Below are 144,179 nucleotides of genomic sequence, written 5' to 3' on the forward strand. Positions count from 1 at the left end.
AAGACACAACTCCCCATGCTTGGTTGCTGATGTATACTTTATTACACGGCTCTTCAGAGTGCTGCAGAAAGTTCCATTCACATGAATGGGCCTTCCCAACGTTCGGGCCTATGTTAAATCTATATAAATCACCGGCAAAGTATATAATCACCGCTGTCAAAGGCAACGGGTTGATTAACGTCTTTCATATCCCTCCGCAAGAATTCCGTTCGCTTATTGCAATGGAATTTCATTGAAAGGGAAAGTAAGCTAGTAAGACGTTGCCACGCAACACCTGAAACTGTCAAGTTCTATCTGTGTGGCAAACTATTTATTTTGTCTGCGGAAGACACGAAACGGTAGCAAAATCATTTTTAAATATTCATTGTGTTAGGTTTCTTTTCTCGTTTTGGCAAGTAGCCGTGTAATAAGCGGGATAATGTATTGTCCACCGGTAATTATCAGTCTGGTGTCAGCCTATTTGTTAGCCTGGCGGGCCATCCTATATCATTGAAATGTATAGTCTGGCATCGAACCATTCACCTCGCTTAATCCAAGGGGTGGGCAGAGAATGGTCTTTCAAACTGCCTAGGCATGCAATAGGCCAGCGCTACGACCATATCCGTATCCGGTCGGCAAAACGGCAAACACATCCTTCTTCGAACGGAATGACTTAAGTGCATTGTGTTGCTCAACTTTCAAAGAAAAGCACAAGTCCAACTTCTCCAAAGTTGACGCCAACGCCGATTCAAACAACCGCTCTTCGTTCGCCATAGCCACCTTCCTTGTTGTTCACCGTCGCAGGACTGTCGTTATCCTGTTAAGCCCGCCTTAAGACTCTCTAACAAAATAGAGCGCTGTGATTGAATAACATCCACGGTGTTAGCCAATAGAAATCCCTATGGTTTGATACTAGACGTACAGGCTGAGCAAATTAATTTGCCGCCACTAGGGTGCGTCTAGATTTCTAGGCTACCTATTTGTGGGACATCAAAGATAACCTAGTCCAATCCTGCACCGCACTGCCCGCTGACCTCGGCTTCTGCACCGCTCCATCCACCAGCTCCTTCCTGGGTGGTGTTTGCTGGTCTGGTTCAGAACCATATAAAGGTAGAGTTGCGACAATGGGTGTTCAAAATTCGTTAAGATCACGTGGTTCATGTAAACTTCAAAAAGTTCCCGGAAGTGATTGACAATGGATTAGAATGCATTAAATAAGTTACTGTTCAATGAGAGACAGAGCCACAATTTTGGGTAATTGACAGACAATAAATGCATTGATATACAATATTTGTAACACAGTGTAATTATTGTGTAAACTGTGTAGTTATCCTACCATTACAACAATATTAAATTAAATTCCAGACCGTCGCCTGCTAAATATCGGAAGGTGACCTTTTTTTCTCCCTTTTAGCCTATGTGTCACTTTAATTTCTGTACAAAACCAAGACGGGAGATTCTTTAGAAAATGCAATAGCACCCACCCCATAAGTGTAGCCTAGGCCTATCTAAATTATCGTTATAAAAAAAATGACCTACGTGACTCAAGAGCTGTAAACAGTGTTTTTGAGACTGCGTGTAGCCTACAAAAGCGCATGGAGATTTTAATTTTGCAACGAGAAACTGTAACACAGCTAGTCTAAGTCTAACATTAACTTGTTTGAGTTTTCTCCCCAACGTTTTCTGGTAGTTCTTCACTGATCTAAGATAATGAGCGAACTACCTTAAGTAGCTAGCGTCTCGGGAGAATAAAAAAAAAAGTTGAAAAGTTTTCTAACATCTCTCCAGTGTAATGGTGGGCATGTTAAGTTAACCGTAGCATTACCTACACAGTAACCCCATGGTAATGCGATGCGAGTGATCATAATAACATATAAAACGTTATATAGTCCTTGATAAATAACCAGGCTATGAACTCATAAACAAGTGGCATTTTGTCACCGTTTGTCATTCACCGTGCTGTGAATACAGCATTAAGATGCTAGGCTAAAGAGTTTGAGATTCAGAGGACCTGCATGGTTGTGCTCATCCTGTCAGAAAAAAGCAATTTGATCAGTGATCATGCATATCAGCGCAAGCTTGGTTTGAAACTGGTTTCTAGGGATGGGGTTTACACGACCTTCACTGGGCTAGTGTCTGCTGTGTTAATATGACCGTGCTGATGCTAACAGCTGCAGCTCCCTCAAATCCAAGCCCGTCGCTAGAAGGCAAGCAAACCAAGCAATTGCTTGGGGCCCGAGCTGGCCAGGGGCCCCAAGACAACGACTGGTTAAAAATAAAATGCAACGACAAACTGTGAGCGCCCCTTTGATAGTCAATGCAGTAAAGTGCAACGACACTGTTACCGGCAATACCGGGATCCCCCTCAAGGGGGCCCCTCTCAGTAGTCGCTGACAGCAGCCAGCCAGCCAGGTTTGTGGTCTCTGCTGCTACCGCGAAAATATAAAACCTCGGCAGTCATAATGAAGCGGAGTTATGCGTCCGGAAGCCAGAAGAGAAAGGAAGAGGATGACAAGAAAAAACAAGATAGTGGTAAGTGATAAATTACACTGGATAAAATAGCTCTACTTGTCTTGTACAAATGGTGTAATGTCGCAGCAGGAAGGCTAGCCTAGCAAAAAAATGTGTATGTTAACTACCTGCCTGACGGCCCATGCTGCTTGTAACAAACTAGAACAGTTAGCGCAACTTTTTTTTCCGAATGGACGGAATATGGTTACATACTGTAATATGTTTATTAACGGGATAAGGAAGACACAGATCTGTTCCAGAATAACTGTTTATCGTATTTAATGACATAACATTGCTATAGCTTTGTAATAGGTTTTGATGAAAGTGGCATAGCTTCTCTGCTATACTAACCATTCGACCGTGATAATCTATTTACCAAATGGGGGTTAGGAAAACCACACGATAAATTCCGTGCATCAAAGCAGACTGGAACATTCATGTCTAGTAGTATTCATGCACGCCAGCTGTTTACTGTCTTTAAAGCATCAGGTGCGTGTCCTTCTAATTCTCAAACAGCAGAATGCTTAAATTCTATGTTAAGCTACAAGTAAGCCTAGGTTAATGTATAACATTAGCTTGGGATGTTTTTACAGTAAGCATTGGTAGTTGTGAAAGCAGCTGCATCCCTTCTAAATATCAAAATATGGAAATGCTAACATATCTGTTCTTTCTCCCTCAAGGTGCTTTGCTTAAATTTCTCAGCCCTCAGGCTCTTCCTAAGCATACCTCCACTGATGAAGATGGCCTAAAAGGTTAATCTTATGTGTGTATGTGTGTGTGTGTGTGTACTTGTATTTATGTTGGATTTTTAAATTGCTATACAACCTGCACTCTTTATAGTTTGAACAATGCATCCTTTTTCTGCATAAGATGGCAGTGTTTTATTTTCTCACTTTGTGAGAACTGAAAAATGTTAATGTGAGTGTGTGTGTGTTTAAGTATGTTGGATTTAGTTACTGTGCACTTTTTTACATTTATATTGGATTTTATGGTATGGTGGTGTTTTTGCAAATGTTCAAAACTAATGCACAGTATATATATATATGCAACTGCAGTATTGCACTGTCAAAATTTTGTATTTATATAAACTGTGGGTGAACTTAAACTGTATGGCTATGCGGTGGTTCCTGTAGGCTTTGCGTGCGGGGGGGGGGGGGGGGCTCCATGTCCATTTTGCTCGGGGCCCCCAAATTCCTTGAAACGGCCCTGCTCAAATCTATATAGGTTCTCATGCATATTAGGCTAGCTTTTGCCAATGAAAATGAATGCAACATTAAAAAAAACAGTAGGCTACTGCTCCTAACTGAAGAAACGTTTACTGTACGTTACTGTAAGGAAATTATTATTATCATTGTAAAACCATTTGTGTAAGCAGAAATATTGTTGTGCTGAGTTCTAAGAACAGAGAGTTCAAGTTAAATGTTGTGCTGAGTTCTAAGAACAGAGAGTACAAGTTAAGTGTACACCCAGACAGACAGGAACTGCACCCTGTCTGTGTGTGTGTGGGTGAGATAAGAGTATGTCACAATGAAGTCGCTATGTCTTGCTTCCTATTTTCTGTGTGCATCTGTACAATAAAAGACACAGCTTTTGGGCTGCAGAGTCAGAGACTGATGGTGTGAGGAATTCTTCCTTACATTAGCAGGCTCTCCTCTTGGTACCAGAGTTTGTGGGCAAAGCCATACTACGTGTTGTGGTTCTTCTATATGTTGGGGTTAAATTCCCTGACAGTTACCAACAATGTTAACAACAAACTTCACTGCTGCAAACAAAGTTGGCTATATGCTTCGCCATATAACGAACCAGCTAGCCTTGTGATAACAAAATCTTTACCTTTTGTTTAGTCCACTGAAAGTTATCCACATTTCAAACGATTAAATACACAGTTATGGAGGAATTGTTTTGGGGAAGCAGTTGCACTATATCCCACTTTTGCTGCCACTTAAATCCATAGCCTAGATGAGTATGGCCTACAACTTGACGTGATGGTGAAGTTAAATGCCCAAGAAACGTCACGTCATAAAAGTTGTAGGCCTACTAAACGCAAAAACTTAATGACAGCTTGTTCATGGTGGTGTAGTGCTGCCTAATTGGGTTTGGCAAGGGGTATCTTATATTCGGCTATTACGTGTGGCACATTTATTGGGCTTTTAGCCTCTTTTAATTTATTTAATGAGGAACTGATAAAGACTGAGCAACAGAAAAGTCATAGTCGATACATAAAATTGTTTATTATTATAATTAGGCTATTAGCCTACTATTACTTTGCTATTATTACTGTTATTATTATTATTATTCGGATGAGGCAAAGGAATGTAAATCTGAGTGTGAAATGTTGGCTACAAACAGTCTATACTGCTGCTATTATTAATTGTTAACTTCCGGGAACTATTTGAGCATGGGCGTAGATTTAGGGTGGGACGCTAGGACTAGTCCTAATCAAAATTTTAAGATGACAAAATTGTCCCCACCAATATTTTAGCGAACTTATTTGTACTGCTGATCATTCCGACAGCCAGCACGACAATACAAGAAACGTCAGGGTTATCTGACACGCAGGCTACACGCATGGAGAATGCCAATGCACAGGCTACTTTGCAGTGGCAGTCAAGCGAGCAGGTGCGTCAACGACAACGGTAAGTTACCAGGGCTGTCTGCCAATACATACCCCATAAAAGGCCCAAGTAAAACATTTTGATATTGAATTTGACTGACAGAGCTTTCAATTCGGCAGCCGTGGCCTACTGGTTAGCGCTTCGGACTTGTAACCGGAGGGTTGCCGATTCGAACCCCGACCCCTCATTGCTGCCCGAGCGCTGCTGTTGTTGCAGGCAGCTCACTGCGCCGGGATTAGTGTGTGCTTCACCTCACTGTGTGCTGAGTGTTTCACTAATTCACGGATTGGGATAAATGCAGAGACTATATTTTCTTAAATGCAGAGATTAAAATATACTTATACTTACAATTAACCACATTATAATCAATAGGCCAAAATCATAATTGTGTATCTGTGCCGAATTTCGTAATTCAAGTCCAGTGTAGAACTGAATAAGAAAATCATAAGGCTGTATATCTTGAACTTCCACTATGTGAGAAACTTGACTTGCCTTAATATCTCCAACCTCAAGTATGCAGCTAATAAGGAAATAGAATTGTTATTTAATTAAACAAGGTGAACTTCTTCCCACTGTGCAATGCAGAAAAGGATGCTACAAGGAAGGGAATTCAAACACACTCAACACCTTACCATCTATTGATGTCATTGTGGTTCATTGAGATATCTGACATTTTTTCTGTTAATTGGCTTGGATACAAAAGGACATTGTTGCCTTTGTCGGTGTCCTTATGTGAACTTGCACAGGTAACCTTGCTCATCTTTACTTGCGTACGACTTCACACCAGTGCTTCAGGGCAGCGGTTGCCGGTTCAAACCCCGATCAGTAGGCACGGCTGAAGTGCCCTTGAGCAAGGCACCTAACCCCTCACTGCTCCCTGAGTGGCGCTGTTGTTGCAGGCAGCTCACTGCGCCGTGATTAGTGGGTACCTCACTGTGTGCTGAATGTGTTTCACTAATTCACAGATTGGGATAAATGCAGCGACCAAATTTCCCTCACGGGATCAAAAGAGTATTTATACTTATACTTCAGACCAGAGCTGATGCTTCAGCAAAAGGCCGTCACTGAAAAGCTGTGAATGTCTTTGAACACAGCTGTTCTCACATTAGCTGTTGCGATAAACATTAACCATTGTTGCCTAATTACCAATTATTCATCAAGTAGTATCTACTTTTTTTAGTGTTTTTCACATAGTATTTTGCAGTATTTTTAAAATACAAAAATACACACCAATAAAGTATTTTGATACAAAATACAGAGCCATTTCCTTCAACCCAATAAAATAAAAATTACAAAATACTATTTTGTATTTGAAATACATATTACATGTTTCAGAAAATCCAGAAAGTTTTGGGTTGCAATATACAGGTAGTGGGCTCTCTGTTAATTTTAATGAGTAGGCCTAAGTTACAGCATTTCTATCACAATTGACCAGACTTTGACCTTTGGTCTGCTTTTAACAAAATTCTGGCTATGATTGTTCCTTGTATTGCATCATGAGCCATCACTGTGCCTATTGCATTCTACTGTTGTTAGCCTTAAGCCTAGCTCAGTCATTATGTTATACCACATCACCCTCCATTAGAAGTGCAATGAGCTGCATTGAGCATAATAAACTGCATTTAGAATTCCAAATTCATATTTCTAGATATTTTGGTGAAAGTAACTCAAAAGTAATACAATAGTAGTGTAATGCCTTACAATTCAGATACATATTATAATGTAACAAATTACTTTGAAAGTACAGTAATGAGTAATAGATACGATTTTGAAGTAACTTGCCAACACTGATGACAATCATCACTTTCTATGTATGTCTGTGTGTGTGTGTGTCTGGAGGGTCAATCAAATTCTATGATTGCCACTGATGTGAATGATCTCACAAATCACACAAACCAAATCAAGTTTTAAAAAATCGCAAAAGTATCGAAATTGAGATTCTTCACTTAGTATTGGTATTGAAACACTAATGTTGGTATTGTGACAACAGGAGTTGGGGATGTGTCCCCACCAAAGCTGACGCCCTTGTATTTGAGGCTTCCATTAGCTGCCATTGTTGGAAAAAAATGGAACATTAGCGTCAATGGAGATGTCGCAACTCTATATGGCTCTGGTCTGGTTGGCTGTGGTGACCACTTCTGCAACTGGCCTGTGCACCTGGTCATGGTGCCAGCGGTAGCTGACGTTTTATTTCTTTATTATTCCAGCAGTGTTTTGGCTCTGCTTCCACTCCTACTGCTTTTGAGACATCAACAACACCACTTCAACTTCTCTGTTCACCTTCGCCTAACTAATTAATTCTTTTACAGAGTTATGTTTTTTTTTTTAATGTTTTTTGATAATATTGAAACTCTTTTTTTAATTGTTGATATTTGATATTGTTATTATTAATAATATTACCATTATGCTTATTTTTAACTAATTTAGTGTTCATATACTAGTAAGTGGCTTTAGACAGAAGTATCTGCGAAATACCATAACCATAATCATAACTGAGTTGCCTGAAGTCACATGGCCAGCTTCACATTTTGTTTTTCAGCTTTGACAACTTAGATAATGAATGTTGGCGTGTCAGGTGACAGGTGACTTGCAGCCTTTCCCGTCACTGACACAGTGACCCACATTCTTTCCCTGAAGTGAGTGATAGCTCTGCCTCCAACCAAGCCTAGTATCAACAGCGTCTTAAAAGAGAATTCCGGTGATTTTTCACATAAATCTCTGTTTCTCAAGGTCACCCAGTACTGTCAGTACGGAAAACAAAAACCCAATCGCTTCTACTTAGCTCAAGTTACTGCAGCCAACAGCTACAGTGCTACACTCTGGGGGCTTGGACATGGGGCCTCATGAACATGCCCCCAGAGTGTAGCACTAACAGCTCTAATAGCAACTCGAGCTATTGGTAGTTTTTTTTTCCATACCAACAGTACTCGGTGACCTCGAAAAACAGAGATCTATGTGAAAAAATGCTGGAATTCTCCTTTAATAGACACTTTGCATGCACTCTAAGGATGTAGATTATTCAGTGTGTCTACATGGTGTTTGTTGTAATTCTCACCTTTCCCCCTTAATCCTATTTTATCTTAATCAATCTTACATCAGTACATGATGTAACTTCGGAGTATACAAAAGTGTTAAGTAAAGGTGATTTCTTGATGAATTCATCATGTGTTCACACACAGGCCTCTTCATTGCAACATCGGGGAAAGAGCCCACCTAGAGGCTCTCCCACACCCTCTCAACTCGATGTCTTGGTCCCAAAGTAACCTGGTGTCAGTGAACAGATTTAAAGGAAAACTCTCCATTTTTCACAAAGATCTCTGTTTCTCAAGGTCACCAAGTATTGTCAGTATAAGGACAATGGGGTCATGATTTTAAAGATTTTTTTCGTACCGACAGTATTCTGTGGTCTCGAGAAACAGATAAATATTTATTAAATAATATACAGTTACAAGTAAGATCAAATTAAATTTAAAAAATAACATAAGATTAATTTGAGAATAACATTCTCACACACACACACACACACCAGCAGTCTTGATTGCATCAGAAACAAACCCTCTAACCACAGGCCCAAAGATTTACACACACACACCAGTAGCCTTGATGAGAAACACACCCATTAACTGCAGGCTCAAAGTCACACATACTGGCTAAATTCCCAACCTGGCTCATTCCATCTGGCCCCTAATCACCCCCCACTGTAATTGGCTCATTCACTCCCTCTCTCTCCACCTCAAGCTGGTGTGTGGTGAGCGTTCTGGCGCATAATGGCTGTCGTGCATCACCCAGGTGGGTGTTGCACATTGGTTAGTGAGGTCCCCCCTTTCCTGTGAAGCGCTTTGAGTGTCGAGAAAAGTACTATATAAATGTAAGGCATTATCATTATTATGACCGCTGCTAGCGAAGCGGTCATATAATGATTGTCAAAGTTTTTTTTGTTTTTTGTTTTTCCCCCCCGACATCTACTTCCTGAATTTTTGGTCAACGATACCCGGGACACCGAAACACCAGTGCACATGAAATTTGATGGGTATGTAGCCCCACTAGACTTTGACGGAAATATTTTGTTTCGTCCCCGGGGGCCACTAACCCCCCCCCCCCACCGTGCTGGGCCCCCCAAACCGCAAAAAAAGCAGTTTTTCCTAAATAACTACCTGAACCGTGGCACTGAGGATGAAGAATTTTTTATGGTATGTTGGTCTCAAGGGCCCACATCAACCTGGCCCATAATCACTCATTTGTGATTTGCACCCCCCCGCAGGGCTCTCAAGTTTTGAAGTTTGCAAGGAGTGAGACTTTGTTTCTCAGGGGGAGGGGGCGTGGCACTGTGCCCTCCCCCCTGATCGAAGTACATGAAAATCCTACGTCTGCTTGAACTACCCCCTCCCCCCGATCAACAGACCCACCCTCCCCATAACCCATCGACCCAGCTTCATGAGAGAGCACAAATTCCATTATTTCAAACACACTGTTTTATTTATTCTAAAACCCTATAGTAAATAATAATAACATAAATTATAATAATAATTTCACCCAAATGGGCCCTTTGAACAGCAGTGGCTCATTCTGCTCTAAACAAACAGAAAACAACCAAATGAGAAAAAGCACATTTAGCCCCAAAATGGTCTTTTGAACAGTGGTGGTTCTGTCCGTGTGTGTGTGTGTGTGTGTGTGTTTATGAGTGATGTTGTGTGTTGTAAGTGTTTGTGGCAGATTTTGATGCCTTGATGACTGATACTGGGTGCTCCCATTTAAAGCACTGTGGTTCAATGTCAGCCATTTTCACAGTCATGAGGCCATCCTTAAAAATATTCTTGTTTGCAGTAACAGACAAAAAAAAAAAAAAAATGGGTCGGTAGTTAGGTCAATTTTTTTTTTTTTCAAGATTCAAAGTAAAAAAAAGTAACATTTTGGTCATGGTGATTACGTAGGTATGAATTTAAACAAATGTGCATATTGTGACGTAACTGACTGGGTCCTCAATCCGTGCCTTCAGGCGCATCACTGCAAACCTCAATCTGATGCAGGTTATGTAGACCAGCCTTTCTCAAACTTCTTTGACCTGAGGCCCAGTCATAGCAGACTTTGGAGTCATAGGGCTCATCTACACGTACCCAACCCCACGCACTCCAAATCAAATTGTCATTATCATTATCACAATCATTATTATGCCTATATTGTTATACATGCACTTTCACTGAAATGTTTTGTGACATACATTAGTAAAGCAGTCCTCTGATGTGTAAGATATATTAGTTTCATAGATTTTGCATGGTTGCATGATGCTTGCATAAGAAAAGAAATACTTCTCAAAACAGCAACAATTATATGGGTGCTATTGTTTTGGGATGTTTCCCTCATGCAAGCATCATACATTGGTAGGAAATGGAGAAAAAAAAATAGCCTACATGTTTTTTAATGAAGTTTAATTTGAATGCCTGAAGGATTCAGGAAACACAATACCAGCTTTTTTGGTGAGCAGATAGGTGTAAATCACTGATCTGTTGATCTTTAACAGATAGAAAGAAGGCTACAATAGCTTTTGGCCACGTTATATTCAAATTTGACTATATAATACTCAGTGCTATACAGTGTATTATACAGTCTCTGCTCTGTTTCTATGGAAGTTCCAAAAATTAACGTTGTTGTCAAGTGTCGTTAAACAATTAAATAGCATTCAATAACAGGTTGAAGCGGAGCTTTGTTACCAAACGTTATCGATTAGTTTCGGTTTCTCTCGCGCAGGCGCCTGCATTGAATGAACGCGCATACCATCACTTTATTGTATGGCTCCAATGACATCGATAGCAGAAACGTTTGTTTTCTTTTTTTGTCGGTCCGCGGTATCTTGATCAACTGCGCAGCAAATTATCAGACGAAGCACGGGCCTAATTTCACTCCACGACTCCGCGGACCAGCAGTCTCCACGTTGCGGACCCACATCAAAACAAAACTATTTCCTGATTGGTTGAGAAATCCTATTTTCTGATTGGCCGATAGGTTATTGAACAGCAGCTCTCTGAGCTGAATGAGCGCACAGACAGCAACGTTGTGTGACACGTTTGTAAAATATAGCCCTTAGAAATTTCTGTGCGGTAGGCTAAAGTTAATAATTTCTCGGAGTGAGAAATGCCATGTGTGAGCGTGTGAAGTCATTGAAATGCGTGTGTCTCACGCTCAATGCGTGAGACTTGAGAGGTCTGCCCCCCCGGTAAAAAATGAAGAAGCAATATCATTCTGCTTTAATCGCCCCTATCTTCAGTTAAGATGTTCAGAACTGCACCAAATTGTATGTGTATGATTGACCTGGCATTCTCTGGGGGTATGCCACGTTTCGTAGAATTTCATCCATGGGGGGGGTCTAAAAAAAATTTAGGTTATGTGTACATTTAGTGACTGCACACTCATTGGCCTGTAGATGGCGGTGCACACATACACATGCACACACACACAGGCACGCACAAACTATCGGTATTAGAACGGCCGATACATAATTACAAATTCAGTAGGATTAAAAAGAAAGCCAAATATTCATCATCATCATCATAGCTGCATTTCCAGTATTGGTGATACATAGTCGTTAGTCCACTAGATGGCGCATTGTTGCAGTGAGACGGAATTTTGTTGGAAGTTAAAAGTGGGTTGAAAAAACAATGGACGCTTCCTACAAGGACTGTAGTTTACCGCAGAGAACGTCTAATAAGGATAGGACGATGTTCACATGAAATGTAATTCCCATTTAGAAGTTAACAGCTTTCTATTAGGATCAAGTTTGTTAGTTACAGTTTTGTCATAACTCCCTGATGCATTTTTGCATTTAGAATAGCCAGAGCATGGATATCTCAATCGGAAAATTAAACAATATCGGGCGCCTATGGAATAGGCTGGGTGAACCCAGCCTGATCTGCCCGCTATTTATTTTTTGATTTCTTAAAAGATTGAGCTTGGTCTGGTGAAAGCTTGAATTTCCCCTGGGGATCAATAAAGTATCTATCTATCTATCTAGCCATGGACCTCAGTTACACAATGCAAAGGAACATGAATCAGCCTATATTTGCATGAACAATAACGGACAACAGCTCTTCAACTTTGGCCCGTTAAAATGTGTATGAACAGTCTAGCGACGCATTTCATCAAGGCCCATTTGGACATGTCAGTTATTTACACCACTGGTTAGATGTAAAACAGCATTTCGTTTATACTGTTACTTTGTGCATTGACAATAAAGTATCACATGAACTAAAGATGACTAAAATCTTATGTAGAAGAAGATCGAAACATTCACAAAAAATCCATCCATCCAAAAAATGACCTTAGTTTTTGATAGCTGTTGAAAATGGCATGGAACTGACAGAGATGTTTTTGTTTATTAATAAATAAATAAATAAATAAATAAAATAATAAAAAAATATAACATTATGCTGATACCTTTTGCTTTTCCCAAATACAATGTAGCCTACAGGTGTAAGTGACCTTTCATCAATCCAGTTGCAATGGATGAACTGTGATGAACTGCCCTACTTGTGATTGTTTAGAGATTTTAAAGGTTTTATAACAATGCTACATCTTCTTTGGCTATTCTACAATCTATTCACCTTTTCAGCGCCAGTAGGCTACTTTCTGTGCAGCCGCGCACACACACACACAGGCATGCCAAACAAGCATACACAAAAGTTTCAAGAGTGGGAGATGGAGTAAAAGATGGTGACAAATTGATTAGTGTGATTTATTTTCGCGGAACGGATGTACAAGACTGAGCGGCGGTCATATTTTGTACAAGTTTGGACAGTTTCAGTGGAGTTTCTCTTGAAAGGCCCCTTGGGAGAAATAAGGCAAGATAAGAGATTGAGATCTTGTTGTTACGAAGCCTGTATTTGTACACATTACAAGACAAGTAATAAGCATACGCAAATGTAATGCTATCTGATTGGGGAGCATTGATATGGCTGTTCCATCAGATTCTAAAAGGATTACACCGCCCCTTGATTGAAATTCCAATCAAATTGGCCAGTTTTATTTCGATCAAGGTGTTTATATGACTATTTTCAGTCCGATTGGGGCACTCATCAGAGGACCACAGTGGGCGAGAGGGGATGGCGCATCATTGAGTTCATGGAATAGCAAGGTGAGGTCCAGTAAATGGCTGAGCTAAACTGAGGGATTTTAATTTAATTTAATTCTGCAATATAGGAAGTCAATGAAGAGTGTCTAACGGAAGAGTTACATGTATCTTCTTTGGCTGATAAAAGACCAAAAAGTGTTAACAATGCTATCTCCCTATATTAAAACATATCTGGTGAGTATGTCACAACGAACCCAAAGCATCATGTATGACGGCACATGACAAGAATGTGGTATGGCCACGTTCCCCACATCCACTCCCCTGAGTTGATTAACTGCCGGCATGACCCCAGACCAGAGGTGGAAAACTTGTGTAAAGTCCATGTTTAGGCTCCACCTGTACACTTAACACATTTGATTTCACTTATTAGCTGACAAACCTGGCTGAGGAGTTCTGCTATTAGAATCAGCTGGTTTAGTGAATAGTTGGTACAAATACTGTACTTGAAAGTATTTTTCATTTCTGAAGTCAGCGTTTTCCATGTCCAAGGCTTCACATAATGTGACGGCGTTAAACGCTCTGAACCAGGTGTCTCTGTTGGGAAACACACCTCACAAGTTGGAAGTTGGAGGAGTTTATAGCTTTCTGATGAGGTGTTAACCAGAGGTGGGACCAAGTCACTGTTTGGCAAGTCACAAGTAAGTCCCAAGTCTTAGCAGTCAAGTCCAAGTCAAGTCCCAAGTAAATACAGAGAAGGGCAAGTCGAGTCCAAGTCCAAGTCACATCAAAGCCAAGTCGAGTCAAAGTCCAAGTCCCAATATTTTTCAAGTCCTAAACAAGTCATCAGGTACTCTTCCTTAATAATGCCATTATTAGACTATCAATCATAATTTTAGCACTTCCATCTAATCCACAGTATTTTTTTTTATAAATACAGATTAAAATATGTTCAATGTTTCTGTCTTCTTTTACGACATATGCATGTGCATACCTGTGTAATATACACATGTGCATACCTGAGTAATCTGTACAAAACGGATAGCTACATGACACTCAGCACAGCTGCAAATATATATATTGTTTTTCCAAATTGCGGAGCCCACTGTAAGGATGAGTAATAATTTGACTGATGGTATTTCACTGCGCTATAGGCCACAGATTTGCCTGCAAACAATTTATTAGGCTGTCTGCCAGTGGCGACTCATAAGGGAAGCCAAGGTCAACACTTTTATATTATTTAAAAGATAATAATGACAGTAATTTTGTTTTAAAGTATTCATTTCTTAAGAAATACTACACATTTGATGCTGTTTATCTCATTTGTAAATGGTGCACTGTCACTTTAAGCCCATTGTGTCATTGTGTGCCACTGTCCACATAATGATATTTTTTTTACCAGCTCCATTCAAATATAGCCTATGTCTAGTCCACAAACTCAAACATTGTTTGTGCCACATGTATAGCACAATATTAACAATGATAAGCATGATATTAAGTTGGCACAAACAGCTTTCATTCCTTTGGAAAGAGAAGCATGTATGACATGATGCTTGCTTGACATTTTCTGTTTGCAATTAAAAGTGAATTATGAGCCTAGCCAGTAGCCACCTAGCTACAGTAGCTGAGTGGAATGCGTTTCAATCGGCAAATCATGTGCTTCATGTAAATAAATTATTGAATACTTCAAGACTCACCAGTTCCATTACACAAAGGCAAAGACAACTCTTCATAATATTCTTGTCCACTTTCCAAATCACAGTGAGTGCAGCTAGTATGTCATAGTGACCTGGATCTCATAGTTTATAACAGTACAGTAGGCTAGTGAGAACCGGATAAATTCACAATCTCCTATAATCTCCTATTTGTTGCCTTCACGATTTCCTTTTATATGTTTCTTATATTTAAAAGAAGATATCAATCATCATCAACAATGACAAGCCAGCTGGAACCTACTGGTTTTCTCTCTCTCTCGTGCGTGCTTGGATGTGTTCTCAATTAAATGCAGTAGGCTAGCATAGGCCTAAGTTCAAGTTGGATCTTAATGGAGAGGACTCGAAAAGTATAATCTTTATGTAACGTGCATTTTTACATTAATTGTTCTCGAACAAGAGTGCAAATCAGTTTACAGTAAAGCTACTAGTGATTGGCTAAATGTTGGTCCTTCCTCTGTCTCTTGGTGCCCTACACACAATGTGTAACGCGTGTGGGGGTAGCGGCAGTACTGAACTGTGCTCTGGCCGCTTGTCTCCGCTATTTTTTTTATTTTTTTTTGTCGCGGATGGAAAGCGTCTCTGGGGTGAATAGTCCACCATCAGGAAATGTAGTTTTTGATTCGAGACATGTCAAGTCATCACAAGTCAAAGAGGCAAAGTCCGAGTCAAGTCTCGAGTGAATAGGCTAGTATTCAAGTCCAAGTCGAGTCGCAAGTCATGCCGAATTTTATCAAGCCAAGTCATTAAAATCATGACTCTAGTCCAAGTCATGTGACTCGAGTCCACATGTCTGGTGTTAACAATACACAATACCGTAAATGGGGTGTGTGTAGAACATGTAAACAGTGCAATGTTTTGAGTAGGCACAGTTGTTATCCATATACATAGCATCTGGTGATGTTAAGTTATCATTAGTGCTGTGTATCTAATATCTATCTTTTATTATACGGCTCTTCACAATGCAAGTAGAATGCTCCACTGACTTGAATGGGATTTCTGAAAGTTCTAGCGTCATTATTTCTTGGGAAAGGACCTCTGAAAACAAGAATGACCGCTGTCAATGGCAACGGAGTTTGTGCTTGGAACTTCATTCAAAAGTGAAAGCAGACGGTTGATCAGCTGTGTTCTAAAGAATGTTTGATTCAAGTTCAGCGTGTGTTGCGAACTATTTGTTTCTCAGCAAAAGCCACGACGAAACGGTAACAAATAAGTGTAAAGAGACATATCATGGAGTTTATTTTTTCGTTTTGGCAAGTAGCCGTATAATAAGCGGGATAATGTATAGAACGCCGGTCATCATACTTACTTAGGTCAAACAGAACTACACAAGCCTTTTATTGGCCTGACTTTGCACTAGTATTTTATTGACTGTCTATGCACAATTTTCAACCAAATTTTGCTGCTCTTATTTTTTTCATTATTATATGTGCCCTCTTATTTACTTACTTTTTTGTTTACTTGAATGTTATGTTTGTCTGTGGACTTAAATTGGTAAAATATGTCTTGTCTTCACCGTGGGATAGTGAGAAACGTAATTTCGATCTCTTTGTATGTCTGGAACATGTGAAGAAATTGACAATAAAGCTGACTTTGACTTTGATCATGGGAAAATAAGTCCCTTCAGGGCGAAACAAGACCCCTCCGCTGGCGCTGGCGATACATTATCCCTTACATAACTTTTACAAGTATGTCGTAACACCCCCAATTATCACCACTTTTGTTCAGAAATTCTAAAACAACGATGTTTTTTAACACTTCAAAATAACATTTACTAAATGAACCTTACATTTTTCAGTAGCCATAGTTGTGTAGATTTGAACAAAATCTGGTTTGGTTCTTAACGGGAGCATTTACTGCCTGAAATATCCGATTTTGTTTACCACGCTCGGAGTTATAGTGCTGGCCTGATGGGTCGCCTATTTACACCGTTTCAACGGCACATGGACGGTTAGACCGAGAATTCTCGTCGTGAAATTAAAATTCCACTGGAGCTCCAAGCGGTTGTGTACACGCAGCCTTACAACACTGTTTACAGCTCCTCGAGTCACGGTAAAATGTCATTTTTGGTACATAGCTAATTTAGATACACCTATGTTGTGGGTGGTTGCGTTTCTATAGGAGTCCGCTGTCTTGGTTTGTATAGAAATGGATATTAAGTGACACATACACGCAAGACGGTGGAAATACGGGACCGACGGTAATAGGGGGAGTTACGATAGGAATAGAGTCATTGTGTTTTTGAATATATATTTTGTTTATTTGGTATAGTAAAATAAAGCTTAATGTATTTGCCATTGTAAAGATATACGTTTTATTTGGTGTTGCAAAAATCTGTCCACAGGAAGGACATTAGGCTACTATTAAGAGTTCCAGACTTTTCAATCCTTTTAATATACATTAATGCTCAAGTCTTTCACCTACATAAGAAATACAAGTTGTATATTCAATTAGCATTACATTGTGTGTAGAATACCTAGAATATATGTGAAGGATGAACATCAGCTATGAATCTTCACGCTCTCCTTCTTTAGGCCTCTATCTTTCTGTATTCAGCCTTCTCACCTATTCACAACTAGTATGATATAGTATTTATAGCAGTATAATAGTAATTAAATAATAGTATTTTCCATCTCAGACTTTCTGTTTCTTTCTTTTTTTCTTAATGCCAGCTGTGTGCCTTAAGCTGCTGTTCCCCCTTCCTCTCACTACAGTTTTCTGGCTTTGGCGAAAAACACGCCGGTGACGTCGTCCACGCCCACCCTCATGTCCACAGGCAGGGTGTAGATGCTGAGCTGTAGTAACTGGTAGCCACTGACCCTGAGGCTGGCGCAGACCTGGGCCTCGTCCAAGGGCACCACGGGGATGCGCAGCCCTGGCGCCCCCAGGTAGTAGCTCTCCCCCAGGGCACCAATGAGCAGGAGGTGGCCCCCTGGGCGCAGCAGGGAGGTGATGTGCCCCAGGGCCCGCGTGAACGCCGCCACGTCCGGGCTCGCGCTCTCCAAGCAGAAGCAGGACACCAGGCAGTCGGCTCCGCCTGTTGGCACAGCGGCGTCTGGGGGTAAAGGGCACGAGCGGTGCACGTCGATGGGAAGGACATCACTCACCACGGAGCGAAGTCGAGCAGCCTTCTCACTGGACTCTGATGGCCTGTTGGATATGAGAGTGGAAACAAGGGGTGGGAATAAAGAGAAAATTCTTTTGACTTACACTCAGTCCTACGAGATCAAGCTGTGTGTGACCTATTTCTGTCTCTTACTAAAAGTCTGAGGGAAGTATGAAGAGGTCATAATAATAATAATAATAATAATAATAATAATAATAATAATACATTTGTTTTTTATAGCGCTTTTCTAGACACTTTAAAGATGCTTTACAGTTTTTACATAGGTACAGACAATTAGTCAAGGTATACATGGACAAGGTTGCATTACAGTTTTTTCTGAATGCTACACATTTTTTGTAACTATGGCTTTTTTTGCAAAACTCTACACACAAATGGCAAAACCACTCACTGAGTTCGCAAAACTAAAAGCACAAACACTGCTTTGCACTCAGTTTGCAATTTTGTAACACACACTTTGCACAACTGTAGGCACAATGGCTATTATTTACACTATTTTGCCAACTCTTTGGCACACTTTCTCATGTGAAAACTGTTTTAGATAATTAGTTCACTTTGCAATCAGCCTAAGCACTATAAATAAGCCACAGGTAATGTACAATGGGTACGATGGAGTGAGCAGGAAGAGTGAGAAGAGAAAAAAACAGACAAAAAAACAGTCTACATGTGGGGATATTGTCATGTCAGGCCTGGCTACGTCATTCCAGAATATATTTTTCCCGGTGCCTTGGACTAGGACATTGCATGTGATGTAGACAGAATTTTGAGAGAGACGACCCGATGTAGACTGATTTGTTTTGTCTCAGTGAAATGCTATTTTGTGTTTTGACTTGGAAAAACACACTTGTGTTTGTTTTGATGTGTGTAAATAAACACGAGTACTTGAAGTTGGGATCCCTGTATGTTTACAGAACTATGACAAAAGTATGACCTCAAACTGACATAGTCTACCTTGTGCACAGAGAAAGCAAAAGCCAGATGTGTTTTTTATTCATACCATCAGTGTGTTTTTGGCACATTGTGTGCTTACTATTGTGATGGCTTGTGTTTACTGTTAGATACGAAAACACCATTTTTACGAAGGTGTGAAGAGTTAAGCAAGGTGTGTTAGCTTTTGCAAGAGAACTACAATGTTTTGCTGATTGGGTGAGAGGTTTTGCCATTTGTGTGTAGAGTTTTGCAAAAAAAGCCATAGTTACAAAAAATGTGCTTAAGCAATCAGAAAAAACTGTAACAGAGAAATAGTCATTTTCATTTAAAAGGTTCATCCCATATACTTTTTTCAATCAAATTCAGCAAATTGCTCTTCACAGTGGCTCTAACCAAGCCATGAATAATCTCAACCAATCAACACATGCTTCAGGAGCCTAGAAGAGAAGGGAGGGGTGTAATTTTGATTGGCCACCATTGAGCAGAACTGTCAACAACCTTTTGCAAAAACGTTTTCCAAATGGCATGAATGGAGGGGTGAAGTGGTGAATGAATTAAAGGGTCCATTTCTCCAAAATGCTAAAAAAAGTAAATGCTTTTCATATACATCCATTCAGAATGGAAATAAAACCACCTTTCTAGCCTGGAGATTCCAGACTGTGTCTAGAAAGATTACAGTTTATTCTGAATAGTTAAACACATTTTTTGTAACTATGGCTTTTTTTGCAAAACTCTACACACAAATGGCAAAACCTCTCACTCAATCAGCAAAATATTGTAGTTCTCTTGCAAAAGCTAACACACCTTGCTTAACTCTTCACACCTTCGTAAAAATTGTGTTTTCGTAAACAGTAAACACAAGCCATCACAATAGTAAGCACACAATGTGCCAACAACACACTGATGGTATGAATAAAAAACACATCTGGCTTTTGCTTTCTATGTGCACAAGGTAGACTATGTCAGTTTGAGGTCATACTTTTGTCATAGTTCTGTAAACATACAGGGATCCCAACTTCAAGTACTCGTGTTTATTTACACACATCAAAACAAACACAAGTGTGTTTTTCCAAGTCAAAACACAAAATAGCATTTCACTGAGACAAAACAAATCAGTCTACATCGGGTCGTCTCTCTCAAAATTCTGTCTACATCACATGCAATGTCCTAGTCCAAGGCACCGGGAAAAATATATTCTGGAATGACGTATCCCCGCCTATATCAGATACACCGATGTGATTGGCTCCCCACGATACAAGTGGCAAAAGTAACATGCATCATTACTCATTGCCAGAGTGTCTCGCAGAGACTATTCAAATTGTGCTTTTGCAAGAACTCTGGATTTTCCAGGGTACCACCTTTCTAAGACAGTTTCAAACCTGTTTCACTTCATTTGCATTAGGTATTGTTTCTGTCACTGTGTGTGTGTGTGTGTGTGTTAGTGTGTGCGTGTGTGAGGGTGTGTTAGTGTGTGTGTGTGTGTGTGTGTTAGTGTGTGCGAGTGTGTGTGTTAGTGTGTGTGTGTGTGTGGACTCACTTCCTGCCCTCCAGCTGGCAGACATACTGCAGGAAGGGTGTCCAGTCCAGGCTGCTGCTGGAACCTTCAGCCAGCCAGTACTGTAGCTCGCGCCGGTTCACTTCCAGGAAGTCGGTCAGTACCACGCGGCCAAACACCTCGCAGCCACTCATCACCTGGTACAGGGTCGGCCCAGAGCCCACGTCTACTAGCACCTCCCCCCGCACATCACCTAGGGGACAGACAGACACATACACACACACAGAATCACATTTCATTCAAACACAGAGTCACATTCATATAGCCAAATTAATGTACAAAAACACAGAGAATCACATACTCCCAAACTTAGGAAGAAGCATAAACACAAACACACAGCCTAATTTACACACATAGTCTAATTCCCACACACCAACACACAGCCAAATGAATACACAGAAAATCACATTGCTTTCCTTTGATGTATAATAATGCAATAAACTAAAGCTGCTCTAAGGCAGGGATCACACAGTGGCAGATGTCCTATTATTTGCTAGCCTATAGTTCAGCAAAGGAACAGTTGGAGCGGCAGCGTTACCGTAGCGACAAACAATTTCAGCCTTAAACTTGGTTCGACTTTCAGTGCATAACACAATGCTCATCAATTGTCAGCTTAGGCAATAGAACTCGAACCCGTTCGTGCAACGTAGGAACGAGGTAGAACTTATTATGGTCTAAGCGGTGCTTTACACTTGACTGCTGCTTTGTCTCCAATCCCCGCCTAAAAGCAATCAGTAGTGGCCTGCTTCAGTAGTGGCTGTATGTGGCATATCCACAGCACCCTAATTCTGTCCTACCCTCAGTGAAGGCTCTGTGCAGGCAGGTGAGTTTCCAGGGCACGATGCTGTCCGCACGCTGGAAGTCTGCCCGTGGTGGCGTATAGTTAAACTGGAGATAGGCGGCCGGATCGAAGCCCTGGTAACACACGCGCATGGCCTCCACCGCCTCCCTGCTCGCTGGCTCCTCGTTCTTTCCGTCTCTCTCCTCTCTCAACTCCATAGACGCCTCTGTCTTTCTGTCTCTATCTCCTGCCATCCCTGTCGTCTGTTGTCCGTCTCTGTGGGTCTGTTTCTGTATGGCAGACAGTTGTGTCCGCTTCTCATTTATGCTGCTGGTATTATTATACCTGTGTGTGTGTGTGTGTGTGTGTGTGTGGTGTTATCCCTCTCCATACGGTGTCTCAACAAAAACATTCATAAGAGCACAGATAACCATCCTGTCCTCTCTGAGAAAATCCACCCACTCCACTATCTCTGAGCTGTGTGTGTGTGTTTGTATGTATGTGTGTGTCTGCCCACTATATTCGAACTCGTGTGCGTGTGTGTGTGTTTGTCTGCCCACTATCTCAGAGCTCCAAGCATGTCTGTGTGTGTGTGTGTGTGTGTGTGTTTGTGTGTGCATCTGTCCACTATCTCTGAGCTGCGTGCATGTGTCTGACCCCAGGTGCTGATGGGATCTCGGCTAGGGGCTTTTCTCCTCCATGCCTGGGATGCAGTACGTCTCCTGCAGGCTCCCGGCTCTTCCTGGACCTCTCGGCCCCCGCTGCCGCTATCTGCCCCGATCTCTCTCGGGGACACTCTGCTCCGGTCTGCTGCACTTCAGCTGCACTTCCCCCGCTATTTTCACCCAGACTCCCCCTGGAGGAGACCCTCCAGTCTGGCTCTCTTTGATTGATCTACACGGCGCCAAACGCTAGCGCTGCTGGCTGCTAGATGCTTAACGCTAAGTGAGGGATAATATCCTCAAACAGAAACACGCTGGTGTATGACCTGGTGAAAAACAAACAAAAAAAAACTTGAGCAGAACAGTGCTCATGAGGAGCTGTCAGCTTAAAGAAAACTCTGTCGTTACAAAAAAAAAAAAGACGATCGGTGCTACCTAGCTCGAGTTGTTGCACTCATCAGTGCATCATGTTTTTTTTAGTTTCGGGTTGTATTTAATCTTCTAAAACCCGTCAGATCGTCTGTTTAAAGATTCGCAATGACACAAAACAGTTAGCCTACAGCAGTGTGAATTAGATGTTGCACGTCGTTACACCGTCGCAAAGCATTCACATGTCTGGTCACAGTTGCAAGGTTTTAGAATGTTGCATCAAGTTGCTGCTCCCCAGATAGCAAAATTTGACCGGCCCACCTCTGGCCCACTACCTTGCCTCAGGGTTTTGTGAGTGTTGGCCCAGTTCTGGCTGGGCCTCCGGCCCAACAATGGCCCAGTTACTAATAACTGACACAAAGAATTTCCTCTGGCCCAGATATGGCCCACACACTGCAAAATGACTCTCATTGTTTCTGTTGGCCCAGGTCTGGCCCACACACTGTAAAATGACTCTTATTGGAACTGTTGGCCCAGGTGTGGCTCACACACTGTGAAATTACTCTTATTGTTTCTATTGGCCCAGGTGTGGCCCACACACTGTGAAATGACGGTCATGCATTCTGTTGGCCCAGGTCTGGCCCACACACTATATAACTGAGTGTTGGCTGAGTGTCGGCTGGGCCTCTGGGCCTGTACTGGCCCACGCACTATAAAACTGATCTGACTGAGTGTTGGCTGAATGTCGGCTGGGTCCCCGGGCCACATGCGGCCCATTAACTACCAAAAGTACTTGAAAATAAACACAAATCCAGAACTAGTAATTAAAAGCACAAACTACTTTTATTAACAAGTTTAACAAACACAACCTTGCAAATAAAACAACCATTTAAAAATTATACAAGCTTTTACATATATACACTTTAGAAATTAAACAAGTTAAAATATACAAGCTACTTTTATCTACAACAATCGACATTTCATATACAAAAACATAAACAATTAAACATTTTAAAACTGTATAATGATTCAAAGAAATAAATTATTCTAAATTAACATTACAAATGTACAGGAATATTATATCTCTCTCCCTCACTCTAAAAGAGTAATTCCATTGTCAGTAGTTGTGGGTTGTGAGTTAAGTGTTGTGCTAGTGCTTTAAATTCTGTATTTTTGTACCATGTCCCATGACCTACCCAGCTACATACATGCACACACACTCTCAAAGTATTTTTCAATAGCAGCAACCTTTGCCACCTGCCTTCTCTTTCTGTTGCCTCCACCAGTTTCAGCAGCACTACCAGCCGGGGGTGTCTCCAAACTGCATTTAGGTATAAAAGAATATTATAAGATCATTATGAGGTCTAAAGCAAGATTTCAACATGTCATCTGTCAGAAGTTCTGTTTGTCCACTCAAATATACTTACAGATGGCCACCTCAGCTCTCTTTGGGGGTTGATCAAAGAGTTCTTTCCATCCATCCTTCAATTTGAGATGCATGGACAGCATGTCATTTCAAAAGAAATGAAAAAAATCATTAAACTATTTATCCTTTACTGTCTGACAAAATATTACTAAAGCCCAGTCTTGCCACTCTGCAGCTGTCCTGGTAACACCTCCCTGGTAGTTATTTTGGGCAAACAAGACATTGTGTGATTGTTAAATGCTAATATATTACCAATGACAATCACCAAGAGCAAGACATATTTGTCAACACATACAGACCTGAAGCACAAAGGCTTGTGGACTTCCTTCACAAGAGCCTTGTGGGTGCTCCAGTTGGTTGGCCATGTTTTCAACAGCGCATGTTTCCTGCCCACTCCTGTTATTTGCTGACATAATAGATGAGGCAAACCAAAAGCATCTAAAAACGACACATCACAAAACACAGGCCTAGATGAAAGCTGATTCCTATGATTTGGCTCATCTAAACAAAAACGTATTACTTATTCTATTAAATCAATGTACAACTTACCAAGAGCTCTTCGGGTCTCCTGTTTTTCCAACACAAGAAATGGTTCAGACATGTATACACGGGTAGCCTTCTTCATCCAAAGGAGTGCAGGTCTCTGGTCAGTGTGGCCTGGATTCTGAGGTGTACATTTAAAAAAAGTCACAGTAACGTTAGGTTAATGGAAGTATATGTGTTCAAAATGATTACATGATCATAAACAACCCCTCAGTACAAAATACAGAATGACCTTAAAATACAGATTTTGATGAGCTTTACATGACCAGGACAGGACCCACCCTGCTACCATCTCTCTCTCACACACACACACACACACACTCTTAAGGCATACAGTCTCAGTCCTGCCTGCCTATTGCCTGATCGAAGTTGGATAGATAACGATGAAATACCCATTACCATTACCAATCGCTATTCTAAGTCATGCAATACTGGTTAACTGTTAAGCTATTTCTAAAATGATTAGATCCCACTTTTCTTCGAAAACCACATAATTATGCAAGTATAGCTAACGTTACAGCACTGAACGTTTTTAACGTCCAACACTGACGTTAACGGTAATTAGGCCAACAAAGTAGGCTAAGAAATCATAACGTTATGTTACCGCTAGCTTCGTCATCGTCAAGGGGGTTAGATTGAAACACCCATTCTTGTTATGCTACTTGTTAAACTTTGTCTGCAATAATAAGCCTACGTACATTCATAACGATTTACATGCAATAACAGGTAAAGGTAAAGTTGACTGTTACTTACCACAGGCAGTGTCCAAAACGAGACAGTTTCGCGCCGTCCTGGTTTCAAACTGAACAGTTGCTCTGCTCATGGCTCTTCCACATGTAATGGGCCGACAGTCACTTTACAAAATTGGGCCATATACGTTTAGCGTCCGGCTGTCGCTAAATGTTTCATTTTTGCCGCCAACAGCCGCGATACTGATCATTGTTCGTTCCTGAAGTATCGGGCCACACACTGTATGAAATCCGTCTGCCGAGATTGATTCGAAAACTGGCAGTATCCCATCAAACCCCAATCGGGCCAAATAAGACACTCAGTAATCAGCCCAACTACTGCGTGTCAGTGTCGGCCCATTCAAGGGGACAGTGCCTCAGCCGACCTGAAACTCCGCCGACAGTGGCAGCACTCAGCCAGGATCGGGCCGACTGTGTTTACTGTGCTTCAGCCGACTCGGACCTCAGCCGTCACTGCCAGCACTCAGCCAGAATCGGGCCGACTATGCTTGCTATCTGGGTCATCTCGTTGCGAATCTTGGGTGTGATTTGGGCTTAAAGGGGTGGTTCAGGATTTTGGACATAGGACCTCATTTCCAAGTAAGCAAGTGTGATATTTATCAGTGGAGACCGTTTAACACGTTTCATCCAGTCCTTCTAATTGCAGAGTTTGCAGGTGCTAGGCTAGCGCAAGTCAACGGTATGTGCTAGCCTGCCACTAAAAACAGTCTTACCCACTCCAAAGTACACCCAAGGCAAATAAATTATAACGCCAGACTATCGATGTAAATGTCTGTATTGATAGTTTTATTTCTAACATTATTCTATCCTTGCATTTCAACGATCGCATTACATTTTGAGGGACTAGTGTCTTAGCAGCGGCGGAATTATACTTGCTCCAGTTAGTAGTACTGCGCCAAAAAGTAAACAGTAAAGCGCACTCCAATGGGGATACCTAGTAGTAGCCTTGGTAATATCAGTCCGCCGCTGAGATGCAAAATGACTACTACCAACTTCAGGGAACAAAGTATAACTATTGCAACGCGATGCGAGGGTAGTTGTATTTCTTACACTATTCCATCAACACAGACATTTACATCGATTGTCTGGAATTTGCCTCGAGTGTTCTTTGGAGTAGGTAAGACTGTTTTTAGTGGCAGGCTAGCACATACCGTTGACTTGCGCTAGCCTAGCACCTGCGAACTCTGCAATTAGAACGACTGGATGAAACGTGTTGAAAACGGTCTCCACTGATAAAGATCACACTTGCTTATTTGGAAATGAGGTCCTATGTCCAAAATCCTGAACCACCCCTTTAAGTATGGCGCAGACTGCGCACGTTATGATTAGATGGCATTAAAAGACTGCGGTGGGGAAAAGCTAGAGTTCCAAATTGTATAACTTTTTTTCCAATATGAACTATGCCTATATGTCCGACTTCGTCATCGTTCAATTCATCCCTTGTGTTTAAAATTTGCGGATAGGCCGATCGTAAGCTTGTTTTTATGCTGGCAACAAAACCAGAACGGTTCGCGAACGTTATTCTTTATTCTAAATGCCATGGCGATAAAGAGAAAAACGAAGTCAGAAAAGGAATATACCTTAGACTAGCTATATCAGAGCCCGTCTACGGACATTCTCTGGCTATATAACCTATTGAAATAGGTTAATGATGTAAAGTCAAGTGCGCTTCTATGGGACTGGTGTGTGCCCGCACAGTTTTTATTGATGAGTCGGAGTGGCAAGTGCTGCGCATAGTTGCAGTGGAATGTGGCTGCCCAGGGCATTATAAAACTTCTCACTCTTAGACCTACTCATACACGGCGGTGAAATGGCGTATTTAGCTGTCTAAATTCGAATCATATGCTGGGGGAGAAATCGTCGGACATCCATGATTATTTTGTTATTCTAATATTTTGTTATATTAATATGTTCCTGCGCGCCTGGAAGTAGGCTATGATTTGAATGTAGACTGTTGTCAAATTTGGCAAATATAAAACGGGAGAAACAATATGGTTCATGCTCTCTCATGCCGTTTCATTCGTGGGAGAATTAAACATTAAGCACGTTCCACTTTTGCATAAATAATTCCTGAACGGTTTCGGTCAGGGCTGATAATGCAACTGTATTTGACAAAGGACCGATATAGGCTATTTGCTAGTGACAAAATATGAGCTTTCAGTGTGATACGATCTCTTTGTAGATTACTAAACGTGTTTCATCTGTTCTGGCTATCCCCGCTATTTGGATCTTACTGTAGCCTATCTCTAGCCTGGCTAGCGCCACCACTTCTCAAAATGCCCAGATCCGTTTATTGGGTGCCACGGATGTCTATCAAATGCGTCTGTGCATAGCTCATCATCGTCTTGCTTTCCCCCTTGTTCTGTGATTGGTCGCCTATTTCAGGCGAAAATTTGCTCTATGGTCTCCAGGCTCAGGCTGCCTTAGCAGCGTGAATCAAATCGCGCGCAAGGCAGCATGGGAACACCCAGGCTAGCCTCTCTCACTCAATGAACAACATCTCAACACTAAATGAATGATGATCCGTAATTGTCATCAGATAGCCTAGTCATAAAGGTAGACATTCAGTGTGTTTGAAATAATTAATTTGATAATATTTTCCATCTTTGCAGAGTAAAAGTTTTGTGTAAAGGGAATTAAAGGCCTGTCTCATATAGATGCCTGTCTCTAATACTAGCCGGCGATTTGGGAAAATAAAAGCCCGGGCTATTATTTGGAGTTTTACGGTATTACTGTCATTTCAAAGTAATTCATTACATTATAATATTACTGTCTCTGAATTGTAAGGCATTACACTACTATTGTATTACTTTTAAGTTACTTTTACCAAAATATCTAGAAATATGGTTTTGGAATTCTAAATGCAGTTTATTATGCTCAATGCAGCTCATTGCACTTCTAATGGAGAGTGATGTGGTACAACGTAATGACTGAGCTAGGCTTAAGGCTAACAACAGTAGAATGCAATTGGCGCAGTGATGGCTCATGATGCAATACAAGGAACAATCATAGCCAGAATTTTGTTAAAAGAAGACAAAAGGTCAAAGTCTGGTCAATTGTGATAGAAATGCTGTAACATTAGGCTTAGGCCTACTCATTAAAATCAACAGAGAGCCCACTACCTGAATATTGTAACCCAAAACTTAAAGGAACCATATGTAAGATTGTGGCCAAAACTGGTACTGCAATCACTTTCAAATTACTGTAGAGCGGTGTTTCCCCTCCCCCTCCCCCCTGACTCGAAGTTGCCAACCCAGATGCCGAAACACTACTGACTTTGTGATTAGTAGATAGGTAGAGGGTGGTGCATCAGGCCAAAACACATGACATGACAAAACACAACATCAACATCAGTTGAGGGCTGCAACTTCACTTTTTAAATGACAATATCTTGGCCGGACTACTGTTGTCAGTGATAGTATTTGAAATGAACATGATTTCTTAATGTCTAGTGACATATCAGGGCCATTTTATGATTAATTGAAATACATTTCTTACATACGGTTCCTTTAAAGACATGTCAAGATAGGCTACACAGTGCAGCTGCTGGCCATTTTGGTGCCCTAACTGGTGAAATACAGTATTAACCTAAGTATGTCATCATATGGCCAACTATAAAGATGTAATCTGCCTGTTCCCAGGGATGGGTAGTACACGCACACACACACACACACTCTCGCATGTCTGTTGACCTCAACTGTGTGGGTAGTGCTCCAATGTGTGTGTGGGTATGTGTGTGTTGGTATGGGGGACGGTTGGGCGAGTATATATTCATAAGCCTATACTAAGGCAACCTTTACAAAAGTTAAATGTTTGCGGCACATTTGCAGCAAACTTGTGGGAATACAGTATTACTGATACAGTACATGTATTTAAAATACACAACAGTATGTTGTCATTTGTATTTTATTTAGTTGGAAAAAATGGCATCATATGTTGTATCAAAATACTTTATAGGTTTGTAGTTTAAAAATACTGCCAAATACTTTTGGTAAAACCAATAACCTACTTTTGCTGATGTGATTATAAAATGCAAAACAATGAATGCAGCACTGGTGCTGACTTGTAATGTGCCCAGAGTTGTTGTGATCAGAATATTGAGATTCAGGCAGATAAGTAACATGTAGGTTGCTCACACACACAATACACTCCCTCATACCAACCCCAAGTTTCTTGAGAACTTTAGTCATCCAATTCGAACACATGGAACCGGTTATGTGGTTGCCCTGCAACAAGTTGCCCCATGTGCAACGTGAACAATGTTTGCTCACATCCACAATACAGTCCTTCACTTTACTACACTACTTTAAAGTTCTCAAGAAACTGATCATTAATCATCCAATCGGAAGACATGGAACCGGTTATGTGGTTGCCCTGCAACAAGTTACCCCACGTGAAAATGTAATTAATAATTTGCCCACAATTGTGATCATAATATTGAGATTTAGGAAGATGAAATATACAAATAAAAATAAACAAATAGACAAAAAAGCAGGTCAAATTATTTTAACAGCTACAAAAATAGATGCGCATAGATATAAGTTATTGTGGGGGGAAATGTCTTGGATGAGTATATTTGTATATCTTCATTTAATAGAATAGAATAAAATGGATTATATTTTAATGTCCCCATGATGGAATTTGTTTTAGCACAGCACAGCCCATGGACAGACAACTTAGATAATTAACTTTAATATTCCCCCTCAGTAGTAATGCATGTTTGAATGCCTTTGTGAAAAAAGTAAATCATGACGTGGAAAAATTGCTGAACACTAAACCAAGTACAACTCCTAACCTATCCCGTGGGGAATGTGAAGCGCTGAAGATTCTAAGCGCTGCTTAGAAACAATGAAAACATTGTCATTAGACAAGCTGATAAAGGGGGAGCTACTGTAGTGTGGGGGATGGATGCGTACACACAAGAGGCTCTCCGACAACTCACGAACACAAGTTACTACACCCCCCTTGCCTCCAACCCCATGCCACAGGTTAGACTTGATTTAAAGAATATTTTGGATCATGCTTTGGCACACAACTGGATCAATGCCAATGAGTACAAATTCCTATTACCCTCAGACCCAAAGATAGGCACATTTTATCTCCTGCCCAAAATACACAAGGACCCTCTCACCCCACCTGGAAGGCCCATTATTAGTGGAATTGACACAATCACAGAACCAGCTTCTAAGTATATAGACTTCCACATTAAGCCTCTTACAGTCATTACAGGCATATCTCCAGTATTACATTAATACACAGGATTAGATGTTAAAATCCCTTGTGCCAAAATCCAAGGTAAAAACACATTCAGAAGCCTCTGCTCAAGTTTAACTTTAAAAAGCACACTACCCACAAATCCGCCAACAAATGGTCACAAGCACAATACAAATGGCCCATCCAACAGCAGTAGCCTATATAGTATGCGGCATGTCATTGGGGTTATCAAGTGGGCACCCTCATTCACCGATGTTTCGTTAAGTTAGGCCCACGACACCTCATGAAGGCTTAACAGTGAAACCAGCGTCCTGGAGACACTCCCCTCCATGCTGCCACCATATTACCACATTGAAATATCCAATACCCAAAATACTCTTAACCAGCCCAGGCATGGTCAAGGTTGGCTAGGTTGGTCCGTCCCGTTGATGTGGACTGAACCATAACCATAAAAAACCTTGGCCAACCAACCATCAACCTAGGCACAGCCCATCACAAACACAAAACAAATTAGCCAGTTAGCTTGGCCCGTTAGCTTAGGCCCCATCCCAAACACAAAACAAATTAGCTAGTTAGCTTACGCCCCATGCTGCCACCATATTACCACAACAAACATCCAAATACCCTTAACCAACCTAGGCATGGTCTAAGTTGGCTAGGTTGGTCTGTCCCGTTGATGTGGACTAAACCATAACCATAAAAAACCTTGGCCAACCAACCATCAACCTAGGCACAGCCCATCACAAACACAAAACAAATTAGCCAGTTAGCTTAGCCCGTTAGCTTAGGCCCCATCCCAAACACAAAACCAATTAGCCAGTTAGCTTACGCCCCATGCTGCCAAAAACCTGTTTCGTTAAGTTAAAGGTTAAACAGTTAGCTTACCTTAGCTTGCGCCCCAGGAAGGGTAACTTCTCCTTACCCGCAACCAAGACAAATGAGCCAGTTAGCTTACCTTAGCTTGCGCCCCAGGAAGGGTAACTTCTCCTTACCCACAACCATTCGCTTGCCCGTTCTGCTGCTAAAGACATGTTACTAACCACCTGCCTTAGACTTCGACCACAAATGCCCAATTCAGACAGCAAGCCAATAGCAGATCTGGCCACAAACCCACGTGCACCGATTTCAATAGGCCTTAATCGTGCACTCCAACCTCGCTTAGTTGCCTCCTCTGCTATCTCAGTGTATTTAGCTCTCTTCAGCTCATTGGCCACTTCCACTCTGTCTTCCCAAGGAACAGTGAGTTCAATGAAATAAACTATCTTCTCTGAATCCGACCATAGAATCACGTCGGGTCGTAGCTTAGTACTCACTATATGTGGAGGTACCGCCATCTGCTGGCCAAGATCAACCTTCATTTCCCAGCCCGCCCCATTTTTCAACTGGCCGGTTTTACACCTGGCCTTCGCGGAACAAGGTTTATCCCCCTGACGTACAAAGTTAATTTGCCTTACCCCTTTACTAGCTGCTAATGAATTGACTTCTCTCCTTTTATCCTCTATTGCCGCTGCCACACATTTCAATACCTGGTTATGACGCCACATATACCGCCCCTGGGTGAGACTTACCTTGCATCCTGATAGGATATGGTGGAGACTGCCCACACACGAGCAAAGTATGCATTTATCATCCTCACCAAACCATTGACTTAAATTCTTGGGAGATGGGAGCACATCATATGTAGCACCTAACATAAATTTGATCTTACCAGCTTCCATGCCCCATAGATCTTTCCATTTAATCCGTCTTTTTTCCACCCCTTCCCAGTTCACCCACTGCCCTTGTTTTGCCTGCGACACTGCCTTAGTACATCTTACAGCCTCCTCCTGTCTATGCATTTCCTCCACTACCATTTTCCTCTTTTCTCCTGCAGAAGCCTTACTCCACAAGGGTTTACTTGCACCCACCCCTAGACTCTCCCGCCCGTGCTGCACATGGCCCATTATATCCCTATGCTTCAATGCTGATTGAGCTTGCTTAACTGCCTGCTCTGGGTTCCACTTCCTCCCTGCATTAACTGTGGGTGCAACTTTCCTCACCACTGGGTCCTTGGACTGAGTAAGAGTCAATTCCAGTCTAGCCTTAGCACACTTAAATTCCTCTGTCAGACTAGATATTGGCAACTCTACAATACCCTTCCCATACAAGGCTACACTGCTTAAGCAGCGTGGGACTCCGAGCCATTTTCTGACAAAGGAGTTGATCATTTTTTCCAATCTCTCTACCTTTGACAGAGGAACTTCATAAACTGTCAATGGCCACATTAGCCGAGGAAACAAACCAAACTGCAAACACCACAGCTTGAGCTTACCTGGCAGCCCCGACTTGTCAATTTTTGCAATACCTTGCCTAGTGACCTGTCTCAAGTCTTCAACCTGTGATTTATCACTAAGGCTTGCATCATACCACCTTCCCAGACTCTTCACTGGTTTCTCCAGAACTGTGGGAATCACCTCCTCATTTATAGCAAACTTCTTATCTGTTACCTTCCCTTTAACAATTGAGAGACTCCTAGACTTACTTGGTTTCACCTTCATTCTGGCCCATTGCAGATTACTATTTAACTTACCCAGCAACCTGTTGGTGCATGGAACGGTTGTCGTCAAGGTTGTCATGTCGTCCATGAAAGCCCGAATCGGGGGGAGGCGTGGCCCTCCCTGCAACTTCTCCCCACCCACTACCCATTTTGAGGCCCTAATGATGACCTCCATTGCCATTGTAAAAGCAAGTGGGGAGATGGTACATCCGGCCATGATTCCTATCTCAAGTTGTTGCCACCCTGTGGTGTAATCAGCTGTAGTAAAACATAATTGAATATCCAGAAAGTATGCTTTTACTAGGCTTTTAATGCTACCTGGGATTCTGAAATAATCAAAGGCCTCCCACAACAGACTATGCGGCACAGACCCAAAAGCATTAGCCAAATCCAAGAACACAACGTGCAGGTCTCTCTTCTCACGCTTTGCTAATTGAATTTGGTGCCAAATCATGCTGGTATGCTCTAAGCACCTGGAGAAGCCAGGAATTCCAGCTTTTTGCACCGTGGTATCAATTAGTTTATTCCTTTCAAGGTAATTTGTCAGTCTCCGTGCCACCACACTGAAGAAAACCTTCCCTTCAACATTCAGTAGACTAATTGGCCTAAATTGATTAATCTCCACTGCGTCCTTTTCTTTGGGAATAAATATTCCCCCAGCCCTCCGCCAAGCCTTGGGAATACTCTGCTTTTTCCAAACTATCTTCATTAATTGCCATAAAAATCTTAAAACATCTGGTGCATTCTTATACAACCGGTAGGGCACTCCATTAGGTCCCGGGGCTGAAGAGGCCCTTGCATGTTTTATTACTTCTTGCACCTCTTTCCACCTTGGTGGACTATCGTCGCATTGGCTACTTAATTCACCAATAGGTGGGATATCAGCAGGAAGTACCATCTCTCTGAACCTCTCCCTATCTTTGTGCACTCCCTCTAAATACTCCTCAAGCTTCTGCTTAGGTTCCAAAAGACTACCACTCTTCTGCATTACGAATAAAGACTTAACAAACTTAAATGGGTCTTTATAGAATGCTAGTCGAGCTCGTGATTTCTTCTTCCTATTTTTCCTTATATTTTCAGCTCTTCTTAGCACTACCAACCGCTCCCTCACATCTGCCTGTAGACAGTCAATACCTTCCTTCTCATCATCTGTAGCTTTTCTCCACTGCTTCTTAAGCTGCCTCCTCTCCTTGATAAGTTTATCTATCTCCTGCTGGCGCCTAGATTTAACTACCTCATGTTGCCGTTTTGTCCTTCTCTCAATAGTCCCAAATCTTTCCTTACCATAGCTATAAATAATGTCTCCCATTTTCTCTAATTTGCTTTCAGCCGTCCCCTTGAGCTGACCCAGGATACTGACCAAATCACTATTAACATCTTCCCACATTCTACATTCTGCTGCGCCTGGCCATCTAACCCCAGGCCTATGACCATTAATCTTCTCCCTCCTTGGCTGACTGGCCTCTCTTTCTGCCTCAGTGCTAGAACTTTCCTCAACAACAGGGGTACTGATGTCCTGCGAACTGTGGGTTTCTTCCTGTCGCTGAACTTCAACCGACTGACTTGATGCACTTCTTAAGAAATAGCTATCAATGCGGGGACCCTGTGTTCCCTCTACCAAGCACTTCTTTTTTCCTTGATGAATTTTCAGGCCCTTTAGACTTGTAACCTTCTGCCAACCACACACACACATCTGCAGCTTTTTCTCAGTTTTCTCTGAACTAGTGGCTTCCACAAACATGTTTTCCTTACTCGTAATCAAATTCGTTCCAGGGTCAGTAACCATGTCTATCACAAGTGAGTCATCTTCCGCCCCTGCTCTCGCTGACTCTAGGGGTATTTTCTCATTATGTCGTACTGTAGCTAAGTAGGGTGCAGCCCATAGCTTAGTGAAGCCTGGGCTACTGCCACAATGAGCTGCTAACCCATTGTAGCCCCGGCGGGTCCAGGACACTACACATGTTTTGAAAAAGCTGGGGGAAATCAATTATAATCCCAATTTTATACTGGCTACCATGGATGTGGAAGCTCTCTACACAAATATAGCCCACTCAGACGGACTGTTTGCTCTCCATCATTACCTTCAAAAAAGACCTAACAACCAGAGCTCTCCCACTGATTTCATTGTGGAACTGACACGTTAGACTCTTAACAACAACATTTTCTTATTTCAGGACAAGTTATACAGGCAGGTCATGGGAACCGCGATGGGTGCTGCATATGCTCCAAACTATGCTGGCCTCTACCTGGGCCTATGGGAGGAACGGTACATCTTGAGTTCAAGTAACCCCTACAGGCATTACATCCAGTACTATGGGCGCTACATAGATGATTTACTCATAATCTGTACTTGAATCAACCCCAACATAAAGTTAAAGGAGAATTCCGGTGTGATATTGACCTAAAGTGTAAAAAAATAATTCAGTGGAAATGCATGGATTCCAGTTGCTGAAGAAACTGGAATCCATGCATTTCCACTGAATTATTTTTGGAATCTGATCCCTTATCATACCTGTTCATTCTTACTCGTTGCTCGACTTATCGTGACTAAATTCAAGATGGCTGCAAACGTTAAACTTCGTGAAGATACTGTCTGTATAAATCGTCTTGTAAGTAAACTACCAGTGCTTTTTCAAAGTTCTCAATGTCTCGTTTTAAATGTCAGGGCCCTAGGAAGTCTACCAATGAAGTGTGGAGATACATTGAGCCTCGTAAATGGGTGTAAAACAGTTATTTATTTGCATGGCTAGCCCGATGCCGAAGCACCACTACTGAAAAAGTTGTTGGTAGCATCGGCTAACTAGCGCCAGATTTTGGAGTGCAGGGGACAAGTCGAGATGGGCTATGAGACATACGTTCACACTCGGTATCATGTTTCAATACACTTTAGGTCAATATCACACCGGAATTCTCCTTTAAGCTTGGACTTCAGCTCAACCTCAATCAACTTCCTTGATTTGAAAATCTATGTGGACACGGAGGGGGCCCTTCACACCACCATTTACAGGAAGCCCACTGACAGGAACACCATCCTCAGAGCAGACAGCTTCCACCCAGCTAACTTAATTTCAAACATCCCATACGGTCAGTTTCAGAGACTCCGACGAATCTGTGACTCAGACAATGATTTTGAAGTTCAGTCAACTGACATGTATGAACGTTTTAAACAAAGGGGCTACAAGGACAAAACATTGAACCGTGCATTGACTAAAACAAAATCAACTGAACGAGCCAACCTCTTCAAACCCAAACCCAAGAAACCTGTGAGTAACAGAACCTTTTGCTCCCTACAGTACAGTAACCAAACCAACAAAATCAAACAAATCATCAAAAGCAACTGGGACATCTTACTGAGTGACACTGCTCTGGCCCTTGTCTTCGCTGAACCCCCCCAGTTTGCTTTGAAAAGGGCCCCTACCCTCAAGGATAAGTTGGTAAGAAATTACATCTCTGCTCCCAAACCAAAAACGTTCCTGACCAAACCCACAGGCACTTTTCAGTGCGGCGCCTGTAGACAGTGCCCACACATCAACAAGTCAACCACCTTCATGAATGCAACTGGTACTAAATCTTTTCATTGTAAACAATTTGCCAATTGCAACTCTACTCATGTCATATATCGTCTTGACTGCAAGTGTGGCTGTTTCTACATTGGCCTCACTAAGAGGAGACTGAGGGACCGCTTTGGAGAACATAAGTATGCAATCAAAAACAAAAGTTTTAACTATCCCATCGCCAAACACTTTCAGTCCTCCTCACATTGTAACCCTACAGAACTTAAAGTAATGGTCATTGAGGTCATCCAAAAGGACATCAGGGGTAGGGATAGACTTTGGCCCAGAGAGAATCCTTTTGGATTGACACCTTAGAGGCAGTGAACTTTCCTGGACTGAATGAGGAACTGGACTTTTCTGTGTTTTTAGAAAAAAGAAAAAACTTGTACTCAGTTTACTGAACTGTAACATATTCATTGTTTCCTGCTGTTCCACTGAGGTGTATGTGAGGGATCTGCCACTCACAAGGAACTACATGGGTTTTTTGACTGTTTCTTTGTCCTAAGCATGGCTGTGCTAATGTTAGTGATGCTTTGTACATTGGTATTGTCTTAACTACACATCAACTTGAAACATAGTATGTGTAGTGCTCTAGTGGTATTTAACTTTAACATGTCATGTTGTCATTTTGTCTCTATGTCTTGTTGTGTTAAATTTGTGTCAAACCAGTCACGTGATTGGATCACATGACTTTTTGGACTTTAAAAACATACCTGTTTGATACTGTTTTAATCAGCCCTGAAGAAGGTGGCACGCGACCGAAACGCGTCAGCTTGATGTCCCACTCAGAAAAATAAAGGACTTTTAACTTTACTTCAGACGTGCCTCGGACCCTCTCTCTGCTCTCTACCTGTATTCCTCTGGACACCGATGAGCACCTGAAGTTTCACTGACTACCCACAGACGCAACTCTACCCCTCTCTCTCTCTCTGCACAATTAACTTTAATTTGTTTGTATTATTTTATTCAAATACAAAGAAATTTTATGTGAGAGTAAGGTATTTGTGTTTTTTTTCTTTTAATTTATGAGTATGGGGTTTGTGTCTGGTTTCCCTAATGTATTTGTGCTAATTTCACATCTTGAGCCTGTTTCTGTTTATCTGGATGTTTTGCCTCATGCCACCCTTGAATTAATCAGTGCCTCACCAGTGCCACCCTTGTTAAAAATGTCTAGAATCGCCACTGCGGATTGGCCGATCGTTTGGCGAACGGCTCCAAATTTTCTCTATCTCAAGATGTCAGACTGATCTGCGAGTGGAAAACTGGAGCTCGCAAGATAAGGATGGTCTCACGAGGCTAATTGGATGGTGTTAAAGTGTGTGTGTGTGTATGTGTGTGTGTGTGTGTGTGTCCTGTAGTCATAAATGTAAGGAAATGCATTTTGGAGTCACTGTAGGTTCTCATAGGAGAGAATGGGCTTTCAGTTGACTTGCATCCGTACACAGAGGTATGTGGTCTTGGCAGTATCAATATATTTAGTATGTTTATGTGCATGCATGTGTGTATGTGTATGTGTATGTGTGAGTCTATGTGTGTGTGTGTGTATGTGTGTGTACGTGCACACATGTATTAGTGAGCCAGCTAATCTTGTTTAACCACATTCTTTGTTGGTCATCTGCTTGATGACAACTATTTGGCAGATGTGCAAATCAGACAAGATGAACGCTAGTTGAAAGAACTAACATTTCCTTTCAAATGCAGAGTGTGTGAAACCACAAACAAGCCATAATCAACAATCTGCATCTACAATCCATATCAACAATTTGAAATTGATAAATACGTTTCTTTGAACAAGTGTATCGTTGTTACAATCTTATCTGACTACCATAGGTATTGTTATCATTCCTGTAAGGGCATTAGGTTATGTCTGAACACAAATGTGTGTAATCTGTCAGTATTGTTAAATGTTATTAAAGGTAGGGTCGGTGATGCTGAATGACATTTACATTACATTTATTCATTTGCCAGACGCGTTTATCCAAAGTGACAGAATTAGCATATAACAACCTTGTGTTTGTTTATGCTTATGTTTATGTTTACATTTCTGAGCAGATGCTTTTGTGCAAAGTAACTTGCATTGTATTTGAACCAAAGACTAAACAAAACATACCAGACAGGTAGTGTACTGGCCTCACTAACTTTAGCTCATTAGTTATCCAGCAAGTTAAACATTAGACTATAGGATACAAAGAACGTCGATGCAGCTTGATCCTTTGTTCAGTTTCTCCCATTCCTTTATTCATTTTGTAAAACTGTAACACAGAAATACATCTCTTTCAGCTCATTTATGCCTTTTTAGGAATATACATCACATAGAATATGACTGACTGCAACCATAAATAACACACTTCATCGCTACCACGTTTCAGCCGCCATTACGATAGAAGAAACCATATCAATGAACTAAAATGGCTTATATTGCATGTCACACAGTTACCTAACACACATGTAGCAAACGAAATAATACTTACAGGCATTGCCCTCATAGGGAACCAAATTATATTTAAAGCGACTTATGCTGTAAGCTTGTAGCTGAATATTCACGAGACACTAAAACAACCGTGCAACTCGTACTTCTTTTCAGTGCGTGAGAGAACTAGCCTGGAAACCAGACTCTCTGACTTTGCAGAGAGTCTGGCCTAGATCCATAGGCGTTCGTTTATTTCCGGGTGGGAGGGCATAGTTTTAAGGTTTAAAATCATTGGAGTTCCTTTGAACCGCTTTGAACCAATCACTAACAACCGGCGTTTCGTCATACAGAGAAGTTTCTCTGCAGCACGCCCATAACAAGCACAGGTGCATCTTATCAGCAAACAATCACACGTTTCATCTGCGTAACTCTCGCCAAAATGTACCCAAGTCAAACTTTCATATAAATGCATAAGTACGTCCAAAGCGCCACTTTTAAGCTTGTATGCGTTGTCGTTTTCGGGTGAAATTACCTTTTGAATGGGATTCCTATAGGGTTACTACTTTTTTGATACAATCGCGTCAAAATCGCTATTTTTCAAATTCTATGAAGGCTCGACACAACATGAAACTTTGATCGAAGTATCATCAGTGTCTCTACACATGAACTCGAGCATTGAGAACATTGTTGGTGTACACAGAGTTTACTAAAAGAGAGGTTTTGAACAACTCACCTTGTTTTTTCTGCTCGCTGCCATCTTGCCATCTTGCAAGGAGTGAGTTGTCCAAAATCTTTCTTTTTAGTAAACTATGTGTACACGAACAATGTTCTTAATGCTCGAGTTCATATGAAGAGACACTGATGATGCTTCGATCAAAGTTTCAAGTTATGTCGAACCTTCTTAGTGTTTGAAAAATAGCGATTTTGACCCGACCATGTAGCCTACTAAACTACAGTTTGACTCGGGTACGTTCGTAGCCTTTAGTGACAAAATCTATGACTAAAGTTTAGCTGACGATATAACATCCTACTCCACTGTGACTTCGTTCATGACACTCCTGTTAATAGGCTAAACTATTATTTACATTTGCTCAAAGATTTCATAAGTATAAGTCATTTTCGCTCCCTACGTTGATGTATTCCAAGCGATCTGCTTCAGGGGCGGGGACGTAGTAATTGAAACACCATGCCTGGGTACGTAATCGCTCTCAGGGACGCCCACTGTTCGCTGGTTTGTCGGCTGCCCAACTGCCGAAGTAAACGAGCGTGAATCAACCTATTCCAGACGGAGTACTGTAGGGAAAAGAAATCGACCGGAAGTACGTAGACAGGCCAAGGCCAGGCTATGAGAGAACAGGAAGTAGGCGGAACACATTTCTGCATACCGGAAAAATGACAATTTCTGAATATGTCTTCTGTAAAAACCCAAATCTGTAAAAACGTCTACATCATGACAACAAATAGTGATCTACAACTAATACAATTCAAAGTGCTTCACAGATCTCACTTCACTGCACAGAAATTGTCTAAAATGGGGTTTGGTTCTGATTTATGTTCTCACTGCATGCAAAATAACCCAGACACATACATTCATGCTGTCTGGCAATGCATGCAGTCAGCCGATTTTGGGTAAGCGTCACAGAATCATTCTCTTCTATCTTTGGCTGTCACATCCAAGCTACCCCTTCCCTATGCATACAACCACAATCCATTTAAGCACCTCATGCAATAAAATACTGCTAGTAGCACTGACTATTGCCAAGAAAACAATTAACTGGAAATCAAGGAACAATGTACATATCACTCATTGGAAAACAGATTATATATCAATAGACAATCTATCAACTCCAAACGTAATCAATACTCAAGATACACCCTCACCTTGGTCACCCTTCATCACCTACTTACAGTCCTGACCCTCTGTGCCTGAGATTCAAGTCACAACTTCACATCCACATATTCCTCCACATCCACATGTAAATAGCCACTAACACTAGGGCGGGGGATGGTAGCTGGAACAATTATTATTATTATTATTATTATTAGTTGCATATCAATAAAATCTCCCTCTCCCCTTCCTCCCTCTTCTATTTTATGCCTGGGGGCCGGATACCTTGTGAGGGGGCCAAGCGACACTGTGGCCATGCATGGGTGCCCAGGCAGTCTGTTTAATCAGTCAGCCAATCAATTATTTCTATTTTTATTCCACTTATTTTTATCCCACGTAAAGAAAATAAGACTCATTTCCTCTGTAACCCTCCTCTTCTGTGATCCAGCTTCCATCTTCCCGGCCCAACAGTAAGCCAGCATTACTGCTACCCCCCTTTTTCATTCCTATCATTTATTTTATTCCCGTCATTTCATACAGTATCTATAGTCAACCTGTATGCAATAATTCTCAGCCTCTATATCTGTTGTTAATGTTGTCATGTCAAGATATGTCAAGGTGTCAAGTCAATTTTATGTCATGTCAAGATATGTTTTTTTGTAGTGTACAAGTGTCTATTGTTTTGTGTAGTATTCATGTGTCTATTGTATTGTGGTATTTTGTTTGTAACTCCATTCTTGTTTGCAATTTAAAAAAAAACAACAACAAACAAACCCTCTGCATACCGTACATAATCTCCCCATTCATACTTATAGACTGAAACACACCCTCTTTCACTTTCTCTTCCACAGAACAGATGGCTCACACGCACACACACACACACACACATGCACACACACACACACACACACACACACACACACATACACACGTCCTACCAGCAGGTCTGCAGACTTAAGACCTGTCAGTGCCACTGACTAACCCTCATTCGCATCAAAAGGAGTGTGACCTAATACTGATGTTATCTAGATGTCTCATTTACAGATACGCCCATATCAGTTCAGGTCAGGACACTGAGGTCATGGAGGTACATCTATCTATAAAGCAAAAAGCGTCTGTGTGTTTGTGTGTCTGTGGCACGCATATCTCGCTGACCGTTTGTCAGACTGACCTAAGATTTCGTATGTGGCTCGTGCATGGCACAAAGGTGTGCACTCTCAATTTTGAAGATTTTTGAATGCATATTTACAGTATGCTTATTTACGTAGGACGTTTATCGCTGCACTGCACTGTTTCCAAGGGGTCCAGTTTCAGGGGAGCTCCACCCCATACATGAGTAGAGCGTCTCGTCACCAGTGATATGCTAATGAGTCCCAGAACGTCCACGCCCTTTTTCAGGTGAAGGAAGTAGGCACTTTGCTACTACTGTTGACAGAACAGTAGGTTACTTCAATGAGCAGGCACCATGCCTAAAAGCTGCTGTGTTGTATTTTGCAACAACAAAAAATAAGGATTTGCGGTTTAGTATGTTGCCACAAAAAGAAAGGGAAGGGAAAAGAAGGGGTTTGTGGCTCCAATCAGGAGAGAGAATCCCGATGGGAGGCTGTGGGACCACTGCCCAACTGCCGAAGTAAACGAGCGTGAATCAACCTATTCCAGACGGAGTACTGTAGGGAAAAGAAATCGACCGGAAGTACGTAGACAGGCCAAGGCCAGGCTATGAGAGAACAGGAAGTAGGCGGAACACATTTCTGCATACCGGAAAAATGACAATTTCGCCCAGTAGATGGCACTCTAACACAACAATATGTCTGTTAAGACCATGGGCCTGTACTACGAAGGGAGCTTAACCTACCCAGATGTAACCCAGGGTTACTTTGTTAAACCAGGGTTGACAAAACCTGGTTATCTTAAGTGGTGTTAATCGGTACTACGACGCTGATTATGAAGTTGATTTGTTGAGCCGGGGTTAACCTAATTGGAGTTTGTGCGCGTTCACATAAAAGGGGCGGGTTGCAGCGCAAGTCACCACTTTCAATGATGACGCGATCACCTTATTTTACGGATGAGGAATGCACAATTATTTTGCCAAGTTATGAGGAATTAAAACCCACTCTACGTCAAAAATCAAATACGTCGGCAGTAAACAAAGCAAGGCTGTTGGCAACGCATTGCAGATCGGGTAGCCTAAATGCCTAAAAGTAAAGTTTTATTCCATGTTCTTCAAATATGTGTTACGGAGGATTAGTAGCTTGCGGAATGTGCTAGTGAAATGTGGGGAGATATCTGCTGAATGTTATAAAAACTGTTATGTGTTAGAGGGTAGGGTAAATGTAACATGTTAATACAGTATGTCTTACCTAAAAGCCCAACCACGACACTGAGTAGTAATGTGAGAATGGACAGTGTTCCTACTTAAGTCACTTGAAAGGTTTTGCTAGAGGTTGTTGAGGTACGGATATGTCCACCCAACCAACAGATACACACACTACTCAAAACACAAAGAGCCCGCTGTCAGGAAGCTGCCTGATCTACAGATTTACACACTATCAATATTTCAACATTACAAATGTGGGAAAGAAGTGCAAGGACAGTTAAAGGATAATTCCAGTATTTAGCACTTTGAAGCCTTTTTCTGGTTTGTTTTGGATGGACTTGACCCAACACTTTTTGGGTCGTTTGGTTGTCTCCCCCTAGTGCTTCTCCGCGGAAAAAGCGAATATGCAACCTTCTGGTCTCGGTCCGAACACATCCGGATGTAACTCAGCGGAAGTATCCAATCGCGCCTCGAAAATGTAGTCAGATTGTAGTTTCTAAGAAGACTGCAAAACGGACTCCGACTTGGCTTTGTTGCTGTTGAAATTGTAAGTAGCCTACCCTTGGGTGAACTTCGTTTTTGTAATGTGATTTGATAGTCTCTTGAACAATGTGTTGCTCGACCATTTTATTATTTCTTTTTTTTTTTATCAATACATTTTGATGTATATATTTGATGTATATATATATTTTCTCTCTCTTGTTTTCCTCTTGATTTAAGAGTCCATAGCCCAATGTGAGATCTATATCTGTGGTATGGTTAGGAGGAGGGTGGGTGTGCGGGGTATTGAAATTGATGTTTTTGTGATTTTGCTTTGTTTGATAATAAATACAGTGAATTCAACAAAAAAGAAAGAAAAAAAGATATACTCACTATCACATACACACAGATAGTCGCCTGGCCTCAGGTCCACACACTGTTTCACACACACACACACACACACCTCTCCCTGTGCACTCCAGAGTTCCAAGGGCAAACAGGGATGGCCATGTCAAACACTGCGGGCTTATATCTATATCAATAAGTTACTGGTGTCTGTGTGTTAGAGAGGGAGAGAGAGAGAGAGTATGTGTGTGTGGGCCTATTTATCTACTATGTCAGTGTTGTTTGTGAGGTTTTCTTTTCTGTGTGCATGGGTGTGTAAGAAGCCTCATAAATGATATATATATATCCTCGGAAACATAGAGACGTCGAACTATATCCTCACTTGAAGGAGCTTGTGTGGACAAATAGGGTGAAGAGTTAAATGGCAATGATATTATTATATACTCGTTAATCTGACTTCATTTGGTTAATAATTTGTATCACCAATCAATTACCAAGTAACTAGTTTATCAGCTATGGAGGAGAATGGCATGGCACACTACGGGAATTGAAGTTATCCGATTGGTAGGCAAATGAACAATTTAATAGGCATTAAGTCTTAAAGGTAAATGTAACCAATATCACTTCAGTTGAATGTACAAGTAAACTCACATGGTCTACTGTAACAAAGTAGCAAATGGTAACAAAGGAAACTTAACCAATTCACAGAGGTAAACTTGACAAGTTAAAGATAACAGATACACCAGATAAAACAATACAAACCCAGAGATAGAGAAAGGGGGAGAGAGAAAGAGAGAGAGAGAGAGAAAGACAAAGGGAGACAGAGAGAGAGAGAGAGGGAGAGGAAGAGGGAGAGAGAGGGAGAGGAAGAGGGAGAGAGAGGCAAAAGATCAAGCCACAAGGGCCTAGCTCAAGAGGAGAGTGGAGATGGGAAAGGAGAAAGAAGAGAAGAAGAGAAGAGAACCCCAAGATGGGAAAGAAGACAGAAGAGCCCTAGAGGACCAGAGCCTCCACTTTTATCATTCACTTGGGCCACCCACGACTCATCTTTGGGCCACCCACGACTCATCTTTGGGCCACCCACGACTCATCAGAGCCTTTGTTGTCTGAGGTGGATGGGTGTGGCCCAGGTGGATATCATAACTTTATGCTACAGTTCAGTGCCGGCCCGAGCCTTTTGGGGGCCCTAAGCAGAATTTGATTTGGGGGCCCCCTCCCACAACGCAGAGTCACCTGTGCTTGGCGATAATTGACAACTTCACACTATAATGTCATATTATAAATTAATACAGTGAGGTTATGTATTAATACAGTGACTGATTATGAACTACTGTCCCCCTGGACACAGATGCATAAGGACTCGGTAGGCTCATTCAGTAATCCATCCTTGCTCTCATGCCAAAAATGTTTTGGGGCTCCGCTCTAGACTTCTGGCCCCATGTGCTTGGTAAACCAATGTATTAGTTGTTATTTACACCAACCCTGTCACCTTTTAATCTTAGAGGGTACTAATTTATTTATTATTTACAGATTTATTTAAAACATTCATATTCAAAGTGAAGCACTAAGGGTGGTTTACTGAAGTTGAATTGACAAATAACGAAATACAACAGCATTTGTATTTGTTGTAAACAAGTACATCCGTTTAATGACTTGTTTTTCAACAGATTTGCAGAACAGATCCGCAAATGTGCATTAAATGAGCAATCTTCAACTACAAAATAAAACCAAAATAGACAAACATTAATAATCAAAAATAAAATGTCCCAAAAAATAGATACTTATTCCTACTTCGTTCCTGGCTTTCAGGTATCTGCAACTCTGCAGTGGACGAACCTGCAATGATTAAATAAATACATAAATAAATAAAACAAAAACTATGTTAAATGTGTCATGTCATATTAACAGGCTACAGTATGTAACCATTTGCCATCAAGAAAACCTCACCTTCTGTGTCATCAGCCATGGAGGCAGACACTTGATGAGGTAGAGTTAGGTAGAGATAGAGATGTGCTCCAAAGTATTTCAACAGTGTCTCTGAAAAAATATATATATATTGCATAAGTGCATATTTGATCGAGCAGAATGAGTTTATTTTGCTATCATTACTTACACTCATCAACAAGCAATTCCACATGTAACAATTCATATTCTATTGGCAAATGAGGCATAATCAACAGTATACTTAATTGCAGTATGGTGAACGCTTAACATGGTGATCTACTGCAGCCTAAATATTAGGGTAGCACCGCTACATCACTTGCCACTATCTTAATCCAATGTAAGTCTATTTTCATCACAGAAGTCTCCCCACCCAATATGGTATATTTTCTCAAACACTACCATCTCTCTCCAAAGATCTTAGAGCAGAGCGCACATACTGTTCCATCTTTGCCTATGAAGCTGGAACGTTACCGATGGCCAGAGTCACGCTAGTCAGTGGGTTGGGACTGGGAGCCTGGGCTTAGCCTGCTGTTGCTATCAGACTTACCACTATGTCACATATTATAGAACAGTAATAAACTATCAACACTTTCAGGTGCGAAATCAGAAACAATCCCTCTGTGGTAAATTTGCCTTCAGCTACAGTACGTTTTCATGTAGCTACTGTAGTGCTAATGTCCACTTCAGTCAGCTATCGATAGCTAACTTTAATTTACAACATAAGCCCACCTATGGCTAGGGTACATGCTTGATTAAACATCCAAAACAATCCCAATATCCTTGACATCTGAAATACACCTAGATAAATATATATTAATGGGAGACATTTATCTGTTGATGGCGGGGATTTAGCTCTGGTGATGGCTTATATTAGATCATGACAGCTAGCTAGCTGGCTCAAGTACAAAACATACTGTAAATAATATCATGCAAACATACCTGTATCTTGCTCGTTTTTCTCCTCCTCTGTCATTTTCTTCTTACTGTTTTCGGGACCAGAGGGATACGTCCTTTTTTGTGACTTTTCTTAACATTACCGTCTCTTCCGATTTTTTAACTTTATGCAGTGTCTGCACGAATTGTCTATGCACCCGAGGTGTCTAGTTTATGCGCGTGACTCAAAGGCTGGCAGACACAGTAGAGGTAGGCAGGCATATTGATCATGAAATCAGAATTTTTATTAATTGTTTCATTTATTCATTCATTGATGTCACTTGTTTACGTTATTTATTATGTAAAAAAAAAAGAAAGAAACTCGATTGGGGGCCCCAAGCAGCCGCTTAGTTCGCTTATGCCTCGGGCCGGCCCTGCTACAGTTTAATTCTTAATCTACAACTATGCACAGATACATTCAATTGTACCAAAACCATAATCAGACTGTTGCCCACATTACAAGTATTAATTCAACACCAAACATGAATGCATTATTCACAACACATATTTACAGAGCAATACTGTATGATAATGAGGTTGGCCTATTTCACCACAAGACATCAAGTAGGCCCAGGACTGAGTTATCTCTCAGTAGAGGGGCCAGAACAAGGAGCAAATGGTCACTTTATGCATGAGCGGGTGTTGGGGATCTTTGGCCATGGCCAGCTAAGACAATACAGATCAAACACAGGCATCCACACATGTAAATTGAATGCAAAAAGGCATTCTTTAGAAATGCACAAGGTTTGGGCAAAAGACGGGCCTTACAGATGTTCATGGGCACTGTGAGTAGAGTTTTGTATGACTTTCTTGTTCAGCAACATTCTCAGCAAATGTGTGAATAAAGGATTGTGGGTATGTAAGAAAGTCACACGATGAGGCGACACTGACCTGGGGACAGACTTGCCCTCTTCCACCCACACTGCCTTGTTTTCACATGCAGTTGTAATTTCAGAGGAACATGGTTTTAAAAAAGGCAAAAACGGAAATACAGGAGAAAAAAAGCCATTCGCTTATTTTAAGAAGTGGGAAAGTCTGTGAGAATAAGAGAGTGAGAGAGAGGGGGGGGGGGGGGCAAAGGGAGGAGGGAGAGTTGAAAAAGGCAGAGATGGATTTAGTACCAATGTAGAGCGAGATGGTGAGATATTGAGAGCAGGTTTCATAAGAGAAAAAAGACTGAGAGAACACATCTAGCCTACAGTTAAAAGCCAGCTACAGATGGGTGAGATAAGGAAGCACACAAAAACACACTGACACTCACAGAAAGATACACATATGTACTTTTCCTCTCTCTCTCTTTCTCTCTCTCTGTTTTATAAATGTTGCCAATAAAACGTATTACCCTCACAAATGAATTTCCACATGATTAAAGATTCTATTATATTATATTCTATTAGGTACATACATGCCTTTGTATTTTTGTATATTTCATATTTCATAACTGTGCATTTAGCTGGCAGTATTGTAAAATATACTCTCCCTATACTCTAAATTGCACCTTCCTTCCTGTCAACATCATTTGTGAACATGGGTGTAATATGATGTGCTAAAAGACGCAGTTTTACAATTTAATGTAATAATATTTACAAATCATATTTTTGCACTCTCCCCCCCCCATTGTCTAGGAAATCCTAAGTGTAGCCATTCATATGCAACTATCCAACATATCCAATCATGGGCGGATTATGAACTTTCGGGCCCCTGGGCCCAGATGTATTAAGGGCCCCCCACTTATTGTTGTATATGTGGGAGGGGGGGTTTGAAATTTTTACATTTTTTACAATCAGAAATTTTTACATTTTTTTGATGTGATTTCCTGTATTCTGGTGCATTTTGGGGATAGCCAATACTAAATTTAATCAGATTCATAGCCTTCATCCTGATTTGTTGATATTGAGGCAATGATTCCATGCAAAGGCTTGGGCTTCAGGGCCCCCTGACCCCTTGGGCCCCTGGGCCCGGTAGGCCCGTGCAGTAATCCATCCCTGTATCCAATATATTTTGAGGTACACAGAAATGTATGTGACATTGTGCTGTGTGGATGAGATATACGTCACATGGGTGGATGGGATATGTGTAATACATGTTATATGTGTCTATATGTGGTGTTGTGCTATGGAACATGGATGGAAAATGTGTGGAAATGATTATCCCTATGGGACAATAAAGACTATCAATCTATAATGATTATCCCTATGGGACAATAAAGACTCTGTCAATCTATAATGATTATCCCTATGGGACAATAATGACTCTGTCAATCTATAATGATTATCCCTATGGGACAATAAAGACTATCAATCTATAATGATTATCCCTATGGGACAATAAAGACTCTATTAACCTATAATGTCAAGCGGTTACCCTGTTCGGAAAACTGCTCTTCTCTCTCTCTTTTTAATGTTAAAAAGACATTTAAATAAATTGGCATAATTTAATAATAGGGGCCATGTTTGTTAAAAAGACATTTCATCCAGTATCACAAGGATTGGTTGTACTGTCATGTTTGGTTAATCTATTATTCGTGCTGGTAGGGGGACAGTGTTCTTAACAGTCTTCTGTAATAAACTCCGGGTTCGCTAACCGCGTTGTTGGTGCTTCGTTTTATGGGTAGGGACCCTGCAAGCTACTGATGAGGTTTGGTGCTGTTTTGAACAATATTACTGGTTAAGAAATGCTATTTGGGAAGTGTTTCGTAGCTAATCCATGTTTGCGATTTGGGGCTATAGCGTATACCGGAGCAAGCTCTGTGGTTGATCAACAAAAATACTGTCTCCACGGCTTATTTTATGTGTTTTAGTGCGGAAAAAGACCCTTTTTCTGGCTTCATTCTCTTATTTGGTCCAGAAGCACGGCATCGAGAGTAAACACGTCTTAAAATACCTACAAATTAAATAATCTATTCAAGCAAAAATTAACATCCAGACAGCTAACCTGGACATCCCCCCACCAATCTTGGAGCTGATCAACATTCCCTCCCCCCCAAAAAATCTCTCCAAAATGTAAAAAATTATATACATTAAGCCTGCCATATCACAAATAGTAATCAGACTTGTCCATAACTCCCGGTGCCGACTTCTGGACCCAAATCTGTAAAAACGTCTACATCATGACAACAAATAGTGATCTACAACTAATACTATTCAAAGTGCTTCACAGATCTCACTTCACTGCACAGAAATTGTCTAAAATGGGGTTTGGTTCTGATTTATGTTCTCACTGCATGCAAAATAACCCAGACACATACATTCATGCTGTCTGGCAATGCATGCAGTCAGCCGATTTTGGGTAAGCGTCACAGAATCATTCTCTTCTATCTTTGGCTGTCACATCCAAGCTACCCCTTCCCTATGCATACAACCACAATCAATTTAAGCACCTCATGCAATAAAATACTGCTAGTAGCACTGACTATTGCCAAGAAAACAATTAACTGGAAATCAAGGAACAATGTACATATCACTCATTGGAAAACAGATTATATATCAATAGACAATCTATCAACTCCAAACGTAATCAATACTCAAGATACACCCTCACCTTGGTCACCCTTCATCACCTACTTACAGTCCTGACCCTCTGTGCCTGAGATTCAAGTCACAACTTCACATCCACATATTCCTCCACATCCACATGTAAATAGCCACTAACACTAGGGCGGGGGATGGTAGCTGGAACAATTATTATTATTATTATTATTATTAGTTGCATATCAATAAAATCTCCCTCTCCCCTTCCTCCCTCTTCTATTTTATGCCTGGGGGCCGGATACCTTGTGAGGGGGCCAAGCGACACTGTGGCCATGCATGGGTGCCCAGGCAGTCTGTTTAATCAGTCAGCCAATCAATTATTTCTATTTTTATTCCACTTATTTTTATCCCACGTAAAGAAAATAAGACTCATTTCCTCTGTAACCCTCCTCTTCTGTGATCCAGCTTCCATCTTCCCGGCCCAACAGTAAGCCAGCATTACTGCTACCCCCCTTTTTCATTCCTATCATTTATTTTATTCCCATCATTTCATACAGTATCTATAGTCAACCTGTATGCAATAATTCTCAGCCTCTATATCTGTTGTTAATGTTGTCATGTCAAGATATGTCAAGGTGTCAAGTCAATTTTATGTCATGTCAAGATATGTTTTTTTGTAGTGTACAAGTGTCTATTGTTTTGTGTAGTATTCATGTGTCTATTGTATTGTGGTATTTTGTTTGTAACTCCATTCTTGTTTGCAATTTTAAAAAAAACAACAACAAACAAACCCTCTGCATACCGTACATAATCTCCCCATTCATACTTATAGACTGAAACACACCCTCTTTCACTTTCTCTTCCACAGAACAGATGGCTCACACGCACACACACACACACACACACACACACACACACACATACACACGTCCTACCAGCAGGTCTGCAGACTTAAGACCTGTCAGTGCCACTGACTAACCCTCATTCGCATCAAAAGGAGTGTGACCTAATACTGATGTTATCTAGATGTCTCATTTACAGATACGCCCATATCAGTTCAGGTCAGGACACTGAGGTCATGGAGGTACATCTATCTATAAAGCAAGAAGCGTCTGTGTGTTTGTGTGTCTGTGGCACGCATATCTCGCTGACCGTTTGTCAGACTGACCTAAGATTTCGTATGTGGCTCGTGCATGGCACAAAGGTGTGCACTCTCAATTTTGAAGATTTTTGAATGCATATTTACAGTATGCTTATTTACGTAGGACGTTTATCGCTGCACTGCACTGTTTCCAAGGGGACCAGTTTCAGGGGAGCTCCACCCCATACATGAGTAGAGCGTCTCGTCACCAGTGATATGCTAATGAGTCCCAGAACGTCCACGCCCTTTTTCAGGTGAAGGAAGTAGGCACTTTGCTACTACTGTTGACAGAACAGTAGGTTACTTCAATGAGCAGGCACCATGCCTAAAAGCTGCTGTGTTGTATTTTGCAACAACAAAAAATAAGGATTTGCGGTTTAGTATGTTGCCACAAAAAGAAAGGGAAGGGAAAAGAAGGGGTTTGTGGCTCCAATCAGAAGAGAGAATCCCGATGGGAGGCTGTGGGACCCGCGTCTAAATTTGTTTACGTCTGCGGCAAACACTTCGTTAGCTAAAGTCAGTCAGTCATGCTAGCTAAAGTCAGTTGATGTCCGATGTTAAATATGTCTAATCTAATAATGAAGGAATGAATGAAACTTTGCGAACTACTAGGAGCTGTTATTACATGTCATAGTTCAGCTCCGAGTTAGCCTGCAACACCTAGCACTAGTGCTATCATGGTTGCACTCTGCATGTTAAATGCGCTATAAAATAGCGACACCGGTCAGGACTTGGAAGAGAGTTTGTCTAACTCGTCTGCTGGCTGGCCATATACTGTAAAGTCTTATCCAAAGTACTGAAAAGTCTTATCCATCCTTTAAAGGTGCAGTCAGCCCAATATATTTTTGTCACATTCAGCATAATCTCCTCAAGATCCGTTAGCTGCCCGTTCCGTGAGTGCACTGTAAAGAAAGGCAGCCCAGGCAGCTCTCTGTAGGCAGCCCAGGCTCCGAAAACTGGAAACAAGCAAAGTGGGAACAGCCTCTCAGAGTTTCTCTGAGAATACTGAAGGAAGGGCAAGTGAGCTACCTCTCCGGGGTGTTTGGTTTGGTTTGGTCCCAACAAGTATATTTGCAGGCACAAAATAAACTGAACTAACACACAACAGAACATAATGACTGAGTTAGGCTTAAGGCTACAGTAGAATGCAATAGGTGCAGTGATGGCTCATGATGCAATACAAGGAACAATCATAGCCAGAATTTTGTTTAAAGAAGACAAAAGGTCAAAGTCTGGTCAATTGTGATAGAAATGCTGTAACTTTAGGCTTAGGCCTACTCATTAAAATCAACAGAGAGCCCACTACCTGTATATTGTAACCCAAAACTTAAAGACATGTCAAGATAGGCTACACAGTGCAGCTACTGGCCCTTTTGGTACCCTAACTGATGAAATACAGTATTAACCTAAGTATGTCATCATATGGCCAACTATAAAGATGTAATCTGCCTGTTCCCAGGGATGGGTAGTATTTCTGAAACATGTAATATGTGTTTCAAATGCAAAATAGTATTTTGTCATTTGTATTTTATTGGGTTGAAGGAAATGGCTCTGTTTTTTGTATCAAAATACTTTATTGGTGTGTATTTTTGTATTTTAAAAATACTGCAAAATACTAAATGTGAAAAACACAAAAAAAGTAGATACTACAGACAGGTGTAATGAATAATTGGTAATTAGGCAACAATGGTTTATGTTTATCGCAATCAGCTAATGTGAGAACAGCTGTGTTCAACAACACTTACAGATTTTCAGTGACGGCTATTGCTGAAGCATCAGCTCTGGTCTGAAGCACTGGTGTGAAGTGGTACGCAAGTAAAGATGAGCCAGTTGACCTGTGCAAGTTCACATAAGGACACTGACAAAGGCAACCATGTCCCATTGTCTCCATGCCAATCTTTAACAGAAAAATGTCAGATATCTCAACCACAATGACATCAATAGATGGTAAGGTGTTGAGTGTGTTTGAATTCCCTTCCTTGTAGCATCCTTTTCTGCATTCCACAGTGGGGAGAAGTTCACCTTGAACCTTGCACGTCAAGTTTCTCACATACTGGAACTTCAAGATACATAGCCGTATGATTTTCTTATTCAGTTCTGCACTGGACTTGAGTTACGAATTTTGGCACAGATACACAATTATGATTTTGGCCTATTGATTATAATGTGGTTAATTGAAAGCTCTGTCAGTCATTTGGATAAGCATCAGCTAGATGACTAAATGTAAATGTAAATTGTTGAATTATTCTTAATTTTGATCACACTACATGAACTTGCATATGGTATACGACAGGGGCCAAATTGTATTGTTTTTTACTATATAGTTTTAATAGGCTAAATGTTTGGGATAAAAAAAAGCTTTTTTTGCAGTGCTTCCATACTTCCTTGAAAAAAGTATTTTGAGTATTTTCTAAATACAAAATTACAGTATTTTATTTTGATACATACGTAATATGGTTAGGCCTACTGTATTTTGTAGTTTATTTTCATACATTAAAAATGAGGGTACTAGGTATTTTATTTAGAAATATATTCTGATGTATTTTTGCCCATCCCTGCCTGTTCCCAGCATTAGCACAACACTTTGCGATGATTAGCTTGTCACCTGTGACGATATATGGTAGGCCTAAGTGACTGACCTATCTGGGTACACTTAACACCTTTGTCAGGACCACTTGGCTCAAAGTAGAGCTGACATAGGGGAGACCACACTGAACTTAATGTTTAAATATGATGTTAGTTTATTAACGAATGATTTGCCCGAAGTCAGTAAATGGTAAGCAAACCAAAAGTGTCGTGCATATCAGTATGATGTAAGTGTAAAGCAAAAAGGTGAACGGGCAAGGAGCGACGACCACAGCCAGCCTCTCGTCAGGCCAAGGTAGCAGAAAGAGAGAGCGAGCCGACTGGAAGGCGGTGATTTTAAAGACCCGCTCATCGGCCCACCAATTAGCGCGGCACGGCCCACAGCAACAGCTCCACCTAAAGGCGACAGAACAGCAGCAGTAGGAAATGCAGGCTGGATTCCCACACAGGGCCAAGTCAGGGAGAGACACACCCAGCACGGCATAGCCGGGCGTGACATCACTCCCCCCCAAAAAAACAGAGGCCCACGTTAGCGGGACTCTGGATTCATAATTAAACACTCCCAACCACCAAAGTAACAAATAAATACAAAGAAAATATTAAACTAAACTCATTCACACTGGAATACCCATACACACTTAATCGTGCACATTCACTCATTTATCGTGTGAACACAACTGTCACAACCCATAAACAACACTGACCACTCTCACCCCAGATCTCCACCGTTTCTTACCACCCAGCAAAATCCTGGCGCCTAGGATAGCTAATTAAGGGAGGACAGATACGAGACAAAGACAGGGTAGAAAAAAGGACAACATCACATCGACTCATCCGGGGCCCGAGAAAGCGCATCCGCTAGCACATTGTCAGCGCCACGGATGTGTCTAATGGACAGTCGGTAGGGCTGCAAGAACAGCGCCCACCGCATGAGACGCTGATTGGCATTTTGTAAAGACTGTAGGAATGTGAGGGGATTGTGGTCTGAATAAACCACCACGGGATGTAAACCACCCCCCACATATACCTCGAAATGTTGGAGCGCCCAGATCAACGCTAGAGCCTCCTTTTCGATCGTCGAATAATTAAGCTGGTGACGATTAAATTTGCGTGAGAAATAACCTACTGGTCGCTCAATTTCTTGCTCATCTTTCTGTATGAGCACTGCGCCAGCCCCCACCTGACTTGCATCCACTTGAAGCTGAAAAGGGTCATCTAACTTGGGTGCAGCCAGGACAGGCGCAGAACTCAATAAAAGTTTTGCGTTTTCAAATGCACGCTTACAATCATCTGACCACACAAATTTCACCGATTGTTTTAATAGATTGGTAAGTGGAGCAACAACGGTTGAGAAATTACAACAAAAATTTCGATAAAACCCAATCATCCCAAGAAAACGCATCACTTCTTTTTTGGTAGTCGGCGAAGGAAACTGGTCAATGGCCAATACTTTAGCCCTAATTGGCCGCACTTGCCCCTGCCCCACCACCTTGCCTAAATAGACCACGGTGGCCTGGGCAAACTCACATTTCGCGAGATTCACCGTGAGCGTTGCTGCCACCAACCTCTCAAACAGCGAACGTATGCGCTCCAGATGTATTTCCCATGTGTCTGCGTAACACACCACGTCGTCTATGTAAACTGCACACCCGTCCAACCCCGCAACGACGCGGTTCATGAGACGTTGGAACGTGCAGGGGGCGTTACGCAGTCCAAAACTCATACGGGTGTAGGAATACAACCCCGAAGGTGTAATAAATGCAGCAATTTCCTGCGCCCTAGGCGTTAGCGGTACCTGATAATATCCTTTTAATAAATCAAATTTACTAACATATCGAGCACTACCAACCTGATCCACACAATCTTCGATACGTGGTAATGGACAGGAATCAGCCTTTGTTAGCGCATTTACCTTTCTATAGTCCGTACAAAACCTAAAGGTGTTGTCAGGTTTTTTAACGAGTAAGCATGGCGAAGCCCAGCTTGAATATGATGGTTTTGCCAGGCCATTATCAAGCAGATATTGCACACTGACATCCAAGCTTTTACGTTTGTCCGGAGCAACACGGTAAAATCTCTGTCGAATGGGTTTTGCGTCCCCCACGTCAATATCGTGTTCTATAAGATTGGTGCAGGTTGGTGTGTCAGAAAATAAAGACGAAAACTCAGAAAGTAAACATTTTAACTGATCACGTTGTTCCCCATCCAAATGCCCCAAGAGGCTATCCAAGCTAGCCAACGTGTCCGAATTGTTAAGCTGAGCCTGCAGGACCGCATCATCCGGACCCCGCACCCCATCAGCTGCCACCTGAGAAGCGTCGGGTACGCCCTCCCCAATAGCAAGTCCAACAGGTCTATAAGCAGTCTTACCACCCACCACCTGCGATGTTGAGGAATAATATGGTTTAAGTAAATTAACGTGAACACGTTGTGTTTTCCTCCTCCGCTCAGGGGTGGACACCACATAGTTGCTTTCCGATATTCTCCGCACCACAGTGTATGGACCGGTGTATTTAGCCTCCAATGCTGAACCCGGAATTGGCAGCAGCGCAACCACTTGGTCACCAGGGCTAAATACTCTTACCTCTGCTTTAAGATCGTACCGTAGCTTCATTTTTGTTTGCGCCTCACTTAGATTTTCATTAGCTAACTTCCAAGCCAAGAACAACCTTCGGCGAAAGCCATGCACATAATCGGCCAAAGTCCTAGGTATCTCTGCACCACCATCTAAATCACTACTCAACACCGATAAAGAGGTGCGCACTTTGTGCCCAAAAACTAAGTCATTAGGGCTAAACCCCGTGCTCTCCTGTACTACCGCACGGGCCGCCAGTAATAGCCAGGGTAAGCCCTCTTCCCAATCTCTCTTAAGTTCAACACAATAAGCACGCAACAACGATTTCAATGTGGCATGAAAACGTTCCAGAGCCCCCTGGCTCTGGGCATGATATGCACTGCTTAAATTATGTTTTACTCGCAGTTCTTTTAACGCTGCCGCAAATGTCTTGGACGTAAAATTTGACCCACGATCGCTTTGGATTACTTTTTGTAGGCCAAAAATGGATACAAACTGAGATAAAGCCTTCACAATTGATCTCGTGGTTATAGTCCTTAGGGCATATGCCGCAGGGTAGCGTGTCGCTTGGCACATCACAGTGAAAAGATAAACACTGCCAGACTTTGACGGTGGCAAAGGGCCCACACAATCTATGACCAGATGTTCAAACGGAGTGCCCACGGACCAAATGGGTTGTAGCGGCGCAGGTTTAATCGAAATATTTGGTTTACCAGCAATTTGACAAGCATGGCAACCTTTTACGAAACTCGCTATGTCCCGTCTTATCCTTGGCCAATAGAAATGCTGCAATACACGATTGTACGTTTTCCTCACCCCAAAATGGCCAGACGCTTCCCCGTGCGCTGTTTTTAAGACTAAGTCTCGGTATTTTACAGGCATCACCACCTGCAACACCTGATCTGCCACATCAGTGTCTGCCAGAGGTGACCACCTGCGCAGCAACAAACCATTTTGGATCAGATAACCATGATCGACATTATCCTCGCCAGAGGCCAAAGCGAAATACTTTTCGAGAGTAAAATCATTCTTTTGAGCTTCAATTACCTCACTGAGAGATAACGGTGCTGGTAAATCTGGGACAAACATTTTAACTCTATTAGCCCTAGATACGTCAGATGGATTCACTGTCTGAGCGCGAGCCATTGCTCGCGTCACCGCGCAGGCAGTGAACACCTCTGGAAAATCTTTAAGACTTTTGTCCAGCTCAGCTGATGGCGTTGGAACTGTTTTGACCACGGGAGGCGGACATAACCTCTCCGGCCACACACAATCCCCTCCCAAATTATTTCCGATGATCACGTCAATATTTTCAACAGGTAGAGTCGGACGTACAGCTATAGTCACCTCTCCATTCACAAACCCAGACTGCAACTGAATTTGATGCAATGGCACTGGAAACGGTTGGAGCCCAATTCCTCGAATTAACACAAAACTCCCAGTATGAGAAAGCGGAGAAAGGCAGGGCCGATTGGCAAATGAAACTCTCCGAAGCTCCAGTGTCACGTAATATTTTAACTGGTACTCTATGAGCATCTCCTACCAGTGAAACAAACCCTTCAGTGATGAAAGGAGCGTAATCAGACACTGAGATTTTAGGTTCATCACACAACATTTTAGAATGCTCAGGGTCTGTTTGAGTCCCATTTAACTTAACATTCCTCAACTGTACGGCAGGAATCGACGAGGCACAGGCAACATCTCTGACATGGCTTACTTTACTCTTGTTACGGGCACTCAAGACTGGACATTCATTTTTCCAATGACCCAATTCAAAACAATAATTGCACTGACTGTCGGCATCACTTTCCCGTGTTCTGTTATGAGGCGCAGGATAGGACCTCCCAGGAGGACCAGCATTAACGCGGACAGATCGATTTTCCCTGCGATTATCGTAACGCGGAGAAAAGTCCCGCATATGATTTCTATGCGTCAATACATATCCATCAGCGAGGTCTTCACCTGATGTTCGTTTAAATATGTAGCAATCCGTTCGGGCAAGATGTTCTTAAACTGTTCCAAAATAACTAAATCGCACAAGTCATTAAACGAATCAATCCCCTCCGCTGAGCGCCAGCGATGAAAAAAGCTACTAAGCTCTCTGGCCACATCAGCGTGAGTTTGTTTTTCCGACTTTCTCCAATTGCGAAAGCGTTGTCTATATGCCTCAGGAATTAGTTCATAGCACTTCAACACAGCCTCTTTTACTGATCGGTAACTTTCTTTCTACAAAAGGCAGTGCCACAAATGCCTCTTGTGCGCGACCAACTAAAACCGTTTGTAACAACAACGTTTTGTCCTCATCGCTCCAATTATGGTCGGCAGCAACATTTTCAAACAATGAGAAAAATATGTCCGGATCACGTTCGTTGAATTTTGGAAGAAACTTTATCATATTTGCTAAACCGGATTGCAGGGTGGAATTTCCACCTGTTTTACCTTCGGCCACCAGCTTAAGCCTGGTGCGCTCAAGTTCACGAGCCTGCTCCTGTTCATACTCCAAACGCTTCAGTTTTTCCATTTCAAACAAACGATCTTTTTCTCTTTCGATAGACTCCATTCTCATGCGTTCTAACTCTTGGTCTAACTCCCATTTCTTTTGCTCCCTCTCTTGTTCCATTTCCAGTTTCTTTTGCTCAAATTCAAATCTCCTTTGCTCTATATCAAATTTCTTTTGATCCAATTGCATCTGCAAAAGTAATTTTTGTTGCTCATAGGTCAATTCATTACTTTTGGCCGAGGAACTTGGAACAGACGGGTCTGTTGGAAATGTCGTTGGTGGGGTAAGCTCTGCCGGAGTACCCCCAGGCAACACCTGATTTTCTTTCAAACGATCACAAATAAAATCTATTAATTGATCTTTCTTTGCTGCTTTTGGCAGTGTCAGTTCAATCCCATAATGATCTGCAACAGTCACTAATTGCTCTTTTGTTAGCGCCACTAACAAACTCTCTGAAGGAGCAGCCAAAAAGTCCTCCAACGCGCTCATTATACAGTCTATTCAATAAACGATCACCAGTATGTATACTATTAAAATCAAACTAAATATAGGCATTCCAGTTACTCTTACCCAACCACATAAACAATTTTGCAAAGTGAAAAAACAGTTCAAGCAGCAGAGCAAACAAATCACGGAGCTCTCCCCCTAAACATTTTCCCCCCAACTATACAAACCTATCTTCACACTGAGTCCAAGAATCAGGATAATTTACTCACCGATACCGACAGAGACGTACTGCCCCGACCAAAGCCAATTCAGCCGGTTCTCTACGGCGGTGCCCTGATCCAGACTCCAGTGACAACCTAAATCCCAGCGCGGAAGCGCTCTAGCACGGGGATAACGATAGCTCCACAAGATTAGTCGCCCCACTACATAAACAGCAATCGCACCTTACCAACAAAGTGGCTGCACTAAATGCTCCAATCTACAAAGTAATGCTACCCAATTAACCTCAAATCCAAAGTTAAACCAAAAGGATCAGCGCAGATCTCCCCAAAACAAAGCATTCGGCGAAAAGCCGGTAGGCCTCAAACTACGCCCACTGGTTTCATTCACAAAATCACGCCGATGACGTAGCTACACACCGCACTACGCTGCCATAGCCGACAGTGGGAATCAAAGTAGACTATACGTACCAATATTCGGGATCAAAATGTATCGGATCGAGCCCCCATATGTCAGGACCACTTGGCTCAAAGTAGAGCTGACATAGGGGAGACCACACTGAACTTAATGTTTAAATATGATGTTAGTTTATTAACGAATGATTTGTCCGAAGTCAGTAAATGGTAAGCAAACCAAAAGTGTCGTGCATATCAGTATGATGTAAGTGTAAAGCAAAAAGGTGAACGGGCAAGGAGCGACGACCACAGCCAGCCTCTCGTCAGGCCAAGGTAGCAGAAAGAGAGAGCGAGCCGACTGGAAGGCGGTGATTTTAAAGACCCGCTCATCGGCCCACCAATTAGCGCGGCACGGCCCACAGCAACAGCTCCACCTAAAGGCGACAGAACAGCAGCAGTAGGAAATGCAGGCTGGATTCCCACACAGGGCCAAGTCAGGGAGAGACACACCCAGCACGGCATAGCCGGGCGTGACACCTTACCATCTATTGATGTCATTGTGGTTGAGATATCTGACATTTTTCTGTAAAGATTGGCATGGAGACAATGGGACAGGGTTGCCTTTGTCAGTGTCCTTATGTGAACTTGCACAGGTCAACTTGCTCATCTTTACTTGCGTACCACTTCACACCAGTGCTTCAGACCAGAGCTGATGCTTCAGCAATAGCCGTCACTGAAAAGCTGTAAGTGTTGTTGAACACAGCTGTTCTCACATTAGCTTATTGCGATAAACATAAACCATTGTTGCCTAATTACCAATTATTCATTACACCTGTCTGTAGTATCTACTTTTTTTGTGTTTTTCACATATAGTATTTTGCAGTATTTTTAAAATTACAAAATTACTATTTTGCATTTGAAACACATATTACATGTTTCAGAAATACTACCCATCCCTGGGAACAGGCAGATTACATCTTTATAGTTGGCCATATAATGACATACTTAGGTTAATACTGTATTTCACCAGTTAGGGCACAAAAATGGCCAGTAGCTGCACTGTGTAGCCTATCTTGACATGTCTTTAAGTTTTGGGTTACAATATACAGGTAGTGGGCTCTCTGTTGATTTTAATGAGTAGGCCTAAGCCTAAAGTTACAGCATTTCTATCACAATTGACCAGACTTTGACCTTTTGTCTTCTTTTAACAAAATTCTGGCTATGATTGTTCCTTGTATTGCATCATGAGCCATCACTGCACCTATTGCATTCTACTGTAGCCTTAAGCCTAGCTCAGTCATTATGTTGTACCACATCACCCTCCATTAGAAGTGCAACGAGCTGCATTGAGCATAATAAACTGCATTTAGAATTCCAAATCCATATTTCCAGATATTTTGGTAAAAGTAACTTAAAAGTAATACAATAGTAGTGTAATGCCTTACAATTCAGAGACAGTAATATTATAATGTAATGAATTACTTTGAATAAATAATACATTGCCCAACACTGATTAAACCACATGTCACTGCTTGACTAAATGAAAAATATAGGCTACTGAACATGCATGGAGATCGTCATAGTTGACAGAAATTACGATACTGATTATATAATAACCTATAGGTCCAAATCTAAATGTTTGGGTTCAGTTTATGAAGTGTTGCTACAGCATGATACTGTGTGTTTGTTATTTATGGGGGGGAATCAGGGGGGGATTTTGGTATCGGTGGGCTTGTGTGTGTGTGTGTGTGTGTGTGTGTGGGGGGGGGGTTCGTCGGTCCAGTAGTGGGCCAGTCCAGGAGAAAATTGCCAGGGCCGAATTTTGTTCCCAGTCCGACCCTGCTCAAGCATGAATGAGTTTGTAAGTTAGGCTACGATGTACATAGACGGAATATGATTATTCTAAAGTTTCACTTGTAAGTAGCCTTCAGTTTAACATATTTATCTAACACTGTATATCTTTCTTCTATTTCTGTTAGGTGCCGCTTCACTCAACTGGATGGTCAGGCTGACTGCAACCGTAGGCCTACTGAATAGATGGCAGGGAAGCACAGCACACGGGAATTTATAAATGAAGAAGAGTGAATAAATGCACTTGCTTTTCAAACTGATAACAAGTTGTCAATGGTTATTTATGCAAGCTTGTGTAGCCTAAACCAGACATACCTAGGCCTAGCCAAATGTATCCTGGCTGTAGATAAAGCAGGGTATGAATTTCCCAATATTTTGCCAGATTTATAGTGGTTTACTGCGGTTTAATATGAATTGAAATACCATTGAAATCGCATTGATCTTTAGTTTGGTTGTAATTTCAACATTGTTTCAATATTTATTTTAATTGAAATACAATTGAAATTCCGCTGGTCTATAGTTACTAAATCAACATTGTTTCAATATTAACTGAGGGTGCAAACTGATGTTAAATCAACATCGAAATCCGACATTGATTCAATGATTTATGGTTGACAATGTAATGTTGATTCTACATAGTTTCAATGCCCGTCTGCTATCTGGGAGTGGTTTTCAAACATTATGCGTGACTCGGACATCTAACTAAATGCAACAGGCTCATATCGTCCTCGCATTCGCAAAATGAGGACCAGTGTTTTGTCAAATTGCAAATAGCTATTCTTTTTAACTATTTTTTTTATGATAGTATGAAGTGCTTTTTGTATAGGCTACTATCTTAATCTTGGAATATGGGGAGGGAAGTGGCGCGTCTGCAGTCAGCCAAATATGAATGTAATTCTGCGGCATAAAGCAGATGTATTTGTTTATTGTACAGAAAAATAAAAATGACATGTCAAGCCATGACATGTCATGACATGTCAATTGACTACATTGCAGTCAAGAAGTAGGGCAAATTAATTTACGAAACCAAAACGTGGGTCATAGTTGTCTAAGCCTCTATTGCGTAGCCTGTTAAAAACGTCGCCAGATAGTATTAAATCGGCAACAACATTGTTTTCTGCAGAAGCCTACCCAAGGCTACAGGTGAACTCTGAACAGTTATTTCTCTACTGGCTCAATTATCACACCACTGTTTTGATTTGCGTATTTGCTTTAATCCCAACACTGACAATAATGTAGACAGCAAATTTCGATTTTCGTTACCACCGTGTAGTCAAATCTTAAGCCATACCCAAGTAGCCTAAATCGAGGTAATGTTTAATTATGCATGATTTATTTTGTTATTGAATTCGTAGGCTGGGACTACTCTCGGCAACAATTATGTAAGGGACGGCAGGCAGAGCGATGTACAGTGGCAGAGCGACGCACAGTGGCTGAAAGTGGTACTGCAGCTTCACGCCGCGTAATGCGCGAATGAAGTGGTCATTTGAAAGCGATGCCCACTGTATGCTTATTTACGTAGGACGTTTATCGCTGCACTGCACTGTTTCCAAGGGGACCAGTTTCAGGGGAGCTCCACCCCATACATGAGTAGAGCGTCTTGTCACCAGTGATATGCTAATGAGTCCCAGAACGTCCACGCCCTTTTTCAGGTGAAGGAAGTAGGCACTTTGCTACTACTGTTGACAGAACAGTAGGTTACTTCAATGAGCAGGCACCATGCCTAAAAGCTGCTGTGTTGTATTTTGCAACAACAAAAAATAAGGATTTGCGGTTTAGTATGTTGCCACAAAAAGAAAGGGAAGGGAAAAGAAGGGGTTTGTGGCTCCAATCAGAAGAGAGAATCCCGATGGGAGGCTGTGGGACCCTGCGTCTAAATTTGTTTACGTCTGCGGCAAACACTTCGTTAGCTAAAGTCAGTCAGTCATGCTAGCTAAAGTCAGTTGATGTCCGATGTTAAATATGTCTAATCTAATAATGAAGGAATGAATGAAACTTTGCGAACTACTAGGAGCTGTTATTACATGTCATAGTTCAGCTCCGAGTTAGCCTGCAACACCTAGCACTAGTGCTATCATGGTTGCACTCTGCATGTTAAATGCGCTATAAAATAGCGACACCGGTCAGGACTTGGAAGAGAGTTTGTCTAACTCGTCTGCTGGCTGGCCATATACTGTAAAGTCTTATCCAAAGTACTGAAAAGTCTTATCCATCCTTTAAAGGTGCAGTCAGCCCAATATATTTTTGTCACATTCAGCATAATCTCCTCAAGATCCGTTAGCTGCCCGTTCCGTGAGTGCACTGTAAAGAAAGGCAGCCCAGGCAGCTCTCTGTAGGCAGCCCAGGCTCCGAAAACTGGAAACAAGCAAAGTGGGAACAGCCTCTCAGAGTTTCTCTGAGAATTCTGAAGGAAGGGCAAGTGAGCTACCTCTCCGGTGTGTTTGGTTTGGTTTGGTCCCAACAAGTATATTTGCAGGCACAAAATAAACTGAACTGACACACAGCACCCATGCACCATGTGTACTAAACAACTGATCCCTCTACGTATACAAATAACGTTTTTAAGATTTTCACTCTGCGTTTAAGTTTGTATTAGTTTTTGGAGTCATTCTTGGCAAATGGTGCCATTTGAGGGTGTATTAAACCTCGCCAAAATGTTTCACTGACTTCATTGTTTTATCTGAAGAAGGACAATATATTGGGCCAGCTCAATAACAGTAACGGGTCGGATAGCAATAATGCCAGGGCAGCTAATTTGGCTAAAGTCGGCTATTATTACTCGTGATAAACAACAAGGTATCACATGGTGACTGCAAAATATAATTTTTAACATATGAATTAGCATATCTTCAAAATCACAAAAATGTTAATTTCTACTTTCAATAAGGGTAACATGGTGGACATGATACGCTTTACCACATCAGTAAGCCACTCTAAAACATAAAAAAGTGTTAATTAAAGGCAGACATTAACTCAGCTCCATGTAGTTGCTTTCCCCCCGATAATGCATTATACTTCTTGAGAGTCAGGTGACTAGGGAAACATTCAAAGGATTTTCATCAGAGTAACACAGGAACTGGTTTAGGCGTTAGGCGTCAAATCTACACCCTGTATAAAACAGATGGGCTGGACTAGACCTTACAGATTCAAAGGAAACTCGGGTGTGAAGAACAAGAGCGCTGTACAACCTGAGCCTGAATACTGGTAGGTGCACCTTTGAGTAAATTATTTAATTACGGTAGATATTCGATGCATAACTAAATTAGCGTCATCAAACAATTAAAAAAGATCAATCAATGGATCATACAGTTGTTACTGTGATTTAATCAAAATTAATTTATTCCTGATGATTTTAATAATGGATATTTAAATGTCAAATTGTGGAATCAATGTACATTTAACACCAAGGAATTTCAATACCATTGTTTGAAAACATCTTTTAAAACTTTTAATACAGATTTTACACAGAACAAGCAATATATTTCCAATGAAACAGTTAAGGTCCTATACAGCATATGCCAGTTGAATTTCAGCAAAGTCCACAATAGTGACAGAGAGAGCAAGAGAGAGAGTTGAAAATGGCCAGATTTTCCCTCACCAGTGCTGGTTCAGAATTCTACTAAGGGGCCCTCCTACCTGAGGGCCAAAATGTAACCATTTATTTTACAGTCGCACCGGACACCCCAGTGCTCCCAATACAATCCCATCCCTTTTGTCTACAGACGTTATATAGTTTGTTTGACCAATAAAGGGCTAGGGGAAAGAAAAATAATCGTATGAATCACCTTCATAGCTATAAATGCCCAGTTTTAGGGTCTGGGCTGCTTGCTTTTGATGCTTGACATATCTGGTTGTGCTAGTAGCCAACTGGATGACTGTTTGTGCCTGTGACAACAGTAGTAGGCTAGGCCTACTTGCCAAAGACATGGCTGGACAAAGCTGGACTGGCTCCCCCTGATTACTTTGTAACGCGTTACACACAACACTGCTCATGCCCTGAAGGGGTAATACGGTTTCAAATTATTACAGTGCATGAAAATGCACTGTACTGTTCTTCCTAGGCTTCTTCTTCTTCTTATTATTATTACAGTGCATGAAAATGCACTGTACTATTCTTCCTAGGCTTCTTCTTATTCTTATTCTTTCTTATACTGTTCTTCCAAAATGTCTTATTACAGTGCATGAAAATGCACTGTACTGTTATTCCAAGGCATTTTATTACAGTGCATGAAAATGCACTGTACTGTTATTCCAAGGCTTTTTACAGTGCATGAAAATGCACTGTACTGTTCTTCCTAGGCTTCTTCTTATTATTATTATTATTACAGTGCATGAAAATGCACTGTACTGTTCTTCCTAGGCTTCTTCTTCTTATTATTATTATTACAGTGCATGAAAATGTACTGTTCTTCCTAGGCAACTTCTTCTACTTCTTCTTCTTATTCCGCTTACCACTTTTTCCGTACGCAATTTCTCTTGAACAGTTTAACTTAGAAACTTCATTCAAACTTTGTAACGTAGGTCTTCAAACAGATCGGGTTGGTATTTTCAACTTTGAAACTTTTATACTTTTTAAACTATTAAAGAAAAACTTTTTAAAAATCCCCATAGACTTAACATTGCCTATTGTGACATCATGATACGGCCGTTAAGCAATTAGAATCCTATGGCAGGTGTTCAGGCCACCTGGATCAACTGCCAGTCTCAGGCTTTAAGCATACAAACTGGCCCTATTAAGACTACACATCCTGTTCAACTGCGTCCTCTGCCAATAACCGTTTCAAAATAAAAGTCCTCACTACAATATTTCACTATTAACCCTTAGAACCCTAAGCTGTTTTTAGGGCATTTTCACTACCTTTATTCATAAGGATTTATTCTGGTCATTGTAAGTGGCACACACACATATTATATATTGTTTTTTTTCAGCAGAGTCTAGGCTATCCAGATCTGCCATCATTTCATGTATTAGTACTAGCATTTTATTTTGATTTTTAAAGAATTAAAATATAAAAATCATATTATAAAAATGTGTATATTTTGACCTGTATCTCACCACAGCAAGCTCATAGCTCTACATGCATTTCATGTGTGTGTAGGGCAGACTGTCCTGAAACGGGCAATATAATTGCCATGTTGGAGGGATACTCTGGGGCTGAGCAATTTACAGAAATATGTGGTGTGTGATTTACGGAAATAAATGCCATTATTTATTTAGCGATGAAAAATGACCATTCTGCGCTCCATATCTGTGACACGAACTGATCTGACCTCACTTGACCCAAGTTTGCCTGTTAGCATGTGTGACTATGGTGTATGCACTCATGATGATTCTCAACTTTTTACTGCATTGCCATGAACAAAGTAAAGGCAAAAAAGGTGTTTCTTTGTTGAACAAATTGGGATGCAATGTGAGCCTTGAATTGGATGCCATGCAGGAATTTGCTAGGATCTCAAAACCGGATTATGAACATGTTTTGCCATAGAGAAACACACGATAGCGTTGGATTATAAACATGCTTTGCCACAAAAACAGACAAAAACGTGGGGTAAGTCCAGCTATATGAAGTTATTATTTTGCTGTCACTTCGTCTGTTTTATAACCCAGAAGGGTGTATTTGGTATCAAATGATAGCTCTGTGTCTCCTCTTTCATCTAACATACGTGGCATATATATCCGATCACGGGTCCGCGAGTAATTACTCCGAGAGTAATGGGTGTGCAGTGTTGGTTTGTGTACATGACGTTAATATTTTGCAGTCACTTCGTCTGTTTTTATAAGCCAGAAAGATCGATATGGTACCAGTGGATAGCCCTGTTTCTCCTCTTTCATCTGATATGCTTGCCATATCTATGCGATCACGGGTTCACGAGTAATTCAAACGAGAGTAATGGGTGCGCAGGTGAACGCCGAGAAGTATAGACTTTTATAGACTGCAATTTTATTTAATTTCATGATTTTTTTTTATTTTCATACTTGATCGTACAGACAAGTGCATAGTCTCTTTGAAAAGCCCCACTTCTTCTCTGTCATAAAATAAAGGTTTTATCTCGTTGTGACGAACAGTCGTGGAGCAATGTAACAGAGAAGAAAGGGTGTGTTTTTTGACGCACTTTGCGTCAATCGGGTTCTAAGGGTTAAACAATTTAACCCTTTAAACTACTGAACTTTTTAACTGTTCAGCCATTGTAACTGTTACTTGTCATCGACTATGACTCCTACCCACTGTAGCTAGTTAGCATAGTTAGCATGTTAGCATTGTTAACATTGTTAGCATTTTTAGCAAAACTGCTAAAAATGATTAGCTAAGTAACATGGTTAGCATAGTTAGCATGTTAGCATTGCTAACATTGTTAGCATTTTTAACAAAGCTGTTAAAAATGATTAGCTAAGTTAGCTAAGTAACATGGTTAGCATAGTTAGCATGCTAGTTAGCATAGTTAGCAGAACTACTAAAAATGATTAGCTAGTTTAGCTAAGTCACATGGTTAGCATAGTTAGCATATTAGCATTGTTAGCATAGTTAACATGTTTACCAAAACTGCTAGAAAATGTTAGTTAAGTTAGCTAAGTAGCATGGTTAGCATAGTTAACATTATTAACATAGTTATCATGTTTAGCAAAACTGCTAGAAAACGTTAGCTAAGTTAACTAAGAAACATGGTTTGCATGTTAGCATTGCTAGCACTACTATAAAACATTAGCTAAGTAGCATGGTTAACATAGTTAAAAATCTTAGCATAACTGTTAGCAAACATTAGAGCCATTCCAACTTTCAGTTATCGTCAAATATCTACCTATACACAGCCATTAAAGTATTTGAATATCAACATTCATTAAACTTCCAGTCTGTCAACAACTTTTAAACTATTTACCTTCAACTTTTAAACGGTCTACTTTTAAACTATCATTAAACTATCTATATAAACTAGCTATCTGTTGTCTATCAACAACTTTTAAAATATCTACTGTTTATCAACAACTTTTAAACTATCTACATTCAGCTTTTAAACAGTCTACTTTTAAACTATCAACTTTTATTAAGCTATGCAACCACCATGTCTATCCTTGCATCACCGTAGTAACCATCTCTGTATTATCTGTTTTAACTATACATGATATTTTATATCACAACTTTAGCATTTTCATGCACTGATAATTCCTTGGAATTGCATTTCTAGATAATGTATGAGACACTATACACTGTCACTAACTGTCACTAGCTTGACTCAAGGGGAGATGGGGGAGGGAGTCTTCATTTTTTGCGGGGCCCTACACAACTTCCGTAACTTGCGTAGTGTGCCTATAGGGAGAACTGGCCCTGGTCCCTCATCAAAATGTGAGCAGGATTTGTAGCATTATTTATCTTGCTTGTGTGACCTGACGCTACAAATGTTTAGCAAGAGACCAGTCTGCATCATCAAATATGAAGGGTGGGTGCCGGTTGGATGTCACAAAATATAAATAAAAATTAACCGAACCTGATGGTGTAGGATGGGCAGGGCATGATTGACAGCAGATGTGCAAACTAAAAGCAAAGTCTTTCTAAAAGTAAATGGAGGTGAATTAATTTGCATGATGCTGAAATAAAACATTAGTGTCCTTTTAAGAGTGTCAGTTTAAGAGGAACCACTCTTAAGCTATTAACCTAGAATTAAAACAATGTGTATGTGTTATTAATATGGAATTACTCTTTTAAGTTGAAATGAAATCACATTTATTTGCCTTTAATAATTTTAAATTAGATGCACAATGATGATTTATATGAATTTACTGATGTTGTTTTAATTTAATTTTTGTAACCTTTTGTTACCTCTAACCCAGTGGTCCCCAAACTTTTTCTTCCGAGGGCCAGCTCACTATGCCTGGCTCCAAGAGAGGGCCAGAGACTCGGAGTAGTTCTATATCAGTAACCATAAATAGCTTAGTGCTGTGAACAACAGCAGTCTACCTTAGTTGAATATTCTATTACATTTAATCATGGCCTATTGCAATTTAATACCATTGTTAGCTGTGTTTATATTGTCATCATGCCATATCAGTGTAAAATTAAATAATACTAATAAAAAAAACGTTTGCATTCCCAAAAGTATTAGCAGGGAGTCCCAAAAGTATATTTTATTAAAAAATGTGTGAACTGTGAACTGAATTCTGTGTCTTTGCATACACAGCTCAAGTTGTGAATATCCTACAAATAATTTAAAGTTCTCAAACTATGAGAATTTTATGAAGTGATGAAGTGGTCTGAAATGACCACCAATCTAACTTTCAGTCACCTGATGAGAACTTTGTGAACTCTTTGTATGAACATTTGAACAACATTTGAATAAAAAATAGAAATAATTATCCCAGAAAGTCCCAGAAATATGACTTGAATAGAAGTTAGTTAGTTATTAACAATTAATTGATACATTTTTAAAATACTTTGAGCACTGATGCAGTCAGCATAGGCCTCCTACATTGTTTGCAGGTAGGCCTACATTTCATTCCGTTTTCGATGGCAAACGCAAAACAGCGCCAAAACAACCACCGGTGGACAAAAAGAGTATTACATGTGTACTGTTCTGACTCGCCATAGAGAACGAATGGGGGAAATTGCGGAGGTTTTAGTTTGACGATGATGTACTCCCGTGATATATACTACGGACATGTTTTGGGGGGCCACCCAAAATGAGGTGGCGGGCCGTAGTTTGGGGACTACTGCTCTAACCTAAGGCCGTGCACCTAAGATTTGTAACACTAGCTCAAGCTTGTGGGTTCCCCAACGCACAGATAAGCTTTATAGATGAGACAGAGAAATGTATTTTAGTTGACTGGGACTAATCACATTTAGAATTTCTGAAGAGAATTGGGTCATTAGTGTCAGCCCTTTGTAACAAAATCAGATGATATGATTGAAAACACTCAAGCTACAGACAGAGGTCTTCAAACAGCATGACCAGAGTGCTGTCAATCATAGAAAAAGGGCAAAACCCATTCAGTGTTTCAGTAAGGGCCAATGAGACTAGTTACCCGTAGAAGTGTGTGTGTGTGTGTGTGTGTGTCACCAAGTGCTCCAATATCAAGGTTGCATAACACCAGTGACACCAGCTACACTGTAAAAAATCAAACTTGGGAAATAGTGGCCACAACTTGAAAAACTAATTAAGAAAGAACATTCTTACAAGTGACCGTTGTCTTAACTTGCAATCGTGTGTTATATGACTGTTTTTTATTAACATTAGGAGAACTTGAGTGGTAAAGTTTGGAGAAATTCAAAATGTAAGTTAATCGCAGGGCAAAGTTCAGCCAACTTTTTGGGAACAAGACCACGCATGCGCAGTCGGATTCCACCGCTAATGGAGAGGAGAGGCGTGCGAGGCACAACGACTTTGGTAAGTTCACACACAGACAACAGGGTTCGTGTTCAAATGTAAGGCCCCCCTTAGTTCTGCCGACTAATACGTCTGTAATATCGTTTAGTATCTCTGTATGTAGACTAAGGCTGATATTATACGTAAGACCGTTGTGTTTAAAAATAAACAAAATGTTTTGGCGCGCTTAGCTAACCGCTAGCGAACATTAGCTAGCTAACGTTACCTCAAGTCTAGGGGCAGGTGATTTTTTTTTTTTCTTCTGCTTGCTACTTAAGACTTTTCCTGAACTGCGTTTACGTCCCAAACATCATTTTTTGGAGCACTATGCACATCTTATTAGATGTTTTGGTCCCTTGGTTGAGTTATGGACAATGCGTTTTGAGGCAAAACACAGTTTTTTCAAAACGGTTGTCCATGATACCAAGAATTTCAAGAACATTCTAGTCACCTTGGCAACCAAACACCAGTTAATGGTTGCATATCATCTTGATTCACATCTACTAAGCCACCGTATCCATGTTGAGAAAGTGAACGTTGTTCAGGCTGCATCTTTAGATGCATCGTGGAAAAGGGCTTTAGAGAGAAGGTTTTCCCACCTTGAGTCTGTGTCTTTGTCATCCGATGTTCAAGTGGATGGAATTAGATACAGAGAGGGCATGATCATTTCTGCAGGTCAGTGTGGTGGCCTACCAGAATTCCACAGAATACATAGAATTCTCGTTGCAGAAGACTTGGGGTTCCTTTGCATAAAGCTCCCGTCTTGGTATATAGATCGTATGAGTTGGATGAGACAAGTTATGCTGAGACTGACATCTTGACATTTGATGACTTAAATGACTTTTATCCTTTGATAGCCTACTCTGTCAGGGGAAAGCTTCTAGTGTCACCGAAGAAATTTCTGTTGCACTGAGGTGGTCTGTGATCACTGATATGATTTAATGCATTTGTGATTCATGAGCACTGCAATTCCAATACCTTTGTCAGAGACTAATGCTTTATCTTGCTTTCATGTTAAGTCATTCAAATAATCGCTACAATTCTTTTTGTTCTGCAGAAATTTAGAAAATGTTGCTGCGTGTCATAATATCGCCGAACAACATAAAAAAAATAAGTATGCCAGATCTCCCCAGCTCATTACAAAGCTTAAAAGAAATTCTACAAGATCAACTGCAGCTGAACAAAGGATTCATTCTCCAATTTGCGGACCCAGAGTTTGGAAATGAACTCTGCAACTTAACAGCTATTTCAGAGCTACCACCTGAGAAAGCTACCCTGAAGGTGATTTATGAGGCAAGCCCTGACCCTGATGGATCAGATGTTCCTGACCCTGATGGATCAGATGTGTCACTGTCGTCACTGGATACAGCATCACCTCCAAGTTCATGTAGCTCTCCTGGTACATCTAGACGGGTTTCTGCATGGCCAACTCCTTTTCCGATACCAACCTTTGCCTATGATGTCGAATTGCGCCTCCAAAAAGGAAATGATGCCTACAAAGAGAAGGGCATCCTGTTAGAAGCCACTAGAGACATGAAAAGTGACATTCTAGATAAAATTGCGCAAGCTGTGTTTGAGATTACTGCATATCCAGAACCAAAAGAAAGAGAGTCTATAGCAATAGCTCTTGTCAATAAACATCCCTGCCTTCGTGAACCAGGAAGCGGAAATGGGTGGAATGGATGGAATATCAGTATTGCATTCAAAATTGGAAACTACCGTCAGAAGCTGCGCAATGCAGGCTGCGAAGAAGTGAAGGTGAATGAAAGGCGGGGAAACCATGGAAGACCTTTCAAAAAAGCAAGAAGAGCCGAGGTCAATTTCCTTCCTAACCACCCCGCTGGACAAAGTGAAGACTCCTTGGAAAAGGATCGAGATTCAATAACCATTGAGATGGAAAAAAGGAATCCTAACATGACTTTTGTCAGTGGAGCTATGGATCGCACATTCTCCTTGCGAAGGAAAGAAATAGTTGAACAGGAACCCCATGTTGTATTGGTGAAAAACAGATGGCCAGCTCTCTTCCTGGAGTATCAGGTTGGTGTACTTCTCAAGTCATTCTAACTCTTACTCTGTCTGCTTTTTTCTTCCAAAACCTTTTCTTCAGCTTGCTTCTTTGGTGACACACTCTCTGATTTCCGTCTCTCATAATTTCACTAATGTATTCTTGTGTTTATTTGCTTTCTAATAGCTTTTATAAACCTTTAAGCACTTTTCTTCTATAGGTGAACTGTGAATTTCACAGATTAACGATGATTAACCTCAAGAGAACATTCCTGGAAGCTGTTGACACACACACCCCAAGACTCCTGCAGATGTTTAGAAACAGAAGAGCACATTTGGGTGAAGAGATGCAGACACTCCTTGACTCATTGGATAAGCAGGTGATAAGAAAGACATGTAGATGTAGTAGATACTGTAAATCTACTGCTGTGGTCTAAATGGTGTTTTATGGTATTTTTGATTGCCTAAGTTGCTTGTTGAGAAGTAATAGAATGACCACAACAGAAATCAATATTTGTTTTGTGGAAATGAAAGTTCTTAAGGATTTTTTTTTTTGTAATGTTTGCTTTTTTCAGACATCGGACATTTCCATGCACAGAAAGACCGTGGCACTCCGAGGGCTTCCATTGTTCCTGAAAGACTACGGAGCAGAGAAGATTCTAACAACATGCTTGGTAAGTATAAAGGAGAACTTTAACTTTTAACCCCATTATCGTTTTCCTGAGGGGTCACCCCATGCTTAGGGAAGCAAAAAACCCAGAAGTAGTATATTATCATGAACTATCTGTCAAAAATAAGCCCCGCCCCCTGAAATGTCATAAATCACGTCATAACCACGCCTCCTTTTTATGCAAATTAGCCATGTGGTTGTCACCACGTGTTTGTTATTGTTATTGTTTTGTGAGTCATGTGACAGTCATGTGACTGGTGTCAAACCCCTGGGCAGCCATATTGGATGTAAAGTCATGTGTCTGTTGTCAAACAATGCCACGCCCCCCTTGACATCCATATTGGATGTAGTGTCATGTGACAGTCATGTGACTGATGTCATACCCCTGGGCGTCCATATTGGCCGCCAAACCCACATGTGTGTTTTGTGGATAATGGGGGATCAGATAAACTTTGTAAGAGTTGTATATGTTTAGTGGTAAATGGGGATAGATATAAAGTGTGCTGCTAGCCCAGAGGAAAGAAAATGTTAAAATGAGAGCTCCTCTCTTTCTCATTTGTTTCTCCTAGACAATAATGAGATCACAGTGATATAAAAATGAGATTATTGCTTTTGTCTCCCGCTTCTCAGGTTTGTCTCTGGAGCAAAAGAGTTAAGTTATCTCAGTGTAGACTCCCTTTAATATACAAATGAGATCTCATCAATTTTTTAAATAATGCTCAGTGTTGTCTAATTTATACATCTCATATTTTACTCAGGCTGATCCACCAGAGAGCTCTCTCTGTAAACTCATGCAATTCTCATTTCAGATCATTTTGGTAAATCTCAGATTAGGCTCCATCAGTTCTGTAAAAGAGATCTCTTCACAAGCTTGAACCGTTCTCATTCTAGTCATCTCAGTTTAGTCCTTTTTTGATTTACAAAAGAGATCTCAGCAAAGGCTTATACAATACTCAGACTTGCTCAATTTATATATCTCATATTTTACTCAGGCTTATCCATCAGAGAGCTCTCTAAGTGAACTAATGTAATGCTCATCCAGAACTATTTGTTTTATAAATTAGTCTGATCTGTAAGAGCGCTAGCTGTTGTACAACAATTCTCAAATGATTTTCATTGGCTTATTTGTTTTAATTGCACATATTTTCAAGTTCACATTTGCAAACAGTAGGCCTAACCATGTGATGTGACCACCACACATGACGATGCTCTGACAGACCTCTGAAGTTCGCCTACAAAAAAGCTACCATCTATGCCCATACAAGGAGATCACCTGTTAAATTCTCGCGCAGGCCAGGGAGACGACGAAATCGGAGAGGCAGACGTTTTCCTGAACGCACTTTTGTCTTCAACCTTCGAGTAGATATTATAATCAATGGTACGTGAAGGCGGCACAATTTGATTTTTGCTACCCCAGAGCTAACTTGCGACTTGTTAGCAAGTTAGAGAAATCAAGTTAGACTCCAGAGGTCTATGATGGTCGGACGTGACAAACTCGCGTGCAGAAGACTCCTACCAGAAAATGCAGTCTAGATTTGGCGCCCAGTGTAACCAATTGAAACGGTGTGTGGGTATGAAGGATTGTGCAGAACTTGCCACCACGAAAACTCAGAGAAGGTACATTAACATTTTGGTAATTTGCTAACGTTCTTGCATATTTTTAGACTCAATATATCATTGAACAACCTGACGAAGCAGCACAGAAAGTTAGCAGGCTAGTTAATGTTAGCTACTTGTAAGTTACATCACTGGCTGTGCCGCTTATATATAAAGCTAACGTTAGACAATTTAACGTTGCTAGCTTACTTTGCCTTATACAGCTTTAGTCTGTATGTTTTGAATGGTGTTAAGCCATGCTGTAGCCAAAATGCACGGAATTTTAAAATGTCTTTGGGATGTCAGTCAAGATGACGAAGCTAACGTTATTGCCACTGGTTTAAACTGGTTCCAGCTCAATTCCACTGAAAAGAGGCCGGCAGCTCTGGAAGACTACGCTAGACCATCAGATCAAATTGCTGAACAAACAGCGTACCAAAATGGTAAGTATATTTTTCCCCACAATATGTTCTCACTTTTGTTTAACCTGCTATAAATTACAGCATATTGTAACAGGAGTGAAAGGGCATTCTTGTAACCCAGGTAAACTAGGAAGTAGCGTTGCTGTGGTCGAGGGATCGTGAAATAGGCAAGTCAGCATCTGCAGTCATGAATAACTTACCAGTCAACATTTCTTTTGCAATTAATAGAATCTGTAGCATGCAAATCAAACCAGCTATTAGCCTAATATAAAACCATGATATATCTAGGTATGGTGAAGGGTATGTGATGTGGGGTTATCTATCTATCTTTTAATGACAAAGGCCAAGGGAACTTTATCAGGATGCATAGTATCCTGAGTCCATTCAATAACTGGCCTTTAAAAATAAAAATCTGCCTGCCTCTATGGGATTTTAACATAGGGGGTTCCTTACTTATGCCCCCTGTATTTTAAGGAATAACATTTATTAATTTACGATACCTGGTTCATTCACAAAGAATATTGGTGTGTTTAAAGGTTGGATTTTTTCCTAATTTTTTAATTGAGGCATTAAGATCAATTTCCAACAGATTATTTATTGTATTCCTCTGGTTGTCTTAACTTATGCACAGTTGATGGTTTTATAAAGACACCCCTACACCAATAAATAGTTCTTGTAGACTGTCACACAATGGAACATTGGCCACAGCTTGTAACAACTTCATTTTTTACCATTCTTTGCGTAGGGATGTGTACACAAGGATGTGTAACCTTGTGTAACTTTGTGTAACTTGGGAATTACAACAGAAAGGAACACGTTTCAGCTAATCAAAATCAATGACTGCAAGTGTCAGTTTCAGAGCTATTATTACCACACTGATAGATTGATTTTGCTTTTTATTTGCAGCCTACGTTATGCACTGTGGAACGCTCTGCGGATGGACAGCTGTGGAATCCGCAAAGGTCAAGAAGGCTTTTGTTACGAGGGCTGGAGGTTCCAAAACATCCATGAAGCTGGGGTAATTTTCTCTTATTTTAAATTATTTCCAATTGTGGTGAGCATTATTGGTGGGCTTTTTATAAAGGGTAGGCCTCTATTGCACTAAAATTATTCAACCTTTATACAGTTAACATCAAACTGTGTAGCTACGAAAGCTACAAAATCACATTGTCATAGAAATGATAGAGGCGAAATTTCCACTAGGTTTTATGAAGATATTTTACAGATGGGCTGAACATACATCAAAAGTAAAAAAATGACATGGCCAAAATGATTAACTCACCAACAATATTTGTTGTATGGTGTATACCAGGGATCACCAAATGGTGGACCGCGATCCGAGTCCGGACCGTGACGTGATCCTATCCGGACCCAGACCATAATAGCCTAATTTAGATTTTCACGTAAGATTTCAAAGCTGCGCTAAATGTTTCGTTGGTTAGGATAACAGCATTTACTTCAGGAGCTTCAGGAACCATCATTTCGCTTGCTGCTACTCAGCCAGTGAAATCTGTGAATTCTGATAAAGTCGAGTCAGTGAGTAAAGTAGTCTACTATGGGGAAGAGACTGATAGCCTGAAACGAGCGAGGAGAGGAGACGGGACGAGAAACAATCAGATGGATATCTAAGTTAACGATAAGTAAGTTATTTTCAAATCATCGATTGCTCAAAGAGGAGGAAGCTAGACAGCGAGAACAGAGCTTTATATAACGATACGGGGGCAATACCACGCAAAACTGTCACGTCCGTAACGCCAACTAGGCTAAATATGGATGTGACAGTTTTGCACAGAATTGCCCTCGACCTCTTCTATTCTGAGACAGGCGATTTTTAAAAGCGCCAATTTGAAGCACCTCTACTAGACAAAGCATATTGAGCAAGCATAGGGTAGGCTAGGCCCATTCAACAGTGAACTGAGACCACAGAATATTTTACGATTTAAGAAGGCAATATGATTGATCCACCACAATCTAGTTAAGCCGACATGCATTCACTGCCCAACAACGTGATGTTCCTGGGTTTCCAGGATTTCGGGTCAACATAAAAAAAAACTAAAAAAAATAAATTAAACTTGCTGATTAATGGGTTCAAGGAACCAGCCTTGTCTCAGCTCAAATTTTATTTTAAGCTCACGTTAAGATCTTTAAAATAGCCAAGGCTACTCAGTTTTTCTCCCCAATCACTCTTATCTTGCCTTATTTCTCCTCATTTCGAATGTTGCCTTTTAGGCTACTTATTTTATTTCACATTAAACATTAGGCCTAGGCCTACAATCTTCTTGAATTTCCCCTTGGGGATCAATAAAGTATCTATCTATCTATCTATCTATCTATCTACAACTAGGCTCCATCCATCCATCCTAATATTATATATACACAGTGGCGATTCTAGACATTTTTAACAAGGGTGGCACTAGTGAGGCACTGATTCAAGGGTGGCATGAGGCAAAACATCCAGATAAACAGAAACAGGCTCAAGATGTGAAATTAGCACAAATACATTAGGGAAACCAGATGCAAACACCATACTCATAAATTGAAGGACAAAAAAACACAAATACCTTACTCTCACATAAAATGTCTTTGTACTTGAATAAAATTTAATACAAACATATTAAAGTTAATTATCTAAGTTGTCTGTCACTGGGCTATGCTGTTCTAAAAAAAATTCCATCATGGGGACATTAAAATATAATCAATTTTATTATATTACTGTAAATGAAGATATACAAAATATACTCATCCAAGACATTTCCCCCACTCTATGGCCATCTATTTTTGTAGCTGTTACAATAATTTGACCTGCTTTTTTGTCTATTTGTTTATTTTCTCAAGAAACTTGAGGTTGGTATGAAGGAGTGTATTGTGTATGTGAGCAATTTCATCTTCCTGAATCTCAATATTATGATCACAACAAGTCTGGGCAAATTATTAATTAAATTTTCACGTGGGGTAACTTGTTGCAGGGCAACCATAACCGGTTCCATGTCTTCCGATTAGATGATTAATCATCAGTTTCTTGAGAAACTTGAGGTTGGTATGAAGGAGTGTATTGTGGATGTGTGCAAACATTGTGACTCTCTAACAAAATAGAGCACTGTGATTGGATGACGTCCACGGCGTCAGCCAATAGAAATCCCTATGGTTTGATACTAGAATTGGCTGTGCCACATTTTCTTTTTCCTATGAACAGCACACAGTGATTTCCAACAAGAGCTATGGATCAATTCGTCCTTTAAGTGATTTGTAAACAAGGAGTGCTTTAGGGTCAATCCGGTAAATCAAAGACAATGACTCAATATTACATCTAAATTAGCCCAAAACATTTAGCTCTGATCACTCAAGAGACACTGACAATTGTCAAGAACAAAAACAAAATACAGAAAATACAGTATACACCAGGGGTATTCAATTAATCTTCAGCGAGGTCGTTACAGAAAATTTCCTCAAGCAAAGGTCCGGAGCATCATAATGTTTAGGCTATGTATATGTATGTATGTATAATATATATACAGGGGCGGAGCCAGAGGGGTGGCTCCGGGTGGCACAGGCCACCCTTGAGATTCGATTGGCCACCCCAGGTGCCACCCCAAATCCTAGTCTACGATTGGCCATTAACATGGTGTAAGGCGGGACCTTTCTTGATGCACTGGCAGCAGTGTGAAGTGTCAGACGTCAGAAATGTAAGTGGCAAACACACTTGCCTTTATTGGCCTGCGGCACAATTGAACTGCGGAACGAAAGGTTTCCCCGATCAGGAAATACTCCTTAATACGCAACTTTGTTTGGGCTTAACAGAGGTAGCCTAAATATCGTGCCTATGACGATGACAGCTTTAAAAAAAAAAAACATTTATTTCACTTGTCTCGCTGGATTGAAGGCAGAATGTGGGCTGTTGCGCAAATAGATGAATGAGGGTCGGGAGATTCCGTTAACAAAAACCTAAAGTTTTGCTAACATTTTCTCCATTATTATCGTAAAATATGTCTCCATGCAGGGCAGGGCTGGTTCTAACCTAGGCTAGGCTACTATATTTGGGTGGGCTGGTAGAAATTTTGGGTGGGCAACATAGCAAAGCTGTCAAATTGGATCAAAACTAACATAAACACAAAACAAACACAAAACAATCAGTACTACCTAGCTTGAGTTGCTGCAGCCAACAGCCAGGGATAGGCAGTATGTCTGATACATGTATGTAAAATACAAAATAGTATGTGGTCATTTTTATTTTATTTAGTTGGAAAAAAATGGCATCATATTTTGTATCAAAATACTTTATAGGTTTGTAGTTTAAAAATAGTGCCAAATTATTTTGGTAAAACCAATAACCTACTTTTGGTGATGTGATTATAAAAGTGCAAAACAATGAATGCAGCACTGGTGCTGACTTGTAATTTGCCCAGAGATGTTGTGATCAGAATATTAAGATTCAGGTAGATAAGTTTCTTGAGAACTTTAGTCATCCAATTCAAACACATGGAACCGGTTATGTGGTTGTCCTGCAAGAAGTTGTACCATGTGCAACGTGCACAATGTTTGCACACATCCACAATACACTCCTTCATACCAACCTCAAGTTTCTCAAGAAACTGATGATTAATCATCTAATCGGAAGACATGGAACCGGTTATGGTTGCCCTGCAACAAGTTACCCCACGTGAAAATTTAATTAATAATTTGCCCAGACTTGTTGTGATCATAATATTGAGATTCAGGAAGATGAAATTGCTCACATACACAATACACTCCTTCATACCAACCTCAAGTTTCTTGAGAAAATAAACAAATAGACAAAAAAGCAGGTCAAATTATTGTAACAGCTACAAAAATAGATGGCCATAGAGTGGGGGAAATGTCTTGGATGAGTATATTTTGTATATCTTCATTTACAGTAATATAATAAAATTGATTATATTTTAATGTCCCCATGATGGAATTTTTTTTAGAACAGCATAGCCCAGTGACAGACAACTTAGATAATTAACTTTAATATGTTTGTATTAAATTTTATTCAAGTACAAAGACATTTTATGTGAGAGTAAGGTATTTGTGTTTTTTTGTCCTTCAATTTATGAGTATGGTGTTTGCATCTGGTTTCCCTAATGTATTTGTGCTAATTTCACATCTTGAGCCTGTTTCTGTTTATCTGGATGTTTTGCCTCATGCCACCCTTGAATCAGTGCCTCACTAGTGCCACCCTTGTTAAAAATGTCTAGAATCGCCACTGTGTATATATAATATTAGGATGGATGGATGGAGCCTAGTTGTAGATAGATAGATAGATAGATAGATAGATACTTTATTGATCCCCAAGGGGAAATTCAAGAAGATTGTAGGCCTAGGCCTAATGTTTAATGTGAAATAAAATAAGTAGCCTAAAAGGCAACATTCGAAATGAGGAGAAATAAGGCAAGATAAGAGTGATTGGGGAGAAAAACTGAGTAGCCTTGGCTATTTTAAAGATCTTAACGTGAGCTTAAAATAAAATTTGAGCTGAGACAAGGCTGGTTCCTTGAACCCATTAATCAGCAAGTTTAATTTATTTTTTTTAGTTTTTTTTTATGTTGACCCGAAATCCTGGAAACCCAGGAACATCACGTTGTTGGGCAGTGAATGCATGTCGGCTTAACTAGATTGTGGTGGATCAATCATATTGCCTTCTTAAATCGTAAAATATTCTGTGGTCTCAGTTCACTGTTGAATGGGCCTAGCCTACCCTATGCTTGCTCAATATGCTTTGTCTAGTAGAGGTGCTTCAAATTGGCGCTTTTAAAAATCGCCTGTCTCAGAATAGAAGAGGTCGAGGGCAATTCTGTGCAAAACTGTCACATCCATATTTAGCCTAGTTGGCGTTACGGACGTGACAGTTTTGCGTGGTATTGCCCCCGTATCGTTATATAAAGCTCTGTTCTCGCTGTCTAGCTTCCTCCTCTTTGAGCAATCGATGATTTGAAAATAACTTACTTATCGTTAACTTAGATATCCATCTGATTGTTTCTCGTCCCGTCTCCTCTCCTCGCTCGTTTCAGGCTATCAGTCTCTTCCCCATAGTAGACTACTTTACTCACTGACTCGACTTTATCAGAATTCACAGATTTCACTGGCTGAGTAGCAGCAAGCGAAATGATGGTTCCTGAAGCTCCTGAAGTAAATGCTGTTATCCTAACCAACGAAACATTTAGCGCAGCTTTGAAATCTTACGTGAAAATCTAAATTAGGCTATTATGGTCTGGGTCCGGATAGGATCACGTCACGGTCCGGACTCGGATCGCGGTCCACCATTTGGTGATCCCTGGTATACACCATACAACAAATATTGTTGGTGAGTTAATCATTTTGGCCATGTCATTTTTTTACTTTTGATGTATGTTCAGCCCATCTGTAAAATATCTTCATAAAACCTAGTGGAAATTTCGCCTCTATCATTTCTATGACAATGTGATTTTGTAGCTTTCGTAGCTACACAGTTTGATGTTAACTGTATAAAGGTTGAATAATTTTAGTGCAATAGAGGCCTACCCTTTATAAAAAGCCCACCAATAATGCTCACCACAATTGGAAATAATTTAAAATAAGAGAAAATTACCCCAGCTTCATGGATGTTTTGGAACCTCCAGCCCTCGTAACAAAAGCCTTCTTGACCTTTGCGGATTCCACAGCTGTCCATCCGCAGAGCGTTCCACAGTGCATAACGTAGGCTGCAAATAAAAAGCAAAATCAATCTATCAGTGTGGTAATAATAGCTCTGAAACTGACACTTGCAGTCATTGATTTTGATTAGCTGAAACGTGTTCCTTTCTGTTGTAATTCCCAAGTTACACAAAGTTACACAAGGTTACACATCCTTGTGTACACATCCCTACGCAAAGAATGGTAAAAAATGAAGTTGTTACAAGCTGTGGCCAATGTTCCATTGTGTGACAGTCTACAAGAACTATTTATTGGTGTAGGGGTGTCTTTATAAAACCATCAACTGTGCATAAGTTAAGACAACCAGAGGAATACAATAAATAATCTGTTGGAAATTGATCTTAATGCCTCAATTAAAAAATTAGGAAAAAATCCAACCTTTAAACACACCAATATTCTTTGTGAATGAACCAGGTATCGTAAATTAATAAATGTTATTCCTTAAAATACAGGGGGCATAAGTAAGGAACCCCCTATGTTAAAATCCCATAGAGGCAGGCAGATTTTTATTTTTAAAGGCCAGTTATTGAATGGACTCAGGATACTATGCATCCTGATAAAGTTCCCTTGGCCTTTGTCATTAAAAGATAGATAGATAACCCCACATCACATACCCTTCACCATACCTAGATATATCATGGTTTTATATTAGGCTAATAGCTGGTTTGATTTGCATGCTACAGATTCTATTAATTGCAAAAGAAATGTTGACTGGTAAGTTATTCATGACTGCAGATGCTGACTTGCCTATTTCACGATCCCTCGACCACAGCAACGCTACTTCCTAGTTTACCTGGGTTACAAGAATGCCCTTTCACTCCTGTTACAATATGCTGTAATTTATAGCAGGTTAAACAAAAGTGAGAACATATTGTGGGGAAAAATATACTTACCATTTTGGTACGCTGTTTGTTCAGCAATTTGATCTGATGGTCTAGCGTAGTCTTCCAGAGCTGCCGGCCTCTTTTCAGTGGAATTGAGCTGGAACCAGTTTAAACCAGTGGCAATAACGTTAGCTTCGTCATCTTGACTGACATCCCAAAGACATTTTAAAATTCCGTGCATTTTGGCTACAGCATGGCTTAACACCATTCAAAACATACAGACTAAAGCTGTATAAGGCAAAGTAAGCTAGCAACGTTAAATTGTCTAACGTTAGCTTTATATATAAGCGGCACAGCCAGTGATGTAACTTACAAGTAGCTAACATTAACTAGCCTGCTAACTTTCTGTGCTGCTTCGTCAGGTTGTTCAATGATATATTGAGTCTAAAAATATGCAAGAACGTTAGCAAATTACCAAAATGTTAATGTACCTTCTCTGAGTTTTCGTGGTGGCAAGTTCTGCACAATCCTTCATACCCACACACCGTTTCAATTGGTTACACTGGGCGCCAAATCTAGACTGCATTTTCTGGTAGGAGTCTTCTGCACGCGAGTTTGTCACGTCCGACCATCATAGACCTCTGGAGTCTAACTTGATTTCTCTAACTTGCTAACAAGTCGCAAGTTAGCTCTGGGGTAGCAAAAATCAAATTGTGCCGCCTTCACGTACCATTGATTATAATATCTACTCGAAGGTTGAAGACAAAAGTGCGTTCAGGAAAACGTCTGCCTCTCCGATTTCGTCGTCTCCCTGGCCTGCGCGAGAATTTAACAGGTGATCTCCTTGTATGGGCATAGATGGTAGCTTTTTTGTAGGCGAACTTCAGAGGTCTGTCAGAGCATCGTCATGTGTGGTGGTCACATCACATGGTTAGGCCTACTGTTTGCAAATGTGAACTTGAAAATATGTGCAATTAAAACAAATAAGCCAATGAAAATCATTTGAGAATTGTTGTACAACAGCTAGCGCTCTTACAGATCAGACTAATTTATAAAACAAATAGTTCTGGATGAGCATTACATTAGTTCACTTAGAGAGCTCTCTGATGGATAAGCCTGAGTAAAATATGAGATATATAAATTGAGCAAGTCTGAGTATTGTATAAGCCTTTGCTGAGATCTCTTTTGTAAATCAAAAAAGGACTAAACTGAGATGACTAGAATGAGAACGGTTCAAGCTTGTGAAGAGATCTCTTTTACAGAACTGATGGAGCCTAATCTGAGATTTACCAAAATGATCTGAAATGAGAATTGCATGAGTTTACAGAGAGAGCTCTCTGGTGGATCAGCCTGAGTAAAATATGAGATGTATAAATTAGACAACACTGAGCATTATTTAAAAAATTGATGAGATCTCATTTGTATATTAAAGGGAGTCTACACTGAGATAACTTAACTCTTTTGCTCCAGAGACAAACCTGAGAAGCGGGAGACAAAAGCAATAATCTCATTTTTATATCACTGTGATCTCATTATTGTCTAGGAGAAACAAATGAGAAAGAGAGGAGCTCTCATTTTAACATTTTCTTTCCTCTGGGCTAGCAGCACACTTTATATCTATCCCCATTTACCACTAAACATATACAACTCTTACAAAGTTTATCTGATCCCCCATTATCCACAAAACACACATGTGGGTTTGGCGGCCAATATGGACGCCCAGGGGTATGACATCAGTCACATGACTGTCACATGACACTACATCCAATATGGATGTCAAGGGGGGCGTGGCATTGTTTGACAACAGACACATGACTTTACATCCAATATGGCTGCCCAGGGGTTTGACACCAGTCACATGACTGTCACATGACTCACAAAACAATAACAATAACAAACAACACGTGGTGACAACCACATGGCTAATTTGCATAAAAAGGAGGCATGGTTATGACATTTCAGGGGGCGGGGCTTATTTTTGACAGATAGTTCATGATAATATACTACTCCCAGACAAAAATGAATTCGACCTAGCCATAGATCTGCACTGGCTGCCAGCGCTTTGGAATAGCTATAACGCCATCCTATGGGGGCAACCCTTATCTGCTTTTGGATCCTCTAAATACACTCGGAAAACCATTCCAAGACCTATGTAACATGAGTTGGTTCCTTACGAGACACCACCATGCTCGTTTAACTCAAATAACGTGGCGAAACAATATAAACTTTGTGTTTTTGCATGGAGTCACTCACCGCAGATTTCCCCATTGACATATCCAGCTATCGGCTAGTAAAGGCTTTCTGCATATGTCAATGGGAAAATCTGCGGTGAGTGACTCCATGCAAAAACACAAAGTTTATATTGTTTCGCCACGTTATTTGAGTTAAACGAGCATGGTGGTGTCTCGTAAGGAACCAACTCCTGTTACATTGGTGGAATGGTTTTCTGAGTGTGTTTAGAGGCTCCAAAAGCAGATAAGGGTTGCCCCCATAGGATGGCGTTATAGCTATTCCGAAGCGCTGGCAGCCAGTGCAGATCTCTAGCTAGGTCGAATGAATTTTTGTCTGTTTTTTTTGCTTCCTTAAGCATGGAGTGACCCTCAGGAAAACGATAATGGGGTTAAAAATGTACAAAGTTTTAAAGGGACACAACATCATTAGCTACACATTAATTTCTGCTCATATGTAAGAACTCATTTTTGCTTGTTTTGGTGCTCAACAGAACACTGATCCAGAAGCAGACTACACAAAAGGTGTGAAGATGGCCATCATGACTGTGATTGAAGATGATGTAGGGGCCTCCGCTTCCCCACCACACATTGAAGATTATGCCATCATACTAGAGGAGATTGTGGTAATGCACAACATCTGTGATTTGCCAAATGCATTTGCACTTTTTTTTGGCCTCTTGTACGCTCTCAATTTTCAGTACCCTAAAGAGTTGAAATACACATGTGAGGTGATTCAGAAAGTTTTCCTTGGACTTGGTGATGTTTGCTCAGCTAGAGTTCAGTCTTTCAAAAATAAACTCTTGCAGTAAACAACATGCTTACACACTGTTTAATGGCAATGTTTTGCAATACCTGTTTGACAGCCACAAGTAACATTTGCTTTGAGTGGGAATCCTAAGTTTATTGTATGGATGTTAAACCAGCAGAACATGTGCCGTACTTTGAGTATTTTATTTTTCAAGTAGTTTGTCTGAATGACTTGTGATTTACATTTCAAAGAAACTTTTGAGAGTTTGAATGTTTATTTTTTCTGTGCAATCAATAACTTTTGCTAACTTCAGATACAAACCAGCAGAAGAACCTTTAAATGCTTTTTGTGGTACATTTGACTGTTCCCTATTGTTCAGATGGTCTGTCTGAATTACCTTTTTTCATATTTGTCTTTGGCTACATTATGTTGCTACATAATATTTGAAATATGTTGTAACTTCTATTACAAACCAGCAGAGGAACCTTTCAGTGCTATTTGTGGTACTTTTGACCGTTCTGTATAAATGGTCTGTCTGAATGACCTTTTCTTTTTTTGATAGTTCATTGTTGACTACGTGCATAACTTACAAAAGATGCAAATAACTCATGTTTTCACTTTCACACTGAAAACGTTCAATAAAACCCAGATTATTTGCACAAAAACAATGATTTTGTTGTGTTGGTGTGCAAGCTGACATGCAAATAACTTGAGTGTTATTTAAAAGTAAGATGCATTCAGCAAATACGAAACGTTGAGAATAAAAGTGTATTCCCTCAGATGAGCTCTAAATACAACACATTTTTTTAAGCCATACAAACCTCCATTTGCAATGCCTACAAACATGCATTATGACATTACACTAAATTAGAATATTAAGTTCAGGGAACTTATAAATCCATTGTTGTAGCTGTGTTTTATGTGTTTGATCAACTTGTGGTTTAGTTTAATGTAAACTCAACAATCTGAGTTTTGAAACAAAAGTTCAGTTTACTCAAAAATATCTATGCATAATGTTGACTTTTTTTGAAAAGTTACTGCCACTGCAGATTTTTTACAGTGTAGTAGGAGGGAGAATTGAGGAGAATGAGTACACAAAGGCATAAAGAACAAGTTTGAGACCAGCCACTACACATAATAGGAAAATAGACACAGAAAAGAAGGAACATAGTAAGCATTAATTGTGCATCTATCTTAATTATCAGGGTCTTACACTCTCTGGCAACAAGGGTAATTATGTCATTTTTTATCTGAACAAAAGACTAAATATGTCTCTATATGTCTACATATTAGAGGAGTGGACCCTGTCCTATTTGTGAGAGAGACCAGGTGCAGCAGTCACCATGGGCTTTGCCGTTTGTGTGTGTGTGCTATCCGCAGTGATGCTGATGATGGGTAAGGCCTCCTGAAGCTGGTTCAGGCACATTCCTCCACTTACACTGGATCTAACATTAGATTTCATTTACAGTATTTGTGTTCTTTCTATTGATGCTAATATGCTATGTTCTTTTTTAACAGGTGAATTGTCAGTGGCACAAGGTAGGCAATGATTTCAGATTAATGTAAATGAATGCATTTAAGCCACAGTTTCAGCTCTAGCTATGATAAAAATAATATGACTTTTATGATAAAAATGAATATAGCAGAGGAGATGTTTTAATATGTTTGTGCCAACTGTCGGAGTGTGCATTATTATATATGTGGCAAGAGCGGTATTTTAGATAGCCTGACTACGCCACTCTGGGAATTTCACCCAGAGAAGTATTGATTCAATTGTAACAAGATTAAGTAATGGCACACAAGTTCGTCTACTCAGAATGCAAGAGACGTGGTTCCATCCATAAAAGTATATTTATTAACAAATAGTTACTACAAAACGACTAACAGATAGAAGGATACCAGGGCTGAGGCTTACTGGGGGAGGCAGATCACCATAGGCCGGGGGGAATCCCAGGAAGCCAACCACTTACACGTGCACACACACACACACACACTACACACTGCAAGAAAGATCCACTGCAACGAGCACACGTGAACACAGGACACAGGTATGGGACACCACCACCTCAGGGGTACTTCTACCCTCCCCTTGGGCTCTCAGCTCCTGGAAACAAAATAATAAATGGTAAACACAAACACACACATAACAGTGGTAGGGTACCACAATCTCAGGTGATCTGCAGCAACAGAGGTGGCCTCCTACCAGTGCCAAAATCATAAACCAACAGCAAACACCACAAGACACAAATAACAAACAATGAACATACACATTAACACATGGTTACGGTCATACACATTAATACACGATTACATTCATTCACGATCACGCCAGACCAACACTAAAAGCAGGTGTCTGCGCCCGCCACTGCCGCTAGCTTCGGTGCCACAGCACGCGAACGGTGAAGCAGGAAACAATATCTTGACAACGGATAATACACGGACCAAAACTCAGCAAAGCAGCAGTGAGCACCATGCACGTCCAGATGACTTAGGCCCACAACACCTACAATACACGACAAAAATAAGATTAAAACCGGACAAACATGAGAAACAAGTTAAATACCTCAATAGGCTACATACCGGTGTAGCAGCGACTCATCACTTGAGGCAGGGTGTATGTTCCTGAGGGTGCACCGTGGTGGAACAAGCCATGCACCAAGACATAGGGATGTGACACTCGAAGCTGCACTCTAAAAAATGTTGGGTTAAAAATGACCCAAATATAACCCAGCCGCTGGTTAACTATTGGACCAACACCACATTGAGTTATCCTAACCCAATGGTCTGGGTACATTATTAAACCCAGCAGATTGGGTATGATTCTAACCCAAAACACTGGGTTATATCAACACAACGTTAGTTAAATTGGCACAATAGACTGGGTAAAGGTAACCAATGTGCTGGGTTATAACTATATAAATGTTGAGTAAAATTCACACAGTATATTGGGTATAGATTCAACCCAAACCACTGGGTTATATCAACAGAACTGCTAGTTAAAATAACCAGTTGTCGGGTTTTCTAAACCAAGTATTTGGGTTGCATTGAGAGAAAATGGGCAACAAATAGCCATGCAATGAAATAAAACAGTTCGACATAATTATTTATTTGACAGTTTACTTTATTTTTGAATGGATAGTGTGGTGATTTTATCTAGACATAATAACTTGTGTGTGTGCATACTGGTTTATTAGAAGCATGCTGGTTTATTAGAAAACATTCCATCTTATATAAGGATATTGTTTATGCAACTGTTATGCAACATTTACTGGAAGTCATGAGACTGAGCGGTCAGAGACTAAGAGTGAAACTGAGGAGGAATGGCAGTGAAAGTAAAACCAAACAGGGCTGAGAAGAAGTGGGGGGGTTTACAAGAAAAGGAGGCAGAACCAAAAGTGAAAGTACACATAGAACCAAAACACATACTCTGCCTGGCAACAGATTACACATAGGACCTGGTCACATGTGTTCTGCCTAGTAACACACATTTTTTAATGTTTAGATGAGAAGGGTTTTCCACCAATATCTCAAGTCCCAAAACGTTCTGATTGGCTAAAAAGGGCCTGGTGACGTTCCTAAGGATAGGAACGCCTCCCAGGCCCCTGAGAGCATAAAAGAAAGCGCTCAGACACACTCAGATCAGATCTCATCGGGGTAGCAGCTGCCACTCATCACTCTATTGCCTGACGGTCCAGTCCTGACGCTGTTTGGATTGTATTATCACTGCAATACGGTGAATAAAGGATCAACAGTCTTCAGCTTCTTTCGTCTTGGTGTTCTCCTTCGGGTCTTTGACATCAGAGTGCTAGTTGGATTGGAGGTTCGGGAAAGTGGATAGTTTTTCCACGACAATAGCCTACTCTAAAAGCAGCATCAGCATGTGATAAGTTACTTCCATGAAGACAGCTAGATTCCACGGTCCATTTGGGAGTCAGCCCTGTCAATCAAAGAAAGAAAAAGAGTAAATTAATCACTGCTATTGACAGAACTTTAGATCAAGACTTTCACAAACCATGATCAGTGAATGATGTTGACAAACATTAAAAATTCGGAGACAAAATATTAGCGCAACACACTCGGAAACCATGACCACCTCATGGAGTTGTTTAACAGCAGACTGACAAACATACGTTCAGTAATATTAACGTTAGTGGCAGTGATAGTTCTACCGTTAGCTAGCTCATGTTAACACATTCAGTTAGTTAAATTCAAGTTGTCTGTAACGTTAATGTTACCACCAAAAACCACCCAGTAAGTTACATGGCTATAATATGAAGCTACCCTGAATGAATTAATATGTTGTTTGGCATGATGATTACCGTACGTAAAGAGACTACTTCGACTGTATACATTAGCTGACACACATGCTGCACTAACACGAAGCATTTGTTAGAGCTAGAAGCTAGCATACCAACCATCTGCTAACGTTAACCTAGCCAGCTGTTGGTATGCTAATTTTAGTTCTTTGTAAAAGTTTGTTTTGTTTCTGTTCAGCAGATCATACCCAGTCAACACAGAACTATGTTTTAAAGAGTCTGTCTTTGTGTAGATTTAACATTAACATGAGCAGTAATTGTAAGACTGTAAATTAATGTTAGCTAATGTTAGCTGGCTTGAATGTCACAATTCTTAACCTGCTTAGGCTGAACGAAATTAGAATATCCATTCATATCACGAACTGGGTGTAGGCTACTTTTAAAATCCGTCTGAATAATAATAATAAAAAAGTTAAAAGCAGATACATACCTTCCAAAATCGCCTGATTTCCACTGCATGTTGAAAGCTGCTGGACTGCATGGACGGTTGAAAGAATAACGATTTCCCCCGAACTCTCAAATAACTATGCAGCTGTGTTAAAGTTACCCTGGTGCTGAGTAGTGTGCTCACGTCAGGTGGGGGAGAGGAGGGGCGCTGTCCTAAACTATCAACCCAACAAGCTGGGTTACAGAAAATAACCCAACATGAGTAAAAACAACCCCACACAATGACCCAACAGTTTCAACTCAGCGTTTGGGTTGAGAAAATAACCCAGCATTTTTTAGAGTGTGACGTTTCGAACCAGTGTCGAGCTTCCGAAACGCAAGTGTTTCGAACAGTGTTTCGAAGTGTGGTTCAAAACGCCCATGTCAGGTGACCATGGCTTAGTGAGGCTTCGTGGTGTTTCAATTTGGTTTGGACAGGTCATAGACTGTATACAGTCTATGGGACAGGTGGCACACTTGCAGCGCGAGCCAATTACCCGAGTAGCCTAAACACCTGTTTGATCTAAATTACAAAGTCCCAGAATGCTTAAAAGTCATTCAAACACATCCTATCTTTGTGGGTTTTTTGTGAGGAGAGAGATTTTGAGAGATATAGCGACATAGAGACATATAAAGATATAGCGATTTATAGTGCACTTGTGATTGATAGGTTAGTGATATAGATTAATTGACAGGCTAGACAGACAGTGAGCGATAGTTTAGATAGATATAGTCTAGTGACGTTAATATTTAGATAGTAGCAGAAGTAAAAAAAATATATGACTGATGCCTTTATTTCAAGAACAGCTGACCCTTTGAAATACTGGCAGGAGAGGAGAGTGGTTTATCCAAACCCAGCATCATCTAACTGTGATGGCAAACAAATATTTGTGCATGCCAGCAACAAGTGTGCCTTGTGAAAGAATTTTTTACAAGGCTGGGGAGGTTTATTCAAAAAGAAGAAACAGATTAAATGCCAAGACGGCAGAACAACTGTTATAATAAAAATGTATGTTGACATACAAAAAATGTGTTGTTTATTTTTCCCATGTTGTACCTGATTAGTCTAACCTGCTTCACATGTATCCTTTATTTCCCTACAACATGTTCCAAAAAAAAAACCCTGGGCCATAAGCATAGCCTACATTTTAAAACCATTGTAGCATTTTCCTCTCCAGCATATTCCAAAGGATAATGTACTATGAAACTGAAATAACAAAACATCTAACTGGCAGATATAAAAATGTTCTAGTTACTGAACGCATATACTAGTCTGAAATTTCTAATTTTTCTAAATTGCTTCGAACGTTTCGTTGTTTCACAAAGCCTCGTTCTGCCCCTACCAAGACAGCATGGAGGCCAGTGAGGCAAACATGGATGGTGCTATAAAACCAGGATTGCAGATATTAACCTCCCGAAACAAGTAACAACGGTAGCGCAAGAGGGAGAAAAACACAGAGATCTCATACCGGCGGCCGGCAGGAAGGCGTGCGTTGGGAAGTGACAGAGGCAGGTTTCCAGGTGTCCACCTGAGGAGCATCTCGCTGCAGCCTGCGGGAAGGCGGGGCTTGACATCAAGCCCAGCCCACATCCAAGTCAGCCATGTTTTTTTGTATTACGTCACACAGTTTAAAATTGCTGGCGGCGAGAGGGAGGCAGTCAGCAGAGAGAGCCAGAACTCGCAACGAGACTGAGCGAGCTGCTAGTGCTACATTCTACAAACCAGCAACTTACTGCAAAACACGTAACTAGCCAGCAAAGTTAACCACCCAGATGGCAAGAGGCTGGCGGCGGCCCAGTTTCGCTGTCACCGGCGGACCGCTGAGTTTTTGCACATCGGTTCTACCGCGGTCCGCTGGGCTAACGAGCCGCAGCTTTGACCACCTCTTCTTTATTCATGTATACGGTGGACTGCCGGTGGCCTAACGTTACCATCGCGGGTTGCTGACAAGTAGCCTATCTACCGGTGGTCCGATAGCTGCTTGCTGGGCAGTAGCCTATATTTGAGATGAGGATATGTCTAGCTTGATCTGACCGGTTAACGTTACACAATGCATGCTTCTAGTTCACCTGTTAATAAAGCAAAATCGCCCCTTTGTAGCCGACATTTGGTTGTAATGGAGAATTCTTGCTGTTAAACTGATAGTCCATGATAATGAAACAACACACCATTCTACTTTTGAGGGCTAAATGAAATGAAATATGGCTCGTTTTACGTTTGAACACATTGTCATCAATATTTAAAATGACCATTTTTTTGAATGTGCATGTTATTGTTTCAAAACCGGAAATCAAATGAACGAAAAAGTACACGAACCCAATTACAGTAACTAGCCTAGGCCTACATGAAAAATTCACTGTGGTTGCATGAAATGTAATTTGTGTTTAGCCTACATCATCAGTTTCTATCATCTAATATGAAACAATATACTATATAATTCGCTACCGGGCTGTCGGAAGTAAAGCCAAAGCGTATGGGGAGTGACGTAGGCAAAGAAAACATGGCTGAGTTGGATGTGGGCGGGGCTTGATGTCAAGCCTCGCCTTCCCGCAGGCTGCAGCGAGGTGTACTTGGGGTCCACCTTGGCAAACGCTACCTACCATTTTATATGGTAGCCAGGTAAACTTATTGGCTAACCAATTAGGGAGTGATTATGGGGCGCTCCACCCCTTAATCCTGCTACAATCACACATATATACATACGGTATACAAAGTTATTTCGTATTCCGTTGTATGGATGAAAAACGTGCCTTTTTTTTTACTTTTTGTTTGCCTATTTACAGTATGTGTTTTGCTTTTTCACATTATCCACTTCCTTGTCACTTGTCACACACACCATCAACATACAGTTGAACACAACGTACACTTCAAATGATTGGATCACCACCCACCCACCCTACATATCTCTCTATTTTTTACAGGGTTTAAAGAGTTACTTTAGTTTATGTTCTCATATCTTACATTTGCAATAAAAACATGTTTAACTGTTTACCTTGCAGAGATAATCAACAACTTATCCTTAAAATATATTTACAGCTGTATTCTACCCCTATGGACACGGAGACGTAGTGAATGGTCGTGTGGATGATGGGAGTTCCTCTGTGATCAGCCTGCTTCGACCATTCAAGTTCTTTGGAGCTACATACCAACAGATGTTTGTAAGTTCACACAAAGATATAAGCCATTTGATAATAACACATTTGTGACACTTCATTTATTAAATCATAAATAGTTAATACATGAATAAAATGGAATTAATAGATAAAATGATACTTTGGTGACCAAATGTCAAACAAAAAATGTATCATACTGCCCAATAATGAAGGTAGAGCTGAAGAACAGAGGCTTTCCTTGCCATGAACAGTTTCTGTCTTTGCAGGTGAATAACAATGGCCACCTCACCTTTGACAGTGCCTGGTACAGTTACACCCCTTTCCAGTTCCCTGCACATGGGCACAGAGATCTTATTGCCCCATTCTGGACCGACCTTAACAACGAAGACAACGGCAACATATCCTACCGGCAGTACACCAGTGGCAGTGTTCTACAGCAAGCCACTACAGACATTAACCAGTACTTCCCTGGGCTGAACTTCTCAACCTCCTGGGTCTTTGTTGCAACATGGGACAGAGTGGCATACTTTTCCAATGCAGGAGCAGTAAGTCATTCAAATACACACACCTGTATGTTTGTGTACAAGTGTAATTTTAGCCAGCTGTGCAGTATGTATGTAAACCTCTGTCCAGATGCATTAAGACAGTGTTTCTCAAACTTTCAAGCTTACATAGGCAGTGTTGCAGAACTGTTTGGATGTACATACAAGTTGGTTCGATATGGCAAACAGCTCATCTATATATATTTTACGTCTGCTCGTGGACCATTTGGGATAGCTTGTGGACCACAAGTGATTCCCGGACCACACCTTGAGAAACATTGCCTTAAGAGACATGTTAGCGACAAACACTAACATCCATTGTTTTTAGCCTACTTGCTAGCATGTCTGCCTTCAAATCCAAGGTGCTGGAAGTTGCGGATTTGAGCCTGGGCAGATGCAGGGCTGAGCAGCCTGGTTGAGACAGCATAAGAATAACAAATTAATATATTAAAATGTGTATATTTTGCGAAGAGTGACAAAACCTGTATGCTGTATGCAGAGTTTGCAGACATAATAACACTGAATGATATACTCTAGGAAACATCATTCCAAGTGGTTCTGATCTCTGGTGGTCAATACACTTTTGTCCTGATGAACTATGGTGCCATTGCCTCAACCAATAATGTGCAGGTACAAAAAACACATTAATTCTGATATGGATGGGAGGAGAAACAAATTGATAATTAACTCAAATTTCAATCCATCCATGCTGTTTTCAGGCTGGCTATGACACAATCAACTCTACTCATCATTTTTCAATTCCTGGATCTTTCGGGAACTTGACAAATTTCATACTCTTAAGCAACGTTAACATACCAGGTCGCTGGGCCTTCAGAACAGATCATGTTTCACGGGACTGTCAATACAATGGTATGATTTACTTCTGCTGTTGCAAGTCTAATTTTCTGCAAATACATCGTCGAAACTTGTAAAATTAAACCACCACCACCAGTTTTTTAAGTGAAACATTAGTGATACAAGTAGTAAATTGGAAAAAGTCAGATAATGAAATGAAAACTTGGGATTTTAAACACATCACACATTCTGACTTATATTGCAGTACAATATGAAACATGATCACTGTGGGAGTATACTAAAGTGGCATTTAATACGGTGTGAACGTTGGTTGGAGGACACTAACTGTATGCACAACTGGAACTCCTTCAGGCTCATCTGTGCAGGTAGGGGACTCTTTCTGGAGAGATGCCACCTGTCAGCAGAGATGCACCTGCGTCAGTGGAGGCCTCCTCCAGTGCCAGCAGCAGCCCTGCAGCTACTCCCAGGCGTGTCGTCCAGCATCCTTCCAGTACTCCTGCCAGAATATTCAGCGCCGCACCTGCACCATCTCTGGAGACCCCCACTACTACACCTTTGACGGGAAAGTCTTTCACTTCCAGGGAACCTGCACATACGTCCTCTCAGAGGTATTATACTTTCAGTGCCTTTAAACATACACTCTAAAAAATGCTGGGTTATTTTTTCAACCCAAACGCTGGGTTGAGGCTGTTGGGTCATTTTGTTTGGTTGTTTTTACTCATATTGGGTCATTTCTGTAACCCAGCTTGCTGGGTTGATAGTTTATCACTGCTGGGTTGATAGTTTAGGGCTGTGCTGCCTCCTGTCCCCACCTGACGTGGAGTACACTACCCAGCACCAGGGTGACTTCAACACAGCTGCATAGTTACTTGAAGGTTGAGGGAAAAAAAATCGTCAGGCAGGCAGGCAGGCATATTCTTTCAACCGTCAAGTCCAGCAGCTGTCAAAATGCAATGGAAATCAGGTGATTTCGGAAGGTATGTATCTGCTTTTATTTATTTTTATCCAGACGGATTTTAAAAGTTCACCCAGAGACATACCCTTCGTGATATCAAGGAATATTCTGCTGGAATAACCTTTACAACGAACTACCATAGACTGTATATATAGAACTGGACAGTGTGGTTGCATCATGGGTTGCATTCAGCAGTGTTCTATGGAATTGAAGCCGCCGAGGCGACGCCATCTTGGAAAATTTGCAACCAATTTGAAGTGCGGCTGCGCAGCAGAAGTTGAAGCATGCGCAGTGAAAAGGAGTCGCGGTCAGGCACGCCCACTCAGTTGCCACTCAGCGAGTTAAACACGCCCCTTGTCAAGTGAAACCCGCCCCCTTCTCTCCACAACGCAGGTCGACTCGGCGCCGAAGGCTAGCTGGCTGGATGAATTTTGCGGCTGTGAGTTAAACAGTACAAACAACAATCGGTTTGTTCTTGTCTGGTAAGTGTTGCGTATCAACTGAAAAGTTTTTTTTGTCTATTGTTGTTCTTAAATACGTCTAAGAGAGCTTATTATGTTGATTATAGACTGTGACAATTTAGTATGGTGAATACTAATGAGCTAACAACAGAAATACGGACAGCGAATTACATGCTAACGTTAGCAGCTACATTAACGTTACCGTCAACGGGAGGCTAAGTTAGTCGTTGAAGTGAAGATTAGCACACAGCTCCCGTAACAGTCGATGCATGATATACTTGGTTTTATTAGTTGTTGCTGTTTTCAAATATCTCAATCTGAATGTATGCCATCTCAACATGGAATAACCATTGACTGTACATGGGGATTAATAACACTAGACAGTCAGTACAGTATATGATGTGATAAATCAACGCAAGTTAACGTTAACGTAATGTGAAGCATGGACCTCATCAACCCGTCATGTTAATGTAACTAGTTCTACTAGAACTAGCCAGTTTGCCAGCGTTGCATTTTTTCTAACGTTAACGACAGACACCTCTGTTAGAGCTACTTCTGTGATGGTAGGTCGGTAGCATAGACTGTAAAAAATAGGTCGGTAGTTGTAGACCGCATAAGTGAATGATCGATAAATGAAACGCCTGCATTAAACACTACGCCAAGAACCAGTCACTTCCCAGGGATATCGGTGAACATTTGAGAAAGACCGTAGTTTGTCATCTAACGTCCATGATCAGTCATACTGATAACGTTATTTTTCAAGCTGACGCAAGTTAATAACATTCCCACCGCATAGTTAAATGTGTAGTTAACATTAGGTAGGCTGTGAAGTTTATTGCACACATATATTTAATTAATTGGTATTACTAGTGGTGTTGAGTGCCTGATTAGATGCTTTGTAATGTTGTAAAAATTGTCTGACTAACTTTATTGTAACTTTCCTTTTTGCAGGTAAGATGGCTGAATGTACTGGAGGTGGCGGCAAGGTGGTCTCCATGGTCTACATTAGTCTGCAAGCAAGGGAATGCCTACGTGAAGTGGTTTGGCTGGGGTGGTCTGAGGTGGCATGTCCTCCTCCTTTCTCCAAGTCCCCTGACATCCATCTCCCTGACATCACCCACCGTCACTGGATCAACCTGAAGCCCCTTATACATGGGACATGGCACAGCACCACTACGTTCTGAAAACACATGACTTAATAACTTGCGTGGCACCAAGAAAGGTCTGCCGCTGCTCTGAACCTTCTGTTAATGTGACATCATTCATACTTGAGGCTGTACACATCCCTTTGTTTCTATTTTCTTTATTGATGTCACCCAAACTTCAACTTTCTGTATGCCCCTGAACTCACACAAATTGTAAATTGCAATGCGCCATTTAACCAGTGGTGTAGTCTAGTTAGTTAGTTGCAGTGGTGGGTATACTGTGAGCAACCCCAAATGTTATTGAATACGTATCCTTGCCTATTTTAAATGGGTATACTGAGATGATGCTTTTTAAATGGGTTTACTGTGTAGTCCTGTGTATCACGTAGACTATACCATATTAAGGTATTTAAGTATTTATACTTAAATACCATATTGGTATTTAAGTCAGAGGCCATTGCTTAGTATTTAACTGTAGTCTACACAAATATGTAGACGTTACAAGAATATTAATATCAGAATAATTATTGGTTGATACTAAATCAATATTGAATGTTTTTTTTTTATTTCTTTTGTGGGATATATCATTCAGAATGTTGCAACATGACTGGTCTTCAATCAGCCAAAGAGGACACATCGTAACTCCTCTCCGTTACTCTCCATTGGCTCCCTACAGTAGCCAGGATTACATTTAAATCTCTCACTTTGGCCTATAGGACACTGACTGGATCTGCTCCTTGTTATTTTAATTCAATGATCAAGATATACATCCCCAACTGCCCACTGCGGTCTTCTGATGAGCGTCTGTTGTGTCGACCAGTCTTAAACGCTAGGTCAAATTCAAGACTCTTTTCCTCAGTGGTTCCATGTTGGTGGAATGAGTTGCCCAGTGCTCTTCGTTCTTGTGATAGTTTTTGGTCTTTTAAGCACTTATACATTATGGTTTGTATGCAGTAGTACTGTTTTATTTTCATTATAGGCTGTTGATTAATTTGACATTTGTTTATTATTGATATTCTCCTTAATGTAGTCTTACCATGTTATTGTTATTATATTATTGATTGAATGGGCATTATTATTTATTATTGCTTTCCCCCCTCATTTTCATTGTTTATTTCATTAGGCTATTGATTGATCCCTGTTTTAAGTATTATACTGTTTTGTATTTGTTAAGGGTAACCATAACCATCATAATGTGGTATTTTCTTATGCACTTGAAACAAAGAATAAAAATGTTTCTTTAAACGTAGTACCACTTTAAACACATCACACACTGAACAGCAAAGTAGCTTCCTGATTATGTGTAAAATGTTTACAGAGTATCTTGATGTAGTAGGTCCATGTTCTCATATTTTTACAGCTGACATGAAGGTTGCAATATTACATTTTTGATTTATAATGGAGCACTCTCTCTGGTAATGGAGCACCCTCTCTGACTAGCAAGCCTGTGGCAGAGGCATACGATTACAGACATATTGAGAGAGCCTATCAATGAGTTGTCACAGTTTTCAATTTAGACGTATTATTTTGAAATGATGTACGTCTACGGGAGGATTACACATCACTGGCAAGACCTGATCAAATCATACCAATGCAAAATGCTTCTCCAGCAGTGCAATCGCAGGTAACAACGATACCTTAACGCATTTTCAGATACCGCTGTTCTGAGCATACTAAGCATTTGTAACTTTGAATCCCTCCTCGCGTTAAGCTATGGTCCAATAATGTGTTCACTAAAACACAAGTAACGTTATTTGTCGGGCTGATTCATAAATGGGCATACCGAGGTTGTCGACCTAGCAGGCTAGGTGGCGTTTATTGCCATTCGCAAAACTAAGCAAGAGTTAACGTTAATGAAACTTAACGCCTTCTCCAGTGACTTAAGTGTATTCAAATGAAGTTGCAACGATGATGGCGGCAATCACTGGTTACGTTAAACCATTTGAAACAAGTAGGATTGTAAATGATGGTGACTATGGCTAACGTCACTTCAATATAGCAGAGCCCTTTTACTTTACCTATCAACTGGCTAATGCTAGCATGATGTAGCATGCTATGAGCTAATATACTTAGCATCTACGAAAGAACAGCACATATCTTTTTTCACAAAGAATCTGTCACAACTAACAACGATGTCTCTTACAAACAACTACACAATGTATGCCTATCAATTTTGTATTTAGTCAGACTGTGATAAGATATAGCCTAATGATAATAACAGCAACACTTAGAAATTATGGATGTTGGGGTCTCTGATCATTTTTTGATTTTATTTGAATCTATTTTGTTTGGTCCCCCTGTATCTCCCCCTAAGTCCTATTCCTTTGCCCGTTCTATTAATTCCACCACAGCCACAACATTCTCTAATACTTTCATCCTCTCTCACTCACCTACTATCTCTGTTGCTATTTCCACCTGCTCTGACATTGAAAAATTAGTCACTCTCTTTAATGCATCATGTCTTGAGACCTTAGACTGTGTTGCCCCACTAAAACAAAAGCGTGTCAAAACTATCACCACGTCATGGTTAAATGCCACGACCCGTTCTGTCAGAAAATCTTGCAGGAAAGCAGAGCGCAAATGGAAAAAAGAGAAGCTTCAGGTCTTCTATGACCTTTTCAGAGATTCTCTAAAGACCTACCAAAACTCTGTTAAGGCAGCAAAGGTTGAGTATTATGCTCAGCTTATCAACAATAATGCTCATAGGCCAAAAGTTTTATTTAATACCATTAACTCTATTATAAATCCTGCCTCTGCGTCATCTACTCTTGCCCCTTCAACAGAAATCTGTGAGAAGTTCCTCAAATTCTTCATCGATAAAATTGACAAAATAAAATCTCAAATCTCACCTCCAGATTCGGATCCCTCAGGGATAGAACTTTCACCTAGCTGCCTCCAACAGTTTCAGGCTATATCTTCCTCCCAGCTTTCTGAGGTTGTCTCCCATATGAAATCTACATCCTGCCACTTAGATGTTTTACCTGCACGCCTTTTTAAAGAAGTTTTTACCATCATCTGCCCTCTTGTATTGGCCATAATTAATCACTCACTAACCAATGGAGTGGTCCCCTCAGGTTTTAAACGTGCAATTGTGCAACCTTTACTTAAGAAACCTAACCTTGAGCCCAGTGACCTGAAGAATTATAGGCCTATTTCTAAATTACCTTTTCTGTCAAAGATACTAGAAAAGGTTGTCCTCTCTCAGGTTTCTTCTTATCTGAGTGAGTTCAATATATGTGATAAATTCCAATCAGGTTTTAGATCTCTGCACAGCACTGAATCGGCCTTGCTTAAAGTCCAAAACGACATTCTCTTAGCAGTTGATTCTGGATCTTGCGCCCTCTTGGTGCTTCTTGATCTGAGTGCAGCATTTGACACCATTGACCATAACATCCTATTAAAACGCTTGGAGGATGAAGTTGGTCTCCAGGGTTCTGTTCTGCAATGGTTCTCTTCTTATCTTAGTGATAGATCATTTTCAGTTAGTTTAGGCAATTTCTCCTCTTCCTCTGCCCTTATAAAGTGTGGTGTTCCTCAGGGTTCCATTTTGGGCCCTCTTTTATTCTCTCTTTATATGCTACCCCTTGGCTCAATTTTTAAAAAGTATAACATTCAGTATCACTGCTATGCAGATGACACTCAGTTTTACCTGCCTGTTAACACTAATGGCATTTGTTCTTTGGAGAATATTTTTAACTGTCTCAGTGACATCAAATGCTGGATGGCAAGACATTTTCTTCAACTGAACGAAAGTAAAACTGATATAATTATTTTTGGCCCTCCAAGTGATGTTTCTATCTTGAAAAATGCACTAGGACCTCTCTCTGCAAACTGCCACAGTGAAGTAAAGAATCTTGGGGTTTTCTTTGACTCCTCTTTAAATTTTAATAAGCAAATAAATAGTGTGGTCAAAGGCAGCTTTTTCCAGTTAAGAACCATTGCAAAACTGAAGCCCTTTTTGTCCTTCTCCGATCTTGAAACTCTTATACATGCTTTCATAACATCTAGACTAGATTATTGTAATTCATTATATGCAGGCCTGACCCACTCCACTCTCAACAGACTTCAGCTAGTTCAAAATGCAGCAGCTAGATTATTAAGTGGCTCTAAGAAACGTGAGCATATAACTCCTGTGTTGGCTAAGCTGCACTGGTTACCTGTGGAGCACAGAGTTAAGTTTAAAATTTTACTTTTTGTCTTCAAAGCCCTCAGTGGTTTGGCACCTAGTTACATAGGTGACCTACTAATTCCTTACAGCACTCCTAGATCACTTAGGTCTTCATCTCAGAATCTTCTCTATATCCCCAAAACACGCCTTAAGACTAAGGGTGATAGAGCCTTCTCTGTTGTTGCCCCCCAACTCTGGAATAGTCTACCTGTACATATTAAGTCCTCTCCAACCATTGACTGCTTTAAGTCTAACTTAAAGACTTTCATTTTCTCCCAAGCTTTTAATCTACCTTAATACCCCCCCCCCCCCCCCCCCCCCACACACACACACTCTTTATTCTTTATTTTATTTTTGACCAATTTGTGTATTATTTCAATTATTTATTTATTTTCCCCCCATGTTATATTGTTGTTGTACCATTGTCATTGTTTTATGTTTGTTTGTAAGCACTTTGGTTCAACTCAGTTGTTTTTAAATGTGCTATAGAAATAAAGTTGACTTGACTTGACTTGACTTATTTAGGTTAGAAATCAGGTGTCGTTAGTGAGCGATGACGTGGTAGTGTCTGCAGCCTAGACGTTAAAACATAATGGACAAAGCGTCGTGTCTGCAGCCAGCCAGCTGTCAATCATAGGTGTAAACACGCCCTTTTTAGATTTGTTAATATAACATTAAAAAAAATAATTTCAGCGAGAAAAGAAAAATTGTGTGTATTGAAGCATCTTGAAAACTATTTTTTCGAATAAAAAGTTGTAGATACAAAAATAGTTTTAGGTGAGAAAAGTGACACGGAAAGTTGGCTACTTGGCCATTGAAATACATGGGGATCAGTGTTGCGCGGTCTGCCCGAAATTAAGCGGTCACCCGCGGTTATGAGTCATAAACAAAATATTTTAATGATATTCGGGTCATTTGCGGGCGGGTCAGTTAAAATTAATTAAATATATATTTTCTACAAATAGGCCTTAAAATATCACGAGAAGGCTAGCTAGCATCAATACAGTAAAGCATCAATACAGTAAAGTCAACAGTAAAGAAGCTGAAGACGCGAGTTAAAATAATAAAGACACCCCTTCAGGAAAAGCGATATAGGCTATGGGAAATATTGGGAAAAGTTCTTAAAGAAGATGACAGTAGTACAAGTTTCTTGTACTATGGTATATGGTCTATGTAGGCCTACTTCTTGCGAAGCCATTTAAGTATGACAGCCAAAACGGGCAGCCTACAGGAATAAATGTTATGGCACAGACTACACAGCCATATCTACCGGTATAGGTTCGCGCATTCATAAAAGTTACCTTAGTTCGTTGTGTTTGTGACTTTAAACAGTGGATTTGCTTTAGTAAAGCTTTGTGCTTCATTCAGCATTATAAACCAGTTCTTACGCTAACGTTTTGACCAGCAATGTATCTCTCTTGCCTACCTTGCCTCACCATTTCTGTTTTCGAAAGAAAGATGTATGTCCATGGCCTTCAAATCTTATCCTAGTGTTCTAATCCTTGGTGGTTGCGTGCGTGCTTGCGCTCTTATTCTCATTCTCTGTCCTGCGCAAACATTATGTCCTGCATGCCTACTGCGTGTAGTTCTACTGCATAAAGTTTCGCAAATAAATTAGTTTGTTTTACAGAAATGGCCTACTGTCACACTGTATGCAGGCTATAACCAAAAGCACACATTTTGTAAATAAGCGGGTCGGATCGCGGGTCGGGTATAATTTTGTCCTAATTAATATTCGCGGTCCGAGTTGCGGTCGGGTTGATTAAAATATCGGGCGACCGCGGGCCGCTTGTGACCAAACCCGCGCAACACTGATGGGGATGGACGGAGTTACACATTGTACTGCAACCAGCCACCAGGGGGCTCTGGACTAGTGCTCGCATCACTCTTAACAGACGGCACACTGTCCAGTTCTATATATACAGTCTATGCGAACTACAATTAGCATACCCTGGGGATCAATAAAGTATCTATCTATCTATCTATCTATACCAGCAGCTGGTAGGTAACGTTAGCAGACTTGGAAACTTTATGCTAATTAAATATGCTTCGTGGCTAACGTTTGTCAACTAGCTAACACAGTCGAAGTAGTCTCTTCACAACACGTAACTTACGATAATAATCATGCCAAACAACATCTTATTAAATCATTCAGGGTAGCCTCATATTATAGCCATGTAACCTACTGGGTGGTAACATTAACTTGGATTCACTAATTGAATAATGTGTTAACATTAGCTAGCTAATGTTAGCACTGCTGAACTTATGTTTGTCAGCCTAATGTTAGGCTAATGGTAATGTTAGTGTTATCAAGATCTGTCATAAACGCACGTTTTGTAAGCTATTACCGGTATTATGTTTAAAACAACTCCATAATATTAGGTGGTCATGGTTTCCGAGTGTGCTGCACTAATAATTTGTCTCCTGGTGGATTTTTGTGTCTGTCAATATAATTCACTGGTTCATGCAAGTCTTGACATAAAGTGCTGTAGCTAACAGTGATTAAAATGCACTCTTTTTTTCTATGATTGACAGGGCTGACCCCCAAAACGGACTTTGGAATCTGCCTGCCTTCATGGAAGTGTCACAAGCATTTTATACTAGGCTATCTATTCAAAAATAAAGAAAACTATCAAATGAATAATTGTGTCGACCTGTTTTATTTCATTGCATGGCTTTTGATGGCCATTTGATAGACTGTTTATACCATGCCTAAAGCTGTTAACAGAAGGTGTGACTTTCAAGTAAGTAAATACAAACTTTGAGTTATTGAAAGTTTGTAACAGCAGAGTACAGCAGTTTGGGTTGTTTTCAACCCAGCATTTTTTAGAGTGTATGGGTTTAATAAGTTTCTTTATTAATATGTTTGTTTGGGGGCTTAAGACTTAATATTTTCACTGAAATGTCTGCTAGGCTTGTGGCAATGGACTGCCGTACTACCGGATTGAAGGGAAGAATGAACATCGGGGCAGCACACATGTGTCTTGGACTCGTCTTGTAAGAGTGTGGGTTTATGATGAGGAAATTGAACTTGTCAAAGACCATCGTTACCAAGCAATGGTAAGTACAACAAGAATACAAACTAAATGTTCCCAGGCATCAAATTCACAATTTTCAAATAAGGTTCAAACTGTTCTTCTCCAAATGGCCCATTGTTAATGGTAGCAATCTCCTTCCTTCAGGTGAATGGTAGCTTTGTGACAACCCCATTTACTCTCCGAAATGGGTCCATCCGAGTCTACCAATCAGGTTTCTCTGTGGCTGTCAGTACAGACTTTGGCCTGCTGGTCACCTACGATGCCTATCACTATGTCAGAATCTCAGTACCCTATGAGTACCAGAATGCAACCTGTGGCCTGTGTGGCAACTTCAACCACCACCCTCAAGATGACTTCCGAACCCACGGTGGGCAGCTTGTGAGCTCAGACGTGGAGTTTGCTAACAGCTGGAAGGCAGAAGGGGACACTGGCTGCCAGGACGTGAGATGTGCAGGACTTGCTTGTGCTGCCTGTACCCATAGCCAAAGGACTCTTTATGGAAACACGGCCCACTGTGGTATCTTAAGCAACAGTGCCGGTCCGTTTGCCTCCTGTCACTCAAGGCTGTCTCCACAGACCTTCGTAGAAAACTGTGTGTATGATCTGTGTGTGGGTGATGGCTACCAGCCCATTCTCTGCCAAGCACTCAATGTGTACGCTGCCCAGTGCCAACAAGAGGGCATCCAGTTGGGCCAGTGGAGAAGCCAGGGATTCTGTGGTGGGTACTGACTCTGTAAATATACTGTATCCAGTAAGCAGTTTTGGCAAGCGTTCAATTTACTAATTTTTGTTTCCACAGAAATCCTCTGTCCTGCCAACAGTCATTTTGAATCACAAGGAACTGGATGCCCTGCAACCTGCAGCAACCTCAACGCCCCCCAGAATTGCCCTCTGCCCAGCCAGGAGAGCTGCATCTGCAATGCTGGCTATGTCCTAAGCGGTGGAGAATGCGTTCGGCAGAGTGACTGTGGCTGCACCTTTGAGGGGCGGTACTACACAGCTGGGGAGACAGTGGTGCTAGACCAGGACTGTGGGAGACGTTGCAACTGTACTCAAGGGTCAATGATCTGCCAGGCACACAGCTGCAGTGAGCTTGAGGTGTGTGGGGTCCACGGTGGGGTGCGGGGTTGCAGACCTGTCAGCTACTCCACCTGCTGGGTGGAGAGCTTTGGGTCCTACCGCACTTTTGATGGACAGACCTTCCACTACCCAGGTGCCTGTAGTCTGACGCTAGCTAGGGTCAGGGGACAATCACAATTACCTCACTTTCAAGTAACTGTTGAGAAAGTTCCCACAGGCCCAAGAGATTTTGTCAGACATCTGAAGTTTGAAGCAGAAGGAACACAAGTCTCGGTGGAGATGGTAGAGGGAGCCACAACTAAGGTATAAGTTCTATTTTTACACATATCCAAATAGTGTGCCTCATACAGATACTGGTTACACTTCCAATACCATGATATACATCTGTAAGTATAAACCTAATGTTCTCCCATTAGGTGGATGGGCAAACAGTGGGCCTTCCGTTCAGCGTCAGCCCCGGTCATATTCGCATCTACCACAGCAGTGTAAAGGGTGTTGTCATAGAGACCAACTTCGGAGTGCTGGTGAGAGCTGACTGGCCACACGTCATCCGCATCACCGCTCCAGGCAACTACAACGGCACTCTAGGAGGCCTGTGTGGAAATCTGAATGGGGACCTTCATGACGACTTCCTCTCCCCCACTGGAATTCCCCTCAACGACTCTCAGCAGTTTGGGGACAGCTGGAGAGATGGCTCCCTGTCAGCACACTGTGTAGAACCTCAGGTCTGGGAACATGGACACTACCAGAACACCAGCCAGTTCAGGGAGCTCTGTGGCATTATGGGATGGGGACATGGGCCTTTTGGCCAGTGCCAAGCAAGTCTTGACCCCTGGAGCCGAATTGAAGACTGTGTCCAGACTCTAGTGAGGACGCAAGGTGCTCGAGAGGGACTGTGTGAGGCACTGCGTGGCTACTCCCTGCTTTGCCAACAGAGTGGCATCACAGTAGGGGAATGGAGGAACATCACTAACTGTGGTAAGTGTGATGACATATTATAATAAATATATGGGAAAAGAAACTATTTGAAATGGAACTGACCTGTCATTCCTTTTTATAGAGGCAACTTGCCCAACTAACAGCCATTATGAGCTATGTGGTACGTCCTGCCCAGCTTCCTGCCCAAGCCTGTCTTTCCCCTTCCTGTGTACCCAGCAGTGCCAGGAGGGGTGCCAGTGTAATGACGGGTTCCTCCTGAGTGGGGATCGCTGTGTGCCACCCACGGGTTGTGGCTGCCACCACGGCGGGCATTACAGACAGAGTGGAGAGCGCTACTGGTACGGCGAGGAGTGCCAGTTCCTGTGCCAGTGTAATGGCATTACTGGGCAGTCGCATTGCACCACCTCTTCTTGTAGTGCTCAGGAGTCTTGTCGAATTGTGGAAGGACAGTATGGCTGCCATCCCAAACCTGAGGCCACCTGCTCGGCCTCTGGAGACCCACACTACACCTCCTTTGACAGACGCACCTTTGACTTCCAGGGCACTTGTCGTTACGTCCTGGCATCAGTGTGCAATGGAACACAAGGCCTACCTCACTTTCAGGTGGAGGCCAGGAATGAGGCATGGAATGGTCTGCAGGTCTCCATCACTGTGGCTGTTTACGTCAATGTGTCTGGACATCTTGTGTACATCTCAAAATACAACCAGGGGACTGTGCAGGTAAGGGTCAAGTTATTTTTTAGAAGATTATTTTAAGTTGCAGGGTAGTGTTCTCCTCTTATCAGTGTTTACCCAGTTTCTGAATCTGTCACATGGGTGATTACAGTAATCATCAGGCTTGAAGTTTGCATAATGTGCTTGAAATTTGCCAAACAAGTTTGTTAAGTAACAAATGAGGATAAGTAAGCCCAGTGGTATCACCTCTATCTGTTTTGTATATAAGCCCTTTCAAGTGAAATTGGTAAAACAAGTTACATAAATGTCTGTCACAAAAAAACCTTCTGACTTCAGGTGAATGGGGAGACAAGAAACTTGCCGATCGTTCTTGATCAGGGAAGAGTGTCAGTGTATGCCAACGGGCTTCACACATTTGTGAAAACAGACTTTGGTCTAACTGTCAGTTATGACGGCCGGTGGGTGTTGGACATCACTGTACCGTCCAACTACAGTGGAGCTACATGCGGCTTGTGTGGCAACTTCAACGGTTTCCAGGGTGATGACTTTACGGTCCATAACGGCAGTTCAGGCTCTGTTGCCCTCTCTGTCTCTGAGTTTGGAGACTACTGGAAGGTTGATGACGGCATTCCCTGTACTGGAGGATGTGGAAACTCCTGCCCAGTGTGTCGAGATGACTCGACAGCCCGTGCCATGTGTGAGCTACTCAGAGCTAGCAATGGACCACTGAGCTTCTGCCATTCCCATGTGGACCCCCAGCCATTCTTCAATGACTGTGTCTTTGACGTGTGCTTGTCTGGTGACAGAAGCGAAGTCCTCTGCCGTGCAATGGAAGCATATGTCAGCGCATGCCAAGAGGAAAATGCCATTGTCTACCCCTGGAGACAGAACTCCACCTGCCGTAAGTTTCTAGGACTCGAACTGAATTACACTCATTGATTCTTTTGGTTGATTCAAATGTCTGAAAAGTAATGAAACATACCTGTGTCAACAGAAATGGAGTGTCCAGAAAACAGCCACTACGATCTGTGTGGCACAGAGTGTGGGCACACCTGTGCCAGCAGCATTGATGCCAGCTGTGACAGGACGTGTGCTGAGGGCTGTTTCTGCAATGATGGATTTGTGAGGAGCGGGGGGCGCTGTGTGCCTGTGGAGCAGTGTGGCTGTCTTTATGATGGCTTCTACTTTGATGTAAGCAGAACTTGACCAAGAGGATGACGTGTCTCTCACACAGTGATTTTATTAGCTCATAACCATTAGCAAGTAAATTAAATCTCAGTGTTATTTGTGTTTGTTAGATCGGAGAACAGTTCTGGACACAGGACTGTTCACAGCGCTGTGAGTGTTTTGCCCCCAATGACCTTCGCTGTATCCAGTCCTCTTGCTCCCCAAGTCAGGAATGCTCTGTCAAAGATGGCCGCCGGGGTTGCTATGGGCACCTGTCAACCTGCACGGTCTGGGGAGACCCCCACTACTTCACCTTTGATGGGGCTGTGGCTCACTTTCAGGTAGGACAGGCAGTACAAAAATCTAAAAATGAAACCGAAAGTGAGATCTTAAATCCTGGAGGAGGTGTTTCCACCAACTCAACACAAGTTTTAAACATATTTCAAATATCTATTTCCAGGGCACCTGTGCTTATGAGATTGCCCACACCTGTGGCAACAGGAGTGATGATGCCTTGACCTTCCGCGTAGTAGCCGCTAACAGTCACCGTGGCAACTTAATTGTGTCTTTTGTGTCCACTGTGGATGTGTGGCTCTCTCGGGGAGGAGTTCAAAGTCACATCACCATTGGACAGAACAGGAGAGTCAAGGTACAAGGTTTTCAAACTGTGGTACTTCTCTGATTGTGCACAAAATGGTCTTGCCAGTGAAGACATTTTTTCAAGTTCAGTATGCAAACATGTTTGTCCCACCTCACTGTAGCTGTCTTCTGTTTGTTTTAGGTTGATGGTCAAGATAACAATGCAAACAGCATTCAGGTTGGCTCGCTGGTGCAATTGACTCGAGAGTCTGGATTTGTGGTTGTGAATGCCTCAGGAGAGTTGGTGGTCCAGTTTGATGGTCGTAGTAGACTTCTAGTCAGACTAAGTCCAGATTATCACCGATCTGTGTGTGGAATGTGTGGCAATCACAATGGCAACCCAGCAGACGACAAAGTTCTGCCCAATGGCACTCTGGCCCAGACTGACAGGGAATTCGGTGAAAGTTGGAAATCAGATGCAAGCAATCCTGGGTGAGTTTGAGTTATTGGAAAAGACACAAAAAGTACACAATAGTTTAGAATTCCAAACTATGGGATTAAATGACTGAAAATTACTAGATAACCTGCATGCTCAAAAGTGTGTAATATGTCAACTGTTTGGCACACTGGCCTAAAAATCTGAGCTGTTGTCCCTGATCTTAAAGGCAAGTCTGCCAGGTACACCTTTAAAATTCACACATGCAACACGTCTGATACTTATTTCTTTCTCCTCGTCCTCCCCAGATGCGGAGCAAGTGACCGAATTGGAGATGACACGTGTGTATTTGAAGCAGAATACACAGATCTGTGCAGCATCATCACCAACAGCAGTGGCCCATTCCAGCAGTGCCACCTGCATGTTGACCCACAGGCGTACTTCACTTCCTGTGTGTACGATCTCTGTGCCTACACACCAGCCAATGGCATGCTGTGCTCAGCAGTGGAGGCCTATGAGACAGCTTGCAATGTGCTGGGGCACCAAACACCAGAATGGCGTTCTGCACTGCATTGCTGTGAGTACATCAAGTCCATATTACCTGTCATATTACCTATTACCTCACTACCTGTCTCACTGCCACTGACTGAGTCTAAAATATGAACTCTAAAGTATTAGCTTCATTTCAGTTACACACAGTGACTACTCTGATCTACATAATTCATAGCCTGACGTTGTCATTCTCAAATTCTAGATATATTCTCAGAATATGAGTCTGATACTGCTCCATTGGGATGTAATTATGGGGCGTGTTTCAACCGATACGGGGGGGAATGCCTCTGCACTCAATTGGATAGACCTAACCAATCAGAGCAACGAAATAGCTTACCGTGAGGTGTAGGAAGAAAACACGAACCATCCTTCTTCTCCACAAGTGCCTTAACATTGTTTTCTGGTCTTTTGTAAAAGTTATTGTGCCGTCAATATCTCCTACAACACTCATTAGCGAATCTAAGAGGCTATGTAGTAGGGTAGGCTATTAGGAAAAAACTGATATCCTATATCCCCTCCGTTTTTTAAAATAATTCCGTTGAACACTGATATACAAACATGTTATAAACAGCTGGGAAAGGCTGTCACAAATCCCTCAAACAGGAGGTCAGTCAGAGATTTCAAACGAACGAGGGAACAACATGTCAATGCAACACGCTGTTTTCCCTTGATGAAAGTGAAACCATGAGTTTTCCCACATCTCAACTTTGGCCAAAGTTTTCAGAAATAATCGTTTTCAGTGATACAACCTCATTGAAATAATATGCATTTTCCATATTGGGTCTTAGAAGCCATCTGTCTCCTTCTAGCCACAGCGTTATTGTTGCAAACATAATCAACCTAAACGTGCTCAGATGATGTGATAGACGAGGCGCTGTTGCTCACCTGTCCATCATCGTAAAGCCCGATTTGATTGGTCCCCCCAGGTCCCAACATTTAGCAATATAATCAAACAGTACAAAAGTAATTTAAAACCCAAACCGAATCGAAAATCTTCTTTTTGATAGCCTACCACTATGCCACTCCAAACGAAACATATGTCTCACAATAAAATAATGTAAGAAATAAAGGCCTGTGCTTTGCGCAGCCTAAGTAAATATTTTTTTTTTTGAGGATTTACGGTATGTATGTATAATGATAAGCACTGCCATAATACAAACCAATATAACAAACAGGATAACTAATAACAGTTATTTGGGGAAAAATCAAGAGAACCATGTAAGCTTGTGTAGGAACATGGCTGTCTGCCTTCAGAGATACAATACCAGCTTATGGTAACTACCACAGGGGGTAGACCATAGGGTAGACAGACACTGCGTATAGACCTTTTACACACTTCCGTATTTTCTCATCAATGACGGGTAGTGGAACTTCCTGTTATCGTAGTGGCAGATGTCAGATGTGAGCTGACAGTTTTCATAACATTTCTCCACGTTGCTCTGACGGATTTGTATTATTCTTGCTGTATATATATATTGTACAAAAATCTAGTTTATTATTAAAGTGACATGGTTGCTGTCAAAATTCACCAGCGTTAGTTTGAACACATTTTTGAAATATAATTGTTTGGGATGAATGGGAGTCAATGGGAGCCGCAAATCTCAGATAGCGGTGACCAAGGAACATTTTGCCGGATTGCGTGACATTGGTGCTTTGGTAGGGTAACCAGACTTGCAGTAAAACTCTAATGTTAGCTGCCATTTCTCCATCAACAAAGCATAAAACGGAACTGGGTTTCACACTTCATTGGTGTATTTCTGGTTTTTGAAAGGTCTATTACAGTCTACAGAGAGCAGACTTTGATAAAGTGGACAGGGCCATTGATAGACCTCACAATATAATTTATGATCTAAACACACCTGGTTCTGCCTATGCATATGTATAATAATTCTGCAATTAAGCTACGTATTCAAATTCAAAGAACTTTATTTTTCCGTTAGGAAAAGCATCAGTGTACACATACGTGTCAGGCCCAGAACCGAAAGAGGCAGAACTTTCCCGAACAGTAGCCTATATTCCCCGGGGGTCCCGCCCCCCTCTCACCAGGCTGCCAACCATGAGCGTGCCCGGGGTTATGCATAGCGCGGGCACTCCCTGATTGACAGCCGGTCGCTACAATACTAATGAGTGATTCCTGCTCCAATCCAATTATTTTACTGCTCATTGTTATAATTTTGTTCAATGGGTTGCGATGAATATTGGATAGTGCACCAAACCAGGCTGAGATATTAACGGTGACTATGGATTCAATGAAACATCTGTAGAAAGCTGTCAGTACTGATCGGTATACATGGAGTTTTGTGCACATTTTCCTCAGGAAGAAGAGGCATTGCTGAGACTTTGCGTAAATTGCTTGTGTGTTTGGTTGGAAGGTGAGTTTGTGGTCAATTATTGACCCCGAGGTATCTCTAAGTCTCCACCCTCTATATTGGATGATTGTTGACTGACAGAGTGGGAATGCTGGGTGGTTCCTTACGGAAGTCGATGACCAGCTCTTTTGTCTTGAAGGTTTTGAGGTTGAGGAAGTTCTGCCTGCACCAATCAGCAAAAGAATCAATGTCAGCCTGTAGTTGTTCCTATGAGTGAGTGGTGTCCATGATCGCAGTGTTGTCCAAGTATTTAATGTATGTTATATCTGGGTTAGTACTCCTACAGTCATTTGTGTATAGTGTGTACAGAACTGGTGAGATAACAGAGCCTTGTGAAGCTCCTGTGGAGATAGTCCTGGATGAGCTGAGGTGGCCATTGGCTCGGACTCTCTGGTGTCTACCTGTCAGAAAGGAGAGGACCTAGAGGATCAGGTGTGGGTTAACATCCATCTGAAGTAGTTTCCGACCCATCAGGTGGGGCTGCACAGTGTTAATGTTGTGGTCCTCTGCCATAGTTACAGTCTTTTGTCCCAGTAGTGGATGATGTTGAATTAATGGGGAGACCCACCAGTGTTTTAATGCCTCGCCAGGCGTCCCTGGCTTTGCCATCCTGGAAGGGTTTCTCAACTGTCTCCTTGTATCCTCTTTTCGCTGCTTTAATTTGGTTGTATAGCTTATTTCGAAATGAGTTTGGACTCAATTTCATTTCCTGGGTTGAATGCTATTTTCTTTTCATTCAGAGTTGATTTCAGGGCTTTTTGTGATCCAGGGCTTATTGTTAGGGAAGACTTTAACAGTTTTTGTGGGAACAATCATTTCCTCAAAGAAAGTGATGTAGTGAACAACCACCTCAGTGGCTTCTTTGAGGCTGCTTCCCTGGGTTAACACCTCCCAGTCTGTGTAATCAAAGCAGCTCTGAGTCTTCGCCACAGTTTTTCTCCCGCTTCTTAACCACACCATCTCACTGCAGTGTTGTGTGGTAAGCAGGGAAAAGATGGACAACATTATGATCTGCAATACTGAGAGTCATCATGTGTTTTTGAGCAGCTGCAGTTGACCCTTGTGAAGAGCTGGACTGCACTGAGGATGAATGGTGTGGCCAGAAGGATGGAGTCTACGGCTGCTTCTGCAATGAGGATCACCCGAGACCTCAACCTGAGCGCTATGGTAAGGTTTCATATGATCTACTGCTGTTATGGACACTGCATGTTGAACAGAAGTGTTTTAAATTTCATTATATTCCTCCCCTTTCTCCTTTTTTATTTTCCCTCTATCCCTCACCTATTCATGTCTTCCCCCCACTATCTCCATCTCTCTCTCAGACTCTGTTGAGTTCTGTTCCAGCAGCACAGGCACCATGTCTTTGTCTCGCTGCCAGCTGTTTGAGGCAGGCTTCTTGTCTGACACCCTCCGCCTCAACGACCCCAGCTGCAACGGCACACTCCAAGATGGCAGAGTGGAGTTCCTCTTCGACAATGACAACCACGTTTGTGGAACCTCGCTAAGGGTACAACAGCTTTCCCTTCTCACTGGTCTAGTTTTCCTCCTAAATGTGAAAGGAACACCTAGTCATGTTTTTCAATGCATATGAATAATTGCCGCTCTTGGTCAGTACAGTAAACAATTACATGAGGAGCTCTTCTTTGGTGGAGTATTATCTTTAGGTATTGTTCTGTAAGCAAAGCAAAAAGACCTTTACCCCTCTGGAAGTCCTCCAAAGAACAGTCTAAATATCTTTACTGAGAACTCACCCCAGAACATAGATGAAAATATTTGGTAGAACATTGTGGTTGTCATGGACATTTACCCCTGCATGTGCTGTGTGTTGGCCAACAGAGCAACAGCACCCACTTCATCTATGAGAACTCCATCCATGGGGAGGCCAACTCAGCCAGCGGTCCCATCAGCAGAGAGAGACGGATAAACCTGCTCTTCTGCTGTGTCTACCCCCTCACACAGACCCTCTCCATGAACATAGAAATCAATCCATTGGAGAGGTTTGTTCTTCCCTCTATCATAGACACTCCATGTCCACGCTTTACTTCATGTTAGTTTGTAGTGACCAAACACAATCATAAGACTTCATATGAACTGAATTCTACTATTCATCAGTAATCTATATGTGTTTGTTTCTTCAGCCGTATCACTAAGAAGCTACCAGGAGGGGAAGGAAGCTACCATGTCCGTATGATTCCCTATGAAGATGCAGGATTCTCCCATGCGTTCTCTGGGAGGGTGAATGTGGTGGTGAACCAGCAGATATATGTGGCTGTCCAAGTGGAAGGACTGGACAGCCGCCAGATCGCCACGGTGATTGACTCGTGCTGGGCCACTCCTATCAATCAGCCAGACTACCACATCCGATGGGACCTCATCAAAAACGAGTAAGAAGTGCAGACCTACAACACACCTACTACTAGACTCACCTGTTAATTTCCCTGTTCCCCATCACCTGTTCTACCCTACTATTAAACACATAAGGCTTGCTGTTATCATCACGTGGATGTGTATCTCTCTTTCTAGGTGTGCTAACCCCAATGACAATACAGTGGAGCTGGTGGAGAATGGGGTCAGTACAACAGGCCGATTCTCCTTCAGGATGTTCACCTTCAATGCAAACTCCTCCAAGGTTTACCTGCACTGCAGCATCCACCTGTGCTTGGTGGCAAACAATGACTGCACAGCCGTAAGTTCAACACATGTAAACTACAGCAGTGGGAAGTTATGGTGATGGTAGCATAGTGGCTAAGGAGCCGGGCTAGCAAGTAGTAACCAGAAAATAAAAAACCCTGACTTCCTGGTCCGTTCGATCTTGCAGCGCTGCGCAGATCTGGCTGAACGTAAGGCATGTTTGTATTGTAAGATTCAGCTAGATCTACGCAGCGCTTCAAGATCGGATGCGCCTGCTGATCTGATGATACCGGACCAGGAAGCCAGGGAATTTTCTTCCTGCAAATACAGGTCTTGTTATAACCTCTCTGTACACTTCTAAAAGTTTACAATACTTTAGTTTGTCTGTAGCCTACTCTGTAGAGACCCTCACCCCACTACCATAGAAGTGTAATTATATTTTGAGTATTGTCGGTAGTATAAAATAACATTTGTTTTTTGACGTGCTCCCTGCCCCCTTAGCCTTCACTGTAAGCTCATTCAGTGATAATGCAAATAAACGGTCTTGTTCAAAACTCCACCAATTAACGTAATTTGGCTCTCAAACAAGTTTGAAGTTGTTAACTACCGGTACCATAAATAGGCCTAGGTTGTAAAAAGGACATCTATTCTGAGCTGGTCCAGCAACATTTCCTCTTTCTCTTCCTGTTTACAGCACTGTTACCCAGGTTACCATCAGAGGCATCGACGTTCTGTTGATTTCCATGACAGCGCCTCCATCTCACTGGGGCCTCTGGTTTTGGCCAATGGCAATGAAGGTAAACAAAGATGATTCAACACTGACTGTTTGTCATTTACTGTAGTTACTGTGGTCTGAAATTGTTCCCTTTGTTCCAAATGTAATTCAGCAATGCATGACAACATTCATAACTTTAACAGCTGAGAAAACAGCATCTTTACTATCACTATGACACTAGTTTTGCTGGTGTTGTTGCAGTTTGTCAGTTTGTTCACCTGTAAAGATTTCACTTCACACTGCTCTCATAGTGGCTGCCTCCATAACTGGAATAGGCTACCAGAAAACGTGCCTCCTATTAGCAACATTTGACATTCTTCTATCTATTATCTCATTTCTTTTTTTCTTTTCTTTTTCCAGAGGGGAGAAACATGTTTGTCCCACAGCCTGTGAGGGTGTCTAAGGCCTCGGATCTGACCGCATCTCTGATGGTCCTGCTCCTCTCTGTTCTCCCTCTCAGGGCTCTGCTCATCTAACACACACAACACAACACAACACACAGCACAGCTATATAAACAGCTACACAACCTAACACAACACACAGCATAGTTACAACAGCTACACAAGAAGCTAGACAAGAATCACTGATTTATGTCCCTTTGTGTGTATGGAAAATATATTGGTTCATTCAACGGTGATCTTACTGAGACAAGTATGCACAATTGTATTCAGTGTCTTTATAAAGGACTATTGTGACACTCAGTGAACAGTAACCACAGTAATGGGAATAGGTGAAGGACATATGGGTGGACCAACAGAAAAGACAGTCTGGTTATCTAATTAATACTATACGCATTGTGATTTAAAATTGCTGAGGGGTTTTCTGTCACTTTTTTTTTACGGGTAAGTTCCTTTCAACATTTGAATATGTAAAAAAAATGTGATGATATATGGGCTTGAGTGTTCTAGAACCCTGGGCTTTTTTCAGGATAATTTTGAAAACTTTGATTTTTTCTTGGTCATTACGAGGGCCATCTTTATATACTATACAATATGTTTTATAGGACAGGTCTATGGTATCCAAATCTAAAATGTGTGTGTAACACTTATATGATGTAATAACATGTGCATATATCTTATATTGACCTATAAATAAATGAAAAAAAAACAAACATTTTGTATAAATGTATGTTCCTACCTCATGTGTCTCATCACTGTCAAGGCACCCATACTCAGTACAGGGAGGTACAGTTTAAAACAAGACAGACTTTATTTAAAACGAGGAAACTGAGGAATATGAAGGGGATATTACCCGGAACACAAACACACAAAAGATCCAAGGTCATGACGAGTAACTGAAAAGAGTTCCAGGCACAGAACAGAACTAAACAGGATCCGGAAGGGGTTGACTGACCCAGGAGGAGACCAGAAAGGCATAGGAGCAGTAGTGGGGAAACGAAGGAGAGGCAGGCCAGAAGTCAGGCTGAGGAGAGAACACTTCAAGGAAGTCCTTTGCATCATCACAGATGAGGCCAGACAAAGACTGAGAGGAGACGGGTTTAAACACGGAGTGAGCCTGATTGCACACGCGTGCAGGTCATTAGTTGATTGGGGAATGTAAAATGGAGATGGGAGCTGCAGGTGAGGTAGGAGTTTACGTGGCTGGAGGAGAACCTGGTGCGACTGTGACTCCACAATGTGTTCACCACAGAAAGCATGTCAGGAAAAATATTTATTTTCATATATTTTCATTATTGTTTAGGGGAGATTGTCTGGAATTTGGTAATACCAGAATCATGATGGTGAGATTTCCGATGGCTTAACAAATTCAAAAACCTGCAGATATAAGTGTTTTATTCCTTTTAAGTTGATATATTCACTGAAGTCTTGTCACTGAACCGTTCACCATTCACTGAATATGGATGAAGAATATGCTTTCTACTCCTCTGCATTTACCTGAAGTGACTTGCAGCTGCAAAAAGCAGATGTCATGTTGCTCAAGGCACAACTGATCCATGCATGCTCAGACCAACCTTTAAACCATTGACCTGGAACGCAGATGCATTATTATGACCGCCGTTAGCGTAGCTAGCATAGTGGTTATATAGGAGTTATTTTTTCCCCACCGAAACACCAGGGAACATGAAACCACAAAACGTTTTGGTCTTCGGGCCAACCACCAAACGGTCCCAGAAACCCAAAAAATTCAATTTTTGATAAATCACAACCCGAACCATTGGACCGAAGATGACACATTTTTTTATGGTATGTTGGTCTCAAGGGCCCGCATCAACCTGGCCTATAACCACTCATTTGTGATTTCCACTCCCTTCCCCCACCCCCCAGTAAAAAATTAAAATGCAAAAACTTGCCACTTTAATTGCCCCTATGGTTGAGATGCTCTAATCTGCACTCAGTTTCATTGGCGTGTCATACAGTACATACGCAGTTCATGATATCAGTCTGGCATCTGACATTGTTAGAACAGTTGCCAGAGATAGCTTTTCCAGAAGCTTTTCCACTCCAAGCCATCTCAAGATGAATCAGACATTGCAGTGTCCTCCAAGGCAACAAAAGAGCTGTGTCAGCAGATTCATTGGTCTCAAACAAACTATCATGCAGAAATATGGCACACAGCTCAAAACATGTTTCAAATGCTAAAGATGAAACTCAAAGACTTTTATCATGTGAAGAGGCCTACATGTGTCAAAACCGATCAAAGAACTGATGCAGATGTGAAAAATGCCGTCAGCAAGGTCTTAGTGACTATTCAAGAGGAACTACCAAATTCAGCTGACTTTCAGACAAACTGAAACTGATGTTGAATATTGTTAATTCCATGATTGATAAGGAGGAGTCACAGAGATCCCAAACCCCATCCTCTAGCCTACTTCTTCAACAGCCGGCCCCAGATGCATTTCTTTGTGCCCCATTGTGAGACATACATACAGTACATAGGCATGTCAGACACAGGATCTGAACACCGTCATGCTTGCATAAAGTGTCATTCACACCAAGAATGATAACGATAACTACTGTAGAAACAAATATTGTTCTTGTTAATATGAATGACGACGTTCACACATAAACTATAACGATAACGACATGAAGAACAATATTGTTGGGGATCACTTTCAGAGTGATTTTGAGAATGATAAAAAGCTAATAGCCAATCAGAAACCATCAAATTTTAGCCATCACATTCTTTAACACAAGGAGAGACTTTGTTTATCGTTGTTCAGTGTGGACTCTTTTATCATTATGGTCATAATTATCGTTTATTAGGTGGGGGCATTTGTCACTTTTCTCCCAGTTTTCTCCTGGTAAGGTGAGGTGTATTGTCTTTTCCTGGAGGGCACCAAGTCACCTGGGGCCATGGCCCTCAGATTCCGTACTGCTGAAGATGGGGAGGGCTGAGAAGACACCTGGGAGAGACAGCACCCTCCAGCTTTTTAAAGCAACGCCAAAGCACTTTTTCCTCTGTCGCACGCACACTATTTGTTTATCCAGCACTGGCTTTGGAAACAATTTCCACAGACAAGGTAGAGTATGTTGCATGATTTTATGAAAGTATGATGTATTGCGACATCAGAAGTAAGTCAAATTTGTACTTTCTTATGTCTCATTCCATCAAACTACAGATCCGCTACCCGATCTGGCAAACTTGCATAGTGCAGTTAGCCGATAGAGGGATGCAAAACGAATGCAGAAGTGCTGTTCACCCTGTAACGTGTTGATGAACCACTGAAATGATTTTGGAAAGTTATTTTAAGGTACAAAATAATCTTTGCTGTTGCTTTAAGTCCTACTCCGTGGAAAGTGTGAAGTACCTGATCCTACCACTGTTCCATTTCGGTCCACTACAGAGTGGCAGTCAGGACAACACCTTGCAGCCAGCTTCAGCGTCAAAATCCTGCCCCAATGTTCTGTGTACTACAACAGATGAGGTGCCGTGCCAGAGAGTCTCGAGATCGCCATCACAGATCCTGAATGAAACTGTGACCCTTATCAGTAATGTTATGGTGAGTGATATCATGGCAACCTCCCTGTCAGCAGTGATACTAGAGGATAACAGATAGATAGATACTAAAATACAAATTATTCTAACACTTAATCTAAATCACAGTATCCACATAATGGTGATTAATCAATCTAGAGGCGCTTGCAATGACTGAGGTAGGGACTGAGCCTGTGATTCTCTGTGCATAGTAAGGTAAGGTGCTCTGTGTGAGTGAGTGTCATAGTGGTGATAGTGGTCATGGTGATAGTGCAAATGAGTAAGTCCAACAGTGCAAGAATAAAGTCTATATATCTATATATCTATATATATAACTATTTTAAGAAAGGTATAAGTGTGGCCACAGTTCGGCTGTGGCATGGAGGGAGGGGTTATGCATATGTGCTAATGTGCTAATATAGCACGCAAACAGTGAGGCAGAAAGACAGTGGTAAAAAGTGGCTAGTGGACAGACAGTATCCAAACATGGAGGGGGTGAAGAGGCAGACAGACTATGCAGAGAAGTCTATCTCTCCTCTTCCCTTAAGTGAAGCATTGAACAGTTCAATGGCCCTGGGGACAAATAACTTCCTCAGTCTGTCTGTTGTGCAAGGCAGTGAGCGAAGTCTCCAGCTGATCAGGCTCTTCTGCTTAACAATAGTGCTGTGGAGTGGGTGACACTCATTGTCCAAGATGTTGATCAGTTTGCTCAGGGTCCTTTTGTCAGATATTGAAGTGATGCACTCCAGTTCTAACCTGACTCTCGCCAGATGAATTACGTTCCGCTTAGCTCCACCTAGCTTCACTCACATCCATCTGGGACCTCTTCCATTGAGAGTGATTTCTGCAGCAGATTTTATGGTACAGCCAATCAGGATGCAGGGCGGGAGTTTCATAGATGTGACATAGCGTAGAAGCAACTGTGAGACTGTTATCAGCGTCACGGGTTGGCTTCGATGTGAGTGGTTGAAGTAGTACATCAATAGATGACGGACAAGTGGCTTATTCAATCATATGCAAGCATTTTTTGATTAGGCCCAGCCTTCTGAAGCAACACCCCAATGGATTGGTCCCAGATGGATGAGTGGAGCTAGGCGGAACGAAATTCATCTGGCGAGAGTCAGGTTACTCCAGTTCAGCTCCCACTACAGAGCCAGCTTTCCTTACCAGCCTGTCAATTCGCCCCGCATCCTTCTTCTTTGTGCTTCCTCCCCAGCATACCACTGCATAGAAGAGGACGCTGGCAACAACAGACTGGTAGAACATCCTGAGGAGCTTGCTGCACACATTGAAGGACCGCAGCCTCCTCAGGAAGTACAGCCTGCTCTGCCCTTTCTTGTAGAGTGCGTCAGTGTTGGCTGACCAGTCCAGATTATTGTCCAGGTGGAGACCCAGATACTTGTACGTGCTTACCACCTCCACATTGACCCCATCAATGGGATGGGGGTCATTGTCACCTCATTGTTCGTGATCGCCATGTGGGGGAGGGGTGCAATATCCAGTGATGGTGGGGGTACGATAGCCTGTGATGATGGAGGTGAGTGTTGCACTAGTATTGAGGGGGTGTGGGGGTGGGGGCTGGGGGATGACCACCTCCTTGATGTCTCTGTCAAGGCTGCCAGAGTCGTGGACACCTCAACAGGCAAAGGCAAGGAGGCGTCAGGCGGGGGCAGGGCGTGAGGTGATGGTGGCTTAGGTCGTTAGGTGTCACTGGGATGCAGAGCTGGAGAGGTGGGGATAGGGCAGGCACGCAAACAAGAGCCGTGTCTGAGTCAGCTGGGGGTGGTGGACAGACCACCGTCATTGGAGCTAGAGCAGGGCAGTCAAACCTGTTGTAGAAGTGGTTCAACTGGTTCGCCCTGTCCAGGTCCCCCTCCGCAGAGCTGCTGCTCTTCTTCAGGCCAGTGATAACCTTCATGCCGTCCCATGCCTTCTTCATGTTGTTTTCCTGCAGCTTCTGTTCCACCTTCCATCTGTAGTCCTCCTTAGCCTCCTTCAGTTTCCGCGCCTCAGCTCTGCCATGTCCCCCTCTCTGAATGCCATCTTTTTCCTGTTGAGAAGGGTCTTGACATGGCTGGTTATCCAAGGCTTGTTGCTGGGAAAGCAGCGTACAGTTCTGGTGGGAACAACAATGTCCATACAGAAGTTCAGGTAGTCAGTTGTGCACTGTGTGACCTCCTCTGTGAAGTCCTCTCCATTCTGTAACACACTCCAGTCAGTGCACTCGAAGCAGTCTCTCAGAACCTCACCCGCTTCAGGTGTCCACTTTCTGAAGGTGCGTGTGGCAACTGGTAGCCTCTGTACTTTGGGCTTGTACATTGGCTGGAGATGAATGAGGTTGTGGTCTGACTTTCCCAGTGGGGGAAACGGGTTTGCACTGTATGCATCCCTCACATTTGCATACATGTGGTCTATTGTCCTGTTTTTCCTTGTAGGGCAGTCAACAAACTGGTAGAAATGTGAGAGTGTGGAATCCAGTGTTATGTGATTGAAGTTGCCAGAGATCACAAAAAAGGCATCAGTGTGTTGGGTTTGAAGCCTTGCGATTGTGGAGTGGATGACGTTGCACGCTGTATCCGGGAGAGCTCGAGGTGGAACGTAAACACAGACAGCATTTGCGTGCGAGAACTCCCTCGGCATGTAGTACGGACGGAGACTAACCGCTAATAACTCCACATCCTTACAGCATACAGTCTCCTTCACTGTAACATGTCCGGGGTTGCACCATCTATTGTTAATGTACAGCACCAGTCCACCTCCCTTCTTTTTGCCAGAAAGTTTACAGTCTCTGTCCAAACGAGCTACACTGAAGCCGGGCAGCTCAACGTTAGAAGTGGGGATATGGCTTGTTAGCCACGTCTCCGTAAAGCATAACAAACTACATTCCCTGTACAACTTCTGGTTTCTTACCAGGGCATCCAGTTCGTCAGTCTTGTTAGCCAGTGAGTTCACGTTTCCCATCACAATCGATGGAACTGAGGGCTTGTATCTCCACTTCTTCTCCCGACGCCTCGTCTTCACTTTTACTCCCGCTCTGCAATCTCGAAAGCACCACAGTTCCTCTGGAATGTTGTCGCGAACACAGCCAGCATTCCATCGTAGTGCGATCAGCTGATTCCTTGTGTACCGACAGTTTGCTGCCCCTGGAGCGTTGCAATATGTCCGTATCCATAGGATAGAATAAAAACACTCCTCAAAGTGTGTAATCCAAGTAAAAATCCTAGAAGTAAAAAGTAAACAAAAGACGTAGAAACAAACACAAAGACACAGAGCTACTAAACAGGCTGCCACTCTTGCCGGCGCCGGTGTTGCACCAAATCCTGTGACCTGTCGAAATTTGTGACTCTAGAGGGCGCTCTATGAATTTAATGAGTTGGACTGACACATTGACAAAGCACTTACGCAAATAACGTAAGATCATGGTCCAAACATGAACGGTCTATTAAAGAAACGAACTAGGCTACTTTACTGACATTCAAACGCACAGTAGGTATAAACGTAATATAGGCTAGTCTAATAGTTCATCAACAAACAACCTACCGGTTAAAACGGAAGGTCACAATTTTCCAACAGTAGTCTACAGTAGCCCATAGGCGAAATGATTGCGAGAAAATCACTCCAAATATCTTTCACCACCCCAGTAAACAGACGGACTCACTCAACATGCAGTAGGCTATGCTACTTCATTCAAATCGGTCACATAGCCTATTTAAATGGTTAAGACAGTGCTCCACCTTGTCACACCTCGTTGTAAAAGTCATTGGGATGGCATCTTTCATTTCACTGGGGTTTGGTATTACAATACATATGTAGCCTAGTAAATAACAAAAACAAACACAATTTGTTGACATGTGTGGTTGAGTGCTTGAAACTGTCATTTATTTTATGAATGTATTTCAAGGTTGTTTTGTGGGTAGAACTACAACATATGCTGTGTGGTCGTGCAATGTCATTCTTCCAACAAATAATGTTTTGGTTGTTTTGAATGAAAATGCATAGGCCTACTTCCATAGAAATTGTATGTTTACGATAAATATTCTGTTGTTATTGTGAAAATTGCAGCTATTCATGAACCTTATTTTAGCCAACAGCTTTCAGATATCAAGTTTGTTGTCATCTGTATTGTGATTTTTGTATGTAATAATAAAGTAATAAAACAAAACATCGGTCACTATTTTTTATAGACTGTCAAATTATGTTTCCCCACTGGAACTCTGCAGAAATAGGCTCATATACACACAAAACCATCTCAGGTGACTTCTCTTACTCTCCCATGTTTAACCAAACAGCTTCCATCACTCCTGTGAACTTCAGCAGGACAGGTCACACATTTTGATAGGCATATAGGCTACTGTCAAATTATGTTTCCCCACTGGAACTCTGCAGAAATTGACTCATATGCACACAAAACCATCTCAGGTGACTTCTCTGAATGTCCCATGTTTAGCAGCTTCCATCACTCCTGTGAACAGGTGGCCTATTGCATGGCGTGCATGACAAAATATGACAGTAGGCAATACGCCTATCAAAATATGTGACCTGTCCTGCTGAAGTTCACTGGAGTGATGGAAGCTGTTTGGTTAAACATGGGACATTCAGAGAATTCACCTGAGATGGTTTTGTGTGCGTATGAGTCCATTTCTGCAGAAGTTCCAGTGGGGAAACATAATTTGACAGTACGCTATCAAAATAGTGGCATAGAAATTCTTAGGCTAGCCTACATAAAAAATCACCACACAGATGATAACAAACTTCATTTAAGCTGCAAAACAAGGCCCTCCCCCGATTTATGTTTATAAGTAGCCTATGACATTTTCCCAATAACAACAGCAGATTTATCGTAAACACAATTTATATTATTTTTATTACAACAAAAAAAATGACATTGCACGAGCACACAGGACTCCATATTTTGTAGTTGTACCCAGAAACACCTTGAGTTGACACATTCTGAAAATAAATGACCGTTTCAAGCGCTTAACCACAAAAGCACTATGTGTCTTCACCATTTATAAAATAGGCTGACCGATCTTGCTGACGTAGCCTAGCCTACTGCGTGTTGAGTGAGTCTATCTGTTTAGGCTATGCGAGCTACTTTCTCGCTATCATTTTCCGTTTTAACCGGTAGGTTGTTTGTTGATGAACTACAGACTATATAGCGTTTACTGTGCGTTTGCATTTCAGTAAATGCATCTGCATTGAAGTTTCAGTATAGTAGAGGATTTATTTGCCCGGTCCATATTTTAGACCTCTATGATCTTACGTTATTTGCGTAAGTGCTTTGTCAATGTGTCAGTCCAACTCATTAAATTCATAGAGCGCCCTCTAGAGTCACACATTTCGACAGGTCACAGGATTTGGTGCAACACCGGTGTACCGGTGTACATACGACTACCCTCTCTTAATGCTGAGTGTCTCTCCCTCAGCCCAAGTTCAAGTTCTGCTGTTAAAAAACCTTAGGGGCCAACATGGTGTCACAGTTAACAACTTGCCCACTTCTCCAGTGGACACTACTCCAGCTTTATCTCTTAATTAGCCTTATTCACCCGGAGTCATTGTAAGCCAGAACGACGCTACTTAGTACACTTGCCATCACACCTCAGTCCAGCAGATGGAAAGCTCACAGAAAAAGAAGGATTCGCTTGGCCTGCCAGAGTAACCAAAAATTATACATAGGCGGAGCAAGATAGTTCGTTGTAGTTTATGTCTATGGGCGCGAAATGGGGATCGAGTCTTGTCTGCATAAAGAGGCGTGTCGTCGACGTATTGATGAGCGTATGTAGCAACTGGCCAACAGCAGCAGAAAAAATAACAGGCGCACACCTGATACAAGGTCAATTTTCTCCAGACTGGAATGCCCAAAAATGCTACCTGAAATGGTCAGAATGGGTTGAGGATCATGAAAATGTGCCCAAAATTCACATTCCTAACCCTATTAACGTTTTTCATGTGACGTATTCTAGGTTCTATAGCTTTGTTTACATCCAGCTGGTAGGCAAGGGACAAGTTGAACCCATTGAACATCGTTGTCTGCAGCTGCCTCTCAGTAGGCTACATCTCTGTATTTCAGCAATGTCAACATTTCAGGCTTCAATAAAGGTGATGATGAAACGTTATCCCATTGTTCAATATTTGATAGCCTGTCACAGGAACGTTGTTTCGCTAAAATCGCCCTGATTTGGTGCATTGATCTGTATCGGAGAACCTGCATGTAGCCTAATGGTAGCCTAACTTTTTTTCTCTGTTCAAAACTCGGTTTACACGAAGACAATAGCCTTTCTTAGAAGCTGTGAAATTTGACCAGAAAGGAACATGTCTTCCTTCTGAAAGCTGACACAAAATCAAACAATATTTGATAATTTAACTTCAACTGAACAGCGACAGGTTTTGGTAGGCAGTAGACTCAGCAGACTTTAAAACGGTAGCCTAGAAGCTACTGTTATAGCCAGCATCAGTCAGCATCATAACATTAATGGCGTTAGTCATGAATCCTGTAACATATTATATCATATAACAGCGATGGCTTATTCCAAGACGATCTGCATGGATATATAACCACCCAGAAAAACTCAGAATGTGAGTGATAAAGTTCATTAATTGTGTGAAACTTTTGATTAGTTATCCATTGCAGCATCGCCTATATTAGGCTGTTATGCTAGCTCAGCCTTTAAATATGTTGTTATTTTGGTCATGTGGACTTGATTAAACGGGTAAAGATAATTCATAAACTGCTTATTTCTTACATGACTGAAGCAGTAGCCTAGGTTCAACAGTGGTATTTGAGGTTGCTGTGTTAAGTTGTTGTGTGTGATCGCTAAACTATTAGGATCAAATCAGTTTATTTTGACATACGGGAGTTAGCCTAAGTGACCTGTAACATTAGCCTATAGCACAAAAGCCTATTCTGTTTTCATTTATTAGCATTTGTTGTGATTATATAATCAAATGACACTTATGATAACTTGAAATAGAAGGACAGAATATAGGTGATTGATGTCCACAAGCACGAATTTCACGAGACAAATTAGAACAAACTGTTCAGGTAAAAATAATCTTGCCATGTTTAAAATGCTGCACTTTTTCCCTTCATAGCCTGTCTCTGGCAATTCATTTTTGGATGACTGTAGATAGTTGTATTTTAGCCTACGTCTTCGTAGACAGTAGGCTACACCATTAGGCTATCTTGAGAATAAAAGACTTCACAGCTGCTAACGATCATCCTCCACAACCACGAGGATAGGTAGGCTAAACGGTCGTTCGTCGCCTTTTTGCTTCTTATTGTAAAACCAACTGTTAGGGCCTACACAAGTGGTCGGCATCCCGGTCAATATTTGATATTAAAATTTCAATTTTGAAGCTATTTGTAACTATGTGTAGCCTATGCAACCCGACTGTTGTAGGCTTGCCTACCACTCTCTGCAGTGCCTTGCCTACCATTCTTGCCTACCACTCTAGTTGTAAACAAACGGTCACATGACATTATGACGTAGGTGCAAAACCTGATACAAGGTCAATTTTCTCCAGACTGGAATGCCCAAAAATGCTACCTGAAATGGTCAGAATGGTTTGAGGATCATGAAAATGTGCCCAAAATTCACATTCCTAACCCTATAGAACCAAGATCTTAGCATGTGGTGAAATTCTGAGCTATAGACCCTTTCAACAATAAAAACAAAAACAATGCTTGAACGTTCTATTTGGGCCCCAATCTACTTCCTCTGCATTAAGATAACATATGGAATGTTAAAACGGAAGTCTTGTGGGGCCAACTATGATGCTGATAATGGAACTTTCTTGAAAGGGTCCATAGACTTGAATGGAACAGTCGCTGCCTCTGGTCTGCATAATATAAAGTGTGTAATATAAAGGGCCCCCTGTACCCTGTAGCCTCGTTCTGGCTGCCGGGAGAATAAGGCGAATTGATAACTTGCTTTCTCAGGTAAAGAAACAGCAATACCTTTCAGATAATATGTTAGACATGTCCAGAAGGTTGATGGACAAGGTTCTCTACAGTACAATCTGGATGTTGCCGCAGGCATCTCACGAAATGAAACTTCAAGATTCACAAAGATTCAAAAGGTCTACAAGGCCATCTATAAGGATCTAGAGAAGGAATTTGGTTCAGAGGAGCTCATTTTGAAAGCTATGGAGTCTCAGGATCCATTCTTTGAGGAGACTGTGATCACATGATAAACAGGTGAGCTAAGGTGAACAAGGACTCTAGTTGTGATAGTTTTGTCTCCTGCACCAAATGAGGATGAGATCGAGGGCCAAAGCGATTCCACTTTCTCCAGCCCAGAGGAGAAGACGCAGCCTAGGAAGGGTTTACTTTGTCTCCTTGGAAAGATGCCCAAGATTAATCAGAAGGTTGGTATTATGCAGTCTAACATTAAATGTGTAGGAATGGTCACACATATCACATTACTGTAATAGATTTTCTACTGTATGCTCTTTTTATAATGCAGAAATTCAAGATTGGTGTCAAGAAAGACGATATGCCTCCAGCAAAGATGAAACTATTGAAACGGCCTGTTCTAATACAGGTAAGTATGTCACTTTGTTTCATTTAGTGGCATGTCTGAAAACAGAATATTGATTTGATTCGAAATACTATTCATGACACTATTTTTCTCATGGTTTCAACTATGTTGACTTTATTAATTAGTGTCTGGCTTTTCCTCTGAAGACAAGCCTCGTAGATGCAACCTACGAACCCAGAATGATCTGTGCACTGCCCAAGGAGTCATCTTCATCTTAAAGACCTCCTAAATATTTTCAAAACATACACCTTCTAATAAACTTATGAGCATTATGTCAGTCAGATGTACTGTCAGATTACTTGATGTGGCTGAATCTGACATACTGTATATAGTTACACAAACACAATCTGTTAAATGTATTAAATGGTCAATAACAGATCAGTGTGTAATCTGTCATACCCTTGGCTGTACAAGATTCTGACAAGTAAATTAAATAAATACTTACACATACACTGTGCTGTCAATTAAATATTTAATTCATAGATTTAAAAGATGCTTTGGCAACTATCTCTAAATACAATCATTTAACTAAACCTTAACTGTACAAAGAACTTTAAAAACGTTACAGGGAATAAATCAACTTTTTAACCTTTTTAACATGCCCATTGGTGTATGTGTTCATATCATACGACATATCAAAATAAACAATTAACACCTTGGTTGTGAATTTTTAGTTTAGATGGGCAGTATTATTAAATCTCACCTGTACATGTTGAATATGACTGCTTTTCAGAACAATGATGCAGTTTATGTATTTGTTACGTGTATCCAACTTTGTGAATATATAATATGTAAAGCAAGGGGTTCTCTTTTATCATAGATATTGGAGTGTGAAAGTACACCCACAAATATACTCAAAACTGCTTTTATAGCAACACCATGCCCCAAGGAAAGATAACTTTCCCTTTTTCCAATACGGGGGACATATCAAACAATGCAAAGTTTCAGCAATTAAACAAATAAAATAAACCAACTAAATAGATCACTTAGGCCAGGAGTGGGCAAACTACGGGCCGCAGGCAATTTTCAAAACCCAATGTGGCCCTTGAGCCAAAAAGTTTGTCCACCCCTGAATTAGGCACTTACTTATACAGTCTACTGATGTCAATTTGTATGACCTCTGACCAGTGATGGGCAGTAGCTTAACTTAATTTCTCAGTGGCTTGGTGGTAGCGTAGCTATTTTCTGCTTTTCAATATGTAGCAGGTAGACCTCTGCCTGCTATTTCCAATAGCACCTGCCAGTGCTAATGAAGGGGGTGGGGCATGGGCTTAGGCAATTAATCAATCTGGCACCAGTGGAGTGCTACTTAAGAGGGGCAGCAGCCAGTAGCAATGTAAACTAGGAGAGACAGCAACTCATTCAAGAGTTGGAGAAAGAGAGTGAGTCTTTAAGAGTAGAAACAATTCTGCAGAAAAACTCAGGTGAAGTTTGTTTTAGAGCTTTGTTTCACTTCTTGGAAGAAACTGGTCTTATTGGAAGAATATAGAGGAACCTAATTCCTTTTCTTTATTTTTTTTTTTTTTTTTTAGCTATTAAGATTTAAATATATCCAGACTCACACTCCATTTCGGTAGGTGGCGGTAATGCTTCCAAAAGATGTTTGCCAACCGCCATTAAAAAGGAAAGAAGAAGCAATGTAGACTCCACTGGTGTAGCCCCTGTCTGTGCTACCGTCAGGTATGCTGTCTCCCCATAAACATTTGTGGTTTTCTGTTATGTATATTGTGGTGTTTTCATTGTTTAATCTTCTGTGTCCTGTTCTTTTAGGCAGCACAGCCATGCTGGTGGGGTAACATGGGTCGTGCTGCTGTCTTGTCTTGGTTTTGCTTTGGTTATTTGTTATGTTTTTTTGTTTTGCTTGTCTTGTCCTTTTGTTTGTGTAACTTTCATCTTTATTTAGTAGGGAGGTGGCTCTGAGGGGGGTCTAGTTTAAGCACATGTGTGATGTTTTTGGTGTATTCCTTGTAGCTTTACTGTGTACCTTTGCTGTGTAACAGGTGAACCTTTCTTTATGCTTGCATGATATTGGTCTGAACTTCCATAGTTGCCACCCTCAGATCTCCACTTCCCTACCTTTTTGTCTTAATAAATATTGTTTTCCTGTAATTCATGTCCACTGTGTAGTTACGAACCTGAAAGCGGTACAATCTCTTAAAGATTCCCTGACGCATTAGGCTTCAGGGTGGCGTAGTCAGGCTACTGTGATTGGCCCCTTGGCCCTTCCTATGTATCACCCTGTTTACATTCTGGCGTAAGTTGGCAGGACACATAAGACATGAATTCCAGGTATGTTAATTTGTTGGCAGATTGTTTTTGTGCTTCTTTGCTTTTTATTTCTAAGACAAGACAGCAGCCGGCCAGGAGTTTATGGATCTGGAGAGCTTTACCGACCAGCCTTCCTGTGGACCTCTCCTACCATCCTCAGGCTTTCTGGAAGTCTTTGGTGCCTCCTCTGGACCAGCCCTGTGCGGACTTAGTTGCAGGAGTTAGCCTCTTAGCGACCACTGGTGTGGCATTGGCCTACCAGGTGCCATGGATGTGACTTATGGACAGCGGCAGTCAGACTACTGGGTCTCCTGTGTTCTGGATAGCGGCGGCCGGACTGCCGGGTCTCCTGTGTTCTGGATAGCAGCGGCCGGACTGCCGGTTCTCCTGTGTTCTGGATAGCGGCGGTCGGACTGCCGCGTCTCCACTGTGTCCTGGCTAGTGGGGTCGGACTGCCGGGTCACCAAGATTTTGGTTTTAATGGCCAATGGTCATATTTTAATCTTTTAGCTTCTGGGCTCTGTATATTGGGGACCTTATATATACTTTTACCTGTTGCCCTTTTAGTTCACTGAAGGTCTGAAGCACTGGTGTGAAGTCGTACGCAAGTTTACCTGTGCAAGGGTATTGGGTATTTTATTTTGAAATACATTCTGATTTATTTTTGCCCATCCCTGCCTGTTCCCAGCATCAGAACACTGCGATGGTTAGCTTGTCACCTGTGACTCTTTATGCTAGGTCAGTCACTTACGCCTATCTTGGTGCGTTTGGAGATGCCTGATGACGTTGTTGAATAGGCATAATTTATCCTGGTGCCACGCACCTTGCATGTAGCTGTTCGGTTATTTCCTCTGCACAAAGTTTTTGTAACCGAGAGTAATGATAAAAGGCACAACTCCGGGAAGACTTCTTGTCGCCATGGTATCTGTGATGTATTTATATCTATATCATTTTTATATATATTTATCATTTATATCTGAGTGTGCGCACATAGCGCATGCGTTACATTGCACGTTATGGCAAAGGGGCCATGCCGGGATGGGCAAAAATACATCAGAATGTATTTCAAAATAAAATGCCTAAACCTCATTTTTAATGTGTCAAAATAAACTACAAAATACAGTAACCATATTATGTATCAAACGGTATACCGTATGCAAGTTCATGTAATGTGATCAGAAGAATAATTCAAGAATTTACATTTAGTCATCTAGCTGATGCTTATCCAAAATGACTGACAGAGCTTTCAATTAACCACATTATAATCAATAGGCCAAAATCATAATTGTGTATCGTGCCAAATTTCATAATTCAAGTCCAGTGCAGAACTAAATAAGAAAATCATAAGGCTATGTATCTTGAAGTTCCAGTATGTGAGAAACTTGCTATGCCTTAATATCGCCAACCTCAAGTATGCAGCTAATAAGGAAATTATAAGGAAAAATATAATTGTTATTTAATTAAACAAGGTGAACTTGTCCCCACTGTAGAATGCAGAAATGGATGCTACAAGGAACAGAATTCAAACACACTCAACACCTTACCATCTATTGATGTCATTGTGGTTCATTGAGATATCTGACATTTTTTCTGTTAAAGATTGGCATGGAGACAATAGGACATGGTTGCCTTTGTCGGTGTCCTTATGTGAACTTGCAGAGGTAAACTTGCTCATCTTTACTTGCGTACGACTTCACACCAGTGCTTCAGACCAGAGCTGATGCTTCAACAATAGCAGTCACTGAAAAGCTGTTAGTGTCTTTGAACACAGCTGTTCTCACATTAGCTGATTGCGATAAAAATAAACCATTGTTGCCTAATTACCAATTATTCATTACACCTGTGTGTAGTATCTACTTTTTTTTTAGTGTTTTTCACATATAGTATTTTGCAGTATTTCTAAAATACAAAAATACACACCAATAAAGTATTTTGATACAAAATACAGAGCCATTTCCTTCAACCCAATAAAATACAAATGACAAAATACTATTTTATATTTGGAATACAAATACATATTGCATGTTTCAGAAATACTACCCATCCCTGGGAACAGGCAGATTAGCCTACATCTTTATAGTTGACCATATGATGACATACTTAGATTAATACTGTATTTCACCAGTTAGGGCACCAAAATGGCCAGCAGCGGCAAAGTTTTGGGTTACAATATATAGGTAGTGGGCTCTCTGTTGATTTTAATGAGTAGGCCTAAGCCTAAAGTTACAGCATTTCTATCATAATTGACCAGACTTTGACCTTTTGTCTGCTTTTAACAAAATTCTGGCTATGATTGTTCCTTGTATTGCATCATGAGCCATCACTGCGCCTATTGCATTCTACTGTTGTTAGCCTTAAGCCTAGCTCAGTCATTATGTTATACCACATCGCCCTCCATTAGAAGTGCAATGAGCTGCATTGAGCATAATAAACTGCATTTAGAATTCCGAATCCATATTTCTAGATATTTTGGTAAAACTTATATAGTAAGTGTACCCTGTAGCCTCGTTTTGGTTTAAACAATGGCCGCCGTGTGAATAAGGCGAATACTCCCTTTACTTTGCTGTTTGCATCTTTTTGTACATTAAAAACCAATAGGTCGCGACCGCAAAAGGGGTGCTATCTCTATAGGTAGATATGAACAACTTATGGCCTGAAAAAAAGTTCAGTCAAACGATTTTTTTTTTTCACTTTAATCCCTGCTTAAAGATTCCCTGACGCATTAGGCTTCAGGGTGGCGTAGTCAGGCTACTGTGATTGGCCCCTTGGCCCTTCCTATGTATCACCCTGTTACAAATAGCTAAGCTGTTTTTTTGACCATGTAGTGCAGTAGCTTTTACAGAAGGTACATTTTCTAGAGCATTTGTGGAGCTTTGAGTAGAGCTTCCTTCTGGCCGCCCATACATGAATCATTTAGGATATATTCTATATAAACTAATTTTTCATGCCAGAGATGAAGCAACAAAATTGTGCTTGTGAAGATGTTAGTGGTAGTCTACTGCGTGGTTTTATTGAGCAATGTCTATAAAATAGGCTTTCAAAATTGTTTGTGTGACTTGAACATGGTACTGGGATAATCAAGAGGTGAAGCTTTTACATGGGAAAATCTACCCAATAATGAAGATGCAAACATCCCAGATAGCAATTTCCTTTGGGCCGGATCCGCATAAAAGCCATTAGATCCGCCTGTAGCGGACTTACGGTATCTGACTGTGGGTCAGGTCTGCTCCTGATACAGGTTTCAGCTCTGCTAGCAATGCTGTTTTATCACCGGTTTACAGATTTGTCCCAGGTCCAATTTCCGCAACTTAACTGGAAGTCAGGAGATGCGTTTAAAATACAAAACACCGATTTGGCCCAAACCTGTGATACGGATATGAGCCGAAGGACCATTTTTTCACAGCAGACCCAGGTGGTAATGATATTAATTAAGGTGCTGATTCTGCTAAATTGACCTTTCCCTACTTCATTGTCAACTGGCTGCTAAAGAAAAAAAAAGGTATTTTGGAATGGCACAAATTTAGAAACCATGGGGGTGCACTATGTTCCCATGGCCACTTCATTTCTACAGTAAGGCTGGAAAAGAAGATATAGTTGGCTCAATATTGATCATATGCTCGTTTCATTATTTTTATTATTACCTAGCAGTGGTAAAAGTAGTCAATTGTTGTTTGTGTCAGATCAAACAGTGCTATGAGACAACCCCATATTCTTGCCACGCATGCAGAAGTCCAAGCAGTAACTTTAATCAAGGATCTTTGGTTTGCTCACTGTCAATCTTTTGACATGATTTGCCAGCCTGGACTAGGACAGCCCAACTTTTCAAGGTAGGCTCTGCTTTTCTGCTTTTTATCTCTGTTGGTTTATTCAGAGACAAAAATAAGCAAACGAGCGATTGATAACTTTACTGTAAGGTTATACTATTATTTTCCAGCAATATAGGCTAGGCTACTAGCTTAGCTTGAGCAAAACAGCCATCACAATAACTAGCCTATTTTGGTAACAGCTAACGCCAACAGGATCACTGATGATAAAAAAAACGAGTGTAATTGTGACTTAACCTATTTTCAAAAAGGAATAAATGGCTCGTTTATTTTTTGTTGTTTCAGATTGACCATGGAGATGACTGAGGAAGACAGCCTGAATATCGATGGGAACAGTGGAATTAACACGACTTAAACTTTGTCTGGGATTGCACTTCTACAGCCAGGTTGTTGAATAAAAAAAATAAGAAGACACTTATGTGTAAAGTTTTTTTTACCCCCCTTGTGTTTGTAGCCTAGCTTATGTTTATCAGTTGAGCTGTTGGGAAAACGTTACGAACTTTAGCCTGGGTGAACCTATAACGAACCTGTTAGCAAATGTGTAGCAAACAGATTTTTCAGGATAATTAGCCCTAATTACCAATCACATTTCACATGTCAAATAAAGCCGGCTGATGTCTGATAAACGGGTCCGTACCACACACAATAAGCGGACCCGTATTGCATATGATAAACAGATCAGTAACACAGACTACCATACGGAACTGGGCCAGTCTTAGCCCTTATTAATTTTGGACCGATGTGCGTTTGGACGCCGGATCAGGTCCATTATGCAGATCCGTGCCGGACGTTGTGGTAGGTGTGGCCCAGTTCCGTCCCAGTGTATGTTTGCTATCTGGGATGCATGCATGCACGCACATTGTTACATTGTGTATGCCTTTGCTACTGTGTTACGAATATAGTTACGGGTTAGAGTTAAGAGCTTGAGTTAGAGCAAAAAGTTAGCTTACAGTTTATCCTCCAAACTTAAATGTACACTCTCTCAGTAGCCCATACCTGCCCTTTGCTATTGCGTGGAGCCTTTTGTTCCCTCAAATTGATTTTATTTTGGTTGTCCTTTTTGTTATAGCCTACATCTCTAAATCAAGGTAACTAAGTTACTGTATCTGTTATGACTGAGTTAAGATGGCTAGGTCATTGAAATAGCACTGACTTTGAATGAAGCTGGTTCAATTTTTTGGTTTATGTATTTTTTTTTTCCTGTAAATTACAAAGTAGCTTCTGATGTAGTAAACTACTTTTACGAAATGTAACTTCATCTTGAGGAAGCTTTTATGTTAAACTTCATTTAACATAGGATATCTGGTAGCTTAGCTCACTACATTTTCTAGCTTGCCCATCACTGCCTCTGACTAAAAAGTTACTTCATTAAGCCAACTAACTCAAATCTCGGTTCAAAAACAATCTTTCAGAAACCTCACTACATGTAGAATGTAAGTAAAGAAAATGACCACCATAGTGTTGTTATGACATTATTGATTAGCAATTGCCAAATGGTGACATGATCATGTCGTCTATAACCTACTTTCGCCCACACGCTTAGCCCACGCTACATATTTCCTCCAGCGCAATTTCAGAGCAGTAGCCTGATTTAGTCAGTAATCCCTACACTCAGCAACGCGTTGTTTTTATTGCTTTGCACTGATTAAACACTCCAACCCCTCCAGCTGGCGACGTGGGGATTTGAGTGAGGAGTCCTCAGGGTTAAATCTACCTTCCATGCCCCCGTCATACAGATGTTGATAAGGGAGGGACAAGCACCATGGACAGATCATAAGCCGGCAGCCAACCACTGTCAGCCTACTCCACCTCCAACGACTAAGCGGCAGCAGCAAGGACCAATAACATGCCTTCATCAATCTCCCCTTCTGTGTCATCCCGAAAATCTGCGGATGTCTGCGTCAAAAGCGTGGAGATTTTAGGGGGCTGTTTTGCGCAAAGGTCTATTTTGAGACTCGTTGTGATTTTTACTTCCATATATTATTATAGTATTGAAATGTGATTTTTAAAATTATTATTCGGTTTAAGTGAAGGGTTCTCCATCTGATTTACGGTGTATTTGACCGAGAGGACCAAACACAAAAATAGCCTATACGTTGAATCGGTTCGTTGGGAATGAATGAACAGATTATCGCATTTGTTGAGGAATTGTATACATTGCGAGTAGTATAGGCTCGTTTATGTTTTAGTCTAACACGATGATCAGTAGGCCTAGGCTAAATTTACCCTGATAAAATGTAGGATACTGTTCTACAGGTAGGCTTTGTATCTTAAAATGCCGAATATAACGGAAAACGTCAATACAGTCCTTGATATTATTACGTAGGTAGGGTTTGCCAGCATTATTATGTTAGTGGGAGCTCCAGGACCTTGGACAGCGAAAAACATTCTGGCCATCCTGATATTACATTATACCTTGACGTAAATAAGCATAGGAAGGACAGGGGAAATTCATCACAAGGCACATAGTGATGGATTTCATGCACTGATTCAATTCAATGGAAGGTAAGTATTTATTTATTAGCAGTTGCATGGCTGCTAACACGAATTACATCAGCTATGTTCACTGCTACTAGGCTATGTTAATATGAATTTATGCATTAGAGTAGACTTAAAATGCTGATTTCAACTTCGACCATCAAAAAAACGGTGTTATCACAATGTTTGGAGCTGTGAATGCGATTAAGATTATTTCACTTTATAGCTCAGCACCTGATCGTTTATATTGATCAGATGTAAAGTGTGTTTCTGATTAGCAGTTGTTTAAATATTGTGCTAGAATATAATTCCATTGAGAAACAAAGAGTTAAAGCGTGTATTAGCTGCAGCTGATGTTTTTTTTTATAATGTATTCATAATGTGACGCGGGGAGAGAAGGTGTTTACATAGAGGGCTTCCATTTTGAAGCTAAGATGGATGCCAGCGCACATTTCGTTATGTTCCTATTGACTTGGTTTGCCCAATAACACAAAATAGCGCTGCAATTTGCAACAAAAAATATTTGATTTAAGAAGAGGCCCATCTAGTAGGCTTTGACGCTTTGAATTTGTACAATATATTAGGCTATATCATATATAAGATGATCAAGCATTCCACTGTTGTGGCATTCCATCACACCACGTTGTAGCTTTGTGCTTTGGCTATTGAGGTAGCTGATTAATGGCAGGAAACAGCGATAGGACACGGATGGAAATCATTATAGGAAACCTGATGATATAAAACCTGAACCCTGAAATGTGTTCTGTGCACAGTAACATCTTGGAAACATAATATTTTGTCTAATAATGTCTGTAGTGTTACAGGACATCAAAGAGTTGGTGTAATTACCAGTGATTCACAGTAACCTATCTCTTCATTTTTTAAAATACATGAATCTAATAATAATGATAATTTTCATTGGAGTTTTGCCCCATAAATTGTTCTGCTTAACATTTAGCAGTGTAAAGGGTTTTCTTTATGAAGTGGAAATCTTGGTATATAATGGAATCTTTTCCATTACAGATACTCTCCATACACTTTGACGAATCCTGTGAGCTCTTCTTCCTGTCACAGTCTTGTGGCTTGTTGTTCACTCCACTGTCACCTTCAAGTCTTAACACAACATGGGCACTGTGCTATCCCTGTCCCCCAGTTATCGCAAGGCCGCCCTGTTTGAGGATGGCCCTGCAACTGTGGGGCCCTACACAGCTGTTCAGAACAGCAAAAATGCCAAGGACAAGCCCCTGAAGCGCCAGTCGCTCATAAACATCCTGCCATGGAAGCGAATTGTGGTGGTCTCCGCCAAGAGGAAAGGCTCCAAGAAGCTGCCCTCGGGAGACAGCCAGGAGGAGGGCAGTGTGGGCCACCTCAACAGCCAAAACCTGAAAAAGTCTCAGTCCTGTGCCAACCTGTCCAGCTTTGCCCAGGACACCACTGTCGCTGCTGCTGCTGCCGCCGCTGCCGCCATCCCCACCTCCAAAACCACCTCCAACATGGTGGCCACCGCCAAAAGGACCTCGCTGACCGGCTCTGTCACGGGCCAGTCCGCCAACGCGGGCACGCCCAAGCGGGTCATCGTCCAGGCGTCCACCAGCGAGCTCCTGCGGAGCCTGGGCGAGTTCCTGTGCCGCCGCTGCTACCGGCTGAAGCGCCTGTCCCCGGCGGACCCGGTGCTGTGGTTGCGCAGTGTGGACCGGTCGCTACTGCTGCAGGGCTGGCAGGACCAGGGCTTCATCACGCCGGCCAACGTCGTCTTCCTCTACATGCTGTGCCGGGACGTGATCTCGGCTGAGGTGGCCAGCGAGCGCGAGCTTCAGGCCTCGTTGCTCACCTGTCTCTACCTGTCCTACTCTTACATGGGCAACGAGATCTCCTACCCACTCAAGCCCTTCCTGGTGGAGGCCGAGAAGGAGGCCTTCTGGGACCGCTGTCTGGAGATCATCAACCGCATGAGCACCAAGATGCTCCAGCTCAACTCGGACCCGCACTACTTCACGCAGGTCTTCGCCGATCTCAAGAACGAGAGCCAGAAGGAGAAGCAGGACCACCGGTTGCTGATTGGCCTGGATCGATAAAAAAAAAAAAAAATCTAAATAGAAAACGAGAAACAAGAAAAACAACAGAGACCAAATGGGGAATGGGGAGGATAATTAAAAAGAGGGAGGAGTTGAAATGATGCTGTATATGGGGGCTCAAAATCTATATTTTTTATTTCTGATTGGCTGGTGGGCATGCGTCTCTGGGACTGGGGAGAGGACAATGTAGAACATGCCACTGAATTGCAGAAGATGAAAGAAAGAGAACTGCATTCATTTCAAGAAAGGTGAGGAACATCAACAATGCTGGTAAAATAATACACTCACAGTCTTTCCTCTCTCCCCCCCTCCCTCCCAAAATTCTCTAAAATGTCCATTGGTAAGCTGGGCGTTCAGTATCATGTCATAACAAACTAAACAAGAAGTATCTCCCCTGGAAACTAAATAATTTTCTCACTAATCAAATTAGACAATTACAGAGGGAAAGATGGGGTGAAATCAGTGCCAAGTTTGCACATTCTTGGCTTGCTAGACTTAACCAATCCTCTGGCTGCTTCAAAATGGAGGACAATGTGGAGGAGTGGATACAGCCACAGCCCCAGCTGCAACCACCAAAAGGACTTTGAAGTCGCCGGTGGTTTAAATATCAGGAAATCCCAGTCGGCTTTTGGCATGGACCAGACGCACACCCTTTGCCAGTCCTAAAGTGATCCTTCCACAGCCCGATTAAGTCTTTTCTTCTCTGTGTGACACAGATTCCCCTCCCAGTCACACGCATTTGTGCCAATTTTCATCCCGAAACCCAGGATGGAGAAGCGTCTCTGGGACTTGGTATGACCTACCAGCAATACTGTTGACATTGTTAGTTACTATGTCTATTTACAGTGAAATAATAAAAAAAAAGAATCTCTATATAAATATGGCTAAATGTCACTGGGAAGACGATACAGTGTTTCTTATTATTTTAAAGGTACATGCCATCATTCAGCACTTTTTTGAAGCATTCGTGGAGCTATTGAGCCAGGAGACATCATAGTGATTACATAGTATGGTATGTTAAGCTGAATGGACAGAAGGGGGCAAGAGCCATCGATATGGTCTGAGCATTGTAGTCAGAAGGACACAACCCAACACCCCCACCTCTTCCCTCTTCAGTTCGCCCTGTTGTCCCGTATCAGAAAGATTGTGGAGTCACGAAATTGCGCAAGCAAAGGGAGCTGGACACGAAATTATGGAAGTTGGAGCTGGACACAAATGGTGTACAAGCAAGGATCAAAACACCATTCTTCCATAACCTTTTAACTTGTAGACCTACGTACCTTTTCACTTCATGAAGAATAAATGAGAAAAGATCATCTGATCTCCATCATGGAGGCACAACCCCACTGTAGGGAGTTTTATTTATAATCTTGATTTCTTCTTCTTCTTCTTCTTCTTCTTCTTCTTCTTCTTCTTCTTCTCTCTTTTCATCTTCTTCTTCCTCCTCTTTTTTTCTCAAATGAATTGTCTGTCTGTGTGTGTGTGTGTGTGTGCATATACGGGTGTTCCTTGCATGCTTCTCTTTGCTTACACACACACATATGGTCACTCTCTCATTCATGCCCTGATGCCCTGACTGTTTATTTTAAAAAAATGTGCCATATCATACTGAAAGTGTTTTGATGCCAAAGGTTAAGATTTTTTTCCCTTTCAATCTTTCTTTTTGCGAAGCAAAACAATCACAAGCCAACAAATACAATTCCCTGAGATCCAGACAGCCTCTGAAATTTCACATATCAGAGCTCAGTGTTATGTCACAATCTAGAAACAGTTTGGCACTGGGAATATGGAAAATATAGGTGCCATTTAAAAAAAACATTGTTTGATAGAGAATAATTTTCCTTCATTTGTCCTGATTTCAATTATGTAGAAGTCAACTGACAAGGGATACTGGTGTTTTATGTAGCTTTTAAATATGATTGATTCAGGATTCAAACAGTACTTTCCATGTCCTGTATTTTTGATTGGCAGAGACAAGGTTGCTCAAGATGTAAATGAAACAAAAGGAGCTGCAATGCGCTTGTCATATGAAGCGCCAATAAATTCAACAAAAGATAAAGGGTCTATGAGGATTGTAATAGAGGCTACAGATTCATTTAAAAAAATCTACTTTTCTTACTTGTGCTGTTTTCTTCTCTAAGCTAGATCAAACAGCTTTCTCCTTCTCTTTCATGCTCCCCATGCAAATGAGGTGAACTGATCAGGAGAACTTTGAAGATGATGAAGATTTGTGAAGATCAGGTGTTCAGTTCCATTAAGATGGAATGAATTCTTGACATAAAAGGAGAAATTGCAGAACAGGATGAAATCCTCAACTGAGTTCTAGACAAAGTGCCGAATGTAATTAATGAGCCAAGTAACAAATATGTTCAATGGATTATTATTATTATTATTGTTGTTATTATTATTATTATAATTATTATTATTGCTAAAACCCAGGGATGACTGTTCACTCTATCACTGGGTAATGGGTGTTTATTCAGAGGCTTTTGGGAATGGAATTCATTTTGTATTCTCATTCTGACACCTTATTCATTATTATGTGCCATTTTCGATCATAACACTTAATGTTTGATGTAACAAACAGTAAGAAAAAAAAATGTATAGTAGCAAAGGACTTGTAAATTTAGTTATCTTCTTTTTTTCCCTTTGTGTACTGCGTTGTATGGTTATTATGATTATTTTCGTTGCACAAAGCAGAGGAAAGCAAACTAACAAACAAACAAACAAAAAAAACGTATGAAAGCTGTGTTGTTAGACTATACAAGAAAGCAATCTGTGAATCTGTGTGGATGTTTATGAAAGCTGTGTTGTTAGACTATACAAGAAAGCAATCTGTGAATCTGTGTGGATGTGTATGAACGTGTAAAAGTTTGTCTGAGTCTGTTCAACTCTTCTGTTTACTTTGTATAAAAACAAAATTAAACATTTGTGACTCCAGTAGTTATTTCACCACACTCTCATCATTTAATGGAATTCTGGGTAGTTATAGATCCTTGCAATCTGTTCCTAAAGGGTTTCCGGTTGAAGTGTTTAAAACCAACGGCGATAGTTTGAAATGAAAATAAATCGGACTTTAGTGTAATGCTCTACAAAATGTTGACTGTAAAATTTTACTTTTTTACTTGTAACTTTTTACATTTTTTTGTCATCATTAGGTTAATGTTGTTTTCTGTGCCACCAGAAATGCCTAAGGAACGTGCATGTTTGTTTATGCGGTTAAAAGGGTCTATAGAATTTCCAAGTCATCAGTCTGCCTGACTGTAGATAGATGGCAAAGAAACCAGGTACAGTTTACAAAACTACATGACATAATTTCAGGTGTGACTGTAAATAAATTAGTTTTATTATTTTTCAGACATGAAGACATAAGTGTACGTGATGAAGAAAAAAAGTAGAGCAACCAAGAGAATGGATAAAAAAAATGGTCAGACATAAAATAAATCAAAGCATCCATCACAAGACAGTACTGAGGAGGTACAGTGCGGTAGCCACACCTGCTCGGAGTGACCGAGATTACAGATGACTTCATGTCCACGTGAACAGAGCAGAGCAGAACAACCCACCAGTATGATGTGTGAGGAGTACCACCCTGACAGTTCAGCAAGGGAGAGAGAGAGAGAGAGAGAGATACTCCTGCCTGCTACATGTGCATGGCTATTGAGTGAGAGGAACGGAGAGAAGCGCCACTGCAGTCTTACGTAACCCGGCAGGCAGGCAGGCAGCACTGAGGCAGCCCAGCCCAGCCCCTCTCCTCTCTACAGGACACACATGGGCCTGCAGCACGCGTGCAGTGGCAGCCATCTCCCCCCCCCTCTCTGCACTCAGCCACACTGTGCCATTGGCTGGGCAGGACCATGTGACACGGTGCTGATTGGCTGTATTGGTGTCACATTCCAAGCTGATTGGCTGTGTGCTTTCCAACAGGGGACAGGGGGGAAAAAACAATGTGTAGTGTAACAGGCCTAGTGCACAGAAGGCTTTGCTTTTGATTTTACATCAATATTTACACTACACTTGCCGCTATCACGGTATAATGTGGACTTCCACATTCACATAGTATTGGTTATGGATGTTGAAACACATATATATGGGCAGCCTTGGCCTACTGGTTAGCGCTTCGGACCTGTAACTGGAGGGTTGCCGGTTCGAACCCCGACCAGTAGGCACGGCTGAAGTGCCCTTGAGCAAGGCACCTAACCCCTCACTGCTCCCCGAGCGCCGCTGTTGTTGCAGGCAGCTCACTGCGCCGGGATTAGTGCGTGCTTCACCTCACTGTGTGTTCACTGTGTGCTGAGTGTGTTTCACTAATTCACGGATTGGGATAAATGCAGAGACCAAATTTCCCTCACGGGATCAAAAGAGTATATATACTTACTTACTTACTTACTTTACACAATTACCAGACTAAAACCTCTGGAGTCAGATGTTTATTGTAAAGGCAAGAGTAGTTGAGCTGCCACTGACTACTATGTCATTCCCAAGGCAATTATTTAAATCCCAAACACATTTAATTAATGTAAAGATTACATCATTCTTATAGGGTCAAATCCCCATCATATTAAGAGGAGGGT

The 144,179-nt window shown here is 41.3% G+C and overlaps 4 protein-coding genes and 6 long non-coding RNA genes across 13 annotated transcripts in view; 8 read left to right on the top strand and 2 right to left on the bottom strand.

The window, feature by feature from the left end:
- The first annotated feature begins 16,017 nt into the window (after positions 1–16,017).
- On the top strand, positions 16,018–18,106 carry LOC121704834. Its single transcript, XR_006030664.1, has 2 exons — positions 16,018–16,078; positions 17,591–18,106. It is a non-coding gene; the product is annotated as an uncharacterized LOC121704834 (long non-coding RNA).
- Positions 17,101–21,766, bottom strand: LOC121704818 (phenylethanolamine N-methyltransferase). The gene is made up of 3 exons (XM_042085332.1): positions 21,283–21,766; positions 20,468–20,678; positions 17,101–18,026 (listed from the first exon to the last, which is right to left on the bottom strand). Exons 1-3 carry the CDS (start codon positions 21,518–21,520, stop codon positions 17,585–17,587), a joined length of 891 nt encoding a protein of 296 aa, XP_041941266.1. The 5' UTR covers positions 21,521–21,766; the 3' UTR covers positions 17,101–17,584.
- Positions 21,767–38,588: 16,822 nt separating this feature from the next.
- Positions 38,589–50,147, bottom strand: LOC121704835. The gene is made up of 3 exons (XR_006030665.1): positions 49,595–50,147; positions 47,818–47,826; positions 38,589–38,599 (listed from the first exon to the last, which is right to left on the bottom strand). It is a non-coding gene; the product is annotated as an uncharacterized LOC121704835 (long non-coding RNA).
- Positions 50,148–60,617: 10,470 nt separating this feature from the next.
- On the top strand, positions 60,618–62,023 carry LOC121704836. The gene is made up of 2 exons (XR_006030666.1): positions 60,618–60,652; positions 61,889–62,023. It is a non-coding gene; the product is annotated as an uncharacterized LOC121704836 (long non-coding RNA).
- Positions 62,024–64,924: 2,901 nt separating this feature from the next.
- Positions 64,925–117,126, top strand: LOC121704799 (alpha-tectorin-like). Its single transcript, XM_042085292.1, has 26 exons — positions 64,925–64,964; positions 87,586–87,694; positions 87,818–87,838; positions 94,079–94,200; positions 94,422–94,700; positions 95,235–95,327; positions 95,417–95,567; positions 95,865–96,121; positions 105,156–105,302; positions 105,425–105,998; positions 106,080–106,663; positions 106,777–107,338; positions 107,421–108,019; positions 108,311–108,875; positions 108,969–109,165; positions 109,273–109,482; positions 109,602–109,790; positions 109,923–110,212; positions 110,465–110,733; positions 114,125–114,244; positions 114,400–114,584; positions 114,914–115,074; positions 115,216–115,461; positions 115,601–115,763; positions 116,403–116,505; positions 116,844–117,126. The coding sequence occupies exons 2-26, from the start codon at positions 87,643–87,645 to the stop codon at positions 116,957–116,959; spliced, it is 6,255 nt and encodes a 2,084-aa protein (XP_041941226.1). The 5' UTR covers positions 64,925–64,964; positions 87,586–87,642; the 3' UTR covers positions 116,960–117,126.
- Positions 71,092–86,919, top strand: LOC121704807. Of its 2 annotated transcripts, XM_042085310.1 has the most exons (5): positions 71,092–71,135; positions 72,172–73,151; positions 73,340–73,498; positions 73,694–73,792; positions 86,043–86,919. In XM_042085310.1, the coding sequence occupies exons 2-5, from the start codon at positions 72,183–72,185 to the stop codon at positions 86,358–86,360; spliced, it is 1,545 nt and encodes a 514-aa protein (XP_041941244.1). In that variant the 5' UTR covers positions 71,092–71,135; positions 72,172–72,182; the 3' UTR covers positions 86,361–86,919. The 2 variants fall into 2 exon arrangements, with proteins under 2 accessions (XP_041941244.1, XP_041941243.1); XM_042085309.1 differs by lacking the exon at positions 71,092–71,135 and having other exon boundaries at positions 72,098–73,151.
- Positions 96,134–104,856, top strand: LOC121704833. Its single transcript, XR_006030663.1, has 2 exons — positions 96,134–96,490; positions 104,778–104,856. It is a non-coding gene; the product is annotated as an uncharacterized LOC121704833 (long non-coding RNA).
- Positions 117,127–128,193: 11,067 nt separating the features above from the next.
- Positions 128,194–129,349, top strand: LOC121704832. Of its 2 annotated transcripts, none has more exons than XR_006030661.1 (3): positions 128,194–128,787; positions 128,886–128,963; positions 129,086–129,349. It is a non-coding gene; the product is annotated as an uncharacterized LOC121704832 (long non-coding RNA). The 2 variants fall into 2 exon arrangements; XR_006030662.1 differs by having other exon boundaries at positions 129,107–129,349.
- A 957-nt stretch (positions 129,350–130,306) lies between these two features.
- On the top strand, positions 130,307–132,493 carry LOC121704830. Its single transcript, XR_006030660.1, has 3 exons — positions 130,307–130,384; positions 130,538–130,640; positions 130,731–132,493. It is a non-coding gene; the product is annotated as an uncharacterized LOC121704830 (long non-coding RNA).
- A 4,479-nt stretch (positions 132,494–136,972) lies between these two features.
- Positions 136,973–144,179, top strand: part of LOC121704816 (cyclin-dependent kinase 5 activator 1-like) — a 17,332-nt gene continuing 10,125 nt past the window's right edge. Inside the window, exons 1-2 of one of the 2 annotated variants that reach the window (XR_006030656.1) lie at positions 136,973–137,557; positions 138,554–141,221. Coding sequence is in view for 1 of the 2 variants with exons in the window: in XM_042085330.1 (XP_041941264.1) it covers positions 138,655–139,605 (951 nt within the window). In the remaining variant the exon portion in view is untranslated. Of the gene's footprint in view, positions 137,558–138,553; positions 142,490–144,179 lie in introns of those variants that run through there. The other variant, XM_042085330.1, reaches the window with a different exon arrangement.

This window comes from Alosa sapidissima, chromosome 3 (genome assembly GCF_018492685.1).
Source record: "Alosa sapidissima isolate fAloSap1 chromosome 3, fAloSap1.pri, whole genome shotgun sequence".
NCBI classification, from domain to species: domain Eukaryota; kingdom Metazoa; phylum Chordata; class Actinopteri; order Clupeiformes; family Clupeidae; genus Alosa; species Alosa sapidissima.

Bases quoted from the DNA above. Each gene is read 5' to 3' on its own strand.
- LOC121704799 (XM_042085292.1), top strand. From the start codon at position 87,643: ATGGGCTTTGCCGTTTGTGTGTGTGTGCTATCCGCAGTGATGCTGATG. The intron at 106,664-106,776 runs GTATAAGTTCTA...TTCTCCCATTAG, and splicing joins TAGAGGGAGCCACAACTAAG to GTGGATGGGCAAACAGTGGG. The intron at 109,166-109,272 runs GTAAGCAGAACT...TGTGTTTGTTAG, and splicing joins ATGATGGCTTCTACTTTGAT to ATCGGAGAACAGTTCTGGAC.
- LOC121704807 (XM_042085310.1), top strand. From the start codon at position 72,183: ATGTTGCTGCGTGTCATAATATCGCCGAACAACATAAAAAAAATAAGT. The intron at 73,152-73,339 runs GTTGGTGTACTT...TTTCTTCTATAG, and splicing joins CTCTCTTCCTGGAGTATCAG to GTGAACTGTGAATTTCACAG. The intron at 73,499-73,693 runs GTGATAAGAAAG...TGCTTTTTTCAG, and splicing joins TTGACTCATTGGATAAGCAG to ACATCGGACATTTCCATGCA.
- LOC121704818 (XM_042085332.1), bottom strand. From the start codon at position 21,520: ATGGCAGGAGATAGAGACAGAAAGACAGAGGCGTCTATGGAGTTGAGA. The intron at 20,679-21,282 runs GTAGGACAGAAT...TCTGTCCCCTAG, and splicing joins GCACAGAGCCTTCACTGAGG to GTGATGTGCGGGGGGAGGTG. The intron at 18,027-20,467 runs GTGAGTCCACAC...CATATCCAACAG, and splicing joins TGCCAGCTGGAGGGCAGGAA to GCCATCAGAGTCCAGTGAGA.